The 144179-nt window shown below is 36.2% G+C and overlaps 2 protein-coding genes across 4 annotated transcripts; one reads left to right on the plus strand and one right to left on the minus strand.

Annotated features, from left to right (window-relative positions):
• Positions 1-12578: 12578 nt before the first annotated feature.
• Positions 12579-17240, plus strand: LOC128867906 (probable 3-hydroxyisobutyrate dehydrogenase, mitochondrial). Of its 2 annotated transcripts, none has more exons than XM_054109513.1 (2): positions 12579-12666; positions 12888-17240. In XM_054109513.1, exon 2 carries the CDS (start codon positions 12907-12909, stop codon positions 13882-13884), a length of 978 nt encoding a protein of 325 aa, XP_053965488.1. In that variant the 5' UTR covers positions 12579-12666; positions 12888-12906; the 3' UTR covers positions 13885-17240. The 2 variants fall into 2 exon arrangements, with proteins under 2 accessions (XP_053965488.1, XP_053965489.1); XM_054109514.1 differs by lacking the exon at positions 12579-12666 and adding an exon at positions 12695-12821.
• LOC128867904 (multiple C2 and transmembrane domain-containing protein) lies at positions 17069-69586 on the minus strand. Of its 2 annotated transcripts, XM_054109508.1 has the most exons (13): positions 68940-69586; positions 52840-53513; positions 48510-48618; positions 48174-48316; positions 45490-45681; positions 29221-29372; positions 28505-29020; positions 25900-26080; positions 22087-22265; positions 21805-21924; positions 21528-21734; positions 21208-21415; positions 17069-17997 (listed from the first exon to the last, which is right to left on the minus strand). In XM_054109508.1, exons 1-13 carry the CDS (start codon positions 69031-69033, stop codon positions 17917-17919), a joined length of 2856 nt encoding a protein of 951 aa, XP_053965483.1. In that variant the 5' UTR covers positions 69034-69586; the 3' UTR covers positions 17069-17916. The 2 variants fall into 2 exon arrangements, with proteins under 2 accessions (XP_053965483.1, XP_053965484.1); XM_054109509.1 differs by lacking the exons at positions 45490-45681; positions 48174-48316; positions 48510-48618; positions 52840-53513; positions 68940-69586 and adding an exon at positions 29681-30153.
• Positions 69587-144179: the final 74593 nt, after the last annotated feature.

A 144179-nucleotide genomic window follows, 5' to 3' on the forward strand; every position in this document is an offset into this window, starting at 1 on the left:
AAATAATTCCAATTTATAAGCGCTCCTGAAATCCATAAGCAACAGCACTTGTGTAAATTCCTAAATTTGATTTGAAGCTTTGAAACTAAGCAAAGTGAACACTACTCAAGGATAACCAAACGCCCGACAAACAAATAGTGAACTCTCCAATATTTCCTTCGCCTCTGTTTTTCCAACTCTTTCTTTCTTTCTTTGGTTTTATATTTATTTCTTTATTTTTTATATTTCCCGCTTTGCTATCACTCCATATATTATATATCAGTAGGTGAGCTAGTGAGCTTTGCAAATACCACAAACATAGTTGAAATTGTTGCTACTCTGTAGTTGCTGCAACTTTCGAACCAGATCTATGCAATGCTTTTCCACTCAACGTATTGATTTTGAACACCACTGCCAATTTCGCAGATCCTCACATGCATTTTCGGAAAGAGCCTCTTTTTAACCGAATTTTCAAAGCCGCTTTAATGAAAAATTGTTCAGATTTCGTTCCTTTTGCGTCCATTGCGCCAGGTGTTTGAAGTTTTAATGAATACGTACGAGTATTTTCTGTTCATAGGCATAAAAATGCATCCACCTGTTTTTTATTTTTAAATTTTTATAACCAATTTTTTTATTACTCTTAATTTTTCGTGTGCACTCAAGTGCCGGTTGTGTAATGTTGAGAAATTATTATTTCACGCTCGCGCATATGTCAATACGAATCTGCAATTAACGCATGTCGCATATAACGGCTTTGTTTTTGTTTTTGATTTAATAAAAAAATTTTATTTATATTGTTTGTTTTTATTATTATTACCTTGTAATTTGGGCGCATATAAATTGCGTTTGCGGTAAGTACTGTTTTGGTTTTTGACTTTGGCCAGTAACAAACAACTCACCACACAATTTTTATGAGGAGAGAGTGGTGTGCTGTAAATAAAATTATATTACGAATAGTGTGCAATTTTTTATAGGGTAAAACTGAAAATATTTTTTTATCAAGTGGACGGTAAGGGGCATATTAGACACTAATTCGATTTTGAACGCCAAAGTGCCGAAATGCATTTACATATATATGTCATATGGCTTATTTGCAATGTAATATAACAATTATAAGTTATATAATCATGCTAGAATTATAACTAAATTACATTGCCAATAAAAACTGTTGACCAGTTTCAAAAGTCAAATTTGTTACAGAGAAAAGTTTCGAAGGAATTATAAAGAGTGAAGCTCTCTATTAATTATGTATTACAACTTCATTCATTTGGGATGTAGACCGCAAAACAAAAAAAAAAATTGAGCATAACCTCGCACGAGACCAACACGCGCAGTAGCTTAATGCGGCAGAAGTATTGTTGTTGTTGGTGTTGCAGTACTGTTTAGTTAGTGGGCGCCATCGTCGGTAGGGCCAAGAAACATGTTTCAACGGGCTGAGTCCAAAGGGATAGGTGGGTTTAAAGTGGCATGCGAATAGGTGGCTAGGAGTCTTTGTCATACTGGTTGATATTCATGTAAGACCAAAAACATCACACGCATCCAATAGATCAGACGGATGGGGCCTGAACAGACGACCATTGAACCTTGCTACAGTTGCCATGTATAATTCAAACCAGTTATCGGTTTTAAGATAAAAGAGTTACCTCACCACCAAGCAATTTTTTTTTCCGATGGCCCAAATTTTCGATGGTTCTATGCCGTTAATGTGCCGAACTATATCATCCTTTAGCTCTTGAATTGTTACTAGCTTATCAACGGACACCTTTTCTTTCAAATAATCTCAAAGAAGGAAGTCCAACGGTGTCAAATCTCATGATCTTGGCGGCCAATTCACATCGCCGCGACGTGAGATTATGGTAGGTAGGCAGGTAAGATGGCAAGAGTACCCCAGGTACACTACAAGTAGCACTTACGTGCCGTTTTGATACCATAATGTGGACCACTACCTGTGATAGGATTTAGGGAGGAGATAAACCGTCTACAGCCATCCGGTGCTGTTGATGTAGCGGAGGAGAGAAAAGGGATCTAGGCTAGAGAATTTCATCAAGTCATCCCCAAAGGGGACGCTGAGGAATCTCAAGCGCCTAGCCGCCAGAGCCGGACATTTGTAGAGAAAGTGTTCCACAGTCTCTTTCTCTGCAGGATCCCCACAGCTTCTGCAATGGGGGTTGTACGGAATTCCAAGCTTCTCCGCATGAGTGCCGAATGGCGGGGGGTTCCCATCACCTTAAGCGTTCTGTTTATATCGTATTTAGGCCACAGTGCTTTTGAAATGGCACACGATGAAACAGACCTCCATCTGTCTTGCGGTTTCTTTAGAAAGAAGTTGTGTTGTTTCCCTTTAACGACGGCCAAGGGGATACCGATGTCTGAGAAGGGGGCAGCTGGATCCGGTTCTGCCGCCCCCTTCCTGGCAAGCTCATCGGCAATTTCATTTCCCTCTATATTCCTGTGCCCAGGAACCCAGATGAGGGAAATGTTTCCTGCACGTCCGAGACGTTTAAGTTCCTCCTTGCAGGAGTTCACGAGAAGAGAGCTGCAATATGGCAACGACAGTGCCTTGATTGCAGCTCGACTATCGGAAAAAATATTAATGTCTCCCTCCCAACAGCGATCCCGAAGCATTTTGCATGCCTGCAGGATCGCGAAGACCTCTGCTTGAAAGACGCTGCTTGTCTCCGGCAGTTTAAAGGAGACCGAGATGCTGGCTGATTGAGAGTAGACCCCCGCTCCCACTCCAGACTCCATTTTGGATCCGTCAGTGGAAACAGAGGCATCTATATCCGCACCAACTCTCCCCTCTTTCCAGTCTTGCCTGCTCGGAAAGATAGCCCTAGCACAACCCTCAAAGCACAGTTTGCGGATGGAGAGGTCGGTGCGAATATCAGAGAAGGAAGGGGAGATCTGCTTCAAAATGTTGCTATGTCCTACAGGAAGTTGTTTCCAAAGGCCAAACTCCTTCAGCCTAATAGCACTCTGAGCAGCAATGTATTTAACCTGCAGATCCACAGGAATTAAGTGGAGAATAACGTTGAGCGCAGCGGTGGGGCATGTTCTACAGGCCCCAGTGATGCCCACACATGCAGTTCTCTGCACTCTCTCTAATTTAGTGGAGTTGTAGCCCTTCCGAAGAGCTACCCACCAAACTAGGCAACCGTATGTCAAAATTGGCAGAACCAGTAAGTTGTACATCCAAAGTACGACACGTGGCTTGAGACCCCATTTTTTGCCGAACATAGATTTACAGGCGTAGAAGGCTATATTGGCCTTCTTAACTCGATTTTCTATGTGCAGCTTCCAGTGGAGCTTGGGGTCAAGTATTACACCAAGATACTTGACTTCCGATGAAAGTGTAAGACACTGGTTGTTAAGTCTAGGAAGCTTAAAAGGTGGAGGCTTATATTTTCTGGTGAATAGCATCAACTCCGTTTTGTCAGAGTTGACTCTGAGACCGCAACTGGCGTCCCATTTGCTGAGTGTAGCCACTGTACCTTCCAAAATTTCAGCCATTACTGATGGGAAGGGACCTGAGACCATTAGGACCAAGTCATCGGTATATGCTACCACCTTTACCCCACCCCTGTTTAAGCGAATTAAGGCTTCATCTACAGCTACTAGCCAAAGGAGAGGCGAGAGGACGCCGCCCTGCGGTGTGCCCCTATGTACGAATCTGGTGATTCTAGCCCCTCCTGCCACCGCATTTATTTCCCTACCACCAAGCAGGGACGAGATCCAGAGGTAGATAGGTCTTTCCACCCCTAGCCTATTTAGAGCCGTGACAATTGACTCCGCCGTAATATTATTAAAGGCGCCCTCTATGTCTATAAAGGCCGCCAAAGTGAATTGTTTTCCCTCCAGAGATTTCTCTACAGTTCCTACTACCTCATGTAAGGCTGACTCGGTAGATTTCCCTTTCAGGTAAGCGTGTTGGGCTGGAGAAAGTCTGGTTTCACAGTGCTCTCGGATGTGACAGTCGATCACTCTTTCAAACACCTTGAGAATAAAGGAGGTAAGACTTATAGGCCTGAAGTCCTTGGCCAGGACGTGGCCCCTCCTTCCTGCCTTAGGAATGAAGACCACTTTGGTTTTCTTCTAGCTAGCAGGAACGTGGTTCAGCGAGATACACGCCGAGAAGATCTTTTGAAGAACGGGAACCACCACGGTTTTAGTCTTCTGAAGCATTACTGGCATGATACCATCGATGCGTGGAGATTTGAAAGGAGAAAAACTCTCGATTGCCAAGTTCATTCTGTTGACGGACAGGACCGGTGTCAGGGACGTCGCAGGTAACCCCTCCTGCCGGTTCGCGTCTTCTTTACAGACTGGAGCAATAGAGTTTTCCGGAAAGTGGGCATCAATAAGGATTTTTAAGGATTCGCCTGCAGATTCAACCCCCTCCCCGTTCTCTCTTTTGATTAGAGTTTTACAGGAGTGGTCCTTGGATAGGATCCTGCTGAGTCTGGCCGAGTCTTTTACGGATTCGATGGATTCGCAGTACTCTTTCCAAGAGAGCAAAATCTGCGTAGCTACATAACCTCAAAAATGGGCAAAAACAGCGTTTTTGCACTTTTAGGTTAGGATATCTCAAAATCCTGACGTGATAGAGCAATTTAAGCCCCGGATTCGGATTCTGCGCAAAAAATTACTTCCAAAATGACCCTACACTTTCCTAGAACAAAACGTTGTTGACCTGTGTAATTATTAAAAGGACTCTGTTAGTATGTTTCAAATCGAACTTTATTTTAATAATTTTCGTCTATTTTACTTCTATCGATCTTAATTAAGATATAAATCATATTTTTTTTTATTGTTTTGTGTAATTTTTTATTTTACAAATTCAATATTTAATGGTTTATAAAAATGAATGTTACCTATTGTAAAAATGCGTGTATTGGTATGTATGTGTATGTAAATTGTATTGATGTATGTATTAAATCTGCCAATGTATATAAGCTAATATTCGAAGAGTATTGGTAAACAGTAAACTTGTTGGTATAATGTTGATAATTTTATATTAATAAAAATTTAATAGCATTAATAAGTGTAAAAATTTATATTAACAAATACTTCAAAAATTGTTTGATAACATTAGTAGTGTTGTGGCTAAGTATGTATCGTTCATATTTATAAATGGGAGTGAGGATTTAGGCTTCTGTACATTTGGAATTAAGGTACAACGTTTTTTTTTTTTGTAATTTATTTTGATGAAAATGTGTTTATTTTTTTCTTTGTTTTCGAATTTCAATATAACAACATTTCGAGTTGTACTCAAAATTATGACCATATTCGTGACTCTTTATTACAATACCTAAATGTTTTACTTTTTATTTTATTTTTTACATACATTTTTTTTAGTCTAAGTAAGTTTTGTTTTGTAAATTTCATGTATTTGAAGGAAGGAAGCATGAAGGCAATTAATTTTTGGAATAATTACCATTCTAATTTTTACATATTTATAAATTTCTTAGTATTTATTTAATATAATTTTTTGCATATCAGATTCATAAAATAAATTAATATTAATTTTTTTCAATAAATTGTAGCAATGATAAACGCTTTGTCAAAGCTAAAGGTAACTTTAGTGTTTTGCGTAAATTGACTTTGAAAAATTTATATTAAATAATATTTGTAGGTATATCAATTGGTGTCTATATTCTTATACAAATAGTTCGACGCATACAATTTTAAACATATATCAAAATATTATTTAATTAACTGGAATACATACATACAGTGTTTGGATACATACACACAATGGCATGGAGCCTATTACACTATCACCTCTTGCACGGAAAAATATTGTTCTGAATTATTACTGAACTTACTTAAAATTCTTTAAAAGTAAAGAATAAATAGTTGTTTAACTCAAACATAAACAATCGCAGAATTTATTAGGTTGGGGAAAAAGTTCATAGCGCTTTTATATTTTATTTTATTTTACAACGATTTGTTTGCTGTTTGGCAAAGGGTAAGTATTCATTCGATAGAACTCTTTCTGCTCTACAAAATTATGTTATTTTTTTTTTTTTTTAGTTATTTAATTTTTTATTAGTTTTGAGCCTTAGAAATGGAATATCCAGGAGGTAAAAATCAATATTTTCGACACCTGCTTTTCTTTGCTTTTCATCGAGGTCAAAAAGCTGCCGAACCAGCCCATGACTTTTGCGACCTGTATGGAGAAGGTGTCATAGGCGAGTCAACAGCACGGAAATGGTTTGACGTCGATGACATGTCTCGCAGCGGAAGACCTTCTGAATTCGATGAAGAACGTCTCAGGCCACTTTTGAAGGAGAACGATCGCCAAACCGGTCGTGAATTGGTGGGAAAAATGAGCTGCGATCATAAAACGATTCTCAATCACCTTCATTCAATGGGATTTACTAAAAAATTGGGAGCCTGGGTGCTTCAACGAAAAAAACAAACAAAGTGTCCTTCAAATTGCTTCTCAGCATCTCGCCCGACATCGAGCAACACGCGGTCATAAATAGCGCTTTTTGTACCGAATCGTCACGGGAGATAAGAAATGGTACATATACATCAATATAGGTGAAAGAAAGGTATTGAACCAAATCAATTTTTGTTTGAAGACTGAGTCATAACTAAAGGTAGGTTGTTAAAGTTAGTCTCCAAATTCGAGATATGAGCCTCCGAAACTCGAAATAGGGACCTTAGTAAAAAATTATTTAAAATTAATGTGTGCCAACAATAAAAAAAGGAAAAATATGGGTGAATAGGATTACTAATTAGTAATTTCTTTATTTTTATAAAAGAATAGGTGATTTAAAAAATTTTTTTTTTAATTTTTTAGACACAAAGTATATGCTATGCATATCAAAGAAAAGAGCATCTACTTTTTTTTAACATCAGTCAACAATTTTTAAAGTGTGAGGTATTTAATTTTATTAGTTTGGGGGAAAAATATCAATTTTTTTGCGTACCCGGAAAACCACACATACGAAACCGAAGGACTACAGGCTGATTAGCCTATCATCCTTCCTGTTAAAAACGGTAGAGCGATTGCTAGATGAGCACATCAGAGGAAAGATCAGCAACAAGCTATCTCCTTCTCTATATGCATACAGCAAAGGCAGATCAGTAGAGACAGCGCTCCGATCGCTAGTCGATACGATTGAGAAGTCACTTCATTATAAGGAATATACCTTTGTTGTTTTTTGGACATCGAGGGCGCTTTAAATAACATACCTCCGGAAGCAATTATCAAATAGCTAACGGAAATGGGAGTAAGCACAGCGCTCGTTTCACTTATAGAACGAATGGTAATCGGGCGGACGATATGCGCAAATTTGGGGAAACATCCATTAAGAAATTTCCGATCAGGGGTACACAACAGGGTGGGGTAATCTCTCCACTTCTGTGGAACCTGACCGTCAATAATTTTCTTCAAGAACTGGAAAAAATGGGAGGTAAGATAATTTCATATGCCGATGATATTGTTATAGCAATCTCGGACACACACCTTCCAACACTGTGTGATCTTCAACAAAGAGTTCTCAACAGACTATCACTTTGGTGCAAAAGTCGAGGACTAGAAGTGAATCTAGAAAAAACAGAACTGGTACTATTCAGCAGAAAACATAAAACACCTGCCCTTCAACAAACATTTTTAGGAGAAAACACCTTAAAGTAACAGAAAGCGCTAAATATCTAGGAATCAATCACAGTCGCAGATAGAGTACGCAAAGCTACGTCGGCGATATACTCCTGCGGAAGACTCATTGGGGAAAAATAGGGTTTGAAACCCAGAATGATAGACTGGTTGTACACAGCAGTAATTAGGCCAATTCTCTACTACGGTATTGCAATATGGTGAAATTCCCTGGAGAAGGGCGTGAACATTAAAAGAGTTGATAAGGTCCAAAGACTTGCATCTGTTCTTATAACCGGTGCAATGCCAACCAAACCATCGAAAGCACTGTAGGTATGTATGTGATATTAAACTTCCTTCCGGTAGACCTGCAGGCAAAGTAGATTGTGCGCAGTGCGTCAATAAGGCTGAGCACTTTAAGTAAGTGGTCCCAGATTATGGCCACGGTAAAATCCTGGATGGCAAGTTGGGATTTCCCGGACAGGTGGACCATACAGACCACTTGTCACTACAACGTTCACGACCCTCCTATCCTCGAGGGAAGAGTGGGAACGGGACGTGCTAAGACAGGACGAGTCCATCCATGTATACACAAATGGCTCAAAGCTCCAGGGCAGGGTAGGCGGATAAAGTCCGGCGCAAAACAGTCTACAACCTCCAAGGTAGCCATAAAATACCGCGCATCTCTTAACGAGATGGCTGAGTCATTTCGCCGAATGACAACATGGGTTCCTGGCCATTTTGACATTGAGGGGAACTGCAAAGCCGATGAACTAGCAAAAGTCGGTACCAAATTCACTGATGAGTACATCGACAATGATCTAGGTATACCCTTGCAAACATGTAAACTATGTACGTATCCGTGAAGAAATTGCAAGAGTAGCGAATGAAAGATGGCGTAATGAAGCCACTTGCAAAATCGCCCGACAGCTGTGGCCGACTCTCAATGCTAACCGCACGGAGCTTATACTAAGAAGAGACAATCACAGTCTTAACACAGTCAGTTATTACGGGGCACTGCCTAAACGGTAGGCACGTCCAGAAAATGGGTGTGCAAACACATGACTTCTGCAGCAGTTGTCTAGATGAAAAAGAGGAAGAGACTATCCCGCACCTTCTGTGCCACTGTCCTGCTCTATCCAGACGTAGAGTCGCCATTTCGGGTGGACAATCCTTTGATGAATTGTAATATCTGGGTTCTGCCGAAATTAAGGATCTTACAAATTTTTTGAAAAGTACACATTGGTTTTAGGAGGAATAAGGGCTAGTTCCCCCACGCGGCATCACAATGGGCCATGAGCTTGAGTGTGTCCCCCAGTGGACAACCGCTTCAACCTGACCTAACCTACATAACTATAGCATAGGGACTTATTGCCAAGTTTTGGCAACTAATTTGTTTCTTATTTAATTTTAATATTTGCTTATAAAAACTTCAAACTTTTTAATCTGGATTTTAAAAAAAATTCCAGTATGAAATTTCATAACTCATTGAATTTTGGTATAATAAAGTAAAAGTTTCAAGTAAGAAAATCGGGTAGATTTCTAACATTTCTTTTTTTGCTGAAAGACTTGTGCATTTTCTCCACATAAATGCTCGAGATTCGAAGATCACGTTACATAGATATGAAATACCATATGATAGAAAAATCTATTCGATCTCTCAAAACAACCGCAAGCCTTTTCATTTTGATGAATAATAGAATAATGCGAATCTTATATTTGTCATACTTATTCATACTTATGTATGTTGTAAAATCTGTAAATTACGAAACCATAAATATGTGCCTGGTATCCTATACGTGTATATATCGGGTGTTTTTCAAGAGCTTGAGAACTTGATCTGAAATATTATTGAAATCAATTTTATTGATTATAATTTGGTAGATCATTTCATGGCATTTATTTTTGGAACATGATATTCGGCATATGTCAGTCGCAGCTACGAATTACATAGTCCATTAGAGCAAGCCAAATTTTGATAATTTTTCTAATAAATCTTGGCTTATGGCATCAATGGTGGCTTGAATCGATTGTTAAGCGCGCTGTATGGCAAGTTGCACCATTTTGTTGAAATCAAATGCCGTCGATGTTTAGCTGATAAGTTTTGGAATCAAAAATTCAGTCAGTCAAACCATTGTGATAGATGTCGATAATTCTCAAGAACCTTAAAAAAAACCCCATATATAATTGACTGTAACATCCTTCATTACTTATTTTGGCTGCGCTTCTTCTTCCTATTTGTTGTGTACGTCTTAATATCTGGTATCCTACATTTTATTATTTTATCTCAAATTTAAATAACAACAAGTAAGAATAATAAATAATGCGTGGGGCGTTGCGATCTAAACAAATATTGCGTACGTAAGTAACTTATTAAAGAAGGCGTGAGCGTACGAATTTATATATCAATTTAGTTCAGTTTCATATATGTACATGTATATATGTATGTGATAAATGACAAAAATAAAATGTGCACACACTCAAAACAACAAGCCACGAAAACTTAATAAACATAAACTTTGGATATACATACACGCATATACAAGGTGGCGTAAAATTAATCGCCCTATCCGAAGATTTATAATTTTTGCGAATGGCGTCATACGTCAATCAGGTTTGACACTTGGAAACTAGACAGCTGCAGTATACAAAGAGACAGGCAATGGGGCGCGTAAAGGTTAAAATAAAGATTTCCATTACTTAAAATCATAAAACAGTTATTCAGTTAGAGTCCCTGTGCATAATAAAGGATCTTTCAAAATACGCGCCCAGATGTTGTTCTAAAATAAAATCAGTAAAAATGTATATTCCTTCAGGTTTCACTATTTCAATTATATGTGAAAAATAGCATCATCTAAATGCCCACAAATGCTACAGCAGCAATACTCTCAACAGAGTGCCCAATTTATGGTCTGCCAGTCTTTTTTTTTATTCTCGACAGAACCAGTTTCTTGAAATTTTTTCACCAACCTTTAAATTGTCAATTCATTTGGACGATTATTTCAATCGAAAAAATCATGAATTTTGCTATATATTATTCTTAAGGATCGACCATTTGCATAATAAGTTTCAATAATTTTAACTCATTGTCTTATCATGTAAAATTGTACATCTGTCTTCTTGAAAAATATCAAAGATGACATAAAAAGAGGTACCATCTAAGAAATATTCATTACTGACATCTAGGCGTCACTTTTGACAGACCCTTAAATCCAGAATCGGCAGTTATAGCCGAGTGCGCCTTTGCTTGGTGTATTAACTGACGGTACGAAAAATGTGGGCTCAAACACTATACCACAAGAAAAATACGAAAAATATCGATTCTTATTTTTTAACATTCGGGGTTTAACATTTTTCACTTGAACAAAGTTGGCAAATATTAAAACAAAAGTCGAATAATCAGTTGCTTGCTGCAAATTTAAGCCATTTTTTTTTGGGCTGCACTTTAAAGGCTAAATTATATGCCAACTATTCAGATATAATAAAAAACGTAAATACAAATTAGAAACTATTCTTCTAAGCTTAGTGAAAAGAATAGAAATATGAAATTCGCGTGCTTTAGTTCTGATTTACGGCCTTCTCAGCCGAACAAAAATTATTAAAATTCATTAAACTATATATTTCGCAGTTAGGAATTTTTCACGTTTTTTGCACCGAAGCGGCCACATTACTTGTAACCGGAAACCCCCACTCAAGCCGTTTTTTGGCAAAAATATTAGCATTTAAACTTTTATGGATTTTTTTTAATACTCCTTTACACCCAGCAACTTAAAATTAAAAAAAGCACTTAAAACCACCAGCCTATAAAAAAATTGTGTTTATTGTTCCACGCCTTGTGCATTATAAGAATTCACCCATCTGTGCAGGGTTAAAAAAAGGTGACTTTGATCATTTGCATTAAAATGATGAAAAAACTGTTCATACTACTCTCTGAGAAGAAATCGGAACCAAGTCCTTAGAATTAGGCTTGAATTGTTATTTTTTTGTCACTAGAGTGATAACGTCCATCCTAAGTAAAAAAAATCATCATCATAAATGATCGTGCAAGAACCCAAACAAATTTACTTTTCAATTCCCTTTGCTTTGGCAACACTATACTGCATACGCTCGTGTTTTTCTCTTTCGCGCTCTCACCAAATAAGTATATTAAATAAATGCTGAAGAGTTGCCGGCCGAGGAGATTTGAAGTGTGCTAACGATCGACAATCTATGTACTAAATGACTCAGCAGCTATGCTGACAAGAAGCCATGCATGTATGTATATGCATTTATTATTATTATATATAAACACACACATATTCCCACCTCTATTTTGTTTACGTTATCGATACGTGCCTCCACAAAATTGAGCATACATTGCCTATTGAGAAACAGCTGAGAGGCTGGAGAGCCCTGGAGGTGTGCGAGTTTTATTCACACATACGCTAATAGTTTATTCCGCGTGCACCTACGGTCGCACATATGATAATATATATTAAATTAGCTGTATAAGTAGTACTCGCATGTATGAAGAGTAGTGCAGGTGGAAGTTTGTGGAGGTTTTGGGGGCAAAAGTACATTCTATGTGCCGAGATACTGCAAAATTTGGTAGACTGAAAATGGTCAAGCGTTTACTATTGTTTTAAAAGTTTTAAGTATCAACTTTAATTTTGGTTGATTTATGATAAATTTCAAATTAAGCTTCGGTTAGAAAATTATTGTTAAAATTATTTGGTATTTTAAAACTAATTTTTTTGGCACTGTGGTTTAATTTTTAAAAGTGGTTTATTATGGACTAGTTACCGACTAGTTGAAAAGTCAGCTTTAAAAAACTAGTTAAAGCATAACATTAAGCATATTTTTCACAAAGTAGTTAGTTTAATGTGTTATTTTTCACGATTAAATAATGCAGAGGCAAGTGTGTACCGATTTAGACTCCTCCGTAAAGAGTTGCTGGGTCCGCCAGTGTGTGTGTATAACTATATATATATATATATATATTAGAGCATTCTAGGCAGTTAAGCAGCAATTCGGTATCTGATAGTTCAGTTTGCTTTTTAGCATTCAACAGTGTTGATCGTTTTGAGAGAGTTTCTGGTTTGGTATGTAAAAATATTTGTATCTAAGCGTACGTGCGTGCATGTTGAAGCACACACACGTGTACATATGTTTGTATGCCGATCTACTATCTTAACATTTTTGTGAAAAATATATGCATATGTATGTGCCTACGTCGAAAAGTTGCAGTTTCCATTGCGTAACATTATTCTAATTGTTAGCAACAACAAAGTTTATCTATTAATTTATTATTATTTGCTTGCAGTTACTTGAATTGATTGAAAATGGCGCTCCGTATTGTGTTCAAGATGCCTGTATCGAAAGCTATGGGCCAAACGTTGGTGCGCGCCATGTCATCACAAGCTGTTGCCTCCAAGAATGTTGGCTTTATCGGACTGGGCAACATGGGCAGTAATATGGTGAGCAATCTGATCAAGAAGGGACACAAATTGCACGTCTATGATATTTCAAAAGACGCCTGTGATAGTATGAAAGCCAAGGGCGCCATTGTCTACGAAAAGACCTCCGATTTGGCTAAAAATTCAGACTTCCTCATCACAATGTTGCCCAACAATGACATTGTGCGAGATACTTATAACCAACTAACTGCCGATGGTATCAACAAGAATACCATATTCATCGATTCATCTACCATTGACCCGAATGTAGCAAAAGAGGTGCAAAAGTTCATTACCGGCAAGGGTGCCCGCTTCATTGATGCACCCGTATCGGGTGGTGTTCCCGGCGCTGAACAGGCCACATTGACTTTCATGGTCGGCGGCACTGAAGAGGAATACAATATTGTCAAGCCCATTCTGGAGTGTATGGGCAAACGTATTACTCATTGCGGTGGCTATGGCATGGGCCAAGCAGCCAAATTATGCAACAACATGATGTTGGCTATTTCCATGATTGGCACTTCCGAGGCAATGAACTTGGCCATACGTCAAGGCTTGGATCCCAAAGTATTCGCTGAGATCATCAATTCGTCAACTGGTCGCTGCTGGTCGTCAGACTCGTACAATCCCGTGCCCGGCATTACACACACTGCGCCCAGCAATAAAGGCTATGCTGGTGGTTTTTCCACCGATTTGATTACCAAAGATTTGGGTTTGGCGTCGGATGTGGCTACCGCGACAAATACACCAATTCCATTGGGTGCTCTATCTCACCAAATTTATCGCACATTGAAGGCAAAGGGACTGGGCGGCAAAGATTTCTCAATTGTCTATGAATTCATGAAGAATGAGGCGAACAATTAAGTATGAAAGGGACGAGAAAGCAGGCGAGCGCGATAGTTAAGAGAGCATGAACTTGTAAAGGGCATGCTGGACTTTGCTTGCCGAAAATAGATATGCGTGTATAAGTGTTCATATACGAGTACTTGTATGAATGTTTTAGTTGTAGCGCTTCTACTTGAGTTGAAAAAAAGCTTTTATTGTGACATTTACGCATTTTACCAGATGTGCATTTATTTTAAAACTTTAATTGTATTCCTATTTGAAAAAAATTAAGTGTTGAGCATTTATTAGTAAAAATAAATAAATTAAATATTTACAAAAACAATGCCTATCTATAGTGAGAAGTAATTGGCACAGAGGCGAAGGCGCTTATAAGATATGAATATTTTTACAGAGAGTATAATTTTTGAGAGCTTTTTCTATCAGCAATAGCAGCCACTTCTCTTATCAGTAGAAAATCGCTAAATACTTTATAATACTCAGTGCAAAAATGCTTACGAGTAAGCTATCAAAAACGCTAACATCTTGCGTATGTGCTGTAGAGCTGCGTTCAAAATTTTAAGAATGGTAATACTTTACTAAATTCAATTAAAAAAGTTAGGCACTTACAAACATACCTATAAGCCATACAATATTCTATCTGCACTTCTGATGAGATACTAAATTAAAGCAGGCCAATTTATTGGAACTATTTTTATCGACAGCGTCAGTAGCAGATATGGATTCTACATAAAATTATGAGAAAAAAAGTCTATAACAGCACAACTCTAAAGTCAATTTTGAGCCCATCTAAATTTTAAGATAAGCTACACTTGTGTTCACATAGTTAGGCCACTTAATTTATTTACAATAATCGCAATATTTTTTCTTATGTTAAATTTTTTTCGTTAATTATTAATCAAAATATAGTTCACTGTGTAACGAAAACTGAAAGAATTGAAGTTACAAACTTTTAACAATATTCACGAAAATTTAACAAATTCAAAATGTTGTCACTAAAAGTAAAAAAAAATTTTTTATTTTAGAAAACTTTTGGTTATTTTAATATGGTAAAATGAAAACTTTAATGGAAAAAGTGAATGTATGTAATTCTTTTATATGTAAAGGGTGGCGCAAAATTAATCGGGTGGCGCAAAATTAACTATTCAACTTTTTACTAACAAAAACAAAATTTTTGAGTGACGGAAATCTTTATTTTGACCCATACGTGCTCCATTGCTTGTCTGTTTGGATGCTGCAGCTGTCTAGATCACAAGTGTCAAATATGATTGCCGTAGGACGATATTTGCAAATATTATAAATCTTTCCATAACTGATTAATTTTGCGCCACCTTTTAAATCGAATTAAGCCATGCAGAAACAAATGTAATATTTAACGCCATTGTACGTTTCATTAAATAGGGAATAGATGTAAAAAATAATATTCTCCAGTACAAGTTGTATTAAAAAGTAACACTCATAGTACTTCAATAAATTATTAATCTGCCTATTAGCTGAATTTCCTAGAATCGATGTTGAAAAACAAAAAAATGTACCCGTCCTAATGTATCCCTCACTCACACATCCTTTATTGATGTTGCGCTACAGCCCTATGTCAACAGCAAATGGTTTTATGAGCAGGTTTTTCTTGACAGAAATACCTCCAGAGACTAGCCAATGTCTGCAAAAGAGCGGCCGCTAGTAGAAAAAAATTATTTTCAAAACCTGATTTCATTTCCGGACCCTTAGAATGATGATGTACACGTAAAAACTCTCGAAAATAAGAATAGAATTAATGACATAGGCAATTAAAATTAATTGGCCTGAACTCTTCATCAGAATTTATAAAACACGAATTTGCTTATGAAATATGGAATAAGTACTCCGCATGCAATATTTTATTAATTCAAAATTATTTTTTTTTCGAACTGCAGGCGTTACAGGACAACCAAACTGACTTCAGTTAAAAGTTGAGTTTGATAACACAAATATGTTTAATAGTTATTCTTAATGTTTCAAAGTAGGTGTTCGATATCCATAAAAGCATATAAAGTTTGAAAGATAGTTGGATACTGGAGAGCCGTTTATTTTGTGCTGGAGATATTAAAAAAAAAAAAAAAATTAATAATTGACGCGTACACTTCTGTTAGGTGCTTGACCGAGCTCCTCCTCCTATTTGTGGTGTGCGTTTTGATGTTGTTCCACAAATTGAGGGACCTACAGTTTCAAGCCAACTCCGAACGGCAGATATTTTTATGAGGAGCTTTTTCATGGCAGAAATACACTCGAAGTTTTGCCATTGCCTGCCGAGGGGGAAATTTAACCACCAAAAACTATCTAACACAAAAACATATGACTGAACCTTTTGTAAACAGTAAAACTTATTTTTTGCGAAATCTGGTCTTTTGTGCACTTCAGTCCTTGCGCTGGTTTAAAATTTGCAACTGCAAATTGGGGGACACCAGAATTCGTTTTAGAGGTATGGTTCCTTCCGTAAAGTTTCTTATTTTGATCCCTAGAATATGATTTTCACAGAGCAATGGGCGATTTTTTTGCCTCCCCACAAATCGACCCGGCCTAGTAGTGATGCACTGACCTGTTCGGCTAAGACGGCCGCTTATAACATATACGCGAAATTCGTATAACAAATATACGAACTGTTTGTTTAGCTGAAGAAAATACGCAACACCGTCAGAGAGTGAGAAATTGAAACCAGTTCAAACTTGCCTTCTATCCGACTCAAATTGAATGGGTCATAAACGTGCATGCTCTAAATTTTTCTAGAATTTTGATTAGAAATGTTGAAATTTTGATGAAGATATGTCCAATTATTTTTAATCTTTGTATGTCGAACTTGGATTAATGTGTCACTTGTTCTATAATAACCTATATTTTTGCCAAAAAAAAAACAGATAATTTAAAGTAAAAAGTAAATAAATACATAAATACATAAATAATCACAATGTCGGGGTGCCATATTTCTTTCTGCAGGCTGTGCTTGTTATTAACTGGCCTAGAATTTTGTATGTATGTATTCGTCTAGCTTACGCAACCTCATTGGACATTTTTACAGCTATGCTATTAAATTGGGGAATTGCTAATAATTTCGTAAAGCCTAATAATATAACTTCTAACTAAATTTAAATGTCTATTTAATAAATCCATTTTCGTACAGATTCTCTTCTTCTTCTTCTTTCAGCTAACTCCATTAAAATATCACACATCCGTAACAAATCGCTTTAATATAATTAACTGACTACAATTATACATCCGTACATATGCACGAATATGAGTATATCTGTAAATACTCATAACTTCTACGTATACAAAATCTCAATTTCACATTTGTCATAAAAAAAATTAAGAATACTTAGGTTGCGTACAAGTCAAATGCGCTTCTATGTATGTGTTTAGGTATATATTTACAAATAATTGCATTAAATTGTATTCGAGTTAAATTGATTTTTAAAAGTGCTAAGCTACTGCTTGATTTTTGTAAATAGTGAGATTTGTCTGCAATAAATACATATACATACAAGTGTATAATGTATGTATGAGTGTATATTTGTAAGTAAAAATTTCAATTGTTAGTTAGTTATCAGTTAATTGCATAAGTTTGAGTTTAATTGTGTGAGCTTTGGAACTTGGAAGTGCGTTGTTTGTATTTTCATTAAATTGCTTAAGTTTTCGAAAAAACAACACTAAATTCATTTACTAATTACTATAATGAATTAATTAACTTATCTACTCGATTTTATATTCTATAATTTTTTTTTCTGATATTCTATAGTATTTTAACTATGAAAATTTGTTTAACCATCTAATTAATTTATACAAATTCCGCTAATTCGATTTTTTTACACTTTTACCGTAAGCCTTGTGCAGCTGTTGTTTCAAGTTCTCGCGACTCGCTTTGAACATGTTGCGCACGGAGCGTGTCGACACGCTGACAACATGTTGCGGCAACATGGCGGCGCTACTGCCTGCATCATTGGCTCGAATGTATTGCTGCGCCATCGACGAGTCCTGCAAATGTTGTAGCGCAGCTTCGCTGATATCTACATTAGCAATGGACTATGAGGCTTTGATTTTCTTCTTGGGATTATTGCGCGACTGATCGGTGGGTGCGGTGGGCGGCAGTTCGCGGTATTGATTCTGTAAAGAGAAAAGTGTGCTAATATTCGGAAACAAATCTAGTAAGATGCATTATTTTGAAACTTTTTGACTAGAATTCTAAACAAAATATGGTATACAAGACAATTCGGGATTGCTGAGTTGGAAACCGCACTTAGTTTTGCTTTTAAAGGCCAGAGTAAAAATTGTTTGTTCATTTTTTCTTTAAGTAAAAAGGCGAAACTTTACACGGCGTGCCTATTCAAGGTGATATCAGTAGACCAGTTGATTTGATTTTTTCTATTTGTCTTGGCTTGAGGATTGCCAAAATGAGATTTTTATTTACATTTTAATTTTACATTTTTCAATCCAATCATCAATAATGCTCTGAAAATAAATTATTTCTGCCCAAACGAGTTCAAACGCAAAAGGAAATACAAAATATACCTATTTAACTTCCTATCAACTTGAATAGATTAGCCGTGTAACCGTACTTAGTTGTTCCTTTCCTAGCTCGGAAACGAAATTCTGCATGAAATTTTTGTTTTCTTTTTGTACACTCATATGTAGGTAAATGGGATTTCTTTTTATACAGTTAAATTAAATTAAAAAGTTAAAAAAATATATAAAAACTATTTTACTTCTTTGTTTTGGAAAAATGTTATACTAAATAAAAAATAAATCAATTTTTTGAGCAAAAAATATAACTTTTACTTCGGACTTCTCTTTTTTTTAATTTTTTTTAATTCCTTTTTAACATGTGAAACTATTTTTCGCTGGTTGAAAAGTTCAGTTTTTTAGAAAACAAAATAAAAAAATTCCTTTTTATAATTTAAAATAAATTAATGTTGTCAATGAGAAAAGATTAAATTATTTGCCATCTTAGAAAAAAAAAATTAAGAAGAAAAAACACTTGTCATTGTTTAGAAAAAATGCCTTAGAAAAAGGTTCTTATTTAAAATAAATTATTCGATTTTTTTAGTTTTTAATTCTTCCAATGTATTTTGGAACATTGTAAATTTTCGATTTTTTTCTTTTGTAAAGACGAAACATAACTAATACTCGTACATTAAAAATTGCATTAAAGTTGTACTTTAGAGTTAAAGAAATTGAAAGCCCTTATTCCAATCGTTTGATGCGATGCAAAGTGGTTGACATTGTTGCTTAACATTTTAGCGTTTACCTTTATACACTTGTGGTCACATAATTAAGTCGCTTTTTTCCTTTACAAAACTTGTAGAATTTTTATAGTAATTTTTTTTTCGTTAACGTGCTTTTTAAGTATATAGTTGCTATATTAAAATCTTGTATATTAAAAGTTCGAAACTTTGCTCAGAATTCACAAAAGTTTAGCAATTCTGAAAACATTTAGGTGAAAATTTTCAACTTTTAAAATTTAGCATCCGAATATTGGTAAAACATAAAGTGACTTAATTATGCAAGGGTGGCTATTATTTTTTTATTTTATTAGTTATTTAGGTTTTATGCACATTTGTGGTTTTACTATGTAGCTGTAGTTGCCTAGAAATCTCTAAATAGGCAATGAGAAAAGCACTCGCATATTATAAATCTAATATTAAAATGTATTAAAATCTAACACATAAGTCTGAATATAAGTGTACATTAATCGTAGTATACATATATATCATTATTGACCTCAATGGAGCTCAATAATATAAGTCAAATTGTTAATAGTTAGATAATTTGCTTATTATTTTAAAAATAGATTGCAAATAAACGACAAAAAAAAAAAAAAAAAAAAAAAAAAAAAAAAAAAAAAAAAATATTATATTGTGCGGAGCACTTTGAAGACAAAATAAACTAAAAAAACAAATCAAAACATTTCTTAATAAATTTTCAAAAAATTCTAAATCTAAATGAAATTAACAGCAAAAAATCTATGGTACACTTAGGAAAATAATGTTTTCAGACCATTTTTATTTAAGATTAAAAAAAATTGTAAGTTAAATTTTTAACTTTTCAGTGTAAGTAAACTTTTCACTGTACATGTTTTTTTTTTTTTTTGTGAAAGGAAAAGTAGGGATTCGAACACAGAAATCATGAATTATTTACTGAAAAAAATAATTAAGAAAAAATATAAAACAAATATTTAATTAAAATAAAAAAAACCGTTTTCAAACACAAAACAAAAGTTTGCTAAATTTAAATTTTTCAGTGCAATAAAACCTTCCCGTGGATACTCCTTTTATTTAAGAAAAGCAAAAAGTTTAAAAGTTAAAGTTGAATGAACAAAAAATGTACGATAAGCCATGTTTTTGGATACAATTTTAATTTTTCAGTGTAAGAAAACTTTTCCGTGCAAATTCTTTATTTCATAAAAAAAATTTTTAAGTTAAATTGAAAAAAAAAACAAAAACTACATTTCTGGACCAATTAAAAAAAAATTTGATTTTTTATATATACAAATTTTCATTGAATTTTTTTATCTTAAATGAACAAATTCCAAAAACAACGTTTTCAGGCATTTTTAATATAAAAAAGTTATGTTAAATTTTAATTTTTCAGCGTAATAAAACTTTTCCGTGCAAATTCTTAATATCTTAAAAAAAATTCTTTAAGTTAAAATGAACAAAAAAACGTACGAAAAACTATGTTTCTAGACCAATTAAAAAAAAATTGAATTTTTTAGCTTTTAATTTTTTTTAAACTATTTTAGTGAAAATGAAAGAAATAACAATAAACAACCTTTTTAAAACAAAAACAAATTTAAATGTGTAATTTTAATTTTTCAGTGCAATAAACCCATTCGGTGCGAATTATTTTTACCTTAAAAACCCAATTTCATAAAAAAATTGTTTTTGTTAAATTTAAATTTTTCAGTGTAACAACATTTTTCGGTGAACTTTTTTATCTTAAAAAAATTCTATTGGTTAAAATGAAAAAAATACGAAAAGGACGTTTTTAAGATAAAAAAAATGATGTTAAATTTTAATTTTTCAGTGTAATAAAAATTATCAGTGAAAATGTTGTTGTCTTTGAAAAAAGTTATTTAAGTTGAAATGAAAAAGAAAACTTGCGAAAACCATTTCTAGACTATATTTTTTTAAGATAACATACAATTAGAATGTTAATTTTTTCAGTATAAAAACACTTCTCAGTATAAATTTTTATATTTTTCAACGGGGAAGTGCAGATTAGATTTCAGTTACCCAACCTACTTTATGTGCTATTTACTACTATTTTCATTTTCAAATATTCAAAGTTCAGAGTGGTATCTGTCGACAAACTTACAATTTGTTCATCATCTGGCACGCGTGATAGGAAATCCAGCAACTCGTTGTTGGGTATTGTATTTGGGCGCAAAATGCGGCGTGAGAATTTCATGATACCCCAGAAGAGCAGCAAGAAGCGTATGGGAATAAAATGTAAAACAACAATAGCGCCAGTCAGCAGCACCACTGCCAGCCACGTCAATTCCGGGACGGAAAAATTTAAAGTACTAAGTCGACATATTGCATAAAATAAATAAAATTCAATTATTTTCAAATCGATATTACTGTAATGATTCATTGCAATTTAATTGCATGCAAAAAATACTTTAAAACTCATACTTTTTAGTGCTTTCGCCCAACGAGGCCAGATAACCAATGGTATTTTGCACTGTCTGCGATACTTCCTGTATGGTTTGCAGACGCTCCTTAATCGATTTCTTCCCCTCCTTCTCCTTATCATCGTCATCATCCTCATCATAATCGTAATCATAGTACCCAGCGGCAGGATCATTGCTCGTACCGGTGATCATGCGCACCAGCCAGTTTCTGTAAAGCAACAAAGGCGTAAAGGCTTATGAATTTGTAAAATATATGAATGAATGCTGCGTAAACACACTTGACTATGATGAGCAACAACACTAATGGCATGGTTGCCAAATTGCCATAGACGCATGCCAATATCCATAGAGTAAAAGCAATCGCCGAACGCAACGGTGACTCCCATTCGAAACAGCTTCTGTGAATGCAAAAGTTTGAAAAAATAATGAAGAGTTTAGTAAAAATGCCAGATGTGCTTAAAAATTGTTTGCTTCTCCTTTCTTTTTTATTTACATATGTATATGTATGTTTGCGCAAATGTGTTTCAAAATAATAAATGTGTTTTCTTCTCATTGCTTACTGCACATAACGCGCCGCGTCCAAGATATTCATTATGATCACTTTCAGCCGGTTCACGTTACGCAGAAAAAGTTGCCGTTTGAATTTCGCTTCCTGCTGTATGAGTTTCTCCTCTTTCGGCTGCAATATGCGGCAAACGGCGCGTACATCATTCCAAATAACAGTCATCTCAAGGCAGATCTGTGGTTAACATTTTTTAAGAAAATTATTAAATTGATTGTAAAAAATTAGTTCAATTAAATTAAGATTTAAGTGTGTTTGGGGGGAAGCAAAACAAATTACGGCTGGAGTGATTGGAAAAATTATGAAATTTTTTTTTTACTTAGGACTGCTTTTCACTTCAATAAGTACGACATTTCAGTCAAACTGGGAGATTGTGATACACCAGATAAGCAAGTATTTTGAGAGGAATTATGAATTAAAAACAAGATTTATTGATAAAGTTACTCACTAACCGAAGAGGAATACCAGAGACAATTATGGAAGAAATGAATTTAAATATTTTTATTATATAGAAGCATGCAGTACTTTCAAGCAATACAGAAAGTCAACTGAAAAAGATCAGCGCTCAGATTGAAAGATTTTTGAGACAGCCTCAAGCATTGTTGCAAATTTTATTAGTTTATTTTAGGAGAAATGCGCTCGAATACAAAACAAATCGCAGAAATGGTTGCACTATCATCTATTATCACTTTGAACATCATCTACAATCATTTTAGTATGTCTAAGGCTAGCGCAAAATGAGTGCCAAGAATCTTAACACCTCTTCAGAAGCAATAGTTCGCCAAGTATTCGCACGCGCTTTTGAATCTGCAGACGACACCTAGATCCAATGCTATGAATCTGGTCCGAAGTAGGCGCCCATGTAGCGGCAGAATAGAGTTGCAACACAACGTAAGAAGTTCAAGGTATTCCAATCAGTTAGGAAGAAGATGAATACAGTTTTTTGGAACTCCGAAAGAATTCAGTTATGAGAAAATGTCACGCTATACTTTTATAAATACCATTACTAACAGATGATGATGAGTGCAGATTCAGCCCCCTCAGCTAAATGGATGTATGTATATTCTAAGAAATTAGGAAAGAGCTTCAAAGAACAAAATTTACTGACCATGATAAGATGTAGTCGGCTATTTCTGCCTATTTTGAAGACAGCGAAAAAAAGTTATTTTTTTTGGTTGTAATTAATAATTTTTATAAAATTTTTCAAAAGTGTATTAGACTTTTCCTTTCACTGCTGCACATATTCTTTACGCCACCCCCTACTCATTGGCCTACCTTCATATGTACGGCCTGTATCACTAGAATAGGTATAGAGCTTTGCTTAAAGCAGACTTATCGTTACTTATCGGTTTCAGAAAATGTTTGCTTATAGGAAAGATAGCTCACGAAAAATAAAGGATGGTTAAATTTCAAGGGCCGATGTTGAATGTGAACCTAAGCATCAACGACACCGTTAGACTTCTTTCTTTGGGGTTATTTGAAAGAAAAGGTGTACGTCGATAAGCCAGCAACAATTCAAGAGCTAAAGGATGAGATAATTCGGCACATTAACGGCATAGAACCTCAATTATGCCTCAGCGTCATTGAAAATTTGGACTATCGGATGGAGGTGTGCCGCCGAGGCTGTGGCGACTATTTAGCCAATATTTTATTCCATACGTAATTGAACCATACCAGTATTATCATAATAAGGAGAAATGACAATAATTTCCTAAAAAAAATGTATTTCATTCAAAATCAACACCGGCCCTTGAAACTTAACCACCCTTTATAATAGAAACACCACAAAAATTAAAACAATAGAAAATCCACAAAAGTTTGCAACAAGGCTTTTAATCAAATGCTTAAGTATTTTGCTGGGTATGCAATTTTATAGCCCATGAAATTTTAGTATTTAAAGTGTGTGCTTGAAGTCTCTCGAAAATCGCCTTTGTTTTTGACTATTTTTGGCAAGGCTATAAGATGTTACGCTAATAATTATGAAAGACGAAGCCTCCTATAGGAACTTTGTTGAATGCTTGTCAGGAGAGTCGTATTTTTATTTCCAAGAAGGGTTAAAATTATAAAATTTAGGTTAGAAGTGCAAGTAATTTTTTGAAAAACTTAAGTAAAAAACGAATTGAAATAAACTTTCTGTACTCAGTTTTTCACAGTAGATTTTGTTTTGTTTTTTTTGCACCAGATTCTAACTGCCTAACTCCTAATTAAATTGGAAATTTTGACTCGTTTTCAAACCAGCGGTAATGAAAGGTCATTAAAAAGTTCAAATAAGGGGTTAATATGGGTCTTTAAATAGACATTTTTATATGGTTTTTGTGGAAGAATGGACTATGTTTTCATAAAAAAATTATCGAAATTAAATAAGAAACAAATAAATTGTAAAAATATTTTATTATACTTTAGCACAATATTCGCTTGATTGGTCGGTTGTTTCAGGGTTGTAAACATAAATCCAAGTCTCATCTCCCGTAATGATGCATTTGAGCTTGTCCTGATAGTCTGAAAGCATTGTTTCACACACATCAACGCGACGAATTTTTTCCAAGAAATTGAGAGTTTTCGGTACCAAACGAGATTTGACTTTTCGTAGGCCCAAATGGTCTTTCAAAATGGTTTTCACAGATCCTTCTGATATTCCGATCATATCAGTAAGGTCTTTAACAGTCCACCGACGATTTTTGAGCACTAACTCCTTCACTTTATTGACGTGTTGGTCATCTGTTGACGTCGATGGTCGTCCGGAGCGCTCCAAGTCATCAACACGTTCTCGACCCTCTTTGAACTCTTTGTACCACTTATAAACATTTTTCTGCGACATGGTCGAATCACCAAATGCCTTCTGCAACATGCTAAACGTTTCCGCAGCCGAAATTTCATTCCGCAAACAAAATTTGATGGCACTTCTCTGCTCAATCAAATCATACATTGTAAAAATCGAAAAATGCACTCTTGGTCGTTTGGTAAACACAAGCGTAAATATAATACTGATAATGACATTCACATGAAAGTTGGCCCAGATGTTATTAACAGTGCTGCCAACTCATGAAAAAAATAACTAGAGCGAAATTTTAATCCCGCGAAGTTTGACAAATAAATTCACTTTACTTTTTACCTACAGTAGTATGTCAATAACTGTGCTGTAGCTATTTATTGCACTGTATATAGAACATATATTTCCGCCGTAGCCGAATGGGTTGGTACGTGACTGCCATTCGGAATCCAGAGAGAACGTAGGTTCGAGTCTCGGAGAAACACCAAAATGAAGAAAAACATTTTTCTAATAGCGGTCGCCCCTCGGCTGGCAATAGCAAACCTCCGAGTGTATTTCTGCCATGAAAAAGCTCCTCATAAAAATATCTGCTGTTCGGAGTCGGCTTGAAACTGTAGATCCCTCCATTTGTGGAACAACATCAACACGCACACCACAAATAGGAGGAGGAGCTCGGCCAAGCACCTAACAGAAGCGTACGCGCCAATTATTTATCAAGTGCATAAGCTTACGATAATTCCATCGAAAAATTCGATATTAGGAAGAAATTGTTAGAAATTAGGAAGAAACTGGTACCAACTACTGTTGTAATTGGCCCTACTGACGTTGTCAGCAATGTTATTGAAGTTAAAAAAAAAACTAAAAATAATCTTCCAAGATAGTTTTCAATATAAAAAAATCAGCTTCCAAGAAAGTTCGTAAAAAATATTATATAAAATTATGTTCGTAAAGGCTATTTGAAAATATTGGTAAATGGGTGTGTTCTGTCTATAAAATATTTAATTATCCTTATTAAACAATATTTGAAATAAATAGACTCACTTGTGGTGATAGTCCCTTAGCGCGTGCGCATAGATTTTTATCCTTCAGCGTATACCAGCGTTTCACGCCATTTTTTATTCGAAGTAATGGTATGACTAATTTTCCAAGAAATTCTACACGATGATCACGATCTTCATCATACACGGTGATTTCAAGTACTTGGGTGATGTCCTTAATGTTGCTGGGAATAAAAATTGTAAGATTTGCCAATAGTAAGATTTGAGTCTACAATTATAAACCAAGCATTGGAATGCATACTGGAAATCGATATAAAGGAAGAGTAATGATGGGGGTTCAACGGTCTTAACATAATTCGGTCGCAGCGCCCATCTGAACCCTAAAGCCACAGACATATCAGAACACCACACTCAGTTGTTTGTTTCAGAGTTGTTTGACAAGCAGCTGATACAAGAAATTCGGAATACACAGAAGTTTAGCCATAACGTAGTTGTAAAGGTATAACAGTGTGTCTCACGGGTCAAATGGAGCTCTTTATGTTTCTTATGTAACTCATGTTCTGATTGGTCTCCGATTGTGGACGAAAGTTGGTAAAAGTGGAGATTGTCTCTTCAAAGACCAATCGATATAACAACGGGCTAAGCAGTTGTTGATATTATTCCTGGCTCTCGTCAGCGAACTCAAAGAAATATCTTCTTATATCTTTGGGAAGGAGCTTAGAATGTCAGCACTTAAGAGCATAACTTGGCTCACTAGGTAAGGTTTGCTCTCAGGACATCAACAGGCAATTTGTTGCGATCCAGGGTAGGTTACTCAGGCAGGTCTTAAATACATTTTATAACTATACCCTACTATTTCAGATACTGAGTGGTCATTAGCCTTATTGTTAACAATATACTGCAGATTGAGAGCATCTGAAACCGAGAACGTGCAACTCCTGGAACCGATTGAAAGATACTGTAATTTGTATGAGTTTTATTTAGAAGAGTTAAGTTTAAATATTATTTTCTGAGTTGTTATGTATTGTTTAGAAAATATAATGTAATCCTATATTATATTTTTTTTTATCATTATATTTTTATTACATTATATTTTTTTATCAAAAATAAAACCCATTTTGTATGTAAAAGGAGAGTTTAGATGGTTAATTGAGGTTACGTGAGTTTAGGTAAGATGAATTTAGGTAGGGTGTGGTGTGACATTTTGAGATTCCCAGTATACCAAAAAAAATAACCTTAGAAACTAAGTTTTATTACTTAAGGGATGAGTTATATACTCCATCAAAAAGATAAAACTAAAAAGATAATCATTATTTTTGACGAAAAATCTAAAACTAAAAAAGTGATGAATATTTCAAAGAAAATGTTTTACATTATTGGAACCTTGTGCTTTTTATAATTGAAAATTTTTAAATTTCGATTCCTGGTTTAGAGCGAACAGATTTGCGTGCTTTAGCGTAGGAGTCCCTTTTAACTATTTTAGACGTTCTCTGCTGAAGGTAAGAGCTGGCAAATTCATCCCCCTAATGAATAACTTAGTATTTTCCTATGAATAAAATTAAGTTATACCCTATGATCAGAAAGTAACGGGAATGTTTAAATAAAACAAAACAGAGTTAAATTTCAGGTAGCTTTTTTTATCTCCTTCAAAATATGACCCTTCTTAAGCAACGCAAATGCGCCAACGTTTCCAACGCCTCCATGTACCCCTGGTAGGCCGACGAGGAGATGGCCTTCAGCTCCTTCGTCGCATTCTTTTTGATCTCCTCTATCGAGTTTTATCTCCTTCGACGAAGTGGTAACTTCAACTTGGGAGACAAAAAGAGGTCGCATGGGGCCTTATCAGGTGAATACGGTGCTTGCACGATGGTATTTACATGGTGTTTGGTCAAATAATCCAGCAAAATTTGGGCTTGGTGCAATGGCGTTTTATCATCATGCAAAATCCAAGAATTGTTTGCCAACATTTCCGGACGTTTTTGACGAACAGCATCTCTCAAACGCTTCAAAACGGATAGATAATATTATTTATTGACTGTCTGGCCCGATGGAAGCTACTCATGGTGCACTACGCCTTGGCAACCGAAGAAAATAGTCAACATTAACTTCCCGGTACTTTTTGATCAAAGGGTATATGTTTGTATGCATACAGGGTCTACTCCGGAAAGCCTTTTTTTTAATATATCTTACAATCAGCCTACTATATTTTCAGAACTTTTAAAAATATTCTCCACCTGCTTCGATTCGTCGTTCCCAATGCTACAATTAATTATGGAAGCCGACCTCAACGGGAATTCTCCTTCATTGAGGACATCAAAACTGCTTTTAACACTTTCAGCGTCCTCAGCCGAGTTCCTTTGATTATTGGAACAAAAGGAAATCTGCTGGGATGAATGGTGGCCCTGCTAGCCAGCGTTTACTAGCCACTAAAAACTATTTCGGAACTTTTCGGACACACCCTGTATTTGCTAATTCAGGGCATTACTCTCTTCAATAAGGTAATAACGAGTACTTTGTATATTTTAGTAAGAGTACTAAGTTCTGTCAGTTATTTTCTACGATTCGATCGTTACAGACTACATGAAATCATCTTCGTGGCAGTGCCGTGTATGAATATGCAAAAATCCAAGAAGTTATACTCTACTTACAATGTAAATATCTTATTCCATGTCGGCGTCAACGTCTTGTATTCCGTTTGTGTTTGCAAACGCGCATTTCCCAACTCGAGCACACAAAATGGATCGGACTTGCCACCAATGTCGGCTGCCGCCAAACCTATCGCACCGAACACTTTCACCGTCAGATGACCAACGTCACGCAAATTCTGAAAACAACGATGCCAACGATAACGATCACGCATAATTTTCATCTCGCGCGGATCCTCCTTGTACGCCTTGAGATCGGTAATGGTTTCTAGAGCAGTGGTGCCACTTATCGTCAACATAAGAAACACTTCGCCAGAACAGTCTTCAAAGGCACGCCAGATGCAATGCGTGGTTTCCCGCTGGAATACACTCAAATCGATGTTGGCTTTGCCGTAGAGTGCATTGCGATTCCACAGTGAGATTTCAAGATTTTGATCCTCATCGAAGAGATGCAAATCGAATTGCTCCAACCAACGTTCGGTCCAGGAAGACTTGCTTTTGTACTTCTCATTACCGAGTCTATACGACGGTGGTGGTGGTGCGGTTGATTAGATTAATAAAATGGGAGATAATGAATGTTTTTATAGTATATTGGAAAATTATGGCGGCAAATAAATTGTATTTTTAATTTACTTTTTTTAGTTATTGCAAATATTTTGTTAAGACAATGCAAATATTTGGTAATCTCATTGTTGGTTAAGTGCGCATGGCTAACTAACCTGAATTTAATATGTATGTCGGTGAGTTTGCTGCCATCGTCGGCCAATGGCAGATCTTTGGCTTTGACCAACAATATCGTGACGACCGAGCTCCAGATTTGTGATTTCAAACGCTTCGATGACTCGGCCAATTTGGTGTTACGCTGGAAGTGCTGCAAACAAAAGGAGGAGGAGTTGCAAAAACTTTGTTAGCCATCAGACGTTCAAGATGTTATGGATTGTTGTGAAAAATTGTGCACGTAACCAAAATTAATGAATCGCTTGTTCAGCACAAAGATCGACGGCAACAAGGTCACTAGTCAGAGTTTTGTCAACGGCTAACAAGAAAAAAAAACAAAAACTGATCAAATGAATCATTAACGCTTACAGCTGGCAGTTTGACCGACTAACTGACTAACCGACTACCAGCTGTCTCGGCATAGCTTTCCCTCCATGTGCCGTCCCTCGTTCGTATTTGTACCTCCATTATCTCGCCAAACTCCATTTGCAGTCGCTGCCGCACAATGGTTCGTTTGCGCCGAAGCCGTTGCAACAACATCTCCGACGTGCATTTAACAAGCGGCTTGTTTTTTTGGCTGTTGCTTCTCTTAAGTTTGTCCGCTGACCGAATTGCATTGTCTTTCCCGATTTTGACGCTATTCGAGCTGCAATTGAAGGTGACGCTCTTTTCCGCGCTGCTATTACCACTGCTGCCTGGCTGATTGCGTTCCATGACAGACCATCAACAATAGGCAAGGCGCAGAAAAATAAGCGGATGCAAAAAAAACACAAAAAAAGTAGCTGCTTTCGGGAAGATAATTTTTAAACAAACAAACTTCGTTCAATAATTTTTTCCTCGTTCTTTTTCTAAAATTTTTCCGGCATTTGTTACTATTTTGCAAAGCGCTACAACTTGTACCGACGTCTGTATGCTTGCGCGCAACACTAATTTCAAGCAGAACTCATTTGCTCGCTTAGTCAGCCGCTCAGGCGGCGAAGATAAAGCTTTGCCTTACAACGGCAGTTAATTCATACTCTTGCGATAATACATACGATGCAATGATACCCTGCAGGAAAAGTGACTGCATTGATACTGTAGTAAGAGTAGATGTAACAAGCAAGGAATGTTATTATGGAAATCTTTATAATTTATGTATATTAGCATTTACACTCTATGGAGTGTCTTAATTCGAGATATGTATGAGGGGGTAGGAAAGGAGTTTTACTTCACACTATTTGGTACGGCGGCCGCCGTAGCCGAATGGGTTGGTGCGTGACTACCATTCGGAATTCACAGAGAAAACGTCGGTTCGAATCTCGGTGAAAGCACCAAAATTAAGAAAAACATTTTTCTAATAGCGGTCGCCCCTCGGCAGGCAATGGCAAACCTCCGAGTGTATTTCTGCCATGAAAAAGCTCCTCATAAAAATATATCTGCCGTTCGGAGTCGGCTTGAAACTGTAGGTCCCTCCATTTGTGGAGCAACATCAAGACGCACACCACAAATAGGAGGAGGAGCTCGGCCAAGCACCCAAAAAGGGTGTACGCGCCAATTATATATATATATATATATAGGGTAGGTACTCAAAACAACTGTTAAGACTAAGTTTCAGTCAAATTGTGAGATTGAGATAGGCTAGCTAGCCTAATCTAAAAAAATTAAAAAATATAAAAAAACTGAAAATAGAAAGCATAAACTATGGACAAAATTGAGTTCGGTGTTGTGGTTAAGTTCTTTACTGAGCAAGAAAACCTACCATGGACAATTACAGAAATAATGTAATCATCTATCTACAGTCTCATTAGGAAAAACAATGACTTCTGAGAGCGATTCCATGATAAGAGTTCCAAGTATTTTGAATATTGTCGTAAAATTTTCTGAAAATTTGATAGTTTGGAGGAAAAATTGCGAAAAAAAATTTATAATTTTGATATTTATTCAATGTTAGATATTTTGGTATAGCGATTTTTAATGTTTTCGCTTCATTTGAGCATTTGAACTTCTTTTAAGATAAAACATTCCTTTTAAAAATTTTGGTTTGAAAAAATTTTTATTTTTTTGCTAAAAATGTTTAGATTCGCCGTACGTATTTTAATATAACTCGTAAATTTACGGGAATCCCACTATGAAACTTTCAGAAATTACTAAGCATAGTCCCAGCAGAAAAAACAAACAAAAAATTTGAGAGTAGATGTTTTTTAAAATTAAAAAAAAAATTTTTTTTGCCCAACAGTTTTTAACCAAAAAATAATGTTTTTTCAAAATTTTGGTTTTGGCTCAATAGTTTTTAACAAAAAATAATTTTTTTTAGCAATTTTTGTAGAGGTATATAAGTACATTTATATATGTATATAGCTGCCCATAGCCGAATGTGTTGGTGCGTGACTACCATTCGTAATTCAGAGAGAAGATAGGTTCGAATCTCCGTGAAACACCAAAATGAAGAAAAAGTTTTTTCTAATAGGGGACCTCCCCCGGCAGGCAATGGTATACCCCCGAGTGTATTTCTGCCACGAAAAAATACCCTCATATGGAATTATTAGCTACCCTTTAATTGTAGGTGGGGATATTTATAAGTCTTTACAATAAGAAAACTGAAATGTTTTTTTAAAGAAAACATAAGAAAAAATTGGTATGGATATATTTTAGTTTTTTCTCGGCAATGGGCGCTTCCTCAAGAGCACATATGCCAATGACTACTTAGAAACACTTAATTCATTAGTTCAGGATTTTATTTATTATTTCTGCAATAAATATTTGGGAATGTACAATAGTTAAATCGTTGAAATTCACTTACCACTAAACTGATTAAAATTTTGTTTCAGCACACTTTTTCTGACATAGCAAATTTTTTATAAATAATTGTTTTTCCTGCAGGGTATTTGCTCGTGCATAAATTTTAAAATATGTGACAACATATGTACACATTCGTACATAAGTCAACATTTACATACATGTGTACAAAACAATAACAATGGGAGTTACAATAATTACGCGCTCGTATCTTGAAAGCGAAGAGTCATGCTATGGGTTTTTTTTGTTTATTTCCTTTTGTGCTTCCTATGAAAATTGTAAAATTACACAAAAGAGCACGAATTCCCTCCAGCCAATGTAAGAGCGTCCCTTTACCTTCGAACTCCTCAATTCTGGGCAACTTATTGTGAACACATGATGCAAAGAATGTTTCTATCATTCTTGTTGTGAACATCGTCATGTTTTTACTATAACTATAAATAACGGGTTGGTCGTTATACGCGACTGCACTCACGCGAGTTATATCGACAAGAGCACCTCAGTTCGATCTCCACTGCAACTGCAAGGGTTTTTTGCGAATTTTTTAGATTTTTCAATTTTTCATAGTATAGTGGATTTGATGGAGGGGGTCAAAGTTACATTTTTTTAAGAAACATAGGCCATTTAATATCGTCTCCCTCCTATCAATGTAATGCTAAAAAATATTTGTAATAAGTAATGGGCCTTTGGGTTAGTACAATGCTATAAAGAGTTATAAAACATTGATTGAACTCTAATCCCAGACTTCTCCGGCCAATTGGCGTAGTTTGCTTTCAGCTTTACTCTGGATTGTTGGGAAGGGTTAGGTTAGGTTTGGCAGCCGCATCGCACATAGAGACAATGATCCCACTTAGACCACGAAATGGGTCCGCGGGGGCTGGGCTACGTATCCCTCTTCATATTGAACCATCCTGAGCTTTTGACAAAGCGTAAAAGGTTGTTGATACCTAAAGTGTATAGATTATCTACATTCGTTATGAAGTAGGATTTTAAAAATCGGTTCCTGCTTCTGGCTAGAGCTGGGCATGTGCAAAAAAGGTGTTGAATTGTTTCCAACTCCTCCTCATTTCTGCAGCTTCGATAGAAATCATGCGTGTAAACGCCTAATCTCTTTGCATGATTTCCCATGAGGCAATGTCTTGTGAGTGCCCCTACTAAGGTGCTGATTTGAAGTCTATTCAGTTTTATAATACTCTTGGACAGACGTAAATTTAGCCTTGCTCATGTTTGCCTAGCAATTTCACAGGTGTTTACGCTAATCCATCTTTGATTTGCAGAACTGATTAGTGCGTCGCTACTGAGAAGCTTACAAGTTGCGAGAGGTATCTCTATAAAATTACTTATGTCAGGCATACAGGTACCTTCTCTTGAAAATTGGTCTACCCTGCAGTTCCCCGGTATATCTCCGTGGTCTGTAACCCAGCATAAGATTATACGAAGTTGTTTGGACATCTCTTTTAGAGATTGGCGACAACGTAAGACAGAATGCATCCAGGGCTCGTAGGGCAGCTTGGCTATCCGATAGAATGCAGATATCCGTTGATGATATTCTGTTTATCTTTAACCATTTTCAGTCTTCCTGAATAGCGGTTATTTCTGCTTGAAAAACACTACAGTGATCCCGTAGTTTAAAGGATTCACTAATAGAAAGTTTTTCGCAAAATAGCCCTGATCCTACACCAGTGTCCATTTTAGATCCGTCCGTGTAGATCTTAACGGGTGTGTAGGGTGTTGGATCTTCTTCAAACCATTCCAGTCTAGAAGGGATTTTCATTAGAAAATTCCTTTCGAAGCAAAGAATGGGAGGGTGATAATCACAGTCACTGGGTATATCCGTGTAGGAGTCTGAGATGGTTGAAAGACCATGTGTGACAGTTCTCCATTGTGAACTCGCTTTGAACCTTAAAGCGGAGCATGAGCATATTGTTGGGGAAACTGAATATAATGTTTTGCCTGTTACAAAAATATGTTTGAGTAATCTGTGTAATCTGAAGCAAAAATAATTAAATTTGCCAGTCAAATACTCCGCTAATTGCGAACTATCTGCTCAATGTTCAATTTGACGCTCATATTTTTTTCGAAATTATACGCCCCTCCTGTGTTTGTAAATTTTGACACCTCTTTTTTTAAATTTATTTTTAACTAATTTTTAATAAAAATATAGTTCATGCTTTAAAGAAGGTCATATAAATTAAAATTCCAAACTTTGTGCGAATTCGAAAATTTCCTACCTTTTAATAAAAATTTCCAGGAAATTTTAGAGTACCCAGTACTTTCAATAGAAATTGAAAGTCTGAAGTGTCATTGTCTTCCAAATAAAACGTGTACGGAAACTTTATCTAGTTGATTTCGCTCCGTCCAATATCCTCCTCGTCGAAAAATTTGCAGCAAGTTGCACTTTAATGTGGGCAATCAGTCCTCAAGAGAGCTACATATAATGCAGGATGATCAGATTGAAGGTACCTTTTCCAATAGAGCTTTTTTGACAGATTACGCCTCACTACTGCCAAATTAAGTACATACCTTTTTCAGTATTCATTGACATTTTATCAGTAAAGACTTACGCCTCAACAATGTTTAAAAATCTTGCTATTGTCTTACGAAAATCAACGCTCTGTGAAAAATGTTCATCACGTTCAGGTCAACTTATGGTATTCAGCGATGAGGCCCATTTTTGGCTTAATGGCTACGTCAATAAACACAATTGCCGTATTTGGGCTGAAGAGCAGTCCCAATACGTTCAAGAACGGCCTCTACAATCCTTGAAAACAACCCTTTGGTGCGGCCTATGGGCTGGATGAATCATCGGCCCATATTTCTTCAAAGACGCGTCTGGCGCCATCGTAACAGGGAACGGAGAACGCTATCCATAAAAGACCTTTTGATACCGGAAATTGAAGCCTGCGATCTCCACAATATAGGGTTCCAACAAGATGGCGCTACTTGCCATACAGCCATACACCCATACAGCCCGTTAAACAATTGATTTACTGCGTCGTCGTTTCGGTGAACATTTTATCTCTCGTCTCGGACCAGTGGATCGGCACCAAGATCGTCTAATATCATACCCTTGGACTTCTACATGTGGGGGTATGTAAACTCTGAAAGTTTTTTGAATAAACCAACTTCTATTGAGGCATTGAAAGCCAACATTACTAAAGTTATTCACGACATACTGATCGAAGTCCTCCAACGAGTCATTCCAAATTGTCGTTTACGGATGGACGAATTACGGCGCAGTCGCGGACAACGTTTTAAAGGGATTATATAAAAAAAAATAAACATCGTGAAGGATACCACATAAAACTAATACCCAATGCCCAGTCAATATAAATTTTCGTTGTTTCATTTCAATTTAAAATTCGATACTCTAAATTTTGTACCTTTTATAAGGCTAAAATTCACATAATATGTAGATGTCGACATCGCTGCGTAGCTCAAGTTAGCTCCTCGCTATCTTTACCATCCTTTTTCCCAACACTCTCCCTAAGGTCATCACAACTAAATTCAGATGACTAAAGGCGAAATATTTTTTCCGTAGATATTAATGGGCAGAGCCTACAAGCGTGATCTCTGCCAGCGACTGAAATCAAAAAGTATTTCGTATAAAGTCAAACACTTTTGCAAGGCAAGCGCCAAAAAGTACTAAGAAGTAGTGGCTATAAATAAGTTGATCTTTCAATAGGCTAATGATGCGAAGTACTTGAGAGACATCTAAGCAGTTTTTTATATTGAAAGAGTGGTTAAGAAATTTATAGACCATTAAAAACGATAGAACTGCATTCAAGATTCAAGGAGTTAACCAGCAGTTTTCCTGCAAAAGGATGCAGAGATTGTGAAACTCCTAAGGATACTTAAAAAGTTTAACAGCCAGTAAGCAGAGTAGAAGGGGGTGGTAATAAAAAATAATAAATACTAAGCACCAAGAAAAACCCTTTCCACACATGTATTACACTTAAAATTTGTACTTATTTAAAATTGTACTTTATTTCCCCTGAATAAACCGGTCTGCGAACAAAACATACAACGAAAAAACAAAAAAAACTTAAAAAAATTGAATTAAAAATTTGTAGACCTCTGTTATATATTTTACTAGCGAAAACCCGCCTGTTCCGCTGGGCGTCTTTAAAAAAATCTAGATTAATTAATTAAACGTGGTTTTCTCTGGAGAAAAAATACTCACTTGTTGTTTGCTTGCAAATCAGATCAGAAAGTTTGAGCGCGTCGTTGTTCCGTTCTGCATTTGCATAGATGCGCTCCCCCTTACACATAAACAACAGCATCAATCGTATGATACATGCACTTCGTCGTGTACGAAAAAGCGGAGAAGGGGAAGAGAACTGTTCTATTCCCCTCCGCTTTTTTGCGTGAAGTCTGATATAAAATAAGTTCTATTTACTCTTATTAAATTTATATAAACTTTTCCGGGCGAAGGAAAAAACTGACATATATTTGCTTCAACCGTATATTTGTGAGTACACAGGTAATACGTAAATATATGAATGATATAGGTAATATCTCATATTAGCATAACCTTTCTGCAAAAAATTAAGGAAACGATCACCAATCACGCCGGCAATGATACAATGAATTTTTCACTATAACTGACTTAAGATTAACGTTTATATAATAAGCGTATATGTAACATTTTAAAATTTTTTTAGAAATTTTTTTTAATTTTTTGAAAGTACCCCGGACAAATGCACACTTTTTTTCGGCTTAATTTTTATATATATAGATGCAGTCTTCAAATTTTAAAATGTTTGCACGATATTTGCCGCATTTGAGGAAAACGCTCATGTCACCTTCGGTTTGTCAAGCCATAAGAACTTACTATTAGCACATTCAGTGTCTGCCACTAAGAATCGTACATCGTTTTTTGCTGTTTGGCCAAGCTCCTCCTCCTATTTAAGGCGTGCGTCTTGATGTTGTTCCACAAATGTAGGGACCTACAGAAATTTTTATGAGGAGCTTTTCATGGCAGAAATACACTCGGAGGTTTGTCATTGCCTGCCGAGGGGCGACCGCTATTAGAAAAAAATGTGTCTCCATTTTGGCGTTTCACCGATATTCGAACATACGTTCTCTCTAAATTTCAATTATATTATAAGAACATAGTACATATTTAAAAATACACTTATAAGTAAAAACCCCAACATTTTATTTAAAAAAAAATTTCAAAATTTTTTAAAAATTTACAAAATTTAAAAAAAATTTAGTTAGCCCTTGAAAGACAACGTGTTTTACATATTTGGAAGGTAATATTTGCCGTGTCTACGAAGTTCTTTTTACTCTCCATTTTTTTTATGAAAAGTGTAGCACAAAAGTTTGCGTCACCACTTTTAATGACAATACAGCTTAGAAATAAAGTAAATAGCGCCCAATGGCAAGAAAATGGTGGAAAAAATGGAAAAAGAGCAACAGTATTTCGATGAAAGTTACCCATTTAATATTTTTTAGAGTATTCAGTTTTGTAGATGATTTTTGCTTAGTAAAATGTAGTGATTTGGCAGGAACAGTAAGATGCATCCGAACTACAAGTCCGCATATCTAAAATTTGGACAGAATTTTTTGACAAATATTTTTGTGGAACATTTAAACGCTATGTTACTCTATCCCTTTTCCAGAAAAGAGACAAAAAACAGCCATTAAGTGGGGAGTTAGAGTGTTAAATGTTAAAATGTTGCGCAATTATTAAAGAACTGCTGAATACATACATCAGATAACTAAAATGTAGTGAATTCGTAAAAAAATTGCATGAATTGGAAATTTGACCCCCCTCAAAAGAATTCTTACGTAAATTTAATATACAAATCGCCGATACAGGCATAGCTTTTTCTTTCCCTCTTTTCTTCCCTCATGAACCAAGTTAATTTTTTTTGTATTGCACTGTGCATGTTTATAAAAAACAGTTAATTGTGTACACATTGCAAAAAAAAAAACTGCTCAATTTTCAATGAAACTCATTGTATGCATATATTTAAGTACATATGTATGTATGTATGTGATATTTTAATTTTCTTTCTGCTCCCAGCTACTAAAACTCGCTCGACTCGCCTGGCCGATCGTAGTGTAAAGACAATTACTATAGGAGATACAAATGTTCTTGTCTTTTTTCATACAAACATACAGGCATAGATACTATTCTACCTGTAGCAAGCTGGATAATATAAGCAACACGCCAGCTCGACCCTAAATATCGACTCATACAGTACGGCTGCAAATATTTATTTGTGCGGTTAGTCAATATTTTTTCGTGCAAATTTGTAGTTAAGATTTTGTTTGTATACAATATTAAACTTTCCCTGCTACGTATCTACCATATGCCGACGGGAAATAGCATGCGTAGCTGTATTTTGAAATATTCGAAATTAGATGTGTAAATACAGTAGTAGACATAAAAATTCGTAAAATAAAGCTGTTGCACTATTCACAACAGGTATTTATTTACAATGAAATTTAACAATTATTTCACGGCCAAGAAATAGATTATAAATAGAGCATAATATCAGGTCAGTCCATAAGTACGTGCGTTTTTTAAAGGTGGTTTTAAAATTAATAAAAATATGTTTAAAGTATTTATTAATCAATAATATATTTTCCTTCATTATTTACAATGTCTTCCCAACGTTTAGGCTCATTTTTAATTCCCTGCTCAAAAAATTGTTTGTCCTTGGAGCCAAAATACGCTTCGATATCCCTTTTTATAGCTTCTTTTGAGGAGTAGTTCTTCTTACTCATATGGGATTGAAGTCCACGGAAAAGGTGATAATCACAAGGTGCAATATTCGGAGAGTATGGTGGATGCGGCATTAGCTCCCATCCGAGCACGTTCAGCTTGCCTAATGTGTGCCTTGCGGTAGGAGGTCTTGCGTTGTCGTGGTGAAACAAAACTTTGCGTCTATTCACTAAAGACGGTCGATTTTTGTTAAGTGCCTCATTCAGGTTTGATAGCTGGTGGGAATAATAATCAGTAGTTATCGACTGGTTTGGTTCCAGAAGTTCATAATAAGCAGCACTGGCTATATCCCACCTAATAGACAAGTGAATCTTCTTGGGGTGAAGGCCATATCTAGGGGTCGGTTCTGGTGTTTCATCTTTATTCGCGTTTGCGGACAGGTTTATTGTAAAGGACCGATTTTTCATCACCAGTAAGGATACGGTTCAAAAAGCTTTAATATTCAAGCCGTTGCAGCAGCTGAGAACATACATTCACTCTCTACTGAAGGTTGGCGACGGAAAATGTATGCGAAACGCATTTTCCCAGCTTTGAAACCCTTCCCAACTGAACCAGGTGCCTCTGAACTATTCCATGCGTTGAATTTAACCTCTAAGCTATCATATCGACTGTCAAATTGGGCTCAGCTTCCACAAGTTCGAGCAAGGCGTCTGAGTTAAAGACTTCAGGGCGACTAGAGCGCGGGGCATCCTCCACGTCGCAGTTATTACTTCAGAATTTTGAAAACCACTTTTGCGCAGTCCTTACACTCACGGTATCCTCACCGTGAACAGTGTTTATTTCTGCAGCAGCAGTTGTTGCATTTTTACCACTTTTATAAAAAAAATACAAAATATGCCTCTTATACGCGTTCGAAGATTCCATTTTATTTTTAACAACACGTGCTTCTATCCGCGATAAAAATCACTTGTTGAATGCACAATATATCAAAGAAAATATAAATAGTTCCGTTATATTGCGCGAATAATTTTTTGTATGCAAAAATCGTACAAAAGTGAAATTATGGGTAAAATACGCACGAACTACCGACCTGATACTAAAATTTCGTTTCATGTGAAATGGCTGCCAAAATCCATAAAAAATTGCATTGCCGTGAAATATTTGTGTAATGTCATATGTTTTTCTTAGCAAAGTAGTACTCCGTTCACGTCATGAAAACACCCCATAACATGACAGCAACATTTTTCACACCACTTTAAAAGGCACATGTCATTTAAACTTGAGGACAAGCTGGCAGCTCGTTTGTGAGTGAAGTGTCGGAGTTATGGTACTCCAAATGCATGACAGTTTTAAGCGAGAGGTCTTAGTGTAATTACATTTATTTTTATTTTTTTTTGTGTCAGTACATAAGTATTATAATTTATTTAAAAACAATTTTTTATCAAAACGAGCCATTTGTCTCAAGGGGCGATGGTTATAAATTTGCAACATTCCACGGCAAATAAAATACTTAGCCCCACATTGTTTCCCATCATTTTTAAAGAATATATAATAATAGAAGTGACTGTGAAATAAATTTGATATTATTTGAATGTACTTTTATTCAGAACAGAAATCACAAAATTATTAACATTTCAAATTCATTAAAGGTAGAAATACGCAAATCTTGTAAATATTTCATGATTATGTAATTGATCGAAGTTTGCTTAGCCGCATGCATTTAAAATTACAATAAAATGTCATACATGTTTAGATAAAAAATGTGCGTATATTGTGATTTTAATCTGCTGAACTTCCATTCCTATTTATAGTCTGAGAAATTCTATTTGAAAATGAGTCAATTAATTTGCGCAGTGTTTTTATGTCTTTTACTGTTAAATATTGGTGACCATATAACGGGTGATTTTTTAAGAGCTATAGGAAAGTTTTTCAAAAAAACACACGTAAAGATCAGAAAAATTCATGAAATTTTTATTTAAATCGATAGTACAGTCCATATGATTTAATGTTAGAAGAGTATTTCATGCAAATGTTGACCGCGACTGCGCTTCAAATCGCCCATCCGCTTAGTCCAATGTTGGCATACTCTTTCCAATGTTTCGGCCGGTATCTCATATATAAATGCTTTAATGTTGTCTTCCAATGCGTTAATTGAAGCAGGCTTGTCTGAATAGACATGAGCTTTAACATAGTCCCACAAAAAATAACCTAAAGACGTTATATCGCACGATCTGGGTGGCCAATTGACAGGTCCCGAACGTGAAATGGAATGTTCACCGAACTCGTCTCTCCACAAGTCCATTGTTACGCGTGCTGTGTGGCATGTGGCACCGTCTTGCTGAAACTACATGTCATGCAAGTCAAGCTCTTGCATTTTGGGTAAAAAAAAGTTGGATATCATTTCACGGTGGCGCTCACCATTTACAGTTACGTTACGATTCGCACCATCTTTGAAGAAGTACGGTCCAATGATACCTCCAGCCCATAAACCGCACCAAACTGTGACCTTTTCTGGAAACATTGGTAGATCTTGCAATTCTTCTGGCTGATCTTCACTCCCATATCGACAATTCTGCTTATTTACGTACCCATTGATCCAAAAATGAGCTTCGCCGCTGAACACAATTTTTCGATAAAAAAGTGGATCTTAAACTTTCTTAACAGAACACGCTTTTTTTTTATAAAACTCAATGATTTGCAAGCGTTGTTCGTTTGTAAGACGATTCATGGTTAAATTATAGACCAAACTGAAGATGTTTGACAATGAAACAAAACACGAAACGTGTGTCAGCTGTTTAAACCAACTGTTTAAAAAGATAATAGCTAAAAAATCACCCTTTAGTAACTTCAAAGAAAGAGAAATATAAAGTAATTGCGCTCATTTTTTTCTATTCTAAGCAACGGTATTTCAGAAAGAGTACTAAATTTTACAGAAAGGGCCTAGTAAGCTTTGTATTCCCTTTGCTACAACAAAATTGTATTAGAGATGGCGCTATTACTACTCGCGGGTATATACAGCTCGCGATAGATTATAGCACCTCAATTTTTCGACCAGCTCTTACTATTTTTGTGTGTATTTTTTTCTTTTGAAAATTCATTATTTTTTTAAAATGTATAGCTCATTGTACTGCAAAAACCAATATGATTGATTAGCACAAGTTTAAATTTTACTTTATATTAAAAATAGAATATAAAAATCCCATGAACTTTTCGTTCCAATTCCACGGTTTTTAATGAAAATTTCAAGCAACATTTTTGATGTGCATTCATATGTCATGGTTTTTCTTGAGACCAGCCAATGTTTCCAAATAGTTTTCTGTATAATCTTCATTGCCTGGGTAATAGAATATAATCTCATAAGTATTAAGGTTCAATTACAATATTTCGAAGATTTTGTCGGCTTTTGGAATCGCTGCTTTGCCATTGTATTCTACAGAATCCGGCACCAATTAAAAAGCCATACATTTAGTTTGGAAATTTACTTTCATTCAATTCAAAGAAAAAAACGTGTGAAAATAATACAAAATTAAGAATAAATGTACTTTCGTTACTTTTCGCAAGCTGCCCGTATTAGACTTGCAGGTATTTTGGCCCACTCGCGGGCAATGGCTTTTTTCAGCACCTCGAGACTGGTGAATCTTTTAGTTCGAACCTTGCTCTCCAAGGTGGCCAAAAGAGAAAAAGCCAGCGGACTCGTGTCTGGTGAATTTTAGAGCCATTTAGTGGACGTCTTGAAGTTCGGAATGTTGTTTCTCAGCTCTTTTTGGTTCACTTGAGCTTTGTGAGACGGTGCCGAGTCCCGTTGAAAAGTCCATGGTTTGCCACCGAAATGTTTGTCTGCCCACGGCTTCAAAGCAACCTCCAGATTACTTTCCCGATAATATGTTGCATTTACCTTGATGGCTGGCTCGATTAAAATGATTGGAGAGCGCCCATCTGCGGTTACAGCGGCCCAAACCATTACCTGTGTCGGGTGCTGCCCCTGGTGGCCAATCGATGACTCAAATTCTCGTATGAACGGTCGATCAAATAAACCCTACCATTTGGGAGCTTACGCACTGCTCAGTTTCAAAAGTGTTCTCGTCAGAAAACAAAATGTTCGGAAAGTAACCTCTTTCGGCCAAGCAAAGCAACTCCTTCGCTCTCTCAAGTCTGACTTGTTGCTGCTTTGGTGTGGGATCTTAAAGCTAGACTTTGAGATTATTTTTCAATATGCGAATATTTTCTGTCAGATATTCTTTTCTTTTCCAGTTTTTTCGCCATTTGATTGGCACTTCATCGGGGATTTCGCTGAAGTCGCGTCTGCACTTTTTGAACTATTTCATGCAACGTTGCAGTCTTTTGATGATCACCACCATGACGCAATGCTACCGGTATCTTTGTAACCAGTAATGGTGCGATAAACAAAAACTTTATTTACGTTAAGGTGCTCGAGCTTACGAACATTTGCTGGATGTTATTTGCCAGCCATATATAATGCAATCTCACTATTACGTTTGAAATCCATTACTCGTGTTTACTCTCTGCAAAATGTTTCCGCGCGCTTGTAAACAATACTCTGGACTCTCATTTAGACAACTAACAGACAGCTGAAGCACGGGCATTAGCTGCGCGAGCGGGCTGAAGTTGGTTACACTTTGAGTGCCGGACCTTGTATACTGTATTGGTTTCACAAAAGGCCAAAAGTTGTTTGGTCACCTATTCTGCCTTGTCATCTTAGTCATAATCACAGTGAAAAATGTATCAAATTTTATATTTGTTTATGTTAATTTTTGAAGCGGTATAGTACAGAAACACAAAACTTTCAAAACTCTTCGCATCGTGAGATGTGGCTCAACTATTAGCTTTTTATTTCACCTAATATAACAAATATATTTGTAGAATTAATTTTATTATTTTAGTGCATTACTTTATTGCATTGAGTATAAAAATGAGTTTTTTATCAAGTGAAGAAAATTATGATATTTCATCAAATAAAATTATTATCAAGAAAAATAGATAAATAAATGAATTGAAATTAAATAAAATTACATTTACAAGAGAAACAGTTTTTAATGGTATAATAAAATCTTTATAATCACACATTTGAGTGCTTGCTGCAATAGCAAACATACTTTAATGTAACAAATTGTTATTAGTCAAGCTTTTCCTAATGGACTCAGGGATTAGTAGCAGCAAAGATACGTGTGTTTTATTTGTATAGTTTTTATTATATTTATTTCACCGATAAGAGTGAACCCTGCTGGTTAGTAGGGCACTGTTTGTTGGCCAGGCAGCTAATCTATTAGGCATACCCCAGCCTCAAAGGATGGCCTCATATAGAGGGTTTCCCTCGAAACTGGACAGCTAACGAAAATAAAAAAGAAGGAAAAGTAAAGGAGCTGAACAGTTACAGTAGGAGTGTTGCCTTTTTTAATTTTTGCAAACATTTTATTGTACGCTTTATGACAGCAATGGACAGTATCAAGGATTGTTTAAGTACTCTTTTTTAGCTGCATGAAAACTATCGATGTCGGTAATTATGGTTTGACAGCTGAGAATGGCTGTGTTCTGTGTTCACATTTCTGTTCCGTAAGGTTTGGCAAGTCTACATAAATCGTTTAACGCCAGAAAAACGCTTCCAAGTTGTGGGAAAAAAGCAAATCTGCATCAAAAATTAATCATGAGCATATTTCGCGCGGGTCTAATATGTAAAAAAGTTTTGCAGGATTGGTATTGTCTCTGATTGAAATTCACACGACTTCACTTCAATTACTTTGCCATTCAAATTACCACAAAACTGCGGAAATATCTCTCGGAAACGTTAAATTTAATTCTGCCAAGAAGACTGGGCCAGTCGATAGTGCCAACAACAATATAAAGCATGAAATTATAAATTACGTATGCATTTTAAACCGAATAAATGTACGTTATAAAAATATATATAGATATTTAATGGCAGAGGGCCATAAGTTCACACTGAAGTTTTTGCAATATACAACTAAATAAAACATGGTCCCATAAGCAAAAATACGCAGAGTGCCTACTTATTAATTTTCTAGTGTCGGAAGCGTGAAATAATTTTCCCTAAATACATGACACCCTTGACAGCGTCAAATTCAATGACAAAGGAAACAACCAAATATCTACAAAAGCCTAAAGAAATTAATTTGTGTAAATAAAACCGCAATAAAAAATATGCTGACGTAAACTAAATTAATATTTTATGTTATAGTCGACCACCAAATCAATGAGAGGAGAAATATTAAAAATGTGATAAATCTAGACACACGCAATGCGAAGTATGCACACAAAAACACACCTGTATGTACACAACAACAACACACATAGGTACTTAAAAGTACATGAAAACACAGGAACTTCGAAAATACGCCCACAATTGCTTGAAAAGTCACTCCCGCACTTAACACCATTTTCTGAGCGACTTATTTTTTTACAGCTTTGTGAATTGCTCTCGCCAGTAGCATTTAAGTTTCTTCGCTGCTCAGCGAATTTTATTCTCACACGCATAATAAAAAAATACCAAAAACATCAAAAAAGTGATAAATCACTGTCTGAGGCGTCTCTCGCGGTTCGCGTCGCATTTCGCTTGCCTTCTTCCTGCTCACTTCGCTCACATATTCATTTTCACACCAATATAATTCCCACAGATTATACCTCACTTAGCTCAAATATAAAATTTTACTGACATTTCTTGTATTTTTTAATATTTGTTAGCTTATTTTTTATTTTTAATTTTTTTTTTCTTTTTTGGATTTTCCCACATGCTCTTTTGCTGCTCATAGGCAAGTCTAATACGAATTTAATTGCAACTCACCATTTCCTTATCCTCTTGACTACGTGGCCAAAGTGTTAGATTTACGAGTATTTCACCCATTTGACGCTCTGGGTGATTCGTATCATGTAATGGCAGGCAGAGATCTTCTGCTTTGCCCAATTCCAGTTGGGTTAAGTCGATTTGTGCGGAACCCATGAAATCATCCTGCAGGCCCCAATCGTAATCGAATACCTGCAGCGTTTTAGATTGAATAATTAATTGAATAGTTAAACATAAATACACATTGAATGGAATTGGAAAACTACTATGACATGACTTAGTGCTAGCGGTGATAAATTTGATATGATAATATTAATGATGAAATATGACTCTGGGATAAGTTGTGTTAGCATTTAATAAATTTATTTGATGATATTTAATTTGTCAGTGTATAGTCAACCGCTGTAGCTGAATGCGTTTGTGCGGGACTGGCATTTGGTAGTGCCCAGGCACAAGGCCCCGGTCATGAAACAGCAAATATTATAATAGAACAAGTTTTTTTTCCAATAGCAATAGCGAGTGTATTTCTGTCATGAAAACAGCTCCAGATAAAAACGATCTGCCGCTTGGAAACGGTATTAAACTGTATTCCCCTAAAATTGTCGAACTACATACAGTAAGACGTACACTACATACTGCAGAAGGAGCTTGGTCAAACACCCATCAAAAGATGTAAGCGCCAATTACATATATGCATAGGGCGTCCGTTGGCAGAATTAGGTTTAATCAGAATTAAGCTAAATTAAAAAAAAAAATACTAATATAATTTATTAAAAAATGATTAAAAAACTAATTATTTAATAACTAAAGGGATTTCCAATAAGAGGTGTTAGTTTGATATTCAAAGAAAAATGTTATTTTTTAATATAACTCATCGGATGTTTATTTCATTATAAAGAGAAAGGTATGCCATTAATAGTGGAAAATAACATCAGGCAAACGACCACCACGACTACGTTAACAGGACCAATATCCTTTGCATGAAATTTTCCTTAACCGAATTGCAAAGTAGCTGCCCTATGCCCTCGATAGCCCCACGAATTCCATCTTTGAGGTCTTCAATCGACCCTGGGCTGTTGGCGTAGGCCTTCTCTTGCACGTGACCTCAAAGAAAAAAGTCACAAGCTGTTAAATTACAAGATTTCGGTGGTCAATTGTGATCACCTCTTCGAGAGATAACACGGTCCGGAAACTTTTCCCGTAAAAGATCAATGGTTTCGTTGCTTGTGTGGCACGTAGCGCCGTCTTCTTGAAAATAAACGTTGTCCAGATCAATACCATCTCGATAGCGCAATCCATTGACCTACATATAACACCTGTTATTGGAAAACCTTTTATTACAAAAAAAAAAAACAAGTGTGGATTTTTTTCTAATTATTTCTTCTAAATGTTGACCATTACGTCGGCATTACTCTTGGAATATGGCCTCTGTACTCCGTACCACTTATTGGACAAGTGATGTCGGGATGCCATTTACCTCGCGAACGATAACTTCTTTTAGCGTTGTATTGGACGCTGGGTTTGTTTCAGAGACTTTACTTTAGAGTTACCTCCAGAGAAAAAAGTCCATAGCAGTAAGATCGGGCGACCTGGATGACCATGATATGTCACCGAAAGGGTTTAGCAGTCTGTTAGGGAAGAGATCACGCAGTATCGTCAAGTTCTCTACCCGTGTGCGGCGTGGCGCCATCTTAATGAAGCGGAAGGAAGGTTGTTCTCTCATTATGGGCAGAAAATAATCGTTTAGCGTGCGCCCATAAAAGACCCCGTCCACAGAAATTGCTTGCGCTGAACTATTAAATAAAAAAATTATAGTTCAATCATTCCACAGCTGGGCAATGCATACCAACCGTAACTTTGGGGCGGGGTTTTAATAGTGGATTCTGTCCTTCAGCTGACCAATAACGGAAATTTTACTTGTTAACACTAACATTTTTGGTAAATGAAAATGGACTTCATCACACCCTTTATGGGGGTTAAAAAATGGCCGGAGCGTTAGGAGAAGTGTATTTTTCTAAAAGGGGACTACAAATTTTTGTGTGAAAAACTGGTGTCTTCATTTCTAACACGGGTAGTTATTGAACCCTCCTGGTGCATGCTTGCTATAAATGTAGACTACGCTATCTACAAAAGTTTACAATCTCGAGCACATAAAGCATAAATGAGACTCCCTGTCCTCATTTTATCCCTAACGATAGCCAAACTAGCGAAGTAATGGTTTGAAGGTTTCTAAGAAGTAAGAGCTTTGGGGGGCTTTCTTTAATTTGTACATTAATAAAATGTATACGAAATATCGGGCGGCGTCAATTCTGCAAAAATATTTCGTGTTGTAATATATCGAACACAACCTCACCTAGCGGTTTTCAGAAACATTTGTTTTTAAATAGGTAAGACAATCTATGAATATGAACCATATTCTGATTTTTCTAAAAGTTTCTCTATACTTGCGCGCGCTACCTGAATGGTCCAATGAAACTCATAAATCGTTTCAGATGTGGCCACAAAAGCTTATGAAAATGTCAGCGCCATCGGATGAAAGCTTTCGGAGTCTATAAACCATAAATTTTCATGTTTATTTATTGGTATGCAAATTTGACAACTTTTCCAATAATAATAATCGTTTTCCCTATTATTAACCTTAAATATCTGGGCGTGTTTTCAAATATGTAGAATGCATTACTCACCTTTATATTGATTGGCAGAAAAGGGTCTTCGATGGGCACAATGAACACTTCATCCCATACCGGATTCAGGTCCCGATGAATGGTACGTGATTTATGCAGGAGGCGACCGCCAACTTTGAACTTAACATAAGGATCACTTAGACCTACATAAATGGTTGAACGTAAAAAAAGAAAGAGAAAAAAGAGAATAATTAGTTTTGTGGTTGGACAAAGCGGTGAGTTAAAGTGCTTACAGAAATAATTATTGAATTAAATTAGATGGCGATGGATGAATATTTGTTGGCGTTTGTATGCAAGTAGATGTGTATGTATGTATTGCACTTGCGTATTACTCACCATTTTTGTCCATGGCCATCAAGTCGCTGCCGCTCTTCAGATGAACGCGTAACTGAAAAAAGACGTACTGTCGTAATTGTGCTTCCTTTTTGCGGCGCAACTCTTCCGCCTGGCGAATAAGAACGTTAGTATTGTATGTTTGGAATTAGTAAGAAGACGGTGGCAATAGTTGTGAGAGAAATTAGTTTAGCTAAATCAGTGACAATCAGTCGGAAAGAAAGTGGAAATAATGCGCGTAACGGAGAAATGCAAAGCAGATTAAATTTGAGTTAGCGCCAGCAATGCAGATGCAGAATAATTAAGAATGGCAGGATGAAAGAGGAGAGGAGCCAGCATGAGAAAGATGATAGCGGTTGTTAGCGGATGTAGTTTGAAAATATGGTGTGTTATTGTGTGATAAGGGAAGAAGAAAAATTTTAAATGTAGTTACAATCAAGTGATATTAAAATTTGCAAATTTGGAAGAGGAAGCTCAAAGCATTTGTTACAGCTTTTATAATTTTTTATTGTAAGTGCGATGGATTCGATTAAATTAAGAAATTGAATAAAAATCAAATAAACAAATTTTAAAATGGAGTAAAAGGTTGAAAATATTTTTTTCTAGATTCATGAAAATAGCCTTGATAAGTTTAGATTTAAAAAATTTTATTATAGTGATAAGCAATATTTGAAGTTTGATATGAAATTCGTGAATTGTAGTATTGAGTGATCGAAGAATTTTGATTATATCCGTAAATGTTTCTGAGAATTTGTAGGCATACGCTTACAAGATTATAAGGGGTTAGAAGTAGTCAGAAATTTCCAAAAATTGAATTTTTTTAAGTATAATATCTTCAAAATATTGAATGAAAATTTGAAGTGAATCCAACTAACACTTTTCGAGTTACTCAACAATTAACAAAAGGCGCTAGGGCGCTCCGGAATCGATAGCGAAACTTTAAATGCGTTTCTCTCAAAACTATGTTTTTTGAAGTGGTGATCACTGTAACTTAAAAACCACTTGGTAGATTTCAATAAAATTGATACTGCTTTTGAAAAACATAAAAAACTCGTGTCTGATCGAAGAATTTTTTTTCAAAAATTTCGATTTTTTTTTTAATTAATTGCCGTTTTTTTTCTCGAAAATCTGAAAAATATTGGCACAATACAGGCACAAGATTATCTGTTAATTAAAAAGAATCTCTCCAATAATAAAACTAGTAATCTCCAAGAATTTGTGATGATCACCGCAGGAAACTTCTGGAGAAACGAGCTCCACACAAACGGCGATAACTTTTACAATTATTATTATTATTTTTTTTTAATTTGGTTTAAGTCAAGTTAAAACATGATCTATTAATGCTATGTTTTTTTTTTTTGTAAAATAAAGCAATTGACTAGCAAACAAAAATTATTAAAAATCATCATTCTTTCGGGCATCTGATTACCTCTAGCCCCTTGACCCATAGGAAACAAATGGGGTAAAAGTAACTAAGAATTAAAGTTCAAAACACCCAAATAATTCGAATAAAAGAAGTAAAAAAATTTGAAAAAAAATTGTATAATTTTCAGATTTTTGCGATGTTGAAAATTGTTGCTACATCCGCGTTACCAACTTGTTTAATGGTTGTTTGCAATAAGACTATACCCAATCTGTGCGGTTTAGGAACCTTATTAGGTTGTTGAAGTCTAAGCCAGATAGTTGCTCGAGACTTTCGAACAGCGGTTGACCGAGGGTTAACATTCTGTCCTTCCATAGAGCAGGGCATTCACAGTGGAAATGGAAGATTGTTTCCTTTTTCTCCGGTTGTTTACAACTGTGACAGTATGTATTATGATGGATACCCATTTTGGCGGCTTGTTCTCCGATAGACCAGAAGCCAGTTATGACTGCCGGTAGTCTACAGGCTTTCCGTCGTTTCATGCTTATTAATGTCAACGATTGCTTGAGGTTATTGGTAGGTCATAGCGTTCTACTAATTTTGCATTTCGTCTGGTCTTTCCATCTACAATCCGCGATTCGAAGGTATTTTAGGGAAATTGTACTCTTGACTGCATCTAATGGTGTGAATACCGATTCTGCAAGAGCTTTACTCATGGCAGATCCCCCTCTTGCCAGTTCATCTGCTTTTTCGTTACCTTCCATGTTCCGATGTCTCGGCACCCAGATTAAGGTGACTTTATTGTTTACACTCAAGGTGGTGAGGCTATTCCTACTTTGTTCCGCCACTTTAGAGGTTGTTGTAGCCGAACCCAGTGCCTGGATTGCAGCTTGGCTATCCCAAAGAATAGCGATATTGCCCTTAAAAGAGAAATCTGCGATTAGTAGCATACAAGCTTCCCCAACTGCCCGTACTTCCGCCTGGAGGACACTGCTGGTATTATGGAGGCGCACAGATCTGTCAATTTTAAGCCTGTGAGAATATATACCAGCTCCAACACCACAGTCTATTTTACTGACATCTGTCTGGACTGTAGTGCCGAAGTTGTTTAGAGAGAATCCCTTATTCTATTCTTCCTTAGATGGGAAGAGAGTGGCAAATTCCTATTGAATGGTAGCGTCGGGACGATGTAGTCAGTCTTCACCGAGGTTAATTGAGTTTGCGCAAGACTGGCATGACCATAAGTTTTTGAAGTGAAACTTCTTTAGGCGCGTCGGGGGCCCCAAGGCAGATTGAAAATAGGCGAGTGAAACGGTAAGTTCGGAGCGTTACCGAAATCCGTCAAATGGGCGAGGCCAAGGAGCAGCTGCTCCTTCCCACTCTCGCCTATTCGCTCTCTCGCATCGCAAGCGCTGAACGATGTGAGGGAGCCACCGAGACACGCCGTCTCTCCCCTTCTCTCTCGAATGCCTTTCTTTCTCTCCCGTTTGCTCTATAGCAAACTACCCACGCCGTGCATCAGCCGTTCAGTAAGTGTGAAGCGAGGTTAGCATATTGCGTTGACCTGTGATTCGCACTGAACGAAGCGATATTCTTAAATTCAGTGTGTGTTGGTGAACAATTAAGTTACGGGCAAAATGAGTCAGAGTGAGACTGATGTGACGCAAACTTGCGCATCAGATGCGACTCATCAACAGATAGTTGTCTCCAATATGCCTGATGAAATACATGGCAATCCAAGGTAAATATATATTAAGTAAATATATCAAATAAATATATCAAAAAATATATCACATAAATGTACTATGAAATGCATCACGAATGAGGGATTTTGAATACAGAACCTCGTTAACGTGTGGGTTTGAATAGAAAATTCACTAAACTCGTAATTAATACACAGCCCCGGTAAATTGGTTTATCGCGTTCTTTCTGTTGGGCTCCCATGCATGGAACAACCAACTTAGAAGTTTCACTTCTACCGTGCGTGAGTCTGACAGACCCTAGATTTTTTTCTTTCCAGCGACCCGCTTCATTTAACCTAAATGATAAATTACACTTTGCATACAAAATTTCTTTTTAGTTTTTTTGCAAACATTTTTTTGAAAAAAAACGAATTCTTCTAAGTTTTGTTTTATTTAACTTAATTTTCTGTGCTCAGTAATCCCAGTAAAGTTTCATAGTGGGTTTTTTTTTACATTTTGAGTTACAGACATAGGATTAAGTACGTACAGTGAACCAGTGACAAATCAACGCAAAATACTGCTCTAGTGAAGCGTTAGGTATACGTCCGTTTGCGAGCCGATCGAGGCATCGTTACAACTGATGTATACATATACATACACGGTATTTTTCGCTGATTCGTTGTACGTATTCGAAAATAACTCGAAGAGTTATAGAAATCTCACTATGAAACTTTTATGGATTACTGAGATAAATCTCAAATAATGATGGGAAAAATGGGAGAAAAACTGAGGGGAAAGTTTTTCAAAAATTAAAACAAAAAAGTGGTTGCTATCTTCTTATACCCATAATATTAGGGGAAAAAACGATAAATAAAAAAAAATAAAATTATAAATAAAAAATATGTACATAAAATTTTAAATAAAAAAATTAATTATATAAAAAAATTTTTTTTAAAAATTTTAATACATTTAATTTCACAAAAAGAAAAATTTTTAAATAACAGAGGTTATTTCACTCTAAGAAACTGCATCCCAAAATTTAAACATGGAATAAATCTAAGTCATACATTTTTTTTTTTAATTCTTTCACTTAACATTTTATTCTACACTACCTACAAGTAAACCAATTTTCAGAAAAATTTACTGCAATTTTCAAAATACTTGCATCCCTTCACGTTGAATTGCTCTATTGTGGAACAGTAACTTAAATGCATGCAGCAGTGCTTTCTTTAAGTGAATATTTTGACTGCCACTAACTTTCCCTTCTTTCCTCATTTTCCATACTCACCTTCAGCGCTTCTATTGGATTCGGTGCTACATAATCCTCCATTGTGGCACTTCCACCACCAACACCATTGCCACCAGCAGCACTTCCATTGCCGCTACCATTCTCAGGATGCTCCTCGATACGTCCCTCCATGGAGCCACCAAAGCGATGTACCATTTGTGCCATTCTCGCCGAAGCGCTAAAATCTTTCGCCAATGGTGAACCACCTATCGTCGTGGCACGATGTCGTGGACTTTGCGTAACCGAACTGCTCTCGGAACTATAATCAGCTGCATAGTCGGTGCTCTCTTCAAGAAAATCACTGGGCGATTTACGACCACTACGATCCTTACTCTTTGCGCGATTCCAACGATGTTTCAGCGTATTGAAAAAGCCATGCGTCTTATGGAAGACACCACCACTACTGCTGTGGCCCGATCCCGAACCGCCACCACTGTGCGCTGTGGCGGCGCTTTTGGCACGTTTCGGCGATGTGCGTGGCGAATCACGTTCACCGTGGCAGTCGTGTCCATTCAATTCCGTTGCGGATTTACTCAGATGACGGCCTAGCCGTTGTGTGAGCTGCGGTGAACCATGCGGTGTGGCACCCTGTGATATTTGACCACCGTTATTCGTGTAGGTTTGGCTGTATTGACCGCTCCCGGTTGGTAAGTCTTCGCTGTAATGGATACGCGCTAAAAGTATATGAAAAAGAGGGGGAAAACACATGTGTGTATATAATAAATAGATAAATGGCTTTACGATGAAGGTATTTGAAGGTGCTGAATTATTTCGTAACAGACCTGAAGCGTTTGCGGGAAAAACAATAAATTGGAAAGGGCAAAATTGTTTGCCTACACATAACCGAATACGTATTTGACCTCTAATGACAAATCCCCGAGGGAACTTCGGCTACGAATATGCTTCTCACAAGAACCATCAGCCAGCTGTTCGGAGGCGACATTAAATAAGCAAAAAAGATGATAGAAAAACACTGTATAGTATTTTTGATTGCTTGTTTTTGTTTTTCTCTGTTTTATCATTTATACTTTTCGAAATTATGTCTCAAGCCTTTTTCACTCAATACAGGCTCAGTTCACACAAAAAGCAACCAATGTAAATGATTTACTTGCTTGTTATCTCAAATAGAGTCGAGCCCCAGACCAGTTTCGGTTTTTTTGCTTTCTCCACTCATAAATTATACTCCGTTCTGTGGTAAATTTCGTTTGTTAACGATGGAGTGGGGAGCTAAGGAAAATCGCATGGCAGTGATTGCATTGCAAAAGTGTGGTAAAAATGCAAGTGAGATTTGCAAATTGCTGAAAAAAACTTAATATTTCCTGAATGTTTGTTTACCGCACGATCTATCGTTTTTCCCAAACGTCTGAAGTGACAGACAGAGAAAGAAGTGGTCGTCCTCGTGTGGTCCGAACCAGTACAGCCATAAAAGCCGTTCGAGAAAGAATTCGTAGAAATCGTCTCAGAAGGCAGAAAATCATATCCAGGCAAATGAATGTAGCAACCAGATCCATGTCAAGACTAATTAGAGATTACCTCTACATGAAAGCCTTCCGTCGCTCAACTGGGTCATCTTTTGACAAAGCGCTTGAAGAAAATTAGACTCGACAGATGCAAGCAGATTCTTCGGTGGCACGCGGTCAACGGCCATGAAAATATTGTTTTTACGGATGAGAAGAAAATTTTCACTTTTCAAAAAGTTTTTAATATGCAAAATGACAAAATCTATATAAAAAATATTGTTCCAAAGGTGCAGCGTGGCCACCATCCAGCCTCCGTAATGGTTTGGTGGGGAGTGCCTTGTAAAGGCGTTACATCGCTTCATTTTTGTGAAAAAGGAGTTAAGATCGGGGCAAAAGTGTACCAGAGGATGTCTTAGCAGGCGTGGTGCAGCATTTGAGCAGTTCTCTCTTCAATGGAGAGCGTTGGATCTTCCAGCAAGATTTGGTTCCAGCTCATAAAGCAAAAACCATCCAGCAGTAGCTAAAGGCAATATTCCTGGGTTGATAGCCGCTGAAGATTGGCCCAGATCTGAATCCATTACACTACAGTTTGTGATCAGAATTAGAGAGCATGCCCTGTCGAAACCCTCACAAAAATTTGGGAGAGTTTCAAATAATCTTTGGTTCGAGCAGTGACGTAAATATCTATGGAAACCGGGCGTGCTGCAATAGCGGAATGGCTTAATCGTTTGAAGGCTTGGGTAAATGCAAATGGACACCATTTCAAACGAAAGTTTAAACTTTTTTTTTTAAATATTTACATTATTAAGTAAAACTGACTTCATTAAAAAAAAGTATTATTATTTCAGATCTATAACGGACTTAACTTGTAACAGAACTAACATGTAAACGAAATTTCAAATATCTGCACTGATAGGTTAGGTTAGGTTGGTATGGTTGCCCAAGGAATGAGCACACTTGGACGAAGAAAATTCGTCCTTTGTGATACCATTATGAAGGAGGTGAGGTGAAAGAGAAAGCAGAGATAAGAGCGTCAACTTGTCCCACAATATGCGTTGCCAACATGTTTTTTTGTTTTAATACCGTATGTTTTTAAAACACAGCATACCTTTAGGCTGAGTGCTGAGCCTATAAGCTTCGGTATACAGCTATTCGCTATTAAGAAAAGGTTATTCAATCATATTATTGAGCTCATCGTGGTATATTCGTAGAGTGATGTCAGTGAATCCAACAGTAGTTAAGAATTGTTGAATATTGTAAAACTTGATGGCAACCTTATTCCAATATATTTTCGAATTAATACTATTTTAAAATCCATATTCCTGATACTTGTATGTTGATAAATATTTCCTGGTATCCTATGCAAAACAGCTTCCGATATCCAATCCAACGACGAAAATGTTTGAGCAGAATTCTGCATCAGAACGAAAACATTTTTTTTCAATCATAAGCAAGATTATCGTTTATTCTCGTTTCGGTAAGCCAGAGTCGAACTTCACCTGCTTTCACGTTTTAAATACTGTATTGATCAGATAGTCTATTGTTTGGATAGGCCCATTTCCCATCAAACCAGGTAAATCCGGAATGTTGAACTTAAAAACAAAACTATTGGATATTTTCTCAAAAATAATTTTATTTGCACTTAACTTTGTATAATGTGAGTGCACATATCATAGTTGAAAATTATTCAATCTAACCTCCATCTCGTGCAATTACCTGCTCCAGCCGGGACCTGAAGCGCCCACATGCGCGAGCTACCTCCTCTTTGTTCTTTGTGGTCATCACTTCCACGATGGTTGTCTTCAGAGCGTCCTTAGTGTAATGAGGCTTCGCGCTAGCTTTTGCTTCAACTGTGCCCCACACGTAATAATCAAGAGGATTGCAGTCTGGGCTTGAAGGTGGCCAAAAATCTAGTGACCAGTGTAGGGTAGGTTGTTCTGGAGCCAAGTCTGAGTCTTCTTTGTCTTGTGAGCAGGTGCGGAGTCCTGCTGAAACACATATTCTCTTCCAGCAGCCACGCGGTCCATCCAGGGTTGCGTTTTTTTGCAGCCAAACCACTCAATTATCTCTTTAGGGCTTTTTCCGGCGCGAAGTGACTCTAGTATCGCAGCTCTTCTGACCTGCTCTAGACTCATCGTTTCACTAGCACTTACTCCGGCACTCCAATGTCAATCAGGAAAAAATACACTAAAAATATGTCCCTTTATCAGCGGTTTTAGACTTAACACTACTGTTCCAGAGCTTTCGAAATGTTTTCCGGATTTACCTCGACGGCCCTGTATGTTAGCAAAAAATATGTATCTCACTCCATTTTGCAGTTTGGAAATTTCTTCGCAAGAGAAACGAAATCACAAACACGCACTCCATTTTTATTATGAAAATATGAAGCTATGTAATAGGACTATGAATAAGTTCGTGCGGTTTTTTCGAAATTTGAAACTTTATTGACGTAAAATGGTTACAAATTTAATATTCAAAATATTGTCCATCGCTTACTACTACTTTTTCCCATCTTTCTGGCAATTCACGGATTCCCTTTGTGAAAAATTCGGTCGGTTTTGCCGCAATCCACGAATCGATCCATTTTTTGACTTCATCGTAATTACGGAAGTGCTGGTCAGCCAGGCCATGTTGCATCGATCGGAAGAGATAGTAATCGGATGGCGCAAGGTCTGGACTATACGGCGGGTGGGGTAGGACATCCCATTTGAGCGTTTCTAAGTATGTTTTGACCACTTGTGCAACATGTGGCCGAGCATTGTCATGTTGCAAAATAACTTTGTCGTGTCTATCGGCGTATTGCGGCCGTTTTTCTCGCAGTGCTCGGCTCAAACGCATCAATTGTCGTCGGTAGACATCCCCCGTAATCGTTTCATTCGGTTTCAGTAGCTCATAATACACAACACCCAGCTGGTCCCACCAGATACACAGCATAACCTTCAGGCCATGAATATTCTGCGCCGACGTCGATGTTGAAGCATGGCCAGGGTATCCATACGTTGCCCGACGTTTTGGATTGTCGTAATGGACCCACTTTTCATCGCCAGTCACAATTCGATGCAAAAAACCCTTTCTTTTGTGCCGTTGAAGCAGTTGTTCGCATGCCATAAAACGGCGTTCAACGTCTCTTGGCTTCAATTCATACGGCACCCAATGGCCTACCTTTCGGATCAATCCCATGGCTTTTAAACGTTTGGAAATGGTTGATTGATCAACTCCCAAAGTTTTTGCAACCTCTTCTTGCGTTTGAGCCGGATCTTGATCGAGCAATTCCTCCAATTCGGTATCCATGAGCTTTGGCGGCGCACCCTCGCGTTCTTCGTCTTCCAAGCCAAAATCACCACTTTTAAAGCGTGCAAACCACTTCTGGCACGTTCGCTCAGATAGAGCATGCTCACCATAAACTTCCACCAAGATACGATGACTTTCGGCTGCTTTTTTCTTCATATTAAAATAATGAAGAAGAATTCCCCGCAAAAACACATTATTTGGCACGAAATTCGACATTTTCAAGTGTGGTAAAAATATTGTTGTTTACGCTTCAAATAAAAAACTTATACTGACGTTTGTGCCTTACGACAGTAGCTCTCCAATGAATGTTTGGAAATGTGGATCGATGGAATAATAATCAAGTTACGCCATCTGTTGTAAAACCGCACGAACTTATTCATAGTTTTATTTAGTATTATATCTACAAATTATCCTCTTTTGCTGCAAGCTTGTTTCTTTGGCGGCATTTCAATGCCTATTCAATCAAGTGCTTTTGTTACTCGAGTGCCCTTATACTTAAATACGGATAAACCTGTACTTGGAAGCCTGCAATGGCACTACATTTTTGTCTTGCAAGAATGTGCTTTTGTTCGAACTACTGCATATGTACCAGTCCCATTTGGTGCCTAACCAAAATGCAAAACAATTGCTTGCACAAGAAAAAAAAAGAAAATAACCAAGAACGCTCTCACATTGACGTGGCTCTGGCTTTTGTGAGAGAAACATATGCAACCTTCTCATCCATTTCGCCTACGCCTTGTAAAGCATTTGTTTTGTGCTTGAATGGCAAGGTAGCCTATTGGTTATAATTGTGTAGGTGTACATATACAAGACCACATACAAGTATGTAAATACAGTTTCGGACACTCTAATCTGGACAAGTGCGTTGCAGTCAAACATACTAATTCTGAACCAGCTTAGTAACAACTTTCTTTGCAGCTGAAGATATTGGTTTTTTTTTGTATACTTTTCAATGGCAGCCTTGGTATCAGCATTACATTGGACATTTTGCAAACTTGCACTGGTCACGCTAGAACTAGTAGAATTTCTTCCATCAAATGCCAGCTCATAAACTAGAAGTGGTTAAAGCAGTTTGATAATAAAAGTTACCGTTACATTTCTTCAACTCTTGACTGCCCTATTGCTATTATTTTTGTAACAACTCGCGTTATTACGTTTTATTAACTTTGACTTGCGGAGGACGTTTGTTTTGGAAATTCGGGTTATAAATGTTGAATGAAATACTTGCAAGAATGAAAGGCCAACCGATCAATGTTTACATTTTGACAATTTATTAGCGATTGCTTTCAAAGTATAAAGAATATTGCTATTGTAAACACATGCTACCCTTCTATGACAGCGAAGTATGGCAACTATAAACGGTTGCCATCATATTTTAAAATCGTCAACGGCAGTGAAGGAACGAACGACGAACTCGACGGTCACTAACGCATCTACATACATATTTAACGTTAGTTTATTTTTGTGTATATATTTTTTTACGACTAAAGTATAATTTGAAAGTGAGTTTATTTTTGTTTCGACGTATCGTTGCCATATTTACATAAGTAGAAAAGTACTAAGTGCAAAATTCGAAAAAAGATTAAAGGGTGATCAGATTGGAGGTACTTTTTTCAGTAGCGTTTTTTTGACAGATCACGCGTAACTACTGTCAAACTAAATACATCATGTTTTTCAGTATTCATTGATATGTCATCATGCAAAGACTTACGCCTCAACAACTTTTACAAATCGTGTCATTGTATTACGAAAATCGACGCTCTGCGAAAAGTGTTCATCGCGCGCTCAGGTCAACTTATGGTGTATGCTAACCGTCTTAACGAGCACAGTATTCGGCAAATCATCGAAAAAATTTAAGAGAATAATTTTATATTATTGAATGATATTCGACCGATTAGACTACGTACAGCCCGGAGAGGAGAGAATATTGCGGCTGTAAATGGGAGTTTTGCCGAAGATCCGGAAGAATCGATTCGGCGCTTATCTCAACAGCTCACCCTATCTTATGGCACTACTTGGGCGTTTTTACGCAAAGATCTGGATTTGAAAGCGTATAAAATAAAGCCACTCCAAGATTTGACATCGGCCGATCTTCCAAAGCGTCATAATTTTCAAAATTGGGCTCTTCAAAAACTCACCGAAGATCCGCATTTTAGGACCCGAACTTTGTTCAGCGCTGAGACCCATTTTTGGCTTAAAGGATACATCAATAAGCGAAATAGCCGCATTTGGGCTGAACAGCAACCCGAAGCCAAGAACAGCCATTGAAAACAACCGTTTCGTGCAGCCTATGGGCCGGGAAATCATCGGTGTTTCTTTGATCCTATCTAAATGCATGTTTGACCTCGTATTCACTGCTATAACTTTAGTCAACCTATCAGTGATGGGTACTCGACAGCGTGGATCTTTCGACAATCTTCTTTTTTGCAATTAGCCTGGTTCGATTGTTGTATGCACTGGACGACATACGTCAATGCTAAACTTGTTCATAAGTTGCAGTATTTGCTGTTTTTTTGGAGAATTGATACTGCTCCAATTGGACCTTCTCGCTCAATTTCCATGCTCAAGAATTTATTTCTGGGACCTTTGTCAACTATCTGAAAAGTAGTATAAATTTTTTGCATGGAGAAAAAAAGAATGCCTTTCAGTACCTCCTCAAGTCTGGCGTTTGAAACTCTGCTTGCCTGCTTTAGGTCATACAATGCAATTTTTAGTTCTAACACACAATTGTTGTCATGCTCAAATATCTCAGATTGACTCATATAGATGCCATCTTCGAGTTTCCCGTTCAGGTACCCCATCGACACGTCGAGTTGAAAGGGTAACTCGTATTCTGCCGCTACAGCCAACACCATTTTTATTGTAGCATATCTCAATACAGGTGAGAAAATTTCGTTGTAGTTAACGCTGTAAATTGGCTGCAACATTTTGCCACCAATCTTGCTTTGTCATCATTAGAATTTGTTTTCACTGCAACATATCTTTTTCTTCATGCACGATATACAAACAATATAATTATAATTGGGTGTGGCATCAATTGCATTCATAAGATTTCTATTTGAAAGTTCACTTATGGTAGACTCTGAAAATGAATATGGGCATATCTGTTATGCCACTTTATTTTATTATGAGCACGCGATAAATTACACTAATGTATAGTTTCTTTTATTACGTTTGCATTATTTCATTTAAGGGCTTTTGAAAATAATATAATTATCATCCTTCTCTAACCTTGCACCACTACACAACTATAAGCAAATGCTGCCCGAAAACCTTTTTCATCAATTTTCGGAATTCAAACAAAATTCATATGCAAATCTGGTTCGTATAAACAGTTCGTTAACTTGAAGTTCTATTTACCTTGCCGATTTAATCATAACATCGCCAATACCCTTCGCTTTGCATAATATTTTCCCACTCCCAACTCAATATTTTCACTATGTGCTTTTATTCTGACGAATATGTTTCTGTCAATACACATTGACAACGTCGCGCAGCAGCCAGCGCACAAGAATTGCACTGCTGCCGTTCTCCTACTGCGTAAACTGTATGCGACGTCTACTTTCCTTTTCCTTCTTTGCCCTTCATAGTCAAAGCACTTGAAGTATCGCTTTCCCCTACTTTTACCGTTTTCTTTTGCTGTTACCGTGTGATTTGTTCTTTTCGTAGTTTTTATTCTAATTTTCTCGAAACGCGAATGCTTATGGATTGCGAAACGCGAATGCTTATGGATATGCTAGATTTTTTTTTATCTTTGAGCACCTGCCATATTTGTGAAGCTGTGATTCAGGGTCGTTGCCTCTACACACCAATTATTTTTCCGATTTCTTTATTATTTTTTTTTTACTAACCAATCCACCGTTTTGCTGCTGTTTCTTCCGGCTCACCCGACTCCACCGACCATAAATCTTGCAGGCTGCGTATTTGTAAAAAACAAGTGTCGTAGTTGTTCGCATCAAGATTTTCAATATTTAAATACAACTGCGTTAGTTTAGTTCACTATCTTTCCACAAAGTTACTGCACAACCAAGCGCTGGCCTGGGCCAATAACCTGTTGAATGAATACCCGCAAGAATTAAAAGCCAGACTATCAATGTTTACAGTTGGCAAATTATTAGCTATTGATTTCAAAGTATAAAGAGTATTAACATAATTAAAACAGGGAAATCTTCTCGCTATACCAGAAGCAGGCGCGTAGACAGATGGACTAACCCGGATACCTGCAAAATAACTGAACAAACGTGGCCCAATTTCAACAAATCCTGAGCTGACGAGATGTTAAGAAAACCACGAGAAGACATTTTCAGAATTACGTGAACAATAACCGGCCACTGTTCTTTGGGAGATCATGCCAAGAAAATGAGGTGGCCGTACAATATAGAATCTGAAATGAAGAAGAATCTAAAGAAACAGTCTTTCATTATCAGTGTGAGGCTTTACGGCATAGAATGCTGGGGGCATCCTCAATGGTTAATTTGAAAGAATTGCAAAAAAGTGAATAGACGGCATAGGCAGATTCATAGTCAAATCAAGATGGGTCAACTAATAAAAATCACTGGTTCTATAAGTGGTGCCTCAAAATGACATTTTTATGATAATTGGCTCTGGGCTGTTTCAATCAGAAAGTAGTAAGTTCGAAAGTCGGAAATATGTAAGTGTTGACATCATTTGTCAATAAAGTTTCTGGAATATATTGGGTATGGGATAAAGTTTCCGTCCTTTCTTAGCTAAACTTACGAATTATTTCAACAATTAAAAAATACATGATATTATGTGAAGTATATGTCATTGAAAGCTACAACTTTACTCCACCTTTCAGCCAGCATACGGATTCCTCTGACGGAAAATTCGAGTTCTTTCGACTTGATCCATTCATTGAGCCAGTTTGCGATGCTCTCGTAAGAAGTTAACCGCTCTCCACTAAGGGTTGACTGCATTGATCGGAACAGATGGTAATCGGAAGGCCTGTGGAGTATGGCGTGTGCGGCAGGGTTCCATCTTAAGTCTTTTTAAATATTTCTGGACCGATTTAGCAACATGTGGCCAGGCGTTGTCATGCAGCAAAATCAGTTTGTCATGTCTTTTTCTCCAATTCTCGATTCCAACGCATTAGCTGCAGTCGGTAATGATCGCCAGTGATAGTTTCAGATGGTTTAAAGAGTTCATAATAGATGACACTCTTTTGATCTCACTAGATGCTCAACATAACCTTTGAAGCATGAATATTTTTTTTCGCTGTCGATAGATCTGGTTCACCTGGCAGCCTCCAACATTTTCGGTGCTTAGGGTTATCATAATAGATCCATTTTTATCGCTAGTGACGACGCGATGCAGAGAAACTTTTCTTTCAATAATTGTTGTCTTTATTACTCACGTCGATTTGCCACTTTGGCAGCGTCTAAACCACTCTTTACAAGTTGTATTTGATGGAGTGATTACCGTAAATATTGATCAATATACGACACGTTTCAGCTGCACTTTTATTAAGAAATGCTGTGCTACGCAAATGCTGTTTTTTCGGAACGAACGTAGACATTTTTGGCGGCAGATGAAAAAGGATCTTTACGCTTCAAACGAATGACAACTACGGCGATCGAGACCTCACATATACACCTTCAAATCACCAGTATATTACTAGAGCGAACACAAAAATAGTATCAGCACCGGCACCTCTTTAAATTGTTATTCGGTGGTACTTAAAATATTTGGTTTTGGGTTTTTATTTTGCGAGCTCAAGCCCTTTATTAAAATAAAAATATTAAGCAAAAGATATACGAAAATTAATGCCTTCAGTAATACATCTAAGCAGTGCAAATTTTTATGACCGCATCTGTATTTTCATAAGAAAGTAATGACATCCACTCGACATACAAACACATATGCATATTTACTCTTAGGTAATAACTGCTGTTATGATAATGATGTAGTTGTTCTTAGTGGCTTGGTGCAAAATTTACCTTTCGGCTTTAATTTCTACAAAGTGCAATTTTCTTTCATTTTAGTAGTTTCTACATTATCTGAAATATCTATAAAGGAAATTTGAAATAAGCAACTTAAGTGTTCATTGCAAGGGTCCAGTGAAAAATCTATATTTGGAGCAATTTTGTAGTACACTAATTTGTTATATTTATACAATATATATTTACGTATGCAAGGGGATACTATATTTATGCACACATACACACACATATGTATATACAAATATCGTTACTGGAAAATGCTTCTTCTTCCACTTTCTAACTTGGCATGAGGCCAGCTCACATTCTAATGAGACTTGAGCATCGCTACAGAAATGACCTAAAAAGTTTTTACTTTTTAACAAATAATGGAGCGAATTCTTGAAATTTGTATGTGTTTGAAAATCTTGTTCAAAATTCTATAATTCCCTAGAACTGGGTTTTTTTAGCTTGAGATTCACAACTTAAAATTAGAAAAACACAGTAAACTAATAATCAAAATGACTTTATTGTTTTTCAAAATTATCTCCTTGGAAGTCAATATACTTCTGCATTTGCTTGAACCAATTTTCAACGCGCTTTTGCCACTCAGAAGTGGATACCTCCAATGCGAGGTGTTTAAAGGCTTCAACAGCTTCTTCAGGCGTTGAAATACGTTGGTTTCGTATTTTATTTTTGATGTTGGGAAGCTAAAAGAAATCATTGAGTGGCAAATTTGGACTCTTTAATTCGAATTTTTGAGTGTTGAAAAACTTTCTTCCGTCCGCGGATGCATGAGAGCCTGCATTGGCTTGTTTAAGGATGATTCGTCTTCAGCTTTCCTAATTTTTGGAAAACTTCTGACAAACAAATGGCTGTGTTGCACTCATAATTTAATGTTTTTAGTTTCTATTTCTCTAGTGGTACAGTTATGACTTGACCAAATTTACTGAAACAAATCGGCGACAATTTGCTTTGAGGTGCTTCTTCCACGAATAACTTTTATTGTATGAACCTCGTCGTGGAACGCCGGAACTGTCGGTTGCTGTTTAGTTTTTGGCGTATCCAAGACTGCTCGCCTGCTACGATGTCACAGATGTGGTTTGAACCTCTGCTGCTGAATTGTTTCATTTCTTTACACCACCAATCGACATGAGTACGTTTTGAGCAATTGCCAAATTATGTGGCATCCAAAGAGAACAAATCTTCTTGACGACCAATTGTTCATACAATATTGAATGTGTGCTGATACCACTAATGTGCAAGGATGCCCCTATCAGGCGATATGCCACATGACGATCTTGCGTTATCAATTGAATGCACAACATCGATTGTTTCTGAAAATAGTCTTGAAAGAATCGGTGGGCGCAAAGGAACTCGTTGTACCTTCGTTTCATTATACAGGGTGGGCCATATAGTGTTTGCTTTTTGAACCACCTATTTTTTTGAGAATGGTAACACAAATGACATGTCAAATGTGTTCATAATTTACTTAAAGGTTTGACATTTACGAAATGGAACGCTATACGCTTGAACAAAATTGGGAAATATTGAAAACCTATTTCCAAAGTGGTGAGTCTTCTTCCTCTTTTCTGATGAAGCTCATTTTCACATCGGTGGCTACGTCAATAAGCAAAATTCTCGGATTTGGGGTTTAGAAAATCCACACGTTACTGTAGAGAAGGAAATGCATCCACAACGAGTCACTGTTTGGCTTTGGTTTGGCGGCATCATCGGGACATTTTTTTTCGAAAATGAACGAGGAGCCGCGGTTACAGTAAATGGCGAGCGTTACCGTGACATGCTCAACGAGTTGTTTCCAAAAATTGAAGAGGATGACATGGACAACATTTGGTTTCAACAGGACGGTGCAACTTGTCACACTGCCAAAGTTACACTCGAACTTTGGGCTACCGTTTTTGAAAACCGATATCAATTGGCCGCCTCAGAGCTGTGATGAATGAATGAGAAAATAATTGAAAAAAGTTTTTTTTAATAGTGGTCGCCGCTCGGCAGGCAATGGCCAATCTCCGAGTGTTTTTTGGCATAAAAAAGCTCCTCATAAAAAAAATGTACCATTTGTGGAACAATATCAAGACCTACACCACAAATTGGAAGAGAAGTTCGGCCAAGCACATAACATAAGTTTTCGCGGCAATTTTTTATATATTTTTAACAACATTTTGGGGACACAAAAACGATGATATGATCCTGAAAGAATATCGTTCTCTAATGGAAATAGTGGTGACATTATTCTATAGTAGAATTTTACGAGGACAATTTTTGTGGGACGTTTTAACCCTTTGCTTAAGGAGTCTCAAATGACCTTTTAAATAGACTATTTGAGGATTTCCAGAAAAATTTTGAGCATTTAAATCCAGTATCATTTAATTCTAGTATAATAAAGGGCAATTGTGAATTGGCTCAAAAATGCGCTAATTTTTAGAAATATTTTTTTTATATGGAAGAAGATACTTAACACCGTCATGGGCACAATTTTATACGAAAGTTGAAAGGGACTACAAAAGTGCATACCCAGAATTTTATTTTTAATTGGACGAAAAAGATTGAAATTTTTATGCAAATTTATTGAGTTTTCGAAAATTTTGAGTTATGGGATTTTAGTGGTAATATCAACTATATTTTTACAAACAAATAAAAAAAAAAATATGCATCCATACATATTTGGGAATTTTGTATTTCTACATATCATTAAAACACAGCAAGTATTACAGGGTGGTCCACCTATGTAGCATTTGAAATTTAATTCGGATATAAATAAAAGACACTTGAATATTTTCCAATGAAATATTAGTTTGAAATCCATTATTTCCTCGGCAGATGGCTATCGTGATCGATATCTCGTAAAGTATCGATGAATCAATTTAAAGTTTATGCGCGTTGTCAAGATGACATTTCACACTTGTTTCATTAAGATGTGGGCTGCAGGGTGTGAACAATGGAAGTCCCCAAAAAGGAAATACGGTGCATTTTACAGTTTTTCTTTGATAAAGATGAAAATGTCAAGCCACTAAAATTGTGAAAGATATTTATGGTGTTGATACTGTAATAGTTAATTAAGTGAAATGCCGTTCAGGCATTTCTGATGTTAAAGAAAATGTCGAAGATATAGATAAAATAACAGAAATAATCAAAGTTGACCGACCAAGAGCTAAGTACCGACCATGAAACAGTTTTAATCCGTTTGTCTAAAAATTGTGCGCAAACAAAAAATGGATTTCTCTTCCGCCAGTAATAAACCTTCTCATTAAATGATGAACGCAATTACTTCAACGGCTGGCTTTACAGTAGCATATATTGAGATACCGGTACTGGCAAGAATGATAGAAACAAGAGAGTGCGTGACGTCACATTGACTGAGTTGTGCAGTGTTGCCAACCATTGCTCCTCGAAAAAAATTTAGTGCTTTTTATATATCAAAATGCGACCATTTTCAAGTTTGGTGTTTGTTTCTTTTTTTTATTTAAAGCTACCGAAGCTATAAGTTAAAAAAACTATATTATTAAACCAAATAAGGTTAAAAAAGGTCAACCTGAGAAGATTTTGTGCTACTGAAAATTTGTAGATTCTTATAAAATTTTATATTTTGAAAGTGTATGTTAAATTTTTTGCTTCTTTTAAGGTTATGCAAGAATATTAAATGTTGTTAACATTGAAAACCTTTTTCCACATTTTAAAAAGCGTTTGAATTTACTGAATGCGAATTAAAACCAAAGAGGTGTAATCGTTTCTTCCGGTTCTCAATCCTTAGTGGGACATTGGGCAACAAGAAGTGTATTCATAGTGAAAATAAGGAACAAAATACTAGAAAATACAGAAGAAACTATAAAGACTTTTTTACAAAGAGAGTACCATATCTTGTTACATAACCTCAAATATAACAAAAAACTCATAAATTAAATTGCTCATAACTGTAATACATTACATACATACTAAACATTTATTTAAAAAAACGCATATTTTAAAGTCAATTTGTCACGCATACAAAGTTCGTTAAGTATTTCAATAAAAAATTTGGTATTTTATTCTCTTTAAATGGGCTTTTTGGTGCGTTTTTATATCCAAAGTTAGGCAACACTGCAGTAACGAGATAGAGAGTTGACTGCTGAAAGGAGAAGAACACCAACAGTAACCGCAATCAGGGGCAATGCGACCAGATGTTGAAAAAAAGTAAAGCCAAATAAAGCTGAGTGAATTATTGACTATTGAATTATTATTTACAAAATTATAAACATTACATTTTAGTTAGAAGGGTCTAGAAAAATGTCATGAAGAAAGAGCTAAGACTCCGAGACTAAATAATAATAAAACCACTAAATCAAGTTCCAAAAATGCTAGTCTGGCAATACTGGTGCTAAAACGAACTCCTTGACAAATTCGCTGAGAGTAAAGTAACGGTGGGGGTACCTCTCGCAACTTGTAAGCCTCTTATTAAGGACGCATTAATCAGTTCTGCAAATCAAAGATGGATTAGCGTAAACACCTGTGCAATTGCTAGGCAAACATGGCCAAGGCTAAATCAAAGTCTGACCAAGGTTATTATAAAATGAGTAGACTTCAAATTAGGACCTTAGTAGTGGCCCTCACAGGACATTGTCTCATAGGAAATCATTTAAGGAGATTAGGCGTTTACACGTATGTTTTCTGTCATAGCTGCAGAAATGAGGAGGAGTTGGAAACAATTCAACACCTTCTTTGCACATGCCCAGCTCTAGCCAGAAGCAGGAACCGATATTTAAAACCCTACTTCTTAACGAATGTAGATAATCTATACACTTTAGGTATCAACAACCTTTTTCGCTTTGTCAAAAGCTCAGGATGGTTCAATATGGAGAGGGAAATGTAGGCCAGCCCCCGCGGCTCACAACGGACCCATCTCATGGTTTAAGTGACATCGTTGTCTTTATGTGCAATGCGGCTGCCAAACCGAACCTAACCTAAAGTACCGATGATAGGCACCATCTCTTTATTCTTTCCATCATGGGTACTTGCCTCTCAGTGAATTTGACAGAATCAGCTGTTGAGTTAACGTTTTTGAGCTTTATTCACATTGTCTTGTCTTACAAGCAATTTTTGTTCTTTCTCTCCTATTTTCCTTTATCGTCATTGTTTCTACTGAGCTGACCTAACTTTTTACTTTTGCTTACAAAACTTCTCTTTTTTGCTGCTCTATTCATCGTTCTCTCACACCACTCATCAGAAATTCCATCAGGCCAAAGCTACGCTCATGTTTTCATTTCAATAAGCGCAATCTTGTACTCATTCATTCCCACAGACATAATTTATCTCATTAAGGTACATACATATGTATCAATTAATTTTTATTGTTATTTATTATTCATGTATACTTTCTTTTCCTTTTTCATTTCGCTACTAAACCCATGCTTTTTACCTGGATGAATTTTGTTGGGCCTGCAGCAAGCACAAAACGCAGCAGGACACTTGAGGGTTTTTTTGGGCTTTTTAGGCAATACTCCGTCTGCCATACAAACGTTTAGACGTCAGCATTAAATGAGGATTTATTGGCAGACGCTATTATTTATTATTGCGTCTATGTGATTAGCATTGACTGCGGCACGACTATTAAGACGTAAAATATTAGTTCGCATTTTTCTTTTTTTTTTCATTTTTTATATGCTTTGAGTAACTTTTCATTTTGTATCTCTCACTTTGTAGGTTTTCTTATTATTGAAAAAGTTTATTCCATCATAAAACAGTTCACTGTATTTTATGTCTCTGAAATGTCAAAGTTGGCCAATAACTTTTTAAACTCTTGGCCACAAAGCTTTCAATTTATGTGCGTTTGTGAACTGGCAGGAAATATTCTGGTGTTGTGGTTATATTTATTTGTTGTTTATATTTATGTTGTATATGTTTTGGGTTCGTTGCGCATTTCACAACAATAAATCCCACTTAACGTTGCAATTTAATTTATTCGTGCACTTACATGTAAGTAGATATGTAAATATGAACTTTTTATTGCAATGTGTGCAAATTGGAGACTGCAACCGAATCGTGTGCTTATGTTGCGTAGATACTTAAACAGCCCGCGAAAAAGCTACAGCACCTTAACATTTTCAACAGTTTTGTTAACTTCTGGTTTTTTTTTCTGAAAGTTCATTGTTTTTTTTTTTATATAAAAGCTTCGCCATTGCCTAACAAAAATCATATATGTGCATATGGACGTATTGTAGGTATATATCCAAATTTCAAACCTCATACAAACCTTTTAGACAAATTTGAGTAGGCAGTTTTATAGTCTATTGATATTTATTACAATAAAGCTCAAGTTTAAAGTGGCCCAAAATTCTAGCTGATATTTGATAATTTTTCCCCTTACGGTGTTTCGTATTTTCTTCATATAAGCTGTGCACAACATTCTTCTTATTCGGAGAAAATGCACAACACCATGGGGGAAAAATTATCAAAAATCTACTAGAATTTAAAGTCACTTCAAAGTGCACTTTTTCATATTAAAATTTCTTAGTGTAAGCAGTAAAACAATCATTGGCCACATGCGTATTTGACAATTTGTATGCGAAGTGATTTATGTGTAGTGGTTTTCTGATGCTTTCCATTTCAATTCAACCGGGCTATTCGGGTCATGTTCTTCGATTTCGATGTAACTTAAATATGTTGCTCTGTGGTCAATATAATGAGACACGTATTTTTTTGTTCGCCCAAAAAAAAAATTTTTCAAGAGTTATCGGCAATTTTGTTTTTCGGCTCAAATTTGATTTTTTTTAATTATATAAGAAATTTTTTTTTTTAAATGCCCATATCTTAGTCAAAAATGAACCGATTTTAATATATAATTCTGCGTTCAAAATGATCATCATTACTTACATGAGCGACTTCATGTAGAAACAATTGCAAAAAAGTAGTTGAACATTTTTTATTTAGCAAAAAAGAAAAAAAATTGAAATTTTTTCGAAATTCAATATTTCAAAAAGTGTATTTTTTTTTTTATAACTTTTTCCAAATCAAGAGGACACCTCAAACTTCAATTAAGCTGAATGCCCAGTAGCTAAAATGAGTTGTTTTTGAGTAATGCATTTTTGAGTAAAAAACCAGTTTCGCACTTTTTGTTTTTTGCAAAATAAAAAATTTTCAACTACTTTTTTGCAACTGTTTCTACATGAAGTCGCTCGTGTAAGTAATTACGATCATTTTGAACCCAGAATTATTAAAATCGGTTAATTTTTGACTAAGCTATGGGCATTTAAAAAAAAATGTTTCTTATATAATTAAAAAAAATCGAGTTTGAGCCGAAAAACAAAATTGCCGATAACTCTTGAAAAAAATTTTTTTCGGGCGAACAAAAAAATATGTGTCTCATTATTTTGACCAGAGAGCAACATATTTTAGTTACATCGAAATCGAAGAACATGACCCGAATAGCCCGGTTGAATTGAAATGGAAAGCATCTGCTTCCATTAAGGGATTAGGGGTAGTCAGAATTTTCAAAAAATTGTATTTTTTTTGCATTTTCTTGCAATTGGATTTTTTTTTCGATATCTTAAAAATATTGTTTGAAAATTTGAAGTGAATCCGACAAATACTTTTCGAGTTATTCAACAATTAACAAGCAGTGCTCGGGTGCTCCGAAACCGATAGCAAAATGCGTTTTTCTCAAAACTATATTTTTTAAACTGGTGATCATTGTAGCTTAAAAACCGCTTTGGTAGATTCGAATAAAATTTATACTGCTTTGGAAAACATAGGGTTTTTTTCAAAATTTCATTTTTTTTAACAATTAATTGTCGGTTTTTTTCTTGAAAATCTGAAAAAAATCGCCTAAGGCCGCCTTTGGGTTTGCGCTATGTTACTGCAAAGTTGGTTCCAAAGAGCCTGAATTTCATGTAAAGAGGTACCGCGTTGATATCGCCATAAACTTGATTTCCAATGCTGAATCCGACCCAACGTTCATCAAATGCGTCATTACTGGAGACGAAACGTGGGTTTATGGGTACGACATGCAAGCCAGACATTAGTGGAGGTTTCTAAGATCAAAATATTCTGGCCGTTTTCAGTTAAAAAAGAAAGCGATGTTCACGGTTTTTAGGGATTACACAATGAGTTTTGACCAAAAGGTCAGACAAATTATTAGGACTATTATTTGGATGTTATGAGACGTTTACGCAAAGAAATACGCCAAAAAAAGTACGGATTTATGAGGAAATAACTCTTGAATTTTGTACCGTAATAACACACTATCGCCAGTGCCAACATTATACGGGAATTTTTGACTAAGAACGAAACGAATGAATACCGTCCAACAGCTATCTAACTCACTTCGTATGGCTACTTGCGATTTTTTTCTGTGCTATCGAGTCAAAAAACCACTACCTGGAACGCATTTTAACAGCCCAAAGTAAGTAGTGGAAAAATCGAAAACGGCTTTGTTGGCTATACCGAAAACAGAGTTTCAGAAATGTCCATAAAATGAGAGCTTGGCCAAATGCTGGTATAAGTGCGGTGCAGTAGTACATTGAAGGCGATAATTTCACTGTTGAGGAATAAACTTTTATTTTGAATTTTCCGAATATATTCTGGGAACTTTTTGATCAACACAGTTAACCAAGAAAACCCCAATCTTCTCTTTGCACGGTGACACCTTCTCATGCGTGTGCCTGCCTAACCAACTCATTAGATTTGAAGTTTACTACAATGTTTCTGTTTTTTTTTTTTTTTTTTTTTATGGAGATGGCACAAAGCTTTGAAAGCCGAAAAATGTGGGAGTTCTCTTTCGACTGTGACCTGGTTCAAATGTGAGCTTGGTATCGAAGTGTTCAGAAAAGACCCAAAGACTTATTTAGAAAATAGTGGTTCCCACTTACCTAACGGAATATATGTTTATCTCCTTAGATGTTGTTATGTTGCTAGTGAGTAGCTATTCGACTATTTCATTGATAGCAGCTACTTCTGCTTGGGGCGAACTATAGTGATCCTAATCTGAATTTAAGCTTAGTGAGGAGTTGATACCAACTTCGAACCTAATCCATCCTTGTGAGGGAAGTGGATGGAGAACATCCATTCGAGTCCGCGACTAGTAACCATTGATCAGTGGCTCCGGCGTTGAACTCGAAGCTTTTGTTAATCCCAGAGTGACAATAGTTTGGGTCCAATCTCATTGAGAACGAATTTTTGGTTTTGAGTTATGATTTTACTTTTGAAAACTGTTGTGCGAATAAATTGAAATATTCAATAAAAATTTTGCATATTCAACCAGAAAGTGAACAGAATTATATTGAATGTGCAAAGGACATACACAAAACTGTATAGTTGACTTTATTTCTTTGTATCTAAAATTTATTATTTATTGGCTTTGCTATATTAAAAGGTTTTGTGGCATTTTTTCGATAGTAAATTAAAATAGAAGCAATTCAAGCGGCGTAGAAAAAGGTTATCCTATTCCCCTCCCTCTTAAACTTATTCACTTAACACCCCTCCCCCTCTGGGCTGTAACTCCCCTGTGACTCTGGGCCCAATCCAACGAAACAGCATGCTTCCTGGGCCTACCGTTAGATGAGTTAGATGAGCGATCGGTGACTGCAATGCACTGTCAGAACTTATTAAACTGCTTCAACAACAATAACAACAGAGATCTTAAGGGAAAAAGAATGCTTAATATTTTTAGTAGGAGTCGTATCGTCAACTGGAGCTATTCAGAATATTGCGATTATTAGGGAAAGTTTTCGGCTGATTCTGACCCTACCGGACCGGCGCTATCTGTGGTGTCGCACTCTTTGCTAAACATTTTTCTGCAACTAATCGTAATACTATTCAATATCTCGGCCGCGACGTTTGTTAAGTTTTGACAGTTTGGCCGTGGTTTTCGTGAAATTGCGACAATGCACTACATTCAATTTCCATTGCTTCTTGTCGGGGTTTGAGCTTCATAAAGTTTTTATTTTTTATACGAAATTTTGGGGCAAAGCTGTCAAGCGACGGTGCTAAAGAGAACCCATTTTCTTTTTAATCGAAATGTTAGTTTTTAGTTAGTTTTTTTATAATCGTTTTCTCTTTGGTGCCTGATTCGGTTTTTTCCTTTGGAGATGGTTCGAAGTGTGGTGATAAATAGGCAGTGTGGACATGAATGAACCGGGGTTAGCCAGTGTTGGGAACAACTGCGATACGCTAAGCCAAGCGATCGAGAGCACCAAAATAGCCAGTGAGTAAGCGCGAATGCTTAAACTTATCGGATGTCGCCAGCAGCGACTAAAGTGCATATTCTTTCTATTAATTGATATTTGTATATTTACAAATAATTTTATTGTAGGTGTTAAGTAATTGATTATTGTTTTAAAGTAAATGAATATTATTTTCATGTACTTGGAGTAATGAAATTTTTGTTTTGCTTTGCAGTTTTCGTAAGTTTGACAAAAAAAATATAAATTTGCTTTCTTTGCTCAAAATTTTAGCCCCCATCAGAATAATTATTTCATCATTCAAAGTACTCACTAACAGCAAGGAAATGAAAAAAGTTGAAGCCAATATCGCAGTAGATGAAAACCTTAAAATTCTTTACAATTGAAATATATGTATAATATCTCGAATGCCCGAGTTGAGGATTTTAAATATTTATTTTTTATTTACAATTTTCTGCGCAAAGTTTAGCAGTGAAGTAAAGAACTTTTACCAGTCAGTTTAATGATTTTTGAATACTCACAAATTTCTCGCACGCTTTGAGTAGTTTATAAATCATTCAAATACATACAGGGTGGGCCAAATAAGACCTACTAATGTTAAGCACGAATAACTTTTTTATTTTTTGATATATTTATTTTTCTCTTTTCGTAGGTTATAATTAGATAGTTGGAAATTTATTGTAGAACTCTACCGCAAGACCACCAACAACGACTACAATACGCTATTCGTTTTACACAATTAGCCACACAAACTGATTTTTTAAATAATGTTTTGATGTCGGATGAAGCGCATTTCCATTTAAATGGTTATGTCAACAAACAAAACTGTAGATTGTGGGGCTCTGAAAATCCAAGAGCAACATACCAACATCAGTTGCACCCATCTAAATGTACTAATATATTTGGTGCGGTGTTATGGCCACTAGAGTTATCGGTCCATATTTCTTCGAAAATGAGGATGAAACGCCGGAATCGATTTCAGGAGCTTCTTACAGAACATTGATTGAAAACTTTTTGCAGCCAATGGCGGAGCAGTATACTAATTTGTGATTTAAACAAGATGGAGCAACTCCGCATACTGCTAGGCAAACTATGGACCTGCTGCGCGTAATTTTTGCCGAGCGTGTGATTTCCAAAAATTCAGATTTCCCTTGGCCACCTCGTTCGCCAGATTTGACTGCGTCCGACTTTTTTTATGGGGATATTTAAAAGACAAAGTGTATCTTAATAAACCAGAGACTATTAGACAGCTTGGCAGCCGCCGTAGCCGAATGGGTTGTGCGTGATTACCATTCGGAATTCACAGAGAGGTCGTTGGTTCGTATCTCGGTGAAAGCAAAATTAATAAAAACATTTTTCTAATAGCGGTCGCCCCTCGGCAGGCAATGGCAAACCTCCGAGTGTGTATTTCTGCCATGAAAAAGCTCCTCATAAAATATCTGCCGTTCGGAGTCGTCTTTAAGCTGTAGGTCCCTCCATTTATGGAACAACATCAAGACGCACACCACAAATAAGAGGAGGAGCTCGGCCAAACACGTGTACGCGCCAATTATTTATTTTTATTTTTTTATTAGACAGCTGAAACAAAATATTCGAGACGAAATGCTGAGCCTTCAATCAGAAACATTATGTGGTGTAATGGAAAACGCGTTAAAAAGAGCCAATCTTTGTATCGAGTAAAATGGTGGACATTTGATTGATATTCTGATATTTCATACATAATTTCCATAAAATATATTCAATGTATAAAAACAATTAACCAAAATAAATGATTATTGTAAACGTTATTTGTGTTTAACATTAGGAGGCCTTATTTGGCCCACCCTGTATAAACCGTGGGCCACCTAATGTTGAAACTTGATAACTACTGACTACTGATTGTTTTTAAATTTCAATATATAATATAATAATATCTCGAAGAAAATGCCTATACCCACAACAGAAAAAATTTAAAAGTCTACACGATTTTTAAAGCACTTCAAACCATCACTTTATTATACTAAAATCGAAGAGAACTGCCTACTCAAAAATTTTAAAAAGTTTCTGTTTAAAATTCTTCGAAATTTTCTGATTTTTGTACCAAGTTCTGGAACCGAAAATTCACTATTTGAAGTCTTTTATTGCTTACTACAACATTGCGCACATGTAGGTTTGTTGCAATTGACAAATAAGCTCCCCTATTAAAATTCACTCAAACGCCCTGTAAAACTTCACACTCTTTGATGCAAAACGCAAAACGTTCAAGTATCAAATCATTTCACAAATTAGTCCCATAAACTATTTTGACATTCTTTGCAGCAAGTCAGAAATTTGTCAAAGTTGGCTTTTGCCTAAGAGTTAATGTATGCACATTGGCGCGCTAAAAATGATAAGCAACACAGCGCACGCAGTGTTGAACCGTACGAGTACTTCGAACCGGTTGCCAGCAAAGCGCCTAAAAGACTGCTAGCAATGTACACATAAAAGTGACGTGATGTTATGATGACGATGACGATGCGCACGCTGGAATGTGACATTGAGCACCCGCTGCGATTCCCACTAAACGCCTTGCCTCGTTGTCTGACAGCTCAAATGTTGTCTGCGTTGTGTGTATGTTGCGATGTGACGAACAGCTTTCGCTCCAACAATAATTTATAACATTTTTAATACGAGTACAGATGTTCTCATTCATTCGAGTATATATATAGTGCATATAATATAATATATTGTAGCATAACTGTGGGTGTTGTATGTAGCTACTCGTGTGTTGGTGGTTGGCGGAAATTGATGCAAGTACTGCGTATTACAAATGCAAGTACATTCATACATTCACACACACATACATATATATAAAAGGTGGTTAAGTTTCAAGGGTCGGTGTTGATTTTAAATAAAATAAAATTTTTTTAAGAAATTATTGTCAATTCACTTTATTATGATAATATTGGTATGGCTCAATTACGTATGAAACAAAATATTGGCCAAATGGTCGCCGCGGCCTCGTCGGCACACTTCCATCCGATAGTCCAAATTTTCGATGACGCTGAGGCATAATTGAGGTTCTATGCCGTTAATGTGCCGAATTATCTCATCCTTTAGCTCTTGAATTGTTGCTGGCTTATCGACGTACACCTTTTCTTTCAAATAACCCCAAAGAAAGAAGTCCAACGGTGTCGTTGACGTTTAGGTGTGGTTCACATTCAACATCGGCCTTTGAAATTTAACCACCCTTTATTTACATATATGCTTAAATACTTCACTGTATGCTTGCAGTTGGTGCGCAGTGCTCATCACAAAAGAAGCTGCGCTGCTCATAATGTCGTGCAGGGACACATTATTTTTGGCGTTGGTGTTAGTTGGTGCTGGTTAATGGGATCGTCGCTGTGCCTTTCTTAAAAGTGTAACTTGATGGTATGCGTGTTATTGTTGGTTGGTGAGTGCATTCACCGTTCACTGGATGTACCAATTTCGCAAAAGTACTCGCACACGAGCCACACATGTATGCTTATATACAAGTAGGTATATATGTATAGTTATGTGAACAACTGCATATGCATACATGGGTTAAATATTTAACTACTTGTCGCCAGGCTTACTTCAATTATAAAATGCACCGGATGTGTGAAACTTTTACGACCGTAGTTTTGTAATTTTGCTATTCACACCTCAGAGCACCTGGTCGCATATGTGAATACATATATGCATACATATGTAAGGTATGTATGTTTAAGCATTCAGAGTGAATATTCACATATACAGCCACAAAGTTCTATGTGAATGAAATAGCCAGCAGGAAATAATGACGTCTTCGACCAATGGTATAAGTGGGTTGTAAGCTAACAAAGCTGCGCTCAAAGTCGACTAGACTCAAGTATCTTGTGCTGTAGATGCCTGCTTAACATTTACCAACTTTTTGAGTTACACCCAGTGATGGACTTAGCGTATAAGCCATATATCAATACTCTATAAGCCTTTCCTAATGGAAGTTGTTATGAAATGGGGCTAATCAAATTCCTTCTCTGCATATTCGTAAGCTTCGCCTGATTTGTCGTGCTACAGCTAGACTGAGAATTTTCTTCGCCAAGGCAATACTATGTACTTAGGTATACTAGGGTTGCTATTTTCATTTCCGACTTAGGAATGGAAAAAATAAAAATTTTATAATTTTTCAAAAAATACTCCGTGATGATTAACACACCCTTGCATTGTTTTTAATAAATTAACGAAGCACTTTCTCGAGTTCCGCATTCAGGGCGGTTTTTAAATTGTGTGGGATCTTACGCGAATACACCACTTTTACTATAAGCCGGTTATGCAAAATCTTATCGAAGCTAGTCTTTGCGGTTGGAAAGGCTGCAGAAATAGCACTAGCAAGGCCACCGAGCAACTCCAACATAAATATATACGTTGACAGTCAAGCGGCAATAGAGGCAATAAACTCATATGAGATTTCATCTAAAAACCTTCTTAAGACCAAGGAAGCCATAGAGAGACTGACCGCAGACAGACAGGTTACACACCTATTGGGTACCCGGACATAAGGGTAAACATAAGGAACATAAGGAAACGAAATTGTAGATGAGTTTGCCAAAAGCGCTGTTTACATACCATTCGAACAAGGAAACGACATACTGAAACCTTTAAATACGATATAAAATGGCATCGCTGCGGACTAGATAGGGGGTGGACTAATCTAGCCACATGCAAAACCGCGAAAATCATGTGCACATAGAATGCAGATAAATACGTTCGATTCGTACTAGCTCTGCCCCAAAAAGAAAGCTGAACTATCGTAGGTATGCTGACACGCCACAATTTGCTAGCGGCACACGCCTACAAGATAGGAATTGCAAACAACGATAGCTGCAAATTTTGCAATGAACTGGAAGAGAGGGAAATGCTAGAAGACCTTCTATGTTTTTGCTCTGCATTAGCTAGAACCAGATTAAAATGCGTAAAAGCTTTCCTGTATGAGAAGTTAGAATACCTCTCAGGGCTAGAGCTTCAGAGTTTACTTAGATTCGCAAAAGACGCAAACGTATTACAAGATGTCTACTACAAAGAAACGTCTAGAAAGGTCTAGCTCCATCTGGTAACACGACGGGCCAATAGGTCTATGTGATGGCTTTGAGCTAGCCAGGTTAACCTAACATAAAAAAAAAAATAAATAATTGGCGCGTACACTTCTGTTAGGTGTTTGGCCGAGCTCCCCCTCCTATTTGTGGTGTGCGTCTTGATGTTGTTCCACAAATGGAGGGACCTACAGTTTCAAGCCGACTCCGAACGGCAGATATTTTTATGAGGAGCTTTTTCATGGCAGAAATACACTCGGAGGTTTCCCATTGCCTGCCGAGGGGCGACCGCTATTAGAAAAATGTTTTTATTAATTTTGCTTTCACAGAGATTCGAACCAACGACCTCTCTGTGAATTCCGAATGGTAATCACGCACCAACCCATTCGGCTACGGCGGCCGCCAAAAGGATGCCTAAATCATGCGGTCTATCACAAGAGGATCTTGCGCAATAATTTCACGCACAGTTCCGATATTTTCTAGCACAACAACTTTTTTTGAACGACCTTCACGGAGTTCGTCGGTAAGCGAACAGCGACCACGCGTTTATGGTAAGATATGCCTAACTATGCCATGGAAATACCAGATGACATCTAACGAGTCTAGAAGTACCAAAGGCCAAATATAAAAAGTGGCGCAAAATTAATCACCCTATTGAAAGATTTATAGTTCTTGCAAATGGTTTCATACGTCAAGCATATTTGATATTAACAATATTTTTTCACTTGATTTTATTGCGTGTAGCAAACAGAAGTTTATAGAGGCTGTAATGAGCGAACTCAGTTTTTGTGCTGCTAATGAATAAATTTTCCACCCACGGCTTTCAACATGGTTTATCCATTGAACAACAACTTTTTTATTGTTTTTATTTATTTTTTTATTTGTGTTCTACCTATTCTGAAATGTTATATCATATTCACTAGTATTATTATTATTATTCAGCAAGCTCTTCTTGGGTTTGGCACGAGTCCTCGTTTACCAATTCCCCCAATTCCGCGTCCTCGAACTTTTTGGGCTGGCCAAGACGCTCCTTGTCTTCGGTGTGAAAATCACCACTTTTGAATCGTCGAAACCAGTACTCACATGTTGAAATCGACGGAGTATGGTCTGGGTAGGCCTCCTGCAGCAATTCACGGGCTTGGGCTGTATTTTTTTTCAAATTGAAGCAGAAAAGCAAAGCTTCCCGCAAATTGCGTTTCGACGGCACGAAAGTTGACATACTCGGAGCACGAAAACACTGCGTTGTTTATACTTCAGCGAAATGACAGATACTGATAAACAAAGCCTAGGGATGAAGCTTTGTCATGAATATATATTCAGTATTGCCAACGCGATAAAGTGATAGATAGCGCCATCTGTGTGTCACCTTTAAAACTAATTCAACCTCCCAATATAAAATAAATAAAATACTACTACTACTAAACGCATATGGCGTTAAAGGAAATACAACCAGATGGCTTATTGCGTGCGGCGTTTTCACACCCCACCTTACTACATATATAAAGACCGATTCACAGTTACTCTGTACATACATTACCGTTTACTTCTTTGACTAAAAATTGTTATAATATTTTTCTAGGATTTTGCTGACAAGAAATGTTCCCTTATGTGAATGAGCGGATTTAAATTTTTTTGTGAAAAAAAAATCATTGACAATCCTACGTCGTCAGAAACAAAGATAGCTTCAGTGTTGAAGTTACTAAAACCAGTGGGTGGTAGTGTCATAAAGAGGAACAAAGGTGCGTTGAGCATTGATGAGGCTTAAGGGTGTAGTATGGTTAATTCGGTGTAAAACAAGCATATTTTTCGAAATTTTTTTTGTCGACACAGTTGATTTATTCAAAATTTTAAAATTACTTCATTATAAAGTCATATTTAAAGAATATTGTGTGAAATTTTCATTGATTTTTATGAAGAAATGAGTTGGTGGCAGCGAATCTTCGCGAACGTCTCATAAAAAAGTTTTATTGCGGTGTCCCTCAAAACTCATTACTGGATCAACTAAAATCAAAAAAACCAAATTGATTTCATCAGCTAATAAAGTTTCGCAGGTAACAACGTCGAATTTTTTTTTTTTTGTTTTTTTTTTTTTTAATTTTTTAAAGCGCTTTGAAGTCAAAACACCGATTTTTCATAAAAAAAACTTGAAAACTTTGTTGTTTTAAAATATGACAAAATTTAAAAAAAAAAAACTCGACGTCATTACCTCGTGAATAAAGTAAAGAAACAAAAAAACCAAATTTGAAAATAATCGGTGCAGTAGATATGAATCTACAGTGGACACCGACCGTAAAAAAGGCAAGTGTGAGAAAAACGCGTTTAAAGATTTTCGGCAGCGTGAAATCCGGTTGGACAGGTAGATACTTAATCCTTTGTGTCTTTGTCAATTTTACTCTAATGCACTTCAAACTTTCACACAATAATCTTAAGATGTTATAGAATAATTAAAAAAAAAAAAAAAAAAAAATGAAAAAAAAAAAATACCATACTACCCCCTTAAAGAAAATATAAGAAAATAATGTTAATGTTAATAATGTTCCCAGAAAATTCCGAATACAAAGCATAGCGCGGCGAATGCGTCTAAGAACGTGATTAAAATCACATCGCGCTGTAAAATATTCAAAAAATGTACGCGTTCATTTACTGTACGAAAAAAAGTTGACAAAATTTTAAAGCTCTGTTATATGCGCGTTTCCATGTTAAGTGATCCAGGTATTCGTACATTGTCGTCAGATTTTCTAAAACTATTTTAATTTTTTTATTTGTAGGCTTGAGTATAATAAGAAGAAAACTGATTTTTTTTTAATTTAACAAGGTTTCCTTAATGCCGAAAGTTTTGGTAAAGAGCACTGCGCTCTTCGTTGCTTGAATGTTTTGATTGAAAATTTTCATTAAGCATCAGTAATTTTGAGCATCAGAAACTTTGGAAAATTGAAAAATAAATATTTCGTGCTATATAAAAAATCAAATTAAAAAAAAGCAAATGTTGCAAAATATGTAACTTTAGGGCAAACGCACTAAGTGAGCTGACTCGTAGTGTGTTTTTTTTTTTTTTTTTTTTTTTTTTTTTTTTTTTTTTTTTTTTGTTTTTTTTTTTGTTTTGTTTTGGTTTTCCGTGGAGTGTTAAAAACTTAGTATTGGCCGATCTCAAATTTCAGACGAGATTGGATGGACATGAATGTACCAAAAGCGGGAAAATGTGATCAATTTTTAAATGATGCAAAACTTTTGAAAAATGTAGTTTTAGAAATTAACGGAAACACGATAAGCACTAAAAAAATGCAAACTTGTTAAATTCCAATTAGAATTAGCAATTGATGCAATTGGTTTATATTCTCTAATTCATCAAACAATTAGAATGAGTTCAACTAATTCCCTTTAGATAATTGAAATTTTTATTCCAATGGTAAAACTAATTGCAATTTGTTGCCATTAGCAAAAAAAATTGGTTTACCTTTACAATTAGAAATCTAATTGACTTCTGCTAATGCAATTAGACATTTAATTAGCTCGAATTAGAATTATTTATTTTGATAAAAATAAATTTTTTGCAAAGAATTATTAAAGTGAACGAATAATGATGTAACTTATATCATGTAAGTCACTGGACGGGGGTGAAAGCATGCATTTTATTTCGAATATGATGCATCAATATTTGAATGATGATGATAAAATTTCCAATATATGGTCCAAATATCCCACAAATATCCAAATATCCGACTATTTTCCTTTGCGGGCATTATTAATAGTCCAAGGCGGAGTCGCTTGACTGACTTTTCCTTTGAAAAGCTAAGACATGAGTTTCTTGTGTCTGCTGTACGATAATGCTTCGCATATGCTCCTTTCACTATGAGCGCAGGGACAAGTTCTTTTTTTTTTTGTTTTTTACATTCAGCAGTAGTGCACCCTGTAGTGCAACCATTTCTAATTGTTTGCTTATTAGCATAATAAATCCGTTGTTGACTTACTCTTCAGTCTGTTAAATGAGATCGGATTGAGAGTTATTCCTGCAATTAAAAGTTTGGGTGCGATTAGAGTCTTATATGATGTGATGTGGCAAGCTTTTTTATTTGTTGAGCTATTGTGAGAAATTCGATGCATTTGGGCATTTGTGATGTAATATGGTGCATTTGTAATCATTCCAAGTATTTTTGAAAGGAATCTTTGGAGTATTTCGATGTTAGAGTTGGCTGTAGTGCCACAAAATCTATGCCGGTTTTAATATGGCTGTATAGAGTGACGACTTGTTTTTGAGAGAAACATGAGAATTTCGAATAAGTCACCAGCACAGATTTCGGATTTTGATTCCAAGTGCCTAACGTTTAGTGAATATAAGTATTTTCAAGGTAAGTTTGCTGTCGAGGTGCATGCCAAGATATTTCATAACATTATTTTGGTGTATGATTGACATTATTGAGTTTCACGGGAAGGCAAATGCTTCGGTTCAGTGTAGAATTTACTTAAACTTATTTTGTCTCTTTGGATTTTCTTCTCCAATCTTTTAATCATTGATTTAAAATATCAAGTCATTTTAGAGTCAATTGCGAGAACAGCGGTGTCAACTGCAAAAGATGATAGTCTCCTCAGTGACTGGTAAATCGTGGGTGTAGAGTAAGTATAGGATTGAGCCCATTATACTATCCTAAGGTACACCAGCTAAACTTTCACGTACGAAAAATTTAGCAAAGTTTTATTAAACATTAACGCCATTGTGTTTATTTATTTATTTATTAAAAGAAAAGCTCAAATATGTGTTTTTTTTTATAAAGCAAGAAGAAGAGCGAAATTGAAGAGTAAGAAACTTTTGTTGTTAAACCGGATATATCATCTTTAGTTTGATATCCATATTAAAAAAGGTTCTTTCAAAAGATGCGCCAAGGTGTTTTCAAATAAAACATGTAACAATTTAAAAGCTGTCAGATTTCACTATTTAAATTAGAACTAGAAATTAAAACATTTAATTGTCCAGCGTAAGTACGTCTACAGTTAACAGGAAACATTCGCCAAATATTCGATTCTTGAATGCCTAATTGTTGAGAACGTTCATCAACACTTTGCGCTAAAACAGCAATATTCTCAACACAAAGTCTAGTTGTCCCATCCTCGACGGAACCAGTTTCTTGAAATTTTTTCATCAACCTTTGGTTTTTCGACTGATTCGGCCGATTATTTCCACCAAAAAAAACTCGAATTTCGCGATTTTGTTCTTAGAGATCGACAATTTTCATAGTTGCAGTAATTTTAACGCGAGCTAAGGTGTAAAATTATACATCTGTCTGCTTGAAAGATAACAAATGGACATAAAAAAGGCACCTCCTTGGTATTATTCACTACATACAACTAGGCGTTACTTTTGAAAGACCCTTTATCGTGAAAAAAGCATAATAATTTCATAAAACTTTTTCGAAAATTTCTTCCTTTGCCACTTTAAACTTCTTTAGAAACTTACATTAATGAGAAAATGAAAAACTGAGTATACCATATGAAATCTATAGCTTCATGTGCATATGAAATGTTTCCTGGATAATTTTTCACGATGTTTAATATCCGCAAAATAAGGCAAAGTTGCACTAAATTTGAAGAAATCACAAAAAAATGTGCAGAAAGCGCAAGCGGTCACTAAAGCCAAGGTGGTTTTACGAGGCATTAAGTAATGATATTTTAAAGTTGATTACTAAATTTATATTTAAGTGTAAAATAAAAACTCAATAAACGCCTTAATAAGCCATTAAACCGTGCTAATAAAAACTGATTTTTTAGCTTGAGTATAATAATTTAATCGCCCTGCGTTTTGATACTTTAGAAACAAATTTCATTTAAAATTGCGAAAATAAATTTGTTGCCAAGTACAACTTATAAGAAATACTTTATTTATTAAACACCAAAATTCGGAAAAAATGTGTTTATCTGCAGCAACATTTCGCAGAAATAAAAGTGAAAACAGGTGTGCTCCTAATGGGCTACAGATGCATTTATGCTGAAATCCACGAGCACCATAAAACTAGAACCGTCTATTTTTGCAACTGAGTGATCGCATATGCAAAAAAATTAAGCTGCTAAAAAATTGCTGAAAACAGAGAATGACCTAATGCCAAGACAATAAACAAGCTGCTCCATCACTATGAGTACAAAGATATGTATGTACATATATGTAGAAATATGTATTTTCAACGAGACACACATGCAGTGCAGTGCGAATTTTATTTGCATGGGGCATTCCCCTACACACCAAACAGATCTGGACAGGCGTTTAGACTTGGCTGAAGTATTGCCTAATGAATTTCATATGGAAAAAGAAAAGGAATATAAATTATTACCTATGCAAGAACTTTTGATTTTGACTTCATTTTTGTGCTTTGAAAAATTCTCTATTTTAGAAAATTTGAAAATAATGTGAATCAGAAAAATGAAAATTAAAAATGCAATACGTATTCGAACATTTCTTTTTGTTGAGTTGAGTGGATTAAAACTTTTAGAATTTCGGAATTTGAGAAAAAGTATTTGTTTTCGTTTTTCTCATTTTCTGTTTCGGAAAAATGAGGACATCGATATTTTGAAAATTTCGTGATTCGATAAAAGAGTTTCGAATACTTTTTTATTGCCTTTAGAAAATTGAAGAAATGAAAACTTCAGAGTTTCGGAACTTGACAAAAAGGATATTGTTGTTTTTGTTTTGTGAAAATGGAGAATATCGAAGTTTAGAAAATTTTGTGATTCAAAAAAAAAGAGTTGCATATGTATTTCCGAATATTTTTTTAGAAAATTCAGATGGTCAAAAGTTTTAGAGTTTTTGGTGTTTTTTTTGTTTTGCTTTGGAAAATATATGATATGGAAAGTTAGCATAATTTGAGATTTGAAGCAAAAATGGTTTTGTATGTGTTTTTAGGCGGTCGCCGTAGCCGAATGGGTAGGTGCGTGACTACCATTTAGAATTTACGGAGAGAACTTAGGTTCGAATCTCGGTGAAACACCAAAATGAATAAAAAGTTTTTTCTAATAGCGGTCGCCCCTCGGCAGGCAATGGCAAACCTCCGAGTGTATTTCTGCCATGAAAAAGCTCCTCATAAAAAATATCTGCCGTTCGGACGCCGGACGCACGGCACGAATAGGAGGCCAGACACCCAAAACAGGTGTACGCGCCAATTATATATGTATAATTGTAATTATATGTGTTTTTAGGCACTATATAGATGAAAGATGTCTAGAGTCTTGTGATTAGAGAAAAATGCAATGTATTAAAGAATTTTTTTTTTTTTTGGAAAATATAGGATACGAAAATTCTCAAAATTTCTTAATTTGAAAAAAGTCCGCTTTTTGAGAAAATTGAAGAGATTTAAATTCCTTGAATTTTTTATTTCAAAATATATAGAAACGTATTCGAAAGTTTTTGGATTAGGAAAATGGAGAATATAGCGACTTTTAAAGATTTATGAATCGAAAAGAAAAAGGCTCAAAACGACTATTTTGTATTTGTTATTTTAGAAAATTAAGAGAAAAAAATTTTTTTTAATTCGGATTCGGAAAATAGAGAAACATATTCGAAAGTTTTTGGTTTAGGAAAAAGGAAATTGAATTTGAAATGAAAATCGAAAATTTAAAATTTCGTGAACAAAATTGAGGAGAACAAGATTTCTATAAATTCGAGATTCGAAAAAAGTGATACCTATTCAAGTATTGATTTTGATTTTTTTTTTTCTTTTTTTGGGAAAGTTGAGAATGTCGAAGTTTTGTAAATCTGCGGATTCGAAAAAGCAATCTAAATATATAGTTAACATATTTAATATTTTTTTCTTTGTGGTTTTAGAAAAGAGAATAAATCGGAATTTTTAGAAGTCTATGATTTTTAGCTCGAGTTTAAAATAAAAATTATTATTCTGGTTCTAGAGCTAGAAATCCCTGTTTTATTTAACTTAAAAGTTATTTCCCTATAAAAAAAACAAGAAATTTGCATTTACCACTGCATTGTTCCTCCTGTTTTAGATTAAAGCTATATTTTTAGTCAATGCAAAATTGCTATTATTGCCTTCAGAAAAAGTGTTATTTCAGCTTTAGCCCTTCATCGGCTTCATAAACTGTAAAACAGATTAGGTTGATTAGGATTATTGTCAAGGTTTGTTGATGTGCTGATTTCAAGCGTGTGATCAGATTTGACAAATTCAAAGGAGCGGATTCAATATGTTGTCAATCGTTCTTTTTTCTTAATTCCTTATCTCCTTCCAAAAATAAACAATTTGGAGTTTCCGAGGTTACTGATTACGAGTCTAAATTCTGATTTTGACCACCAAGCTGGTTGACTGGTTGTAGTGGTGATTCACTAGGGATCCATTTAACGCTTTCGCACCATTTTGTTGCCAGATCCTTGCTACCAACAGTTATACGGTTATTCCTTCACTACTGCATCCAGTCTGTGTGATTGAGAAACCTCATAAGAGTATTTACGTCTATACCGGCTAGCTCTTCGGGGTTTTCAAAGCGGTTTGTCAAGGGCTAATATATTTGCCTTCCATAGGGCAGAGCATTCACAGAAGAAGTGGAAGATGGTATAGTATATAGTAAGAAAGACTCGTTTTTGGTGCCAGATCTCCTAAGAACCAGAAGCCAGTTATCAGTGCCGTGAGTCTGTAGGCATCCCTTCATTTCATATTTGTCAATGTTGACGATTGTTGCCAGTTCGCCCACTTTCTCGCTTCCTTCAATATTCCGATGTCCACGGACCCAGATTAAGGTAACGTGATGGTTTACGCTCAAAGTGGTAAAGCCACCAGAGTTACATGTGAATCTGTAAGGATTTTTAAAACATATTCGGAAATCTTTTACATAACAGGAGTTTTGATCATTGGTTTCTACCACTGAAACTCAGCGTGTTTTACTATTAGATTACTGCACCTTCATTTAAGACTCACTGTAACCAGAACTGTTTAAAAAGATATAATAAATAAATAATATGCAGGTATGTGCATAATTCTTCTGAGTTTCTAGAATATTTTGCAAAAGTATAAATCAATGCACAATAGAAAACAGCACAAGCTGATTCTGAATGCCGTAATCGGAGTTCAACCACCACCTATTGCAGATGAAGAGCTTCAGCTTCCCCGTGAGACACGCGTAACACTGGCACAATTACGTTCTGTATACTGTACCAGGTTAAACTTCTACTTATCCAGAATCGACCCCGACATACCTAACATATGTCCGGCATGTGAAGATACCCCGCACGACACTAACCACCTTTTCACATGCCCTCTAAAACCTGCTCATCTAACACCCCTCTCCCTCTGGACCCAACCCGTCGAAACAGCATGCTTACTGGGCCTACCTTTAGATGAGCCAGCCGAAGACGACCGGTGATATACGCTACACTGACGGGGCTTCTATTACTGTTAAAGCAACAACAAGTTGACTCGAACAATTATGATTTTTTCAGTAGGTGGGACATATAAAGGGTTTTCCCATAACAGGTGTTATTTTGAATAACCCACTATTTCGGTAGATGTCACTTTTGAAGCTGTGATTTTTTGATATTTGCCAAGTAGAAACTACGTCATTAATAAAAATGGAACGATACACGTTTAAACAACGAACTGAAGTTATTAAAATCCACTATAGAAGTGGTGAAAATTTGACAGAGACGGTTCGTAAAACTCGAAAATTTTTCGGACATCGTGTAGCACCTTGCCGGACCGCAATATATAAATTGGTGAAATTTTCGAGTTGTTGGGACAAGTTAGTAATGTGAAGAATAAAATCTGTGCACGTGGCTCAAAAACAGCCGAAAATATTGCTGTTGTAGCCGAAAGTGTTGACGAAAACCCAGGTTTGTCCATTTCTCGTCGTTCTTTGAAAACGTCATTAACCCGTATTCTGCATAAATATTTGGGTCTTACGGCTTCTAAAGTCCAGTTAATAAAAGAACTCAAGCCTGCCGATCATCAAGAACGTCATGTCTTTGCTTATTGGGTCGTTGAAATGCATAAAAATGATCCGGAATTCCATCGAAAAATCATTTTGAGTGATGAGACCCATTTCCACCTCAGTGGCTTCGTCAACAAGGAAAATTGTCGGATGTGGGGCTCAAAAAATCCAAGAGTTATTGTTGAAAAGCCTCTCTATCTTCATCGTGTGACTGTTTGGTACGGTTTATGGTCCGGCGGAGTCATTGGACCTTACTTTTTCGAAAACGAAGCTGGAGCAATAGTTACGGTTAATGGATTGCGCTATTGAGAGATGATTAACGATTTTTTATAGCCGGAATGAATGGTATTGATCTGGATAACGTTTATTTTCAACAAGATGGCGCTACGTGCCACACAAGCAAACACCATTGATCTTTTACAGGAAAATTTTCCGGACTGTGTTATCTCTCGAAAAGGTGATCACAATTGGCCACCGATATCTTGTAATTTAACACCTTGTGACTTTTTTTCTTTAGGGTCACGTGAAAGAGAATGTCTACGTGAACAGAACAGGGTTGATTCAAGACCTCAAAGATGGAATTTGTAAGGCTATCGAAGACATAGGGCAGCCACTTTGCAATCCATTATGGAAAATTTCATGAAAAGGATATTGTCCTGTAAGCGTGGTCATGGGGGTCATGTGCCTGATGTTATTTTCCCCTATTAATGGCATACCTTCCTCTTTATAATGAAATAAACATCCGCTCATTTATATTAAAAAATAGCATTTTTCTTTGAATATCAAAATAACACCTCTTATTGGAAAACTCTTTATGTGAAGTATAAAAGCTAAATAGAAAACAAAGAAATTTCAAATTTCCTTAAAAAGCATTCAAAATTTATTCGGTTTGACAAAGCATGCCCCATAGATATGTATACTGGCGCACACATTACCATAATGTGAAATCATACTCGTACGTGTATAATAAACAGCAAACACCTGCCTTTATTTAAGCTGACCTTATTACGGCTGACGAGGCACAGACATTTATACCAAATATTATAAAAAATTTTAAATTAGTATTAATACAACTTTTGATTAGCAATGTGAGCTTTTAATGTTGTCTCCTGAAATGACAGAACTCTTTATGTCGTCCATAAGTGGGTACATATGTATCCTAAGTACGTACGTAGTATATATATTTATTCACAAATTGTGTGGTTATGCTGCAGTTGCGGCCACAGGTAAAGCTTTTGGCGTTCGACTTTGCGTTGTTGACATCGTTGCCAAAATGAAGAGAATCTTAGCAAGGTTGCGGTACTTGGCACATAAGAGGTTACAAGCACAAGCGGTATACACGCGTACATAGAAACATTTTTAATTTACAGTGGCGAACATCAAAAAGCGGACTCTGAAAATATTGGGTTATTTTACATTTTCAACAATATTTACTTTTTACTTAATAGCTACATTGTTTGAAAAGAAAATTATGTGTTCTTTTATTTACTTCCAACGAGTCATGCGCGACTTATGGAGTAAAATAATTCTAGTAGATATAGAAATGGTTGATGATCAGTTGAAAAAAATGTTCAAAAAGAAATTAATTAAATTTGCTCGTTGCCACAAACAACGGATGTGGCTTTTGGCGTATACCCGATTCCATTCGAGATTCGCATTAAAAAAATAGTTTTTGATAAAATGTAAAAAGAAAAAAAAACATTTTTGGGAACAGGAATAATATTTTTTGGTACAAAATTTTTGAAAAAATTTTTTTTTACGAAATTGTTCAAATTCTAATCTCTTTATTGTTTTTTAAGTAAAAAAATGTTCAGAATTTTAGTATCCTCTATTTTCCAAAACAAAAAAATATTCTCTTTTACTCAAATCAAAAAACTTCTAAAAGTCATTGATCTATCTGAAGGGTGGTTAAGGGCCGGTGTTGATTTTGAATAAAATACACTTTTTTAGGAAATTATTGTCATTTCTCCTTGTTATGAGAATATAGGTATGGCTCAATTACGTACAGAACAAAATATCAGACAAATGGCCGCCGCAGCCTTGGCGGCACCCCTCCATCCAATGGTCCAAATTTTCGATGACGCTGAGGCATAATTGAGGTTCTATGCCGTTAATGTGCCGAATTATTACATCCTTTAGCTTTTGAATTGTTGCTGGCTTATCGACGCTCACCTTTTCTTTCAAATATCCCCAAAGAAAGAAATGCAACGGTGTCGTTGACGTTTAGGTGTGGTTCACATTCAACATCGGCCCTTGAAATTTAACCACCCTTTAGTTCCTAAAAAAAAATGTCTAAGCTGAGTAGCCCTTGCAAGTTGAATAATGACCCCCATTATATTCAAAATCTGTTTTCTAACGTATTTATAAAGAAGTATATTTTATACTAAAAAATTTAGAATAAATTTAAAAAAATGTTAAAAAGATATTACACTTTAAGAGGTTATATACAGTTAGAATTTTTTCAAAAATCCTTTTTTTTAATTTTTTTTCTTACATATGTACAGTTTACTTAAGTTTACTTAAGAATAGATACAGAAAATTTAATATCGCTCGGGTGAATATTTCCAAGGTCCACGCAAATTTGAAAAGGTGTTTCAGAGTGATTGAAAGTACAAGGCGTAGCTTTAAACGCGTTTTTCACAAAATGGTGACGTCGGTGAGCAACATTACTCAAAAACGGCTAGAACGATTAGTTTCAAATTTTAACACGAGCTTCTTAAATATATTTTTTAGTAACTACTCGAAGATTTTTTCTCACCGACAGGCCGAAATTTTGGTCAAAAACCGATTTTTTTTGGAAGCCGCCTTTTTGTCAAAACAAATTATTTTGCGTATTCCTTCGATTGGTAACTAGTTCTAATATTACTTCAACGAAAACTGTTTGTTTTTTTAATTTCAGAGGATCCAGTTCAGAGATATAGTGGTCACCGTAAAAGTCTTTTTTGAGAGGAGCCTTCGAAGATCAGCTGTAGCTCCTTTTCAAATAAATATTTTTACTAATACTAAGTACAGTTAAAAGATAATATAATATGCGTACAAAATTTTTAGATCAATAAATTTAAAAGTTTTCTCAGAAAAAATTCTGAAAAAATTGCTTTTTTCGGCCTTCTTACTCTATATAACCCCTTAATAGAACTCCTTACCACAGCGTACCCAGCAGCCAGCCATTCTCAACGTACTTATTTGAGAATGATACGTGACTTATATGTGTTAGTAGTTTGCCTCCATTAACCCATGGTAAGCAAATCAGGTAAAAGTGCATAAGAATATCATATGATAGTTCAAACCAGAGATGTTAAATAATGATTAGATAATGCTAATGATTGCTAATTAACCTTCTTTTATGAAATTCTCTAATTCATTACACAATTAGAATTAGTTCAACTAATTCCCATTAGATAATTGAAATTTTTATTCCAATGGTAAAACTAATTGAAATTAGTTGCCATTAGCAAAAAAAATTGGTTTACCTTTACACATGGAAATCTAATTGACTTCTGCTAATGCAATTAGATATTTGATTAGCTCGAATTGGAATCAATTATTTTGATATTTTGAAAAACAAAAAAAAAAACAACTGAAATATTCATAATATGAATTTCACACATATATATATTACTTATGTACTACGTATATTACATACATGAACATCTATTTAATGCATGTACTAACTGTCTATTAACTAGAATGACCGGGTATATTCGCTTTCAGCAATACGAGCTTTTCAAGGGAAAAGTCAGTCAAGCGACTCCGCCTTGGACTATTAATAATGCCCGGAAAGGAAAATAGTCGCTCCACAGGGCCTGAAGTCGCAAGCGGCGTGTTGCAAAACAGTGCTATGTCCTTTAATGTGGGATATTTGGACCATATATTGGAAATGTTATCGTCATCATTCAAATATTGATGCATCATATTTGAAATAAAATGCATGCTTTCACCCTCCTCCAGTGACTTACATGATGTAAGTTACATCATTATTCGTTCACTTTAATAATTCTTTGCAAAAAATTTATTTTTATCAAAATAATTAATTCTAATTCGAGCTAATTAAATATCTAATTGCATTAGCAGAAGTCAATTAGATTTCTAATTGTAAAGGTAAACCAATTTTTTTTGCTAATGGCAACTAATTGCAATTAGTTTTACCATTGGAATAAACATTTCAATTATCTAATGGGAATTCGTTGAACTCATTCTAATTGTTTGATGACTTCGAGAATATAAACCAATTGCATTAATTGCTAATTCTTATTGGAATTTAACATGTTTGGTTTTAAAGTAGGTATATAATGGCGTATCTACAAAAATTATAAAATAAATTATTAAATATGAGGATTTGTTAAAATTTTCAATAGTGGCTACACTAAAGAATCATCTGATCTTTCCCCTGTTACTACAATTCATTCATTTTTATCAATTCGAACGACATGACCCAGCTAATGAAACTGCTGGATCTTTATTCGCTGCGCTATGTCTATATCGCCGTAAAGCGCATACAATTCATAACACCTACGATAGTCGCCCACGTGCAAAAATCTTCCGTAGAATCTTTTTCTTAAACACCCCAAGGGACGCCTCATGGGATATTGTCATCGTCCGGTACTAGCACGCCATCACTCGCAGATTCACTTGCGAAATTGGAAGTAAAGAACACAGTGAAAATGTTGGCAACATTAAAAGGAGTATTATCAGATGCGTCTCCGAGGAAGAGTGCCGCCGGGATACTAATGCACGAGTTTTTCGAATACAAGTGTAACAAAATACTAAAATGCCTTAGTATTGTATTTTATGTTGGCTTCAAAATATATACATATAAAACTAAATGTCGTGCATTAGTGCTTCATGATGCATTTTCTGTTTACTAATAGGAAAAAGTACATTCAAGTAAAGAAAAATGTACAGCTTTGCTTAAAAATTCTAAGCCAGAAAGCTTGTTTGGAAAACAATTAATTTGAATGGGTTCAACACTTAAAAAGTTATCTACTAGGTAAATTTCACTATCGAAATAGTGTTTGTATTCAAAGCTAACCTATTCAAATCTAGTGATGTAACCTTATTGACATGGGCTGCATGTCATGTAACCTAACCCATATTGAGGTAAGTGCACATTATTTTCATAGCCACTTAGGCTTGGCAACATGCCACAACAAAAAAAAAATTCATCAGATATAGTTAACAAACATCTTTCCTTTCAAATACCTACTCAAGTAGAAAATGGTCATCGTGTGGACCGCCCAAATCGCCAGTTTACATACACACCTACGTGCATAGACCATTTAAACAGGCAATTACGCAGGAAGCACTTTGACAAATTAGCTGCGACAAAATTTTAATTAACTCTCACAGTACAGTTATATCATTTTTATTACCAGTAGCTACAAATGCATTACACGTTAATCATTTGCGTGGAATTTAAAAGGTTGAACACGAAGGAGATGTATGGCCAGTTCAACCTTGAAAACGTAAAGAATTTTATATTAATTTATATATGTATGTATGCAGGAATATATTTTATCTTGTTATGTATTGTTAGGTATTTCTATAATGGAAGACTCAATGCTGATATATTTACAGAATATTTGAGTGTATATGTACATTAGCGGAGATGAAAATTCGGACAGCGGAAATATAAAAAGTTCTGTTTTTGCTGCATTACTTATTCATATAGGATTTATTGCTAAAGATACCGCAGCGCTGTAGTAAAGTTTTTGATCCTTTCTGTCTTTTTGCGTTATATTCAATAGAAGAGGTTTTTGATTTTTTCTGAATTTCTGTCATTTCCGCCACCCGAGTAGCACCTAAATACCAAGTAGTTCCTAAATCGTTGAGAATATCCAAATTAATCTCTCGAAGATGATAAAGTAAAAACTTGCCTACTTATGTGGCACAACAACCGTCCTGCACTCACTGTCGTCAGTTAGAAATCACGAGTGCTAACATATTCAGATGTGGTCTTCCCCTTCCTCGCCTTCCTTTTTGGGGTACCGTGTCGCCTTCCTGGAGCCCCTTCGTTCACACGGGAGACATGTCCATAGTATTTTTAAACGTGTTCCTATATAACGAATACAGCTCGCTGTTTCACTGTGCCCGATACTTCTCACCAAACAAAGATCTTACGGAGAATTTTTCTCTCCAAATCTACCAACACTTTCTCATCTACTATTGACATCGTCCACGCTTCTGCGTCATATAGCAGGACAGGAATTACAGGCGTTTTATAGAGAGTCAGTTTGGTCTTTTGAGAAGTTCTCTACTTCTCAATTACCTATAGACTCTTAAGTAACACGTGACGGCAAGAGTTATTCTCCGCTTGATCTTCAGGCTGACATCGTTTTTGTAGTTGATTCTGATCCCAAAGTAGACAAATTCCTTTACCACTTCGAATTTCTGGTTGTCAATACTGACATATTGTCCAATACGCCAATACGCGAATACTCTGTGTGTTTTGATACTTTGGTACTTTGTTTTGCCCTCATTTATTGCACAACCCACGTTGCTAGCAGCATGGTGCTCTTGTGGACGATAGTACTTAACCGGTTTAGCTTGGCAGTGCGAAACATTTTTTCCAGTAAAAGATTAAAAAAGTTACAGGATAGGGAATCACCATAACTAAAACTTCGTTTGGTATCAAACGGTTTGGAGAGGTTACTTTCAATTCTGACGGAGCCTGCGGTACCGCCCAACGCCATTTTACACAGCCGTATCAATTTTGCGGAGATACCAAACTCGAGGACTGGCGTAATACTATGATGGACAGTAAATACTATGATTTATTGACAAGTTTTCACAATTTGTTTATTTCTTGATCCATTTTAATCATTTTTTTATGAAAATATAGTTAATTCCTTCCTACGAAAACGAAAATATGATTCCAAGTAGCGAACTTTGTGGATGTTTAAAAAAATGAAAAACATTTTAACACGAACTCCCACTGATTTTTTTTTTAATTTTGATTATGCTGTTTTTAGTCGATTCAATTTCGGTGTAACAAGTGGCGAAAAACTCGCTTTGATTTTTGACAATTTTTTGGCTGATGGTTTCGTGATTTTCTTCATATGACATTCGACATTTTTTTTTATTAGAAACCACAAAACTTTTACGGTGAGCCGCAACAGAAGTGTTGTGATAAAATTAAATGGATGTAGACTTTAATTATAGCTAATAATAAATAAATTCGGAAGAAGATAATTTGAAATAAACAGACGCCGAGACCTAAAATTCAGCGCTTATTGGGATGCCCATCACATATGGGTATTTTCTGATCTTTTCAGCAAAATTGCAAGAAAGTTTATAGAACAAATGTAAAATTGAGTTACGTATCTCTAAATATGAACCATATCTCATGGAAACAGAAGCAGGAAACCCCCAACCGACAGCAAAAGAAGAACAAAAACAAAAACATACCAAAAATCAGTGCACCTTTTGTGCCACTCAAACGGGCAGTTTATTTACCAAAATGCAATAGGCTATAAAGCTGCATACTCGTAATTTGTTGGAAAATAATGATTAAAAAGTATAAAATTTGTGTGTAAATTTTTGAAGTTTTTTAAATTTACATAAATCTTCAAACTTGGATTCATATGGATTTTGAAGAAGAATTAACTATTTTTTCATCAAAAAATTATTAAAATTAAGTGAGAAGCGAATAAATTGCCAAAACTTGTCAATAAGTCCCTATGATATACGAGCAGTTATTTAATGCAATCTATATGTCTTTCTACTTTAACATGGTTATATCAAGGCTTCACTGTATATGTAATGATGTCATGTTTAATATGATGAACTAATAACCAAGTGCTTCATTCTCTTGTTACTAATTAAGCATGTACTTTGTATTTATAGTATATGAAAACTTAATATTACAGACAACTTTAATGCAAACGTCGAAAAGGGATAAAATGCAGAAAATAAATATTTATTCTGAATTTCTCCCAAAGGAATGCGATGCGACTGAACAACACAAGTGCACACATCAAATTACTTTCCTAGCTCCTTTACACTCACATACATAGGTATACATGTGCACACAGGCCTGTACATGTGTATGTGAGCTTGCTCATATGAACGAATACAAGTTGATGTCATTTTTCTTTTTACCAGTTTTATCACGCAGTGGCAGGATAACAAACAACAAGCCAAACAGCAGCTGGGTATACAAATGACTGCGTGCACATTTGCCAATTCCAGTGTGTTAATGCTACACAAATATGAATATGTGAGTAGGTGTCCTTTGCAATGTGGGTAATTTTGCAGAAAATATAAGAAACAACCAAAACGTAGAAACGAAAGCGAATTGCATACTAACTACGTGATCAAGTACACGAAGAAAAAAATGTATGTGTGCATGTACTCGCACATGTCGAGCAAGTGGATTTCCTTTTCGTCTTTGACGTTACTTCATGTATTCCTGCGTCTTCAGGTTAAGCGTGCGTTAAGCGGTATAAAATAATGAATATCGGTAATTGAATACTGCTGGATGTTTCTGATTTTTGCTTTTACATTTGACACACTTTTTATAATCTGCTTACATAAAAAAAAAATCTGCTTACATAGCTTAAGGAAATTTGTTGCTATAGCTGAGGGATTAGCCACGCATGTTGATTATTTTTCCACTTCACAAATAGATGTGTAGGAATGTAGGTATATAAAATAATAAATCAATAATTAACGCGTATAGGTGTTTGGCTGAGCTCCTTTTCCTATTTATGGTATGCGTTTTAATGTGGATTCTCAAATGGAGGGACCTATAGTTTTAAACCAACTCCGAACGGCAGATTTTTATCAAGAGCTTTTAAATGGCGAAAATACACTCGGAGGTTTGCCATTGCCTGCCGAGGGGCGACCGCTATTAGAAAAAACTTTTTCTTAATTTTGGTGGTCATGCACCGTTCGAATGAACTTACGCACTTTCGAATGGTAGTCACGTACGATTGTCACTCATCATGCATAAAATAGATTGAATCTTCCTTGAGCCTTTTTCATTTAGCCTGGGACTATATATCCTCCTCGTCTTGGTTCATAAATATCGGAATTTCCTGCAAGAGCAAATAACAAACTGACCAAAATTTCACTAAACAAACAAATATTCATTTTTATAATATATATCAGACGCCCCGACGGAAGAGAAGGACGATGTGACCAAAGATTCTTTCTATGAGCGCCTGGAACGCTCCTATGAGCGCTGCCCCCGCCACGACATAAAAATCGTGCTTGGCGACTTCAACGCCAGGGTGGGCAAGGAGGGAATTTTTGGTCCCACAGTCGGAAAATTCAGCCTGCACAACGAAACATCCGGTAACGGACAGAGGCTGATCGACTTCGCCGGGGCCCGAAACATGGTAGTCTGCAGCACCAGATTCCAGCATAAAAAGATTCACCAAGCCACCTGGCTGTCTCCTGATCGAAAAACACGAAACCAGATCGATCATGTTGTGATAGATGGAAGACACGCTTCTAGTGTATTAGATGTACGTACGATCCGAGGACCCAACATCGACTCGGATCACTACCTTGTTGCAGCCAAACTGCGCACCCGCCTCTGTGCAGCAAAAAACGTACATCTACCTACGCAAAGAATGTTCGACATCGGAAAGCTGCAATCACAACAGACAGCCAGAAGATTCGCCACTCGACTCTCACTCCTGCTCTCAGAGAGTACTGCCCAACAAACCGGCATCCACGAACAATGGAGCAACATTTCTCGTTCTCTACGTACCGCCGCCGAAGAAGAAATCGGATTCCGGCGAGCCCGAAAAAACAATTGGTACGACGAGGAATGTCATGCTGCCGCAGAAAGAAAGGATGCCGCCTATAGAGCCACGCTGCGATCGGGCGCAACGCGAGCCATGTGGGATCGCTACAGAGAGCTGAAAAAGGAAGAGAGACGTTTCTTCCGAAAGAAGAAACGAGAGGCCGAAATACGTGAGTGCGAAGAGCTTGAGATGCTGGCCAACAGGAACAACGCCCGAAAATTCTACCAGAAAGTTCGGCGGCTTACAGAAGGTTTTAAGACCGGGGCGTTTTCCTGTAAGAACAAAAACGGCGAACTGGTGACTGACGTACAGAGCAATCTTAAATTATGGAGGGAACACTTCTCGAACTTATTAAACAGTGACAGCTGCGCATGCCACCGAGAAAGTGAAGATCCCGATACCCCAATCGTTGACGACGGAATTGACGTTCCGCTACCCGACCATGACGAGGTGAGAATAGCGATAACGCGACTAAAGAACAACAAAGCCGCGGGCGCCGACGGACTGCCGGCTGAGCTATTCAAATATGGCGGCGAGGAGCTGGTAAGGTGCATGCATCAGCTCCTATGCAAAATATGGTCGGATGAAAGCATGCCTGCCGATTGGAATTTAAGTGTGCTCTGCCCAATCCATAAGAAGGGCGATCCTGCAATTTGTGCCAATTACCGCGGGATTAGTCTTCTAAATATCGCCTATAAGGTTCTAGCGAGCGTATTGTGTGAAAGGCTGAAGCCCACCGTCAACCAACTGATTGGACCTTATCAGTGTGGCTTCAGACCTGGAAAGTCTACCATCGACCAAATATTCTCAATACGCCAAATCTTGGAAAAGACCCATGAAAGGAGAATCGACACACACCATCTTTTCGTCGACTTCAAAGCTGCATTCGACAGTACGGAAAGGAGTTACCTGTATGCCGCGATGTCTGAATTTGGTATCCCCGCAAAACTAATACGGCTATGTAAGATGACGTTGCTCAACACCAGCAGCGCCGTCAGAATTGGGAAGGACCTCTCCGAGCCGTTTGATACCAAACGAGGTTTCAGACAGGGTGACTCGCTGTCGTGTGACTTCTTTAACCTGATGTTGGAGAGCATCGTACGAGCCGCAGAACTTAATCGCTCAGGCACAATTTTTTATAAGAGCGTACAATTGTTGGCGTATGCCGATGATATTGACATCATCGGCCTTAACAACCGCGCTGTTAGTTCTGCCTTCTCCAAACTGGACAAAGAGGCAAAGCGAATGGGTCTGGTGGTGAACGAGGACAAAACGAAGTACCTCCTGTCTTCAAACAAACAGTCGGCGCACTCGCGTATCGGCACCCACGTCACTGTAGACAGTTATAATTTCGAGGTTGTAAAAGACTTCGTCTATTTAGGAACCAGCATTAACACCGATAACAATGTCAGCCTTGAAATCCAACGTAGAATCTCTCTTGCCAACAAGTGCTACTTTGGACTAAGTAGGCAACTGAGCAGTAAAGTCCTCTCTCGACGAACAAAACTAACGCTCTACAAGACTCTCATCATGCCCGTCCTAACGTATGGCGCAGAAGCTTGGACGATGACAACATCCGATGAAGCAACGCTGGGAGTGTTCGAGAGAAAGATTCTGCGTAAGATTTTTGGACCTTTGCACGTTGGCAATGGCGAATATCGCAGACGATGGAACGATGAGCTGTATGAGCTTTACGACGACATAGACATAGCGCAGCGAATAAAGATCCAGCGGCTACGTTGGCTGGGTCATGTCGTCCGAATGGATACAAACGCTCCGGCTTTGAAAGTATTCGATGCGGTACCAGTTGGTGGTAGCAGAGGAAGAGGGCGGCCTCCTCTGCGTTGGAAAGATCAGGTGGAGAAGGACTTGGCTTCACTTGGTGTGTCCAACTGGCGCCGGTTAGCACGAGAAAGAAACGACTGGCGCGCTTTGCTAAACTCGGCCAAAATCGCGTAAGCGGTTGTAGCGCCAATTAAGAAGAAGATATATCAGATAGAAATGGAGCACCAAAAATTAGTTTATTTGTAGGCTTGAATATAATAAGAAGTAAACTGAAAAAATTATTAAAAAAATTAAACTTTCCGGGATTAGTAGGCACAGTATCAGCTATTTATAAAAAATAAGACAAAAAATCACATGTGGCAAAAAAAAATTTTAACAAACAAAGCCAACGAAAATTTTTTTTAAGTATATTTTATGTAAAAAAATTATAAAAATGTTAAAAAGTAACGCACATATATTGAGAAACTTTGGAAAACTATGTAAGAAAAATTTCAACTTCGGAAAAATCTTAAAACAGTAAAAATTTTTCAAAACACATTTTTAATTTATTTCTTATTATACTCAAGCAGATTTTTACAAGAATTAACGGCCAAAATAGTTGGATCATTTGACATGGAATAACTTTATATACGAACAAATTCTACCCACCTATGCTCATATTTTATGTAGTAAGTCACTTTGTTGGGTATTCCTTCTTTCAAGCCCTAGTGCTATCAGAAACTGAAGACTGTTAGCAATCGAAATACCCTGTTATTGTTAGAATTTTTTTAATTACATTTATTGAGTACAATCTGTCTTAACTTAATATTCAGTATTATTTATATTTATTATTTAAAATTTAAAGCAGTGTGCGTAAGAGCTCCCAGAGAAACTCGTTACGTATAATTCAGATTTTAAATCTTTGTTGTAAATTAGTTTGTCTACACTTCCTTAGTCAACGCAGTGCGTTGGTGTTATTTATTAAATTAGAGGCTCGATGATTTGCATGGATAGTAACATTCTTAGTCTAGGATTAGTAAGGATTAGTACTAAATTATGCAGCTATTATTTTATCGAAGCAGTATTTGGTACAAGAAGTTCTCGTTGTATACTTGTATGATAGTTCAAAAGACTCATAACGCACTCTACATGATTTTTGTTTCTTATATCTTTGCTCGTGATAATCGTCTAGACTTTAAGACAAACTTAAGAAAAATATTTAACAAAGCTTGCTTTATTAAAAGATGAATTTGAAATCCCCTATATGAATTTCTTGTAGTATCTAGAAGTATCAAAAGAGCTGAAAAACCTCTAAGCCAAATTTTTTATAGTTTCTTGGAGTGATGTCAGAATCGTCAGTTTTTATTTACCGTTTATGAAATACTTCACACTTTATACTTAACATTTTGCACTTTAAATTTTACGCTATAAATTTACGCCTTAAATTTTACACTTTACATTTTACACTTTGCACCTTTCCACTTCTGCATAAATAAAGCCATTTAAAGAGCTATCAAGTAACCACTTAGCTGTATTTTATGGTATTATCGTAATCGTACAGTGAAAAGCCAACCTACTCAACAAAGATTGTAGTTCATGAACTTGTATTTTCTGAAAGAATTCACACTAGTTCGAGAGCGGCTAGAATTGTACCAGTTGCAAAGTGGCTATTTACAGGTTCTTGGAGAACAAAGGTTAAGGATGCATGCAATGATGAATGAAAAATATATGTAAATGTTGGCAACTTTTTATTAGATTATGAACTAGATTATTAACTGGAAAAAATTACACAAAATCAAAATAGTTAATTAACTGATGCCACACAGATTCAGAGATTTACTGATTCATTAACTGGTATAATGCTCATGAAAAGTAAACACGCTCCAACCGTTGTATCAACATGAGCATGTTGGATAAGCGGTTGTATCATGCACAGTCTGGTTGTACAACCGATTTCCATGTTGCATGAATATGAAAATGTTTTAATTTTTACTGGGCGTAGTTAAAGGTTGTACAACATGTTGAAACGTGTATACGCATACTGTACAACCTTTCGAGTTATTTGCGCCTAAAAAAATAAAACTTAATTATTTAAGAGTATAAAAAAAGTTTTAAAATAAATTAAAATTAAGTAATAAACATTAATTAAAATAAAATTTCATCAATGCTTGAAGTCAGCAAACCATCGTTTTATTGTTGTTTCTGATGGAGCAGGGTTCCCACAACACTTGTCAAGTCATTGCTTTGTTTGAACGGTATTTTTCCCCATCAAGAAAGAGTGTAAAATTAAAACACGAAATTCCTTTTGATCCATTGTTTTACAAATAAAAAAGTAGCATCACTTTTAGCACAATAACTCACGAACTAATAAATAGAATATCATGAAATTTTAACAGCTATCTTTTTAAGGTTAGTATTAACTGAGAAAGAAGTAAATGCAATAGAACTAGTGCCATCTACGTGTTATGCCAGGGCAGTACCTAGTTTAAGTGCACGCTTACAAGCTAAATTTAACCATTAACGACATTTGCTGGAAATGTAATGAGCCGGGTTCAAGAGAAACCTTGAAACATATTCCATGCTACCTCGGTGCTCACAGCTTTGAAAGGTTAGAATCTATCTCTTATGTGGAGCGCGAGCGACTCTTCAAATTCATGAACAGTACGCGCATTTTGAGTGGTACATATTTTCGCTAAATAGGTCTCTGATCTGGTATCGCAATGGACCAAAATGGTCTCTGCATGGCTTCCGCCAGCCACGGTATAACCTAAATCTAAACCTATGTACATATCATGCCCCGGTCTTTTAACCTCATGTTTACTTGGATTTCTCCCTCCATATTACTGAGGTCAATGGCAATTTTCCTAATCTGTTTTGTAAATAAATATAAATATAAATAAATAATTTGCGCGCACACTTCTGTTAGGTGTTTGTTGATGTTGTTCCACAAATGGAGGGACCTCCAGTTTTAAGCCGACTCCGAACGGTAAATGGTTTTTTATACAAAGCTTTTTCTTGACAGAAATACACTCGAAGGTTTGCGATTGCCTGCCGAGGGGCGACCGCTGTCAGAAAAAGCTTTTTCTATTATTAGGCCAATCCATTCGACTGCGGCGGCCGCCCGTAAAAACATAGGTTAAATAAATATTTGATAGCAGAGATTTCATGATTACAAACTGCTCACTTTAAGGTTTACAGGTGTGGCACAGCAAACTACGCTATGACACTTAGAATTTCACATCCCAAAAATGTTTCAATCGCTTCAATCACTCACTCACATGGACATTACCCTACTTCAGCTGCAAAGTAAATGGGCAGTATGGTAGTTCAGATCTACTCGTTTTATTGCAGGGAATTTGCTCACACAACACATACATACACATGTAGATAATGTTGTTGTTGTTCCTTGAATTGTTTTACAAACCGTTGAGCGCTAAAGCGGAAAAAAGTACTAACAGGGCGGAAATTATCAGTTTATGGAAGACAAAAGAGTACAAGTCAAATGAGGTGACAGACAATTTGGCCACAAAAACTTACCTGTTGAGGAAGTTGGTGTTACGAAGTGTTCTGGCGTTGACATTTTGAGGTTGGCGTGGTGATGAAGTAGCGGTGAAACGGTGATGCCGTCAAAGTCACTTATGTTGGGGCGCCGCTGATTATTTCTTTGAATGCATTGTATTTACGATGTTTTAGTTTTTTGGCGTTTTCCACATAATCTATAATCCATATAATTTTAGCCTTCGTTTTCTATTCTACGATTAACTGTGACTGGCCTAACAACTCACAACTGGCACAACTTAAAGCAAGTCTAGTTGATTGTACAACTATCGAAGCTATTTTTATTACTATTTGGTATTACTTTATTTCTTTTTTGAAGTAACCCTTTTTCACTATTTTGAATATTTAAAATTTTCCATTAATATATTTTCTTTTGTTTTTGCATTTTATACCACCTTCTAAGTGACTACTTTTAACCGCCCACTACTGTTGCTTACTAAAACTATAACTAGACTCATTTCTTAGAAAACTTGTTGACACATTGCATGCCACCATGCGTCATATTGTTGGCGGACAGCTAGTCCAACCACGCGTTCGTCACTTTTACTTCAGTCGCACCTTTCATGGTTTTTCTTTGCTTCACCATCTAATTGTTGGCCTAACTATTATCACGATTTCTGTGTTGTTTTGATTTAGCCTTTCAGTTTGATGTGTTGTCATCACGCGATAATTACCACTCATAGCGATATTTTTTGCCTTTGAGCTACTACGCTGTTATTTCTTTCGTTTTCACGTTCACTTTGTTTTTGTGTTTGCTTGCGTGTTCTGAAGACAAACACTCATTGCATTTCCACCCTCTTCTTAGTATGCAAATATTTGTTTTTGTTGTCACCTAAGTATGTCAGTTCCGCTTTTTTCACCTTTGACTTTGCGTACGTTGCTGAACTTTATAATGGCTGTGAATGCTTTTCTGCTGCTGGTCGTTTATTAAACCTGGTGTGCCTTGATAGAACTGCAAGGTGTAAATGCGAGTTCTTATTGCTCCTTCTTGAAATTTAAGAACATTTTAATAGACTGGTAATATGGAGCTTTCAATTTGTTGATTGGAGTATTTCATTACTGTAAATAAATAAAAAAAAATTGTGGCTAGTTTGCTGGAATTAATTTTTTTGAAATTATCTATACTGCGAGTATAATAAAATTTTTGAGCTTACGTATCTGTATATCAGATATTGCAGTGAGTGTAAGGGAATATAAATAACGTTTTTAAAAATGTGCCTATTTGTAAGCGGTTATCTCCGAAATTGATGAACCGACCTCGCCGGAAGTTTCGCCTGTATTTATAAAAGTAAAATGATTAGGTCATAGGCTTATTTTTATTCTGAAAATATCACTCACCAGATGGCGCTGTTGTACTATAAATTATTTATAAATAGCTGATTTGGCTCAAGTTCAAAACGTATAGAAACTAAGAGAAAACAAATACTTTTTCATAAAAAATTGACGCGCTAGGTGTCACGGCTAAGAAGCTGGAGATAACCTCAATGTGTGCTCTCGTTTGTGTTACTGAAGTGCTTCGAACCACTCTTACTCTACCAATTACCGTAATACCAAATAAGATAACCTTGGCCATCTCAGGCATAACTACGGCTGCGCGATCAAAAATAATACTGAGCATCTAGCTAGCTAGCGATAAGCTTCTTAAGCTGATCCCTAGAAGCTTTGAGTTGACCCGCATTGTGGTAGCGTAACCTTTTCCATTCATATCTCCTCAAGGGAAGAGTGGACGAGGCACAGTACGAGATTTATTTTATTATCTTGAGATGGGCCCTGGTGAACCTATTGAACCTGGAGAGCTCGAAGTAATTTCGAAAGGCTGGAGGAGAAGTATTCTGCCAGGAGCTCCCCATCAAGCAAATGTTCGGACTACCACCGGACCACTGCAGCGTGATCCAAGCGGATGTAGCAATAATCAATCAAACAGTTAATTGGCTGCTCACTTGTGCAACAACTGTAAAGGAAGTAAATCTTTACTTCGACAGTCAGGCGTCAATTAGGGTCTCGGATGCGTTGGTAGTGAGCTCAAAACCACATCGGAAAACTTTGAAATTAAGCTCATATGGGTACATGCTCACGTAGCCATTACAGAAAAGTGCTCGGTGGATGAACTACCTGGATAGGTGATTTATGAAGTGGTTTTCAAGCGGAACGATAAGATTGGGACTCCATTCACTACCTGTGGTCTGCGCCTCGCGTCAACTCAGCGAGGAGTGAGGAAGTACACCAATCTGTAAGGTCGCGAGATCCTTCTGGCCACGGGTGGATCAGAGGGGCTCAAGAGAACTTCTAAGGCTAAAAAAGCCCCATCTCTCGAATTTTGTGGGTATTATTTCTAGATGTTGTCCGCCAGATATTGGTGAGTCTTCACATTATCTCGAATGTTTTTTGTAACAAACGGCTAGAGCATGACATGGAATCATCTCCCCTTAGTTGCCTTGCTCTCCCAGAGCTAAGGACTTAGGTATCTCAGCTGTCACTTCTTTGCTATACCTGTGGATAAACCTGGTTTAAATATTACTCGTCTGAGAAATTTAATGAGAATTTAAGAATCGTTGATATTGCAGAAAGCTGCAAGCAGTACAAAATAGCAAATAGATTCTGTATCTTTACCACAATGTTGAAGCTGCAATTTTGTTTGCTTTTAATTGAACTTCGTGGAGTGTATTTTTGCAAGTATTCTACATAAATTTTTGCAAAGTAAAAGTTTCACAGTATCAACTAACAAATTTAAATTTGCTTTACTTTTTACCAGGCCACCTGAAATGATGAGCAGCTTCATTAATCCTAAGCCTTTTTAATCCTAAGGAAAAAATACTTTCAAGCATTTCAGCCATTTAAAATATTTCACTTCCTTCCATCTGATTCACGTACCCTCACACGCTGTATTATGTGCGCAAAATTTATAGCCAGAGGCAATTTAAATAGCACTTAATATAATAGTTGAATTGGTCAATTGAATTTGTGTGCGCCACATGGGCATAATTGAGCACACAAGCAAAATCAATAAGCGCCAATACATATACATACGCACTCCCAGCAAATAAACACGTGCAGGGTCTAATTTAAGCAACTGCGTAAACACAAAATTCGCCGCCTCATTTGGTAAAGTCCCTTTTGATTGCTTGAAAGTAATTTATTTTACAATTTTACTATAAATAAAATAACATAAAACAACAAAAATATTTTTATAAACTTTAAAGCTCAAAAAATCGAACTGTGGATTTTGTTCGATAATTTTTTTTAATGCACCGCACATTAAAGTTTACTAAGTTATTGACTGAATAGACTCTGAGATGTGAGTAAAAGACGTTTCCTAAAAATTGCGAGTTTTCGCACCAACAACAATTTTGACTGACAGCATCAAATCAGGAAAGAAATATTGGCTAATTTGTCCTATAAATATTTTCCAGCTCCTCATAAAAAACCAGTTGCCGTTCGGAGTCGGCTTAAAAGTTGTAGGTCGCTCCCACATCAAGACGCACGCCAAAAATAGGAGGAGAAGCTTGGCCATCTAACAGAAGTGTACGTGCCATTATTTATTTATTTTTCCGTGTTGTTTAGAAATACTAGTGGTGCCGGAGTTTTAGTATTTTTAAATCCTAAAAATCTTGGCATTGTTTCCCTGCAATCTCGGGATTTTCAGGATTCGTAAATCTTATGAAACGTATGATTTGTAATCAGGAAAACCCATATTTAAAGCAATAAAATCAATCAACTTTGTTTTAGTTTGAAAATTTTTGTTTTTGTTTTTTGTCGGTAGGTAGAAAGGTCAGATGGCAAGAGTACCACAGATACACTTCAAGTAGCACTTACGTGCAGTTTTGAAACCATAATGTGGACCATTAGTTGCGAAAAAAAGTTAGGGAAGAGAAAACCATCTAGAGCCATCCAGTGCTGTTGATGTAGTGGAGGAGAGAAAAGGGATCTATGCTGGAGTATTTCCTCAAGTCTTCCTCAAAGGGCACGCTAAGGAATCCCAAGCGCCTACCCGGTCATTTGCAGAGAAAGTATCATTCCCATATTCCTTATTCTAACATAAATAAATATGTACTAAGTCCTACTACTTTCCGCTTATTGAGCAAAAAATGTACGAGATTTTTGAACTTTTTTCAACCACAAAGTACAATTGCATAGATCAATGATTTGTATCATCATCAATTAGAGTGCAAATAGAACTATTTTCCTTGGTTCTGTACAAGGTACGGCACTCGAAGTGTAACCAATTAAAAAGGCCATAAATTTAGTTTGGAAACTTACTTTCATTCAATTCAAAGTAAAAAATGTATGAAAATAATACAAAATTAAGAATTAATTTGCCGTCCAACTTTTGCCTTGACTATGGCCTTGAGATGGTCCAGAAGTGAATCGCCGCCCGAATGTGACTTGCAGACATTTTGACCCACTCGCCGCTAAAATTTTTTTTCAGAGCCTCGAAATGGGTGAATCTTTTAGCTCGGACGCTTGCTCTCCAAAATAGCCCAAAGGGAATAATCCATCGGACTCGCGTCTGGTGAATTTGAGAGCCCTTGTGTCGACGCTTTGAAGTTCGTTTTTTCTTAGCCATTCTTAGTTCACTCGAGCTTTGTTAGACGGTGTCGAGTCCTGTTGAAACGTCCATGGTCTGCCACAGAAATGGTTTTCTGCCCACGGCTTCAAAGCAACCTCCAGAATTCTTTTCCGATAATACTTCGCATTTACCTTGATGCCAGGTTCAAAGAGAACGATTGGAGAGCGCCCATCTGCAGTTAGAGTGGCCCAAACCATTACCTGTGACAGGTGCTGGCTCCTGGTGGCCAATCGTATGAACGATCGGTCAAATAAACCCTATCGTTTTGGGAGTTTACGAGTTTGCTGAATTTGAAAAATTTTCTCGTCAGAAAACACATTCTTCGGATATTTACCGTTTTCGGCCAAGTGAAGCAACTCCTTCGCTCTCTCAAGTCTGACTTGTAGCTGCTTTGGCGTGAGATGATGAGCCTTTTGGATCTTGTAAGGCTTGACTCTGAGATAATTTTTCAGTATGCGGCGGATGATACGGTCAGACATTTTCAATTCTCTCGCCATTTGATTAACATGTCGGGGATTTCGCTCAAGTCGCTTCTACACTTTTTGAACCTTTTCATTTTTATGTAACTCTTGTTACAATCAGCAGCTATATACCAAATGAGAGAAGACTGCTTAATTCACCAAAAATCAACGCCCATTATTTATTATAGTGCTCACAAAGCTGGTGTCGATTGAATGGATCAAATGACCACAAATTTCTCATCAAAACGGCCTACTAGTTGATGGACCTTTGCTTTATTTTTCAACATCTTGGATTTTATGGCATTAGCAACGTTTCTTATTTGCGAGAAAGTTAATGGGCTTAGAAAAAGTGATGGGAGGAAACATTTTTTGATCACTTTATCGAACACAATGACACTTGCAAACATCAAGAATCGTATGAATAATCCAGCCATTATTTCTCAATTCACTACTCGTGAGGCTATGGATTCATTTTTCAACAAGCCAATCGCTTCTATCCTGGGAGTATTGTTGCCAACCAACCAACCGGAGTCGATATACTCAGATCGAAAATCTTCGTCGAAAAACTCGTTTCTATTGTATTGCATGCAATAATCCAGTATGTCAGCAGCACTCAAACATTTCTTATTCATATTTCCTTGCCTTCCACCGAATCTGCAAATAAATATCATGGCATATTTTACCATAAATTTCATTGTAATCATCATTTTTTCAAACTTCTTCGAAATGGGTCGAAATCAAGAAAAAATCACGAAATTTTTTTTTTCTCAAAACAAAATATTTTCAGCGATTATTTTTGCTTCTATAAGTAGCGCAATGCATGCCAAAACCAATGAAACGGGTTAAAAAATAAAAGTATATGCCTGCGATACTCAAAAATGAATTATAATTGTGGCGCATTTGGAACATATTCCCATACGAATGCATGTAAATACATAGAGGTCCAGGCAGACCTGATGGTGTAACTTTTAAAGCTCTTTTTTTCGTCTACTTCGAGAATGCTTTTTAAAAAGTATTATCCATACATCGATAGAAAATTAAATTTTGAGAAGCTACCTGGAAGCTCTAGTCATTAGCTATAATAGAAATATGTTAAACTCACGTACAAAGTCGAAAAAGGTCTGGCCAGACCGGGTGCTCAACGGTTGGTTAAAACCTATATGGAATCTCGGTCAAATCTCGAAACTCCCGGGATTATAAAAATCGAAAAACTTTACATCTGTAGTATGCAAGCACTTAAATGTATATTTCTAAGTTAATGTAATTTATTAAAACACGCGCGCACCGGTGCGATTCAGTGCTTAGCTTCGTACTTCCACATTTATTGGGTCATTTGCAGCACTATGTTGCATGTGCGTCCAGCGAAAATTGAGAAATTGCTAGTCAATTGGGACAATAGCTGGCGGCAACAGCTGACTTGAACAGCAATAACAACTGCACTTTATTTACAATCAAATTACAAAGGAGCAATTTTCAATTAAAACGCAGTGTATAACAGCTTTCAAGTACAAGTAAACACTCAATAAAATTGGAATTAACGTTGGAGCAGTGGGGGGAAAGGAGAAGGCAAGAAAAGTAAAATACTGAAGGTGACTACGGGAAAATGAAGATAAAAATAACGAAATTTAAATGCAACATTCTCAACACTTCCGCCGTTTGCTAGTAAGAAAACGTGCGCTTGCTGCTGTGATAGGGATTACCGTGACGCACACCACGGCGTATAAGTGACGCTCGCTCAAAAATAATTCACAGCGAAGCGGTCGTAAAACTGAAGTAATTAAATTTCTAACACATTCTAAATGCATTTTTTGAATTAAAATGCCAAATTGAATGCAAAATCTTTACAAAGCCCGTAAGCGAGTGATAAGTGTAGTTGCGTGATTGCAGCGTTTTAGAAACAACAATATTCGAAATATATAATAAGATGTTACGCAAATCGAGTAAGAGTTAAGTAAAAAAGCATGTAAACTTAAAGAGAACGAAAAATCGATAAATCTCAGTCAACTTTGCTTTTCTCTCAATTGCGAGTGCATCCAATGCGAGGCATTTGATAAGAAATCCCTTAGTGGCGCATAATTCACTTGATATTAATTTTCGTACATTTCTTATCCTAGTTATGTGCTTGTTTAGCTTCAATTGATGGTTACATAAGTGGTTAGGGGCTTGTTATTGCATTCTTTTCACTCTGACTGCTCAAATTGTATTACTTCAGCTTCAACACTTCTGACACATATTTTTCTTTTTCACGCATAGTTGAGCAAATTTGCATGAATAAATATTTTTACGTTTATTAGCGTGAAAGTTAAATACGTAAAAGAGATGATTAGGAGCAAAACAAGTAAAAAAATTTTAGTAAATATCATAGTACAAAAATGTGGAAAAGTGGAATGGAAAAGTGTTGTTATAATTTTGAAAGTACATCATGAGCAACTCATTTCTATAGAACGAAATCGTGCCTCAGTTTTTTTACAGTTTTTTTTATTTTGCTTCTGATATAAGTTCGTAGAACTGCCAATGTTCCACATGGTCAATTTTGAGCAGTACTTTGACTCCCTAACTAAAGGGTCACATTAACTCCCTAGTTTCCCTTTATGGGTTAATGTGAGCACTTTTTTATAAAAGTCTAAAAAATCGTTTTTCATAAAACATTTCAAAACTAAAATGCTCCACGAAAATAATTGTCTGACAATTTTAGAGCTGGCTACGTAAGACAAAAAATAAAAACAAACTACGAGTAAGTTGAGAAAAGTACTCATTTACCCATAAATGTATACAAATACTGCGTTGAATAACTATGACACTAGAACTTATTGAGAAGTATGGGCAATTCATGTATTTTTTTAAGTTATTATTTTATTCTCATAATTTTATCAGAACCTAGAAAACCAAATAAATCCAAGTTTCAAACTTTGTATAAATTAAAAAAGTCAATAAATCTTCAACCTTTTTAATAACTTTTTTTTGGAAAAATTACGCGCATGCTTTTTAAAGTCCATGGGATTTTTGTGTAATAAAGTGAAAGTTTGGAGTAGATCAAAATCGATTCGATTTTGACAATTTCAGCGACTTTTAAGACTGATAAATATGCCATTCTTACTTGAAATTAAAAATTTGGTAATTTTGGTCCTCTTCAAAAAAGTTTAGACACGCTGGGCTTTTGAAGTTATACTTTAAGAATTAAATAAGAGCTTTTCTGTTCAAAAAATGCTGTCGTGAAGTGCAGCTGCACCAACTCAAAAGCTTCTTTGTGTCTGCGATTAGCTTGTCTCCAAAGAAGAGGTTCCAAACCATAACGACATAAATTTGCTGATGAAACCAACATATGGGCAGCACAGTAATCGGTTAGAGGGGACGTGCTATAAATGCGTAGTAATAAGCATAACGACCAACTGACCATAACTAGTTACGGGAAATGATTTTACATATTCCATCCATTGATATACAGGTATAATATTTAATGGTATGGCGGCCAAGTCTGCTTCACCTACGGTCTTGCATTAGTTGAACTATCCGTAGAACACATGCAAAACGCATCGAAAACAGACTATCTGGTTCCGAAGATAGATAGGAAAAAAGACTATGATATAAGAATACCCACAGAAAGGATTGACAGGTCAAAGGATTCGTAGATGATAGTGGTCACCATATTTATATTGACGGCTCAGAGATGGACAATGGCACTGGATCGGGAGTGTACCTGGAACAATTATCCTTAAATTGTTCCATTAGACTCGCATAGCGGTATAGCGTCTGCGCTATAGACAAATCCGCAAAGATTTTTGTTGATAGTCAAGCAGCGATCAAGGCACTGGTCACACGATCAGCACACATCAATTCAAGATGTGTTAACGAATACAGGAGGTTTCTCTCGCTTATCCAACAACACAACACCAACGATGCTTGGATTCAACAGATCAACTACAAGCGTCCTCTCAGGGTCACTGCACTATTGGCACCCTAACTAGTAGAATAGGTGTACCTCACAATGACTTCTGCAGGAGATAAAAAAGAAATTGAGTCGATACGAGGGGTGCCTTTTATATGTCGAGATAAGAGAACCAAATTTTAATCATCGAAAATCACTCTATTGTTTTTCAAAATATTCGCCATGAAGATCTATACACTTTTGCATGCATTTGAACCAATTGTCGAAGCACTTTTGCCACTCTGAATGAGGTACCTCCAAAACATGCATTCTGAATGCCGCAACCGCTTCTTTAGGAGTCGAAAAACGTTGACCTCTCAGTTTGTTTTTTACGTACCGGAAAAGAAGTCATTCGGTGCTAAGTCATGACTATACGGCGGATGACCCATTAATTCGATGTTTTGGGTGCTCAAAAATGCAGTTGTTTGAGCCGATATGTGAGAGCTCGCTTTGTCCTGGTGAAGAGTGATCCGTCTTTGGCGATTGGTTTTCCTAATTTCTTGGAAGACAACGACAACAGGCGACCATTTGCTTGGAAGTGCTTCGTGCGCGAACAACTTTTGTTGGATTTGGCTCATCTTGAAACACCCATACAGTCGATTGCTGCTTACTTTCGGGCTCATACGCGTAAATCCATGATTCATGACCTGTCACAATGTCATAGACGTGTTTCGAAGCCCCGCGATCGTATTTTTTGAGCATTTCCTTCGACCAATCGACACGAGCCTTTTTTTGAGCGATTGACAAATTGTGTGGGATCCAACGCGAACAAATTTTTTTGACAGTCAAATGTTTATGCAATATTGAATGCCTAAGATTGTCTCAATCTCACGATAGGTCACATGACGATCTTGCAATATCAGTTCGCGCACAGCATCAATGGTTTTCGGAACAGCAACTGATTTTGGACGACCTTCACGAAATTCGTCTTGGAGTGAACTACGACCACGATTGAATTCACCATACCATCGATAAACACTGGTCCTTGATGGAGCTTCATCGCCAAAAAATGAATTAAGTTCATCCATGCAATGTTGCTGAGTTAATCCACGTTGAAAGTTGTAAAAAATAATCGCACGAAAATGTTCACGATTTAATTCCATTTTTGGACCGAGATGAATCTCTTAAGTTACTGTAAACAACACAAATAGCGCTGGTATTTCAAAACGTTCTGAGTACGTAAAAGCCAGAAAATGTCAAACTTTGCGATACAGCTATCAGTTGCCAGATTGCAACACCAGGTTTGCCAAATCCCGAAATATAAAAGGCACCCCTCGTACAACACCTCCTCTGTGAATGCCCGGCTCTTCAAAGAAGCAGTGACGAATATTTTGGACATTGTTTCTTTATTGGGTGTTTGTCCGTCCTTCTCTTTCTATTTGTGGCATATGTCTTGATGTTGTTCCATAAATAGAGGGACCTACAGCTTAAGCCTAATCCAAAGGTCAGATGGCTTTTTATGAGGAGCTTTTTCATGGCAGAAATGCACTTGGGGGTTCGCCATTGCCTGTCGAGGGGCGTCAAAAACTAAAAACTAACTAAGGCTTTTCTTTTCCATAATCTGTCCATTGATATATTTACCAGATGGAGAAAAATGTATTAAAATTTTGTTTTCGAATAACTTTTGCACTAAATAAAAAGAAAAGATTTTTGGAGATGGACATCTTTATTTTAACCTTTATGCGCTCCATTGCTTGTCTGTTTGTATAAGTACTGCAGCTATCTAGTTCACGATTTGCGTATGAAGTCATTTACAAAAATTTTAAATCTTTCGATAGCGTGATTAATTTTGCGCCACCTTGTAGCATACCTACTGCATTTATGAATAATAAATAGTGCTTTCTAAATGTACTCAGAGGCAATGAGCTTCATTTCTGAACATGATTTCTGCAGTAAAATTGAAATACATCGATTTTTTCAAAAAGCAGCGCCCCAGTAATTGTTTTGAGTAATTAAAGTTTAAGATGTATAAGAGTTTGCGTAAAGATGCCAGTCTTAAGTTAAATTCCTGCCAAATCATAATAGTGGAAATTCTGACCAGTTGTGATGTAAACGATTTCCTATTTCGTTTTGAACGCTCGCCGAGTGAGGATTGTTGCCACCGTAGTTTTAGACATTAGAACAGAATCTCACTGTAAATGTGGGTGCGCCACTCTATAGGCTATATGATATTTTTGCTTCCCAACCTTTAGCATGGCACGCTAATGCTTTACTCTATCGAATTTTGTAACAACTGCAACAGATTTGATTTTCCTAGTTATAACTCATTGAACATGAAACTGAGTCGGAAATATGGAAAAACTAATACATGGTTAATAGGCTGCCCTCAAGTCGTGTGCAAAAGGGAGATCTTCTCGCCATTCCAAAAACAAGCCGTTGGCAGATAGACTAACACGCAGATAACTAGCATAGACTGACGAGTTGTTAAGAGAACCACGAGCACACATATTCAGAATTACGTCAACAATAACCGCCCACTTGCCTTTGGGAGACCATGCCAGTAAGATGAGGTAGTCGTACAAAGGTATATGTAAAAACTGCAATGAAGAAGAATCTAAGGAAACAGTCTTCACTATCACCAAGTCTGGGCGCTTTACGACATAGAATGCTGAGCGAATCCTCAGTGGTTTACTTGAAAGAAATTGTGGAAAAGAAAATAAACGACAGATTCAAAGTCATATCAAGATGGTTCGACTAATAAAAATCACTGGGTCTAAAAGTGGTGTATCAAAATGGCATCTTTGTGCTAATTGAGTATCGGCTGTGTCACTCAGGTAACACCTCCACCACCATCACTACTACATCGCAAATAATACTAAGTAAAACAAATTAGAGATGAAAACATGTGACTTATGGGGCATAGCCATAGTACTTCATTAGTAGCTTGCATGAAACAGATAAGAAACTCAAACTACTCATGGTTCTAAATTCACTAGTTAAGAGCGGACCAGTTCGGTACAAGTAACTAAAATGTACTGTAGGGTTATAAATATAAATACAACAACGAACTGAGAATACACGCAAACATTAATTTGCATAAATTTAGAGGTGAAAGCTTTGTGGCTACGGCTTTGGTGGCGACATCGAGGTTGGCTCCCATTCAAAAACAAAAAAATGAAATTAAAAAAATAAAAACAGCAACACAATGACTAATATGCAACAACTGTTGGTTGCTTTTGAAACAAGCTCGTAATACTCGCGTTTACTGAGCATAAGGCTTGACGTTAATACACAAGTACTTAACATGAAAAAGTCCCGTAATTTGCATAAAATTATAATATTTTACAGTGCACTTAATGTCTTTGTTTAAGTAATTTTTACAAACACACGGCTCATGATCCTCCGTAAAAAATCCGACACATGGAGACACTGGCAAACATAATCCAATAAATAATAATAAACAACAAGTTGACTCTGCCTTCTGAAGTTAAACATGGCAATCATAACGGAGGGCTTTTTGGACATTTGGTAAAGTTGAACATTATTTAATGCAGGTAGGTTTTTGGAGGAACATTAGATCGAGTTTTTTTACTTATTTGCTTATTGATGAAAGTCCAATTATTATTATCACGGTGCTTTTCTTTTATTTTTATAAATATGATACTGATTCTCGATGTATTTTGTGCGGTAAACACAATTCAGGAGCCCAGACGTGAGTTTTCAAAATTCAAAAAGGCGCCTACAAAACTATCGGACTATTAAGTTGATGACCCTGGTTGAACTCTCTGATTTTGTGTCCGACATATGGAATCTGACATTTTGAATTTTGAAAATTTGATACCGGATTTGTAATCATCATCCCCAAAATCCACAGAGTGGTAATTTTTATCAGCTTAGCTCATAATAATTTGCAGTTCGATCGCACTCGTTTGACCTTAAAGGCGGTTATATGTATATATTGTGTTGGCAACTAAGTAATTGCGGATTTCACTAATAGATGGTTTCAGTTGAATTTTTAGGTTTGCAGACGTAGTACAAATGTAAAACATTTTTTGTTATTTGATAGTTGGCAATTCAGCTGTCAATCAGTAAAAAAACGCTTTTTGGTCGGTTGCGTAGTTTTCGCTTGGCGTTCTTTATTTCCGTAAAGGGACAACCGATTCGCATGCTCATAAAAAGTGATGTGCTGTTTATGGTGATGAAGGCTTAAAAGACCGGCAGTGTCAAAATTGGTTTGCCAAATTTCGTTCTAGTGATTTTTCACTCAAAGATGAGAAACCAAAGCAGCACAACACGTGAGATTGCAGAGAAGCTTCGTATATCACAAACCTGTATTGAAAATCACTTAAAACAACTTGGCTATGTTCAAAATTCGATACATGGGCTCCTCACGAACTGAAAGAAACGCATTTAACGTAACGCACCAACAGCTGCGATTTGCTAAAGAAACATAATGAAAATTATCCATTTTTAAAACGACTGATAACTGGCGATAAAAAATGAGTTGTTTACAACAAGATCAAGTGGAACAGATCGTGGAGCAGGCCAGGTGAATCAAATCGAACAACATCAAAAGCTGAAATTCAGCAAAACAAAGTTTTGTTATCAGTTTGGTGGGATTACAAAGGAATTGTCTACTTTGAACTCTTACCACCCAACCGAACGATCAATTCGGATGTCTACATTGAACAACTAACGAAATGAAACAATGCAGTTGAAGAAAAGCGGCCCGAATTGACAAATCGAAAAAGTATTGTATTCCATTATGACAATGCACGGCCACACACATCTTGGGCCACTCGGCAAAAATTATTCGATTTTGGTTGGGATGTTTTACCACATCCACCATAGAGTCCTGACCTTACACCATCTGATTACTTTTTGTTTCGATCTTTACAAAACTCGTTGAATGGTAGAAATTTCAATAATGATGATGATGCCAAATCGTACCTGATTCAGTTTTTGTCTAATAAAAACCAGAAGTTTTATGAACGTGGGGTTATGATGCTGCCTGCAAGATGGCAAAAGGTCATTCATCAAAATGGGCAATATATTGCAGAATAAAGTTATTTAGTTCCATGAAAAAATTGTCTTTGATTTTCTTAAAAAATCAGCAATTACTTAGTTGCCAACCCAATATATAATTTGGGTGTATGGACGAGCTCCTCCTCCTATCTGTGGCGTGCGTATTGGTGTTGTTCCACAAATGGAGCGGGCTACAGTTTCAAACCGACTCCAAATGGCAGACATTTTGTTTGAGGAGCATTTTGATGGTAGAAATACACTTGCAGGTTTGCCATTGCCTGCCGAGGGGCGACCGTTATTAGAAAAAAAACTTTTTCTTCATTTTGGTATTTCACCGAGATTCGATCCCACGTTCTATCTGAATCCCGAATGGTAGTCCTGCACCAATCCATTCGGATACAGCTGGCACCTCTATAATATTTTTCGATAGTTCGGTTCTATCACAGGTTCAGATTCGATAGATGAACTCCAGCTATGCGTTCTTTTTCGATAGTTCTTTAGCAATGTTCAGTTCGACGAATTATGTTCATATATATATATTATATATCATAAATTCACACTAATGTCGCTGTTTATATGCATACATGAATGCATAGGTATTTCGAAGGTAACGCCCTTCATAGGGTTTGACACAAAGCTGAAAAGATGGTAATTGGTCGGTGTAAGGTCCGGCGAATACGGCGGATTCTGAAGCACCTCCCATTCGAGCTCTTGGAGTGCGGCTTTGACGAGTTGTGCAATATTGGGTTGGCTTTTCAGTCGAATAGTTTCATTCACGCGGTGTAGCTGGGTAATGTAGAGCTCCTTGTTGACCATGACATTATTTTCATTTCCTAGCGAACCATGCCCTCCTAGTCCCACCAAACACATTTCGTGATCTTCTTTGGATGAAGAACGGGCTTCAATCTCGGCTTTGGCGTATCTCCTGGAGCCACCCACTTCATTATTTGCTTCATATCGATGTACTTGATGACAGCAGGAGGAGCTCGGCTAAACACCTAGCAGAAGTATACGCGCCAATTATTTGTTTATTTTAATTGATATTTCCTAGTATATGGCTGCGTAAAGCTCACCACTTGCGGAAATGGAAAAAGAAAAGAAGGCGAAATAATTAAGGTTCTAAATTCAACAGAAACGCGCTAGTTAGACATTGATGAATTTCAACGCATCTGTTATATCTGAGTCATTATTTATGTAGCGGTGTATGCACATGTTCAATGTTACACGGGATCTCTTATATACATAAATATGTAGTTGGGAGAAGTTGCAAATTGTTTTTGTAAATTGATACAAACCTCAACAGGACAGGCTTTGCAACTCGTACACAAAGCAATTAGTCAATAACATGTCACAGTTGATGGGTTTGTCACTATTTGACACTTCGACATAAACTTTGATGTTGTAATTTATAAGAGCTTCTTTCTAAGGAAAACGTATAGTTGAAATGCACGTACATATATTGATAGTGAACTTTGCGTACGAGTGATTGCTACTCACATCACACATATGTATGTATGTGGGCAAAAAGTAAGGTGAATTTATTTTTCAAACTTCGCGGGATTAAAATTTCGCTCTAGTTATTTTTTTTATGAATTGGCAGCACTGTTAATAACATCTGGGCCAACCTTCATCTGAATGTCATTATCAGCAAAATATTTACGCTTGTGTTTACCAAACGACCAAGAGTGCATTTTTCGATTTTTACAATGTCTGATTTGATTGAGCAGAGAAGTCCCATCAAATTTTGTTTGCGGAAAGAAATTTCGGCTGCCGAAACGTTTAGCATGTTGCAGAAGGCATTTGGTGATTCGACCATGTCGCAGAAAAATGTTTATAAGTGGTACAAAGACTTCAAAGAGGGTCGAGAACGTGTTGATGACTTGGAGCGCTCCGGACGACCATCGACGTCAACAGATGACCAACACGTCAATAAAGTGAAGGAGTTAGTGCTCAAAAATCGTCGGTTGACTATTAAAGACCTTACTGATATGATCGGAATATCAGAAGGGTCTGTGAAAACCATTTTGAAAGACCATTTGGGCCTACGAAAAGTCAAATCTCGTTTGGTACCGAAAACTCTCAATTTCTTGGAAAAAAGTCGTCGCGTTGATGAGTGTGAAACAATGCTTTCAGACTATCAGGACAAGCTCAAATGCACCATTACGGGAGATGAGACTTGGATTTATGCTTACGACCCTGAAAGAACCGACCAATCAAGCGAATATCGTGCTAAAGGCGAGGCCAGACCGAAAAGAGCACGTCAAAGTCGTTCAAAAATAAAGGTCATGATGACAGTTTTTTTTCGATTTTCGTGGTGTGGTGCACTATGAATTCCTTCCGCAACCACCGTATTCGCCTGATTTGGCTCCGTGTGACTTCTGGCTATTCCCAAAACTCAAGAGACCACTCCGGGGAACGCGTTTCGAGTCGATTGAGGAGATAAAAGCTGAATCGAAGAAGGTGCTAATGGCTATACCGAAAATGGACTATTTGGCATGTTTCGGGGATTGGAAAAATCGTTGTCATAAGTGTATTTCATCGAGAGGGGATTATTTTGAAGGGGATGAAATTGATTTACAAGAATAAATAAAGATTTTTCATTTTACAACCAAATTCACCTTACTTTTTGCCCACAGTAGTACATAATATTGGAACTCAAGTGTAAATAAACTGAGGTCCAAATTTATCACTTTAAGCCATAGATTCGGTACCCCATTGTATACCAAAAATCAAAAACTTGTAGACATGTTGTTAGCACGCCTCAGTCTTCTTTAGCCCAAACAAAGTAGAGATGTAACTAGTTTTCTTTGGTCCAAATAGCACCAGTTATGAGTATAAGCATAGGCCAATTTGGACGCCACTAAATGGTTGCCTTTCTGCCGCAATAAACTATTGATGGAGTTCTCATAGCATTAATGCGGCGTCCAAGCAAAGCACACAAATGACCAACTAATTTGTCTTATTTATGAAAACAACATTTTCCCTTTATTGTTTACACATTTTTGTTAAACAAGTTTGCTTTATCTAACACATGTAAAGCTCATATTCAGGACACATGAATACTAAATGTTTATTTTAATGTAAATGCGTGTGGCATTGTTTGCTATATTTACTTCCATGTGCACCAATGTATATATAGCTAAGGGCAATCAACTAACAACAACATGCAGGCAGTCACTTCTACTAGCCTAAAGTTTTAGAAGTAATTAGCTCCCCAACTCAGGGAAATCTGTGGTTATTTCGAAATTCGAACACGTAAAGTCACAGGAGAAGTTGGACGATGTTGAAAAGAACGACTTTGATAAATTAAGGTCCTCGCCTCATTTTAAATTTCATTTTTGGGTGTTTCTTTAAAAGCGTGTAAGATGGAAACGAAAAAAGATTTTTGTTTTCAGTATTTTATTTTTTGATCTGATATATTTCGAATAAATATTGTCTTTTGCCATACTAGATTTGTTCAAAAAGTGGTCAGCCTTCAAAAAATTGTTCAAAAAAGGTATATCGCTGGCGACACACATTCCTGGACTCAGAGGTGCCTGAAAATGTTTAGTATTTTTTCGGACCATTAAAGTAAAAAAAAGGGTCAAAAAGCGGTTTTTCATCTTTGAACGTCCGCCATTTTGTAAAACTTTATTTTTTTAAGATCGTAGTTCACACGATAACGACATTCATACTGAACAAGAACCTTTTTGTCTTCTTGACTTCAAAGTTAAAGAGAAGTTGATCAATAACCATAAGTTAGCCATCAGATAGCTGGCAGAGGACATTAAAAAGAAAAGATTTGTGGGGAAAAACTCGTGGATTATGCAACATAGATAATATACCGTTACACAGCACCCTCATTATCCGTGCAATATTTTACCAAGATCGAAACTAATACCATCCAACAGCCATCGAATTCACCTAATATGATTCCCTATGATTGAATCAAAAATTAACTACGAAGAACGAGCTTTAACAGCCAAAAGGAAGTAATGTAAAAATCGAAGACGGCTCTGATGGCTATACGTAAAATAGAGTCCCAGAAATGTTCAGGAAATGAGAGCTGGATCGAACGCTGGCATAAGTGCGTTGCAGTAGTCCTTTGAAGGCGATAATTTCACTTTTGAGGAATAAACTTATATTTCGAATTTTCTGAATATGTTTCGGGAACACTTTGATCAAGGAGGTATAGCGATTTTTACAAAAGTGGCACATTTTTTGAAGAAAAGTTTAGGAAAAAAACAAACAATATAATACAAAATCAGTCGAGATTTGTTACAGTTATGAGTATTGGCCAGCCGCCGTAGCCGAATTGGTTATGCGCGACAGTCATTCGGGAGTGCATAGGTTCGAATCTCCGTGCCTGAAACAGCAAAATTATAGAAAGAGTTTTTTCTAATAGCGGTCACGCCTCGGCAGACAATGGCAAACCATTGATTGTATTTTTGACATGAAAAAGCTCCTGACAAACAACTATTTGCGTTCGGAGTGGGCTTAAAATTGTAGGTCTCTCCATTTGCGGAACAACATCAAGCCGCCCACCACAAATAGGGGGAGGAGCTCGGCCAAACACTTAACATAAGTGTACGCGCTAATTTTTGTTTCTTTTCCTTTTTAATTAAAGTTGGCAACATGATACGCATCGGACGGAGAGATGAGGCGCCAAATTTAAGGAAGAAATATTAAGATATTTTCCCACCTTAATCCTTTCAGTATGCCATTTTTCAGGTATTAAGGTATCCCCTATATAAAAACAAAACGTTTTTAAGGGGTAACACCACTGTACACGCGTAAAATAAACACGATTTTTAAAGAATTTTTTTGTATAGAAGGAAAGGAAAAACAATCACTCTGATTTGGGAAGTTATTACTTATATACTAAAATACATAACTACAAAGTTTGATCGAAAAATTTTACAAAATGGCGGCATTGGAGACATTTTTGTAATGTGGTTTCTCTTGAAGGAGCTCCGCGGCACGCAGCACAGAGGGTGCAAATTTTAATCTGGAACAAAGAAACATTTTTTTTCTTAATCTAGATAAGAATAGCTAGAGAAACACGTAGGGGATTTAAAAAATATTTATTTTTGTGGAATTGGCAAGCATTTGAAGGAAAAAACTTTATTTTGGACTAAAAAAACGACACTTAAATAATTATAAAAATCGTTTAAATTAAGAAGGTTATTATACAGACGTAGTGAAAAACCTGATTAAAAATATTAAAAATTGTTTGAGTTATGCTGCGTGCCAATTTCAGAAAACGTGTTTTGAGAAAAACGCGTTTAAAGTTTGTAAATTTGGAGAAGTCGTTAGGTAGCAGTCACTAACGCTTGGTTAAAAGCTTAAAATATTTATGAAATAAACTTCGGTAACGTATAAAACTTTTTGTTCTGTGTTTTAAAAGGTTCAAAGAATTTTTTGAGCTTATAAAAAAAAAAAATCAATTTTTTGAAATTTCTACAGTGGTGTTACCCCTTAAATCCCTACGCTGGCCTAACTCCTTAAATAGTATACGATTTGAATTCATTGAAACTGTCACGAAAACGGAAAGGGAGATTTGCGTGTAACGCTTTATTGATTGAGGCGTGATATTTATTGAGGGTTACTCAATGGCCGCAGTACATATTTTCCTACATATTTTTGCCTAAACCAGCAACTCAATCCTGCCTAATACTTTTATGAGATTTTGGCATTTAATTGCTTTATCTTTGCTCTTGTCATAAATTCATTGTATCTTAAGATATTAAATACTTAAATATTTTATGAGACATAATCCAGCGAGAAGCTCGCAGTATATTAATCGCTATACAAACATGAACACATACATGCGTAAATTTATTTTCTCATAAGCTAAACTTTGATGTGAAGCAATCAATTATCCAACACAAGAAGATGATTCGTGAATTTAATAAAATTAATAAAGCTCATCCTTTGTGAAGACGGCGACAACGCGTTTTGATGACTTCAAATATCCAGAAAGTGGCCCAAAATGAAAATAAAAATAAATGTCTCAGCTGATGGGCGTAGAAGTACGCTTCACGCCAGAGCAAGCAAAACAATTAAGTGACAGCGGCGGCAAATAAACAATTTACTGCATACAAAATAGTGAGTGAGTAAATGTCTGTGTCATGACCAAGGATACTCGTACAACGAATGCCAAACGGACATAAATATAAATCCAAAATGAAATAAAAACGTTTTTGTTTGGCTATAGCAGTTAAAGGCGCCAGTAGACGGCGACAACAAGGTTATTGGCACTGATGACGAAATGACTGTTCTACTCGGTTTTGGCTGGCTCACATGTGCACTTGCATACCATAAATATATTTGTGTATATATACTTGTAAGTCCATTTGTACATAGCCTGTGTAGTCTGAGCACATAGGTCAAGTTTGCGCTTGTAGTCAAATAATATATTTATAAATTAATATATTTGTATATACCAGTATTGGATGTGTGTGCGTGTTGTTTACACGAACGTACGCTCGTCCTCATCGATATTTTCTCTCGGTTCTCAATTATACATGAAATGGCATACGCATGTGACTATACGCCTATGTGTATAAGCTCTTGAATTTAAGGTTGCGTATTTATTGTGTACATTCATGCATGTAAAGGGTAGGACTAATTTGAAAAAAAAAAAAAACAAATAAATAAAAAATAGAACAAATAAATACTTTACAGGTCGTATATATGGAAGAAGTTCAAGAGGAACATATTTCCATAAACATTTGTTATTATCTTTATAAGGTGCGTCGCCAAAAGAAGTTGGAGTATTGCCATCGGAATCATGAAATACCATTTAAGATTTTCGCCAAAATATTTCGAAAAGATTTTCGTAAGCTGAACCGATCTTCAAATACCTGAAAACTGTGGCTTTTTATAAATAAAATTATGTAGTGCCTAAAAAATATTTTCCTCAGATAATCACCTTAAATGCTAGAAGAGTTTAAACTTCGAAGGTTTTCTTAAGAATTTAAAAAAGAAAAAAAATAAACTATTAAAGAAATCACAGTAATGAGATTTTTGGAAATTCAGTCCATAAGTTCGTGCGTTTCTTAAAGGTGGTTTTAAAATTAATAAAAAAGATGTTTAAAATATTTACATATATATATATATAATTGGCGCGTACACCCTTTTTGGGTGTTTGGCCGAGCACCTCCGCCTATTTGAAGTATGCGTCTTGATGTTTTTCCACAAATGGAGGGACCTACAGTTTTAAGCCGACTCCGAACGGCAGATATTTTATGAGGAGCTTTTTCATGGCAGAAAAAAATTGTTTGTCTTTGGATCCAAAATACGCTTCGATATCCCTTTTCATAGCTTCTTTTGAGGAGTAGTTCTTGTTACTCATATGGAATTAAAGTCCACGCAAAAGGTGATAATCACAAGGTGCAATATTCGGAGAGTATGGTGGATGCGGCATTAGCTCCCATCCGAGCTCGTTCAGCTTGCCTAATGTCTGCCTTGCGGTATGAGGTCTTGCGTTGTCGTGGTGAAACAAAACTTTGCGTCTATTCACTAAAGACGGTCGATTTTTTTAAGTGCCTCATTCAGGTTTGATAGCTGATGGGAACAAAAATGAGTAGTTATCGTCTGGTTTGGTTCCTGAAGTTCATAATAAGCAAAACCGGCCATATCCCAGACACGAGAATTTTCATGGGGTGAAGGCCATCTCTAGGGGTCGGTTCACGTGTTTCATCTTTATCTTACCATTGGCGTTTGCGAACAGGATTATTGCAAAGGACCCATTCTTCATCACCAGTAACGATACGGTTCAAAAAACTTTCATTTTCAAGCCGTTGCAGCAGCTGGGAACACACATTCACTCTCTGCTGAAGGTTGGCGACGGAAAGTCTATGCGGAACCCATTTTCCCAGCTTTGAAACCTTTCCCAACTGAACCAGGTGCCTGTAAACTGTTCCATGCGATGAATTTATCCTCTCACCGGTGATATCAACTGTTTGTGTTTTGATCGAGCTTCTCCTCCTATTTAAGGCATTGTGTGGTATTGATGTTTTACCCGAAATGGAGGGACCGACAATTTTAAGCCGACTACGAACGGCAAATTGTTTTTATGAGGAGCTTTGTCATAGCAGAAATACACTCGGAGGTGTTGCTCATAACTGCCGAGGGGCGACCGCTATTAGAAATTTTTTTTTATCATTTTGTGTTTCATGTGCGGAGATTCGAATATACGCGCTTCCGAATGGTAGTCACGGGCCTATCATTATGCTACGGAGGCACCTTTATTTCATAGGGGAGGAGTTTTAATATTTTTTACAATTTTAAAAACAAATTGGGGTGTGTATTACTGCACATATGCATACACGTTTAATATATATTTTTATCAAAATAACTCTTTAAGATATTTCAAGTATATTTAAGGATACATTTGCGAGAGACATTACTATAATTGGTCTTGCGAAAAGTAGGAAATTTTATTCCGCTGGATATAAATATTAATATTATGGAGTAATTAAAATATTGTTTCATAATTTAGCCCTTTACCTCTTTAAAATCCTTTAAAAATAAAATTGTTGAAAAAATAAAGAACTGAGTATGCAGAATTGCTACATAAAATCTATGCTTCCGCGCGCAGAGAAATTTTTTGTGGATAATAAAATAAAAATAATTTTTGTCGCACGTTGTAATAAGTCGAACAAGAAATTGAATGAAAAGAAAAGATTTTCGTGATATTTTAATTTATAACAAAATATTTTTCATGTTTTCATTTAAGAATTTTAATTTTTTTTTCATCCGAGGCTGGTGGTTTTCACCACAGATAGGACTAGCATTTTTTTTTGCCTATTATAAATTAGTTTATTAACTGGTATAAAACTGTTTCATTGCCGGTTAATTAATATTTTGTCGCACAATGCCACGCTAAAAATATACCAGGTTGTAAAATTATAAAAGCGCTACCCATTGATAAGCGTTCACTACTTATTTGTCTAAATATTTTGTAGATACAATTATTTTTCCATAAAAATGTTATTCATTATACAATAGACATCACATAAAACGTAATGATAAAGCAGATAAAATTATCCAAGTAATATACACAAACAGAATATTTGAACCACAAATATTGACTATAAATATTAAAGTCTTTAAAGATGACACAAAAGCCAAATATTTAGGCAGAAAAATTGATGCAAAACTAACCTGGAAGGAGGATGTACTTCGAAAGAGAAATGAAGTCAAAAACAGATCCAAAATAGATATCAACAACTTGATAACTATGAAAATGGATAATCTACCAAACTCGTACAGCAATCAATGCAGACGCCAAACGTGGAACTTGTTGCAAAAAGATGCCCAAGCACTTCGAAGCTTGTTTCGCAAAATCATGCACGTAGTCTGGCCAAATACAATTCAAAACACTGTGCTCTGGCAAGCCACAAAACAAAAAGCCATTGAAATTGAAATCATTAAACGTAAGTGGAACTGGCTTGGGCACTACTCAGACGCAGATCAAACAACGACATCATCGGAAATGCAGTTGAGTGGAACCCGGAGGGCAGCCGCAACAGAGGAAGACCGTCAAACCCATGGAAAACAATGATATGGATGGAGATGGAGAAGACAAATAAAACATGAAACGAAATTATTTGAGTCCCTATGTTCCATATGGGAATAAAAGGATCAAATATATGAACTAGTATAACTCAAACCTGGAAATATGGCATCGAATTATGGACTTAATAGAATAATTTGAGCCCTAGCAGATACTATAACATTTTGAAGCATTTGCTGCATCGTATTCGTCGAAATTCGCACTGAATACCGCGAAGGAGAAAGCTGACGCTTATTGTATGATAATGCACCATCTCATAGATCCACTCTTGTGACTGATTTTTTGATTAGAAATGGCCTTTTAACCATAAACCGTCTTCGCCTGATATGGCTCCTAGTGATTTCTACCTGCTCGGAAAATTGCATTCGGCCTTGAGAGAAAAACGGTTTGCGTCCGTAGAGGCCATCCAAAAGGTTTGTGCGACATCCTGAAGGACATTCGGGTCAATGGCAAGAAATACTATTTCGAAAAGCTTTTAGATCGCGCCAAACAGTGTATGGAGGCCACAGGGTACTATTTTGAATAAATAAACTCGAAGTTATGAGAACAAAGCACCTGCCGTTTCTATTTTAGCTCAGTACTGTTTATTTTGGACTTCACTTTGTATATCAGATATAATTTTTATGTGGATCTATTTTCCATTTTATGTCATATAATTTGTATCCCTCTTATGCCGTAAATGAAAAAGATATGCACTCTAAATAATTATTTATTATTACGCTTATATTTTCATTATTGTTATGAGACTTACTAAGAGTCGAAATTTTACAGATGCAATAAAATGGAAAGTAAAAACAGAATCTATAAATGAAAGTTTCAAACGTGCAAAAGTTGCAAAAGCTCGACCAATTTTATCCAGAATTTCAAAACTTTTAATCAGAATTTAAAAAGAAAAGTTGATTATGCAGTTTTATGGCCCATTGAATGTTGATATAATAAAATGCATAGTTTGTTTTTTTGCTCGCGGGCTTGTGCATTTTCTCCACACAACTTATGAACGACATTCTGTTAAGGGGGTATTCTAGTCTAGAGGCCCGAATTTCGAGCATTTTTTGACGATGAATAAAAAAAAAGCTATTGATATTTTTACGATACATTTTTTTATCATTTATTTATTCATATATTAGGAGCACACAAAATAAATTTGAAAAAAAAAAAAATGAATTTTCATGGAGTTATGCGTCCTTGAAGTGCAAGGGGGGAAAAAAAGGCAGTGTCCCCGTCGTCACGATTTCTACCCTTGTGGTCATCTGAAAAAAAAAAAAATACAAATTCTTAATTAATATGAATGTCATTATCGTATGAACCAGAAAAAACGGGAAAAAAATGTTTCCATAAAATGGCGGCTACTCAAAAAATTGAGGTCGATTTTTCTCTTATTTTTAAGCTTTCTCGAATTGTTTACACATATTAAAAAATTGGCATTTCCAGTTTTTCGAGCTTCATACGATAGAGATATATTTAAGGAATATTGATGACAAATTTCAAGCAAATCGGTTCATTAGAACTTGAGATATCGTGCCGACCGTATCGAACGAAGTAGTTTCGAGAAACACGCGTTTGAATTTCGCCGTCCGCTCAAACCAGTCTAGCTGTCGCGTCACTAAAATAGTTGTAATTTCGAAAATAATTCGAATTTTGCAAAATCCTTTTAGGGAGATATTTTTGAATACCTAAACTATCGAATTTTGAAAAAAAAAAATTTCGATTTTTTCAAATTTCTAGACTAGAATACCCCCTTAAGTATTTGCATATGGCGAAAATGCGTAACACCGTCAGCTAAATAAAACTATGAAAAATCAACTAGAATTTTGAGTTACTTTAAACTTGCACTTTATTATAACAAAATTCAGTGAGTCATAAAAAAGCTTACTCGAAATTTTTCTTGAAATTCTAATTAAAAGGTTTATGACATTTTGATGGAAATTTATTGAAATATTTCTAAAATTTGCACAAGGTTTCAGACTTGGATTTATGTATATGTTTTTTGAAGGAGAATGAACGTTATTTTTGTAACAAAATAATTGGAATAAAGAAAATAAATAAAGAAGTAGTTAAAACATGTCAATGTGTGGTGCTTTTGTAGTTTTGCAGAGGGGTGTCAATACCAATTTGCCTGCAGACTTACAACCGCCGTCGGTCGCCACTCAGGCAAAAAACGTTTTTTGTTTGCTCCATTTAAGAGTGAAACACCAATTAATCAGATTTTAAGTTTTTTAAGCTTTTAAAAATGCCTGTAGGTAAAACGTCAAGGGCCTAAATAAAGGGTTTTTCAATAAGGGCGGGTAGATGTTGAAATGGAATAAAATGGCGTTTGCTGGGTGGCTCGTAGCGCCGTCCTGCTGGAACCACATGTCGTCTAGGTCCATATGGTTCAATATGGGTCATAAGAAATTGGAAGGGCCACCAGGGCTCTACCGAAAAATGGGCGCAATGCGCGCAACGTTTGCGTTAATGAACACTCATTTTGATAATAAAGCTTTATCATTTGAACGTGCTGTTCAATCGTTAACCCTAGAATCGTAATATACGTAAATTTTACGTGTATGTCGCAAAAAAAAGTCAGTAACACTTTACCGTTTGGCGCTATCGCTACGACCTCTTGGCAGTGCTTCCTTTATTTTATTGTTGCATTAACAAGTGAATCATAAATCAGTTGTTACTTCGCGTTTAGCTTTAATCGTTCTTTAAAAAACAGTGTGTACGTAAGTTTTACGTGGTCTTGTTATTAGCGTATAAATATTTGTAAATGAAATTTATGTTCCGTGCGGTTTTCAGGAGAAATTAAAGAAAATAATGGAAAACTCAAGTCGTTGCATTGCGGATGCAGAAAGAGAAGCCCTCCTGGACAGTATTGACAGCGATGTAAGCTTTACTGAGGACAACCTTGAAGAGGAAGTTGATTTTGACAGTGACGATAGTTTGGAGGATCCAGACTACTCTCCTGAATTCCAGGAAAATACTTTTAAAGAGGAACTGATGAAAGCCGTGGAGTCCGCTCAAAATATGGCATCTGAAAAAAAAAATATAGGTCCCCCGGCAAAAAATCAGAAGCCAGCACCAACTGTGCACCTACAACTAAGTGACATTGAAGATGTATCCAGTTCTAATCCACTTTTGGGAAGGAATGGTCATGTTTGGAGTAGCAATCCAGTGCATCGTAGTAGCGGAAGCAATGGCTATGAATGGTGTTTATATTCGACCAGGTAAATATTATTAAAAGCGGATGTTTTTTAAACACTGTTATTAAAATAAAACATAAACTAGGTCCATATCCATTTTTTTATAATTCACTTTAAGAAACATAAAACTTTGTATTTTCAATAAATAAAATCAAAACAGAAGATATATAAGTTTTTGTTGAACATTTATTTTAAATTTTTTTGTTGTACGTAAAATTTACGTATATTAGCATTAACGTAGGGTAAAACTATCTTACGATTCTAGGGTTAAACTTGCCTTGATGATTTGGCATAAACAAGTGAATAATAAACAAAAGATTTGACAGATGTCACCAAAACAAAATGGCTGCCACAGGGCGCCAAAATCGACCCGCGCCAATTGAAAAACCCTTTAGATACATGAACCAGTAATCGACCATAATTCAGTGGCCAGAGGCTGTGCATACATGAAGCACGCACACATCTCTACATACATGACTCGAAGTCGATGTGAGGCTATTTATGTATTTAACATATGTTGAGGATATTCCCGTACAAGCGCGGAGCGGTCTTTTGAAATACATATGTGAATGTGCATATTTTAGTGCGTATGATGCATGCATGAATACCTGAAATTTATTGAATTTTATCGAAATATAAAGCACTTTGATCTTAACGAATACCAAATGAACCGGTGCTCTTAAATACATATTTTTTTAAATTGTATTAACTTTTTTTAAAGCGCATTTAAAAACTGTGTACACTAAAAGTAAAATTTAATCAATTATTTTCGCTAGAAAATGAAAAAAAAATAATCCTTTGACTGAAGTGCAATGACTCCATAATACATTTTTTATGGCATTTCAAATGCTGTTTATGTGGAGCTTAAGGGAACCGCACTATTGCGCGGGTGTCAGCATTTAATTGCGAAATATTGCCAGTTGTGTTGTGGCAAGTGTTGCACTTTATTAAGGCATTTCAAATAAGTGGATTCAAAGTCAAAAGCGCACGAACCTTGCAGCGAATAGTTTTCTGCGAATGTGCAGGTGTATTTGTGTTAGTTCAAAAATCCATAGACTCGCGTGTAAATCATCCATGGTTTGCATGCCATTTAGCAATTACAAATATTTGCTCAATAAAATAAAAAAGTTGTTGCAACTCAGTCATATAAGAACCGACTTTGGTTAAAGCGAAAGCGAGAAGTCAGACAAATTTTATGAACGATTTGATTCCGTTTTGCGTGTAGAGTTCCATATGGGTTAAATGAGAGTGCAGTGACTCTATAAAATTTTACAGATAATTGGACCCTTTAAAATAAAAGAAAAATATACATGTAATTCAGTTTATATGGCAACCTGTTATAAATAAAATATAAAATAAAAATACTCAACTTCGAAAGCACGAAAAAAAATTGTCAAAAATCTAACGATTTTTCAGCGACTACAAACCTACATTTTATTACACGAATATTGACTGAGTCCAAAAACTCCATACCCAGAAGCCTTCTAGAAATTCTGATTTAAAATCTAAAAGTTTTGGTGAAATTCGATCAATTTTTGAGAATTTTTATACAAAATTTGGTACTTTGACTTTTAAGGATTTTGTTATAGGAAATTTAGTATGAAAAATATTGCGAATGTTGTGTAAAGATAAATTATTAAAACCCTAATTATGTGAACACAAGTGTATATATTTTTTTGCGCGCATTAAGGGCACAGATTCTTTTAAATTAAAAAAAAAAATTTTTGTTTCATAAAATGTTAATATAGTCCTTTAAGAATACGTCAAAAAATTTTAGAACGTAAATTCAAGTATTTCTTATATTATAGATCGTAAACCGCGACGACTCTATTCTTTGCGTTCGAGCGCTGGGAGAGGTAAAGTTATGTATTCAAACTTTAGACGCGTTTTTCTCAAAACTATTGTATATTTTTCGAATTGGCGTACACGATAACTCGAAAAGTTATTCACCGATCTCCCTAAAACTTTGCACACATTTTTTTATGATATTTCTTTCTATGTGAATTTCCAAGTTTTCGAAAACTTTTCGAAAAAATAATTTTTTCGAAGCAAAAATAGTAGGAAAATTCGCCAAAAAATTCATTTTTTCAAGCATTTTATTCCGCGAATTTTTTTTCCTTTTTTTAAATTCATATATTGTAAAAATTATGACATTAATAAACAAACAATTTTTGTATTCAGGTCGCTGACGCCGATGCTACAATGCCCGCCTATTGAGAAGCCCCGCTGCGACGTTCCAGGAAGAATTGAGTGTACATCCGCCATTTTAAATTATTAAAAAAAAAAATGTTGTATTATTTTAATGTATAACTAAACTGTATGCCAATTTTGAAAAAAATATATTGACTTCATCATTTTAAATAATTTTAATGAAAATCAAAGAAAATATGGCCGTTTTCAGGTATTTGTCCTCTTAAAGATAATTTGCAGATTCTATTTGAACACCATTATATAAGTTTATTCACAGAGGTATTATTGTTGATATACCACTAACCAGCTTTTCGACGAAAGTATTGTAATCGATCCCTCAGCGCCTGATCGCAATACAGAAAAATACTTTTTTCCTCTCCACAAGCTGAAGGATGTCATATCACATTTAAACAAACTGAGATGAAAAAGTTCGGTTTGGGAGGACCTTGATAAACGTTTGGCTATACGGTTATGTAGGTTTAAACTAATCGGTCGAACTTTCTTCCGATGCAGGTCTCCTTAGCGTGCTTTTCGAAAGTAATTTTTGTATGTAGTGGGCAACTCAAGTGGGCAATGTTGGTAAAATTTTGCTGTATCCGCTGTTCCAGCCAGATAGACAGTGCTCTGTGTCTTGGAGCAGCTAAGGGTAACAGTTTTTCATATGCAGCCTGGTCTCGGGCGAAAATAGCTGGGCAATGAACCTGTCCAATCCTTATTTATTGTGCAAGAGTTTTCTTAGCAGAGAGATATTTCAGCTTATTCTAAAGACCTCGTGGCTTAGAATTTTTTCCAGAATGAATTGTCTCAGTTTATACCCTTCAAGCTTATTTGTATTCTCGGTGGAAATGAAAGAGTAGATGGGTTCGATAAATCAGAAACATGCCTGAATGAATCTATATCGGGGAACGGGATATTCTTAGTCTAATCCAAAAAGTAATCAACTTGCACGTTTTATTTAATTACAGAACATTACAGAAAAAAATACCTCCCTCCTAAATAGACCAATGGCCATTGCAACATTGATGGTAACTGCAGAGTCGATGAACTAGCGAGACTCGGCACCAAATTTACCGATGAGTACATAGACAATGACACAGGCATACCCTTATAAACATGTAAACTACTAGACTGGCGATAGGACACTGGTTGTACATCACCCTGATTAGACCCATTATTATGATACATACGCCTCTGTAGTATGGGGGAAGGCTTCAATTAATTCCAGAGTAAAACCCCTAAACAGACTACAGAGAAGTGTGTGCTTGAGAATCACAGGTGCCATGAGTACGACATCTGGTGATGCCCTTAATGGCAATCTGAACTTCTCGATGCCAGTGATAGTAGGTATGAAGTTTCGGTAGTGAAGTTTTGATCCCAGATAAAGATCAATGGTTAAGTCCAGAAAACCTATTAAGGTGATATCAGCACACTTTCTACACCGACGGATCCAAAACCAGTGATGGTAGCAGATCTGGATGGTACTTAGATGAAGACACTAAGTACTGCTACGCTACAGGACAGATGACTACGGTATCCTGTAGCTGTCCGGTGTTTTCCAGAATGAGACTTAGGATATTGGGCTCATCAATGAATCCAAGAGATTTGTGGAAGAGTGACCTCAAACTAATTCATCCATCTTACCACCCACTTTTTATATTTCCCATCTCTATTCTTTCTACTGAAATATATCCGGATGTAATACAATGGCCGCCTGGCTGGGGGGTTGGACAAGACCAAGCAAATCTAATCTAATCTAATCTAATCTAATCTAATCTAATGTAAGCTACTTCTCTTTGAGAAAATCGTACGAGCCGCGAACGAAAGATGACGTAATGAAGCCACCTGTAGAATCGCCCGACAATTGCGGCCGACTCTCATTACTTCGGTTTCGGTTATAACGGGACAATGCCTGATAGGCAGGCCCATCTAGATAATGCCTAGATGAGGATGAGGAAGAGACAATCTCGCACCTTCTGTGCCATTGTCTTGCTCTATTCAGACGTAGGCTTACTAATCTAGGTAAAATTGAAAGACCTCACTTCTGTAGAAATTAGGGATATCCTAAAATTTTTGAGAAGCACACACTGGTTTTAGGAGGGGAGATAAGTTCCCTATGCGGCATCACAACGGGCTATGAGCCTGAGTGTGCTCCACAAGACAACTGCTTCAACCTAACCTAAACAGATCAAAGGTAGACATAGATATTTAGATTTTTAGGTACTATTACGCAATCATTTTTTTATTAAAAAACTCATGTATTGAGTCATTACATATACTATGAATGTGTGGCATTTGTTAGGTCTTGTAATGAGGAGTGGGAAGAGAAACTAAAATGTTCTGCAGATCCATAGCGACCACAGTGACCGAATGGGGTTGTTCGTGACTACCACTCAGTAGAGCCTAGATCCGAAAACGAGAGTGGACATGAAATGGCAAATTATAAAAAAATGCTTTTTCTAATATCGGTTGCCCATCGTCGTATTTCCGACATGAGAAAACTCCTCATAAAATTCTCTTTCGTTCGGAGGCGGTATAAAATTGTAAGTCCCTCCATTTTTTGAACATACTCAATGCGCACCCCACAAATAGGCCCCACCTCCAACAAAGTTTGTAGGCGCCGAGTGTAATTCGGTTAAAGGTTTGTCGCGAGGGCAGTTCCAACTAATCACCTCGTCAGAGTTTGCAATCCGATATGCGATTTGAGCTCAAAACAAATAGAGTGGCTGCAGAGTATGAACGTCCGTTCAAAGGATGCTTAAGATTTCGTAATACGCTGTCCGAAAGCACTACCAGAACCTGCCAGACCGCAGTAAAGCAAACTGTCAAAGTTATCCTGACAGTGTTCAGCTGTGCGGTTGGAGTTCCCCTTTAGAATAGACATTCTTGGAAAAATCCATGTGAAAAGACAAAATAGTCAAAGCAAACGTAATCGAGAGGAGTCCGAACTTCGAGTGAAAGTAAAGGAATTTGCTCTCTTTCCAGACACAAAAATGATGCAGGGTTGTCAGTGCTCGGGTTAAAACTAAATTTCCGGACGTTAATTGCCACCCCTCGTATTTATAATCATGTTGCGTAAGATTGAAAAAGTTTCTTCAAGCAGTTTCTCTTGAAAGATGTTCCAGTGGTTTTTTAGCTTCATAGCTGTACTGCGGAGAGAGTTTTACAACGAGGAACTAACTTTATTGAAATGTTCTTCTGGGAATTGTATGCAAAAAACAAATCATGAATACATGAATAGATAAATATATGAATCCCCTCAGTTACCACACTCCAATTTTGCAGCCTTTTGCATACACTACGCTAAAGAAGTCTGCGTCCAGTTCTATTTTCTACAATATTCGGCTTGTTAATAATGCCAATTATTTTTCTCTAATTTTTTTATAAAAATAAATTTCTTGCTAGAAAAAACTGTGTAAATTATATTAATGCTTCAAACTTTTTTCGAAATTAAAAAAAAAAAATTAAAAATTTCTTATAAATTGTTAATAAACATTTCAAACTTTCAAACTTTTAAAAAAATTTCTAATAAATTGTCAACAAAATTTTATACTTTTTAGGTACGTAGTAGCTCATTGAATTTAGTTATAACAAAATAAACTTTCTTACATATACTAGGTTGTTCAACAAGTTTTGCGAGTCGATAAAAAAGATACCATTTTATGGTATGAAATAAACTTTATTATTCAGTATAGTCTCCCTGAATATCAATACACTTGTTCCAACGAGATTCCATTTTTTGAATTCCCTCCCTGAAGTGAGAGTCTGGAACGGCAGCAAAATTTGCGTTATGAGCTAATCATTTGATGAAAAACGCTTACCAGGCATGCATTTTTTTATATGAAAAAATATGGAAGTTGGTAGGGCTACACCAACGATTCGAACTTTAGTTCATGGATTTTAGCCATTGCCAAATGCTCTTCCTACACGGTGCAGTGTCCTGAAGAAAAATATTTTTTTTTTCTTTTGCAAACTGGGTCTCTTTTCACAAATTGTTTCCTTCAGCTCGCCTAAAAAGTTACAATAATATTCAGAAGTTATTGCTTTAACAGTTTAAAAGAGGAATACATGCTGTGAGACTTGGAATCACCTCGAGTCCTTTTTGCGCTGAATGTATGGAGGATGAGGTGGAATCATCTCAGCCCCTTCTCCTTAGCTACCCTGCTCTGGCGGGGCTAAGATCCAGGCATCTTGGCTCTTACTTCTTTACCACGCCTGCTGATATAGCTGGCGCTGACATTGAAAATCTGATGAATTTCATCAGCAGCACAAAGCGGTTGCCGCAAACATAGTCATCGTTCGTAATCCGCACGCTCCTCCCATCACCACCTCTTCCCGCCCTCTCCCTGCATCCCATCGCCCTATTCCTTTCACCTCACCTCCTTCACAATGGTATCACAAAGGTCGAAACTTTCTTCGTCCAAGTGTGCTCACTCCCTGGGCAGCCATACCAACCTAACCTAACCTAACAGTTCAAAAGAAATCCATAAACAAAATTCCTCTCGCATCACAAAAAACTAATGCTAACACTTTTGTGACCAATTTCTGGATACGAACTTGTATCGGAGCCGAAAAACCAGGTTCCCATCACTCTTTCGGCTCCTATTTTGATTTAGGGTCAGGTTGATAGACCCAAGTCTCCTTAATAGTGATGAATTGACGCACAAAATTCCTTTTATCCTTTCGAAAACGCTCAAAATGTTGCTGAGAAAGTCGCATTCGAATGTGTCGTTGTTCCATTGTTAGCGAATGTGGCACCCATTGGACACACAGCTTTCTTAAACCCAATACTTCAGTCAAAATTATGCTTACACTACCCTATGAGATACCTGAGGTTCTCGACGATTCATGACGATCATATGAAGAGTGTATCAACTTTACAAAAAAAAAAAAAAAAAAAATAGTTTAGTAGCAACCCCTTTTATATAGAACCGTAAAACTTATTGAACAACCTAGTACAGTATTTTTTTTAATAAACGTGAGTTTTTGAGCGGCTTCAAACTTGCATTACTTGCAAAATTTCTAAAAATTTTGATTAACAATTCAGATTTGAAAATTTTTGGGAATTTGTTGAATTTTTGTAAATTTCTTAAACTATATTTCAAAAAAAATTAACGAAAAGGACTCAACGTGACAAAAAATTTTAATATTATAGAGAGAAGAATCGAACGTTCACTTTTTTTGCCTTGTGTAAAATATTTTTAAGTTCCTTCCACATCGGCATAGCCAGCAAGTATCCCTTTGTATCGGTAAAGAATAGAAGGCAGCTACAAAGCCATGGGTATGTATGTGTGCACGTACATACGAGTATATGGGAGATTCGTAGTTTGTGGCTTTTGTGGCCGCTTCTAAAAAGGGGCTTGCTTGTTAAAGAGGATGAAGCAAAAGCATGTACACACACACTCACATATACATACATGTGTGCCGCTTTCACCACCGAAAACATTTGGCCAAACTTGTGTTTGCCGGAACTTACTCATAGGCACATATGGGCGAGTGTGCGTTCGGCACTGGCGCCATTGCGCTCTCCGCACCGCTGTCTGCTATTTTTATTACTCTACGCTAGGCTAAGCCTGACTGGCACACTGATTTTTTTGTTGTCGTGTTTTTGTTGCTGTACAATATTTTGTTTACGTAGGTTTTAGTTGTTGTTGTTAAAATAATATATTTTAATACTGGATGCCGCTTTATTGCTTGATTGCTATACACAAAGCAGTGCTACTAAATAAAAATATAATAAAACTTAGCATTGAAGCTCTTATTCGAATTCGCACTTTTCACATCCTTTAAACAGTCATGCACACATACACGCATACACATATATAATTATTTATTGCATATGTATATGTATATATATAGGTGTGTCTATACAAATCCACTCGCAGTAGCGTTCGCGTACATAATCCCGGCTATGAGGTAATTGGCTTGAGCAGCAAACTTTTGTAATTTTTGCAACACTATTTTTTTCTCACATTTCACTTGCCACTAGCCATTTGCTACTTCTTATGCATATATTCTTATTTTTAACCCATGCATGCATTTATTTCGCATTTTTTAAATACAAATTTATATTGCATCTTTACTCTGCTTACAAATCATTATTTATTTATACCTATTTATATTTTTATCACTTTTTTATTCCGTTTTTTTATTTATTTTTGTTTTTTTTTCTGTTCTGTTGTATCATACTCTGCGGCGTGCGCCTTATTTCGCCGCACACATGGCGTCCATCGAATTGGAGTATCCCTACGCTACTGACGGCATGGTTGGCTGCTTGGTTGTCCATACGCCTGCTGATTTGGTGGCAACATTGTGTGCGCGGTCAAAGCTTTCAACTTCGTTCGTATCGCTCACAGCGCACAACAGACTACAACAACTCACATGTCTACGTTCTATGTGTTCGGCTCTGATTTTTTGGCTAAACTAATTTTGTTTTTTTTTTCACTTTAGTTGTCAGCTGTGCTGGTGTTTTCGCTGGAGGCTTGCACTATAAGTAGAAGGATACTTTTATGAATGACAATAATTGCCAGCGGGCGCACTTTTATGAATTGAGAACAGATGGAGGTGCAGTAAGATCCAGCGGAAAAATGCTTAAGTTGGATGTATAGGATTTTTTTATCAATGGTTTCTTTTGTTTTTTATAAAGTAGTTGTAAATTATTTGTGTGCCGAAGTCAGTTGTGCGAAACAGTGTTTTAAATGGAAAGTATTGTAACAAATTCGATACATTCTTCAATACCACAACGAGCAGGCAAAAAGTCAAAGTAGGAGATTGAAAAAAAGTATGCGATCTACGAGCCAAATACCGTATCGAATGCGTCGACAAAGCGTTGGCTGTAAAAATTCAGTTCTCGTAATATGAATTTCGAAAATGATGCATGCGCTGATAAATCCAATTAATTCACCAATCGTCGAAAAGTCGGCACGACACATGACCACTTATGCTATTACCCATAAACTGAGGATTCAAAAACAAAAAAACATTTGGCATCATTTCAATAAGGCTGGTATCAAGGGTTAGGTACTTTGCACTACCACTAAATTGCACTACCACAATTTTTTTAGTGGTATTTAAAATAAGGGTTTCATTATCACTAAATCAGTTTATTGCATTAAATATTTCGTGCACTATGCCCAACCCTGCTGGTCGCAAGAAGAAGCTCGATGTAAGAGTGTCATACAAATTGACTCAAAATAACCTTCTAGCCCGATAAGACACCTGCTCTTCCTTCCTTGCCGACCTATTTTTATAACGTTTGGTGACAGGCCACAAGAGAGGCGTCAAATGCCGAAAGAAATCTTGGCCAAAGTGCGATGAATGGGTGCAAAAGGGTTTTATTATGTATTTAACTGCACTTGAATAGAATCATTCACTTAAGCTACATTCATTGGACCAAACATTCAATTAGCTTCTCTATTATTAGCAACAGGAAATTTTTTTGCTGGCAATCAAACCTGATGATACAATTATGGTTGATTCGGTGAAAGAAACATGATTTTATAGATTTATTTGGCGACACAGATACTCGTGGTATTAATTTATTCAGCACAATAATATTGAATCAATATTTTCCTAAAATATTCAAAATTCAGCGAGTGGCAGCGCATATCTGGAGTCATCTCGAAAATAAATTTGTTTTGCAGTGTACTTTTTTACTTGCAAAAATCTTCACCCGACTCTTCTAAAGCAAAAACAAAATCAAAATAAAAAAGTGAGGTATCTTCGGGTGACCAATTTATTTTCGGTGCCAGAACCGATTTTCGCTCAAACAGTTGGCTAATTTGTTATTGTAAGTTGAATGATTATTAAAAAAAAAACAACCTACGCTACTTGGTGAATTTTGTGAAGAAAACTTGTCAAATATGTCAATAACATTGGAGTAGTAAAGTTTGAGTTACGGCTTACGAGGACTTCAAAAAAGGACCAGTAAAAGTGAGGTATTAGATAAAAATAGCAAGGAAAATACAACAAAAGCAAGACATGGAACGGTGCGTTCACATTTGACATCAGAAAATATTGAAATGAGTTAACGGTAGTAGAAGATATGGGAATGGAGTTGATGATCTTTTATACCTAACTGTGATGAAGTACAAAGTCAGTAGTTACAGAGCAACTGAGAAAACTGCGGAGAAAACTGACGGTCAAGTGAGTTTGTACCGACAAGACAACGGGGCGTGATGAAAATGCACTCAACAGAATATTGTTGGTCATGCCTGCCTACTAGTCTGTTCTGATTAAAGTAGAAAAACGAACATATGTAGTATATTCGTTCTTGTAATAATCTACGATCAACAAGGCTCGCCAGTTACATACTTCCGGTTTATTACAAACTACAAAATTTGAGGTAAGCAATGAAATAAAATAATTACTCTGCTTTCGATAACATCAACTAAACAGTTCACAAAAAAAAAGACAAAAAAACAAAGGCCGCATATCTAAACTGTTTTTCCTAATGAACATAAAGTGGGTCCCAGGTTCAAAACCCAAGTGGCAGAAAAAGTTTTCTCACCCTTGACAGACAATGGCAAAACTCTCATGAAAAGTGATCTGACACTCGGAGCCGATGTAAGACTATATACTATACTTGTATATAAACTCGCTTTATAGGTTAACATCACTACGCAAACCATACATTTGATGAGAAGCTCGGTCAATCTACAAATCATGCATTTTTTTATTGGTGTTGTTGTAACAGCATAAACATTACCTTTACATGTTTGACGAATGCTTTTGGAGTGGCAATCTTTTGCCGGATATAATTCCGGTAACGTAGACCCGACTGTCGTGGTCATAAATCTTGGTTTTGAAGGTAAAAATTTGAAGGTTGAAATTTGAAGTATGCAGTACTTTTTTCTTTTCTAAATCTATAGCGCATATAAACCTTTTCTAATTTGCCCCACTGTTTTATTATGGCTTATAGCACTCTTGTTCTACTTTTGTTCTTACCTAAAAAACGGAATTAGACCTAATTGATTCTAACTGATTCTCTCCTGTGTTTTATTATATCAAAGGACCAGGATCACACCTTCTAGTCTCCGTTCATTCTTTACCTTTAGTAACTGAAGCTGAATGAGTGAGCTTCGTGGCTTAGTAATAAAAAGCTTATACATACATGTCTGTACAATATATACATATTTACGTATGTGAATTTAACAATGGTTGAGTGAACAAATTTTTACTAGTATGGCAACACTTTGTATTAAGGGAAAACTCTCTACTAACACACAAATCACCTTGAGAAGCTTTAACTTGCCACTACCCAACAAATATCGTGAAGCCAAAAAATCTCCAACAAATATGAATGCAGTTAAACAGCTGATTGGCGAAGCTTTCTTCTTCATGAACTTTTGAATCGGATGCGTGCCAAGCAGTGACTCCATCCATACATACCTATACATTGTACACAATCATACACATTCGCACCCTAATTCCGTACAACTGACGCTCTTTACTCTCTATTCTTCTTCCTCTCTCTTGCAAAACACCACATGCTTTCCTTTTGTGAGAGAAAATAACAGATTGCAAGAAAAGAATTGACAGTTACTGCCAACAAATAAATTAATGTCAGAGCACAAAACATACATATATATTATAATTCTCTTTTATGTGATATGCTATTTAATAATATACGTAAACAAACAAATTTTGTATTATGTACATCGAAAGAGAATAGCTGCCGGTAGATAAATTGTGGTGGCGCTTACAATTTTCGTACAACAATAAGGCGGCGTTCGACTGTGAACGATTTATTAGTTCGTTCGTTCTACAATGTATACAATTGCTTGCATATATAAAAACAACAATTTCGATTTAGAGAGAATGTTTATAGGTTAGTAAATAAACAAATTACAGAACATCTGTGTATTAACCCATTAACTGTACTGTAGTATGAGTATGCACAATTTAGGTGTCGATTTTTGTAGATAACCATTAGACTCTACAATCGCTTTAAGTCGTGATGGCATTGATTTCACCAAGTTTTCAGTTACAGCTGATGGTATTTTATTCCATTCCTCTTGAAGGACGTTTTTCAGTTGTTCCTTATTTCTAATCGGTTGTTTACGTATTTGCCGCTTTAAGTGTTTCCATAAATGTTCGATTGGGTTGGTATCCGGGGACTGTGGCGATGTTTTCAGCTATTTTCGCACATTGTATTGTATAACAGCCACTCCCTTTCAATGTTGGATGTGTGCCTGGGGTCATTATCCTGCTGGAATATAAACGTTCCTCCAAGGCCCAATTTTGTAGCGCTTTCATTTAAATTATTTTTCAAAATATTTCAATAACCATATTGGTCCATAATATTTTCGATAAATACCAAGTTTCAAATCCTGTTCGCAGCCATACATCCCCAAACCATCACAGAACCCTCTCCATGCTACACAGTGCCGGTCATATTCTTTGTATCCAATTCCACATTAACTTTTCTCCAAACTTTTTCACGGCCATCAGATCCACAGATACTGAGCTTATACTCATCAGAAAATATGACTTGGTTCCATAACGTTTGGTCATAGATTTCATGATCTTTTGCGAATGAAATCCGTTTACTCCGATTGACACTAATCACAAAGGGCTTTTTCCTAACATTGCGCCCATGATAACCAGCACTATGCAAAAACCTGTGAATAGTTTGGGTGCTAATTTGTTTTCCAGTCTCATTTTCAACTTCAGATTTCAATTTGGGGGCACTTATTATGGGATTTTTCCTGATTTTCCGTTCGACTACAACGTACAACGCTCTTTATTAGTGGTGCTTTCACAATATTTTGAACTTTTGCATAACTCCTATCTATCAAACGACCGATTTCTCGCATTGATTTATGATCCTTCTGATATTTTATAATCAGTTTTTTTAAATCACCAGAAAGCTCTTGGTGCCATTACTAAAAATGCCGCAAAAATTAATACAAAACGTACTTCCCTAAATTTTTATACTCACTTTAATTATTTCCTTTTAATAGCGTTAACTTTTTTAATCAATACGTAAAAATAAATGTTATGCTAACTGAACAATCGTTTGCTGTATACTAACTTTTGTGACATGAATTTCGCTGGCATCAACGACAAAGCAAAGCGTGGATAACGGTACCTAAAATTTACAGCTAAATTAAGGCGCATATGAAAGCTTATGCCAGTACATAATTACCATGTGTAAAATATTTTGGTTACATATTAAGGAAAGCGTTAGCGTCAAACAATTCCATAAATCAGGCTCCTGTATACTTATTTATGTTACTAACTGTACATATAAAATAGTTATTAAAACATGAAGTAGATATTATGTTAGAGAAATTTACTATTTTTATTGAAGCAGTGGGAAGTGATATATTATTTACTATACGCAGGCTGCTACTTTAATTGGCAGATGTGAATATGTGAAATCGGACTTCTACGGGCGGTTTCTGTAATTCACTTCTGAGGAAATTTTATTGAAATTTTCCCGTAATTGCATTGAAATTCTCTTGCAAGTGAATTACAGAAACCGCCCGACATTGTTTTTTTTATTAGAATAGAACAAGAAGAATTCAACATTATTATTATAATTATGAGGATATTTAATACTGCGACCTGAAATACCTATTGGATTCAGTG

This window comes from Anastrepha ludens, chromosome 6 (genome assembly GCF_028408465.1).
Source record: "Anastrepha ludens isolate Willacy chromosome 6, idAnaLude1.1, whole genome shotgun sequence".
Taxonomy (NCBI): Eukaryota; Metazoa; Arthropoda; class Insecta; order Diptera; family Tephritidae; genus Anastrepha; species Anastrepha ludens.

Excerpts from the sequence above, each read along its gene's own strand:
- LOC128867906 (XM_054109513.1), top strand. The coding sequence starts at position 12,907 with ATGGCGCTCCGTATTGTGTTCAAGATGCCTGTATCGAAAGCTATGGGC.
- LOC128867904 (XM_054109508.1), bottom strand. The coding sequence starts at position 69,033 with ATGGCAGACGGAGTATTGCCTAAAAAGCCCAAAAAAACCCTCAAGTGT. Across the intron at positions 48,619-52,839 it reads ATCCAATAGAAGCGCTGAAG|GCGGAAGAGTTGCGCCGCAA; the intron begins GTGAGTATGGAA and ends CTTATTCGCCAG. Across the intron at positions 45,682-48,173 it reads TTCTGCCAATCAATATAAAG|GTATTCGATTACGATTGGGG; the intron begins GTGAGTAATGCA and ends AAAACGCTGCAG.